Genomic DNA, 144179 nt, shown 5'->3' with positions numbered 1-144179 from the left:
ATGTGATTCTTAGCATGCTCCACACTTAGAATTCTGAACTTTAGCTCGTGTCGCATCTTGATAGAATTTTAACTGTTAGCATGTGCCACACTAGTATGGAATTCTGAACCTAGCTCGCGTCGCATCAAGATAGAAATGTGATTCTTAGCATGCTCCACACTTAGAATTCTGAACCATTGCATCTAGATAGAAATGTGATTCTTAGCATACGCCATACTAAGAATTCTGAACCGTCGCATCTAGATAAAAATGTGATTCTTAGTATACGCCACACCTAGAATTCTGAACCGTCACATCTAGATAGGAATGTGATTCTTAGCATGATCCACACTTAGAATTCTGAACTTAAGCTTGCGTCGCATCTCGATAGAATTGTAACTGTTAGCATGTGCCACACTAGTATGGAATTCTGAACCTAGCTTGCGTCGCATCTAGATAGAAATGTGATTCTTAGCATGCTCCACACTTAGAATTCTGAACCATCGCATCTAGATAGATATGTGATTCTTAGCATGATCCACACTTAGAATTCTGAACCGTCGCATCTAGATAGAAATGTGATTCTTAGCATACGCCACACTAAGAATTCTGAACCGTCGCATCTAGATAGAAATGTGATTCTTAGCACACGCCACACTTAGAATTCTGAAACGTCGCATCTAGATAGAAATGTGATTCTTAGCACACGCCACACTTAGAATTCTGAACCATCACATCTAGATAGAAATGTGATTCTTAGCTTATGCCACACTAAGAATTCTGAACCGTCGCATCTAGATAGAAATGTGATTCTTAGCATGCTCTACACTTAGAATTCTGAACTTTAGCTCGCGTCGCATATTGATAGAATTGTAACTGTTAGCATGTGCCACACTAGTATGGAATTCTGAACCTAGCTTGCGTCGCATCTAGATAGAAATGTGATTCTTAGCATACGCCACACTAAGAATTCTGAACCTTTGCATCTAGATAGAAATGTGATTCTTAGCATACGCCACACTTAGAATTCTGAACTGTCGCATCTAGATAGAAATGTGATTCTTAGCATGCTCCACACTTAGAACTCTGAACTTTAGCTCGCGTTGCATCTAGATAGAATTGTGACTGTTAGCTTGTGCCACACTAGTATGGAATTCTGAACCTAGCTTGCATCACATCTAGATAGAAATGTGATTCTTAGCATGCTCCACACTTAGAATTCTGAACTTTAGCTTGTGTCGCATCTTGATAGAATTGTAACTGTTAGCATGTGCCACACTAGTATGGAATTCTGAACCTAGCTCGGGTCGCATCAAGATAGAAATGTGATTCTTAGCATGCTCCACACTTAGAATTCTGAACCGTCGCATCTAGATAGGAATGTGATTCTTAGCATGATCCACACTTAGAATTCTGAACTTAAGCTCGCGTCGCATCTCGATAGAATTGTAACTGTTAGCATGTGCCACACTAGTATGGAATTCTGAACCTAGCTTGCGTCGCATCTAGATAGAAATGTGATTCTTAGCATGCTCCACACTTAGAATTCTGAACCATCGCATCTAGATAGATATGTGATTCTAAGCATACGCCACACTAAGAATTCTGAACCTTTGCATCTAGATAGAAATGTGATTCTTAGCATACACCACACTTAGAATTCTGAACTGTCGCATCTAGATAGAAATGTGATTCTTAGCATGCTCCACACTTAGAACTCTGAACTTTAGCTCGCGTCGCATCTCGATAGAATTGTAACTGTTAGCATGTGCCACACTAGTATGGAATTCTGAACCTAGCTTGCGTCGCATCTAGATAGAAATGTGATTCTTAGCATGCTCCACACTTAGAATTCTGAACCATCGCATCTAGATAGATATGTGATTCTTAGCATACGCCACACTAAGAATTCTGAACCTTTGCATCTAGATAGAAATGTGATTCTTAGCATACGCCACACTTAGAATTTTGAACCGTCGCATCTAGATAGAAATGTGATTCTTAGCATACGCTACACTTAGAATTTTGAACCGTCGCATCTAGATAGAAATGTGATTCTTAGCATGATCCACACTTAGAATTCTGAACTTTAGCTTGCGTCGCATCTCGATAGAATTGTAACTGTTAGCATGTGCCACACTATTATGGAATTCTGAACCTAGTTTGCATCACATCTAGATAGAAATGTGATTCTTAGCATGCTCCACACTTAGAATTCTGAACCATCGCATCTCGATAGAAATGTGATTCTTAGCATACGCTACACTAAGAATTCTGAACCGTCGCATCTAGATAGAAATGTGATTCTTAGCATACGCCACACTTAGAATTCTGAACCGTCGCATCTAGATAGAAATGTGATTCTTAGCATGCTCCACACTTAGAATTCTGAACTTTAGCTCGCGTCGCATCTTGATAGAATTGTAACTGTTAGCATGTGCCACACTAGTATGCAATTCTGAACCTAGCTCGCGTCGCATCTAGATAGAAATGTGATTCTTAGCATGCTCCACACTTATAATTCTGAACCGTCGCATCTGGATAGAAATGTGATTCTTAGCATGATCCACACTTAGAATTCTGAACTTTAGCTTGCGTCGCATCTTGATAGAATTGAAATGTTAGCATGTGCCACACTAGTATGGAATTCTGAACCTAGCTTGTGTCCCATCTAGATAGAAATGTGATTCTTAGCATGCTCCACACTTAGAATTCTGAACCGTCGCATCTAGATAGAAATGTGATTCTTAGCATACGCCACACGTAGAATTCTGAACTTTAGCTCGCGTTGCATCTAGATAGAATTGTGACTGTTAGCATGTGCCACACTAGTATGGAATTCTGAACCTAGCTCGCGTCGCATCAAGATAGAAATGTGATTCTTAGCATGCTCCACACTTAGAATTCTGAACCGTCGCATCTAGATAGGAATGTGATTCTTAGCATGATCCACACTTAGAATTCTGAACTTAAGCTCGCGTCGCATCTCGATAGAATTGTAACTGTTAGCATGTGCCACACTGGTATGGAATTCTGAACCTAGCTTGCGTCGCATCTAGATAGAAATGTGATTCTTAGCATGCTCCACACTTAGAATTCTGAACCATCGCATCTAGATAGATATGTGATTCTAAGCATACGCCACACTTAGAATTCTGAACTGTCGCATCTAGATAGAAATGTGATTCTTAGCATGCTCCACACTTAGAACTCTGAACTTTAGCTCGCGTCGCATCTCGATAGAATTGTAACTGTCAGCATGTGCCACACTAGTATGGAATTCTGAACCTAGCTTGCGTCGCATCTAGATAGAAATGTGATTCTTAGCATGCTCCACACTTAGAATTCTGAACCATCGCATCTAGATAGATATGTGATTCTTAGCATACGCCACACTAAGAATTCTGAACCTTTGCATCTAGATAGAAATGTGATTCTTAGCATACGCCACACTTAGAATTTTGAACCGTCGCATCTAGATAGAAATGTGATTCTTAGCATACGCTACACTTAGAATTTTGAACCGTCGCATCTAGATAGAAATGTGATTCTTAGCATGATCCACACTTAAAATTCTAAACTTTAGCTTGCGTCGCATCTCGATAGAATTGTAACTGTTAGCATGTGCCACACTATTATGGAATTCTGAACCTAGTTTGCATCACATCTAGATAGAAATGTGATTCTTAGCATGCTCCACACTTAGAATTCTGAACCATCGCATCTCGATAGAAATGTGATTCTTAGCATACGCTACACTAAGAATTCTGAACCGTCGCATCTAGATAGAAATGTGATTCTTAGCATACGCCACACTTAGAATTCTGAACCGTCGCATCTAGATAGAAATGTGATTCTTAGCATGCTCCACACTTAGAATTCTGAACTTTAGCTCGCGTCGCATCTTGATAGAATTGTAACTGTTAGCATGTGCCACACTAGTATGCAATTCTGAACCTAGCTCGCGTCGCATCTAGATAGAAATGTGATTCTTAGCATGCTCCACACTTATAATTCTGAACCGTCGCATCTGGATAGAAATGTGATTCTTAGCATGATCCACACTTAGAATTCTGAACTTTAGCTTGCGTCGCATCTTGATAGAATTGAAATGTTAGCATGTGCCACACTAGTATGGAATTCTGAACCTAGCTTGTGTCCCATCTAGATAGAAATGTGATTCTTAGCATGCTCCACACTTAGAATTCTGAACCGTCGCATCTAGATAGAAATGTGATTCTTAGCATACGCCACACATAGAATTCTGAACTTTAGCTCGCGTTGCATCTAGATAGAATTGTGACTGTTAGCATGTGCCACACTAGTATGGAATTCTGAACCTAGCTCGCGTCGCATCAAGATAGAAATGTGATTCTTAGCATGCTCCACACTTAGAATTCTGAACCATTGCATCTAGATAGAAATGTGATTCTTAGCATACGCCATACTAAGAATTCTGAACCGTCGCATCTAGATAAAAATGTGATTCTTAGTATACGCCACACCTAGAATTCTGAACCGTCACATCTAGATAGGAATGTGATTCTTAGCATGATCCACACTTAGAATTCTGAACTTAAGCTTGCGTCTCATCTCGATAGAATTGTAACTGTTAGCATGTGCCACACTAGTATGGAATTCTGAACCTAGCTTGCGTCGCATCTAGATAGAAATGTGATTTTTAGCATGCTCCACACTTAGAATTCTGAACCATCGCATCTAGATAGATATGTGATTCTTAGCATGATCCACACTTAGAATTCTGAACCGTCGCATCTAGATAGAAATATGATTCTTAGCATGCTCCACACTTAGAATTCTGAACTTTAGCTCGCGTCGCATCTTGATAGAATTGTAACTGTTAGCATGTGCCACACTAGTATGCAATTCTGAACCTAGCTCGCGTCGCATCTAGATAGAAATGTGATTCTTAGCATGCTCCACACTTATAATTCTGAACCGTCGCATCTGGATAGAAATGTGATTCTTAGCATGATCCACACTTAGAATTCTGAACTTTAGCTTGCGTCGCATCTTGATAGAATTGAAATGTTAGCATGTGCCACACTAGTATGGAATTCTGAACCTAGCTTGTGTCCCATCTAGATAGAAATGTGATTCTTAGCATGCTCCACACTTAGAATTCTGAACCGTCGCATCTAGATAGAAATGTGATTCTTAGCATACGCCACACATAGAATTCTGAACTTTAGCTCGCGTTGCATCTAGATAGAATTGTGACTGTTAGCATGTGCCACACTAGTATGGAATTCTGAACCTAGCTCGCGTCGCATCAAGATAGAAATGTGATTCTTAGCATGCTCCACACTTAGAATTCTGAACCGTCGCATCTAGATAGGAATGTGATTCTTAGCATGATCCACACTTAGAATTCTGAACTTAAGCTCGCGTCGCATCTCGATAGAATTGTAACTGTTAGCATGTGCCACACTAGTATGGAATTCTGAACCTAGCTTGCGTCGCATCTAGATAGAAATGTGATTCTTAGCATGCTCCACACTTAGAATTCTGAACCATCGCATCTAGATAGATATGTGATTCTAAGCATACGCCACACTTAGAATTCTGAACTGTCGCATCTAGATAGAAATGTGATTCTTAGCATGCTCCACACTTAGAACTCTGAACTTTAGCTCGCGTCGCATCTCGATAGAATTGTAACTGTTAGCATGTGCCACACTAGTATGGAATTCTGAACCTAGCTTGCGTCGCATCTAGATAGAAATGTGATTCTTAGCATGCTCCACACTTAGAATTCGGAACCATCGCATCTAGATAGATATGTGATTCTTAGCATACGCCACACTAAGAATTCTGAACCTTTGCATCTAGATAGAAATGTGATTCTTAGCATACGCCACACTTAGAATTTTGAACCGTCGCATCTAGATAGAAATGTGATTCTTAGCATACGCTACACTTAGAATTTTGAACCGTCGCATCTAGATAGAAATGTGATTCTTAGCATGATCCACACTTAAAATTCTAAACTTTAGCTTGCGTCGCATCTCGATAGAATTGTAACTGTTAGCATGTGCCACACTATTATGGAATTCTGAACCTAGTTTGCATCACATCTAGATAGAAATGTGATTCTTAGCATGCTCCACACTTAGAATTCTGAACCATCGCATCTCGATAGAAATGTGATTCTTAGCATACGCTACACTAAGAATTCTGAACCGTCGCATCTAGATAGAAATGTGATTCTTAGCATACGCCACACTTAGAATTCTGAACCGTCGCATCTAGATAGAAATGTGATTCTTAGCATGCTCCACACTTAGAATTCTGAACTTTAGCTCGCGTCGCATCTTGATAGAATTGTAACTGTTAGCATGTGCCACACTAGTATGCAATTCTGAACCTAGCTCGCGTCGCATCTAGATAGAAATGTGATTCTTAGCATGCTCCACACTTATAATTCTGAACCGTCGCATCTGGATAGAAATGTGATTCTTAGCATGATCCACACTTAGAATTCTGAACTTTAGCTTGCGTCGCATCTTGATAGAATTGAAATGTTAGCATGTGCCACACTAGTATGGAATTCTGAACCTAGCTTGTGTCCCATCTAGATAGAAATGTGATTCTTAGCATGCTCCACACTTAGAATTCTGAACCGTCGCATCTAGATAGAAATGTGATTCTTAGCATACGCCACACATAGAATTCTGAACTTTAGCTCGCGTTGCATCTAGATAGAATTGTGACTGTTAGCATGTGCCACACTAGTATGGAATTCTGAACCTAGCTCGCGTCGCATCAAGATAGAAATGTGATTCTTAGCATGCTCCACACTTAGAATTCTGAACCATTGCATCTAGATAGAAATGTGATTCTTAGCATACGCCATACTAAGAATTCTGAACCGTCGCATCTAGATAAAAATGTGATTCTTAGTATACGCCACACCTAGAATTCTGAACCGTCACATCTAGATAGGAATGTGATTCTTAGCATGATCCACACTTAGAATTCTGAACTTAAGCTTGCGTCTCATCTCGATAGAATTGTAACTGTTAGCATGTGCCACACTAGTATGGAATTCTGAACCTAGCTTGCGTCGCATCTAGATAGAAATGTGATTTTTAGCATGCTCCACACTTAGAATTCTGAACCATCGCATCTAGATAGATATGTGATTCTTAGCATGATCCACACTTAGAATTCTGAACCGTCGCATCTAGATAGAAATGTGATTCTTAGCATACGCCACACTAAGAATTCTGAACCGTCGCATCTAGATAGAAATGTGATTCTTAGTATACGCCACACTTAGAATTCTGAACCGTCGCATCTAGATAGGAATGTGATTCTTAGCATGATCCACACTTAGAATTCTGAACTTCAGCTCGCGTCGCATCTCGATAGAATTGTAACTGTTAGCATGTGCCACACTAGTATGGAATTCTGAACCTAGCTTGCGTCGCATCTAGATAGAAATGTGATTCTTAGCATGCTCCACACTTAGAATTCTGAACCATCGCATCTAGATAGATATGTGATTCTAAGCATACGCCACACTAAGAATTCTGAACCTTTGCATCTAGATAGAAATGTGATTCTTAGCATACCCCACACTTAGAATTCTGAACTGTCGCATCTAGATAGAAATGAGATTCTTAGCATGCTCCACACTTAGAACTCTGAACTTTAGCTCGCGTCGCATCTCGATAGAATTGTAACTGTTAGCATGTGCCACACTAGTATGGAATTCTGAACCTAGCTTGCGTCGCATCTAGATAGAAATGTGATTCTTAGCATGCTCCACACTTAGAATTCTGAACCATCGCATCTAGATAGATATGTGATTCTTAGCATATGCCACACTAAGAATTCTGAACCTTTGCATCTAGATAGAAATGTGATTCTTAGCATACGCCACACTTAGAATTTTGAACCGTCGCATCTAGATAGAAATGTGATTCTTAGCATACGCTACACTTAGAATTTTGAACCGTCGCATCTAGATAGAAATGTGATTCTTAGCATGATCCACACTTAGAATTCTGAACTTTAGCTTGCGTCGCATCTCGATAGAATTGTAACTGTTAGCATGTGCCACACTATTATGGAATTCTGAACCTAGTTTGCATCACATCTAGATAGAAATGTGATTCTTAGCATGCTCCACACTTAGAATTCTGAACCATCGCATCTCGATAGAAATGTGATTCTTAGCATACGCTACACTAAGAATTCTGAACCGTCGCATCTAGATAGAAATGTGATTCTTAGCATACGCCACACTTAGAATTCTGAACCGTCGCATCTAGATAGAAATGTGATTCTTAGCATGCTCCACACTTAGAACTCTGAACTTTAGCTCGCGTTGCATCCAGATAGAATTGTGACTGTTAGCATGTGCCACACTAGTATGGAATTCTGAACCTAGCTTGCATCACATCTAGATAGAAATGTGATTCTTAGCATGCTCCACACTTAGAATTCTGAACTTTAGCTCGCGTCGCATCTTGATAGAATTGTAACTGTTAGCATGTGCCACACTAGTATGCAATTCTGAACCTAGCTCGCGTCGCATCTAGATAGAAATGTGATTCTTAGCATGCTCCACACTTATAATTCTGAACCGTCGCATCTGGATAGAAATGTGATTCTTAGCATGATCCACACTTAGAATTCTGAACTTTAGCTTGCGTCGCATCTTGATAGAATTGAAATGTTAGCATGTGCCACACTAGTATGGAATTCTGAACCTAGCTTGTGTCCCATCTAGATAGAAATGTGATTCTTAGCATGCTCCACACTTAGAATTCTGAACCGTCGCATCTAGATAGAAATGTGATTCTTAGCATACGCCACACATAGAATTCTGAACTTTAGCTCGCGTTGCATCTAGATAGAATTGTGACTGTTAGCATGTGCCACACTAGTATGGAATTCTGAACCTAGCTCGCGTCGCATCAAGATAGAAATGTGATTCTTAGCATGCTCCACACTTAGAATTCTGAACCATTGCATCTAGATAGAAATGTGATTCTTAGCATACGCCATACTAAGAATTCTGAACCGTCGCATCTAGATAAAAATGTGATTCTTAGTATACGCCACACCTAGAATTCTGAACCGTCACATCTAGATAGGAATGTGATTCTTAGCATGATCCACACTTAGAATTCTGAACTTTAGCTCGCGTCACATATTGATAGAATTGTAACTGTTAGCATGTGCCACACTAGTATGGAATTCTGAACCTAGCTTGCGTCGCATCTAGATAGAAATGTGATTCTTAGCATACGCCACACTAAGAATTCTGAACCTTTGCATCTAGATAGAAATGTGATTCTTAGCATACGCCACACTTAGAATTCTGAACTGTCGCATCTAGATAGAAATGTGATTCTTAGCATGCTCCACACTTAGAACTCTGAACTTTAGCTCGCGTTGCATCTAGATAGGATTGTGACTGTTAGCTTGTGCCACACTAGTATGGAATTCTGAACCTAGCTTGCGTCGCATCTAGATAGAAATGTGATTCTTAGCATGCTCCACACTTAGAATTCTGAACTTTAGCTTGTGTCGCATCTTGATAGAATTGTAACTGTTAGCATGTGCCACACTAGTATGGAATTCTGAACCTAGCTCGGGTCGCATCAAGATAGAAATGTGATTCTTAGCATGCTCCACACTTAGGATTCTGAACCATTGCATCTAGATAGAAATGTGATTCTTAGCATACGCCACACTAAGAATTGTGAACCGTCGCATCTAGATAGAAATGTGATTCTTAGTATACGCCACACTTAGAATTCTGAACCGTCGCATCTAGATAGGAATGTGATTCTTAGCATGATCCACACTTAGAATTCTGAACTTAAGCTCGCGTCGCATCTCGATAGAATTGTAACTGTTAGCATGTGCCACACTAGTATGGAATTCTGAACCTAGCTTGCGTCGCATCTAGATAGAAATGTGATTCTTAGCATGCTCCACACTTAGAATTCTGAACCATCGCATCTAGATAGATATGTGATTCTAAGCATACGCCACACTAAGAATTCTGAACCTTTGCATCTAGATAGAAATGTGATTCTTAGCATACGCCACACTTAGAATTCTGAACTGTCGCATCTAGATAGAAATGTGATTCTTAGCATGCTCCACACTTAGAACACTGAACTTTAGCTTGCGTTGCATCTAGATAGAATTGTGACTGTTAGCATGTGCCACACTAGTATGGAATTCTGAACCTAGCTTGCGTCGCATCTAGATAGAAATGTGATTCTTAGCATGCTCCACACTTAGAATTCTGAACTTTAGCTCGTGTCGCATCTTGATAGAATTTTAACTGTTAGCATGTGCCACACTAGTATGGAATTCTGAACCTAGCTCGCGTCGCATCAAGATAGAAATGTGATTCTTAGCATGCTCCACACTTATAATTCTGAACCATTGCATCTAGATAGAAATGTGATTCTTAGCATACGCCATACTAAGAATTCTGAACCGTCGCATCTAGATAAAAATGTGATTCTTAGTATACGCCACACCTAGAATTCTGAACCGTCACATCTAGATAGGAATGTGATTCTTAGCATGATCCACACTTAGAATTCTGAACTTAAGCTTGCGTCGCATCTCGATAGAATTGTAACTGTTAGCATGTGCCACACTAGTATGGAATTCTGAACCTAGCTTGCGTCGCATCTAGATAGAAATGTGATTCTTAGCATGCTCCACACTTAGAATTCTGAACCATCGCATCTAGATAGATATGTGATTCTTAGCATGATCCACACTTAGAATTCTGAACCGTCGCATCTAGATAGAAATGTGATTCTTAGCATACGCCACACTAAGAATTCTGAACCGTCGCATCTAGATAGAAATGTGATTCTTAGCATACGCCACACTTAGAATTCTGAACCATCACATCTAGATAGAAATGTGATTCTTAGCTTATGCCACACTAAGAATTCTGAACCGTCGCATCTAGATAGAAATGTGATTCTTAGCATGCTCTACACTTAGAATTCTGAACTTTAGCTCGCGTCACATATTGATAGAATTGTAACTGTTAGCATGTGCCACACTAGTATGGAATTCTGAACCTAGCTTGCGTCGCATCTAGATAGAAATGTGATTCTTAGCATACGCCACACTAAGAATTCTGAACCTTTGCATCTAGATAGAAATGTGATTCTTAGCATACGCCACACTTAGAATTCTGAACTGTCGCATCTAGATAGAAATGTGATTCTTAGCATGCTCCACACTTAGAACTCTGAACTTTAGCTCGCGTTGCATCTAGATAGGATTGTGACTGTTAGCTTGTGCCACACTAGTATGGAATTCTGAACCTAGCTTGCGTCGCATCTAGATAGAAATGTGATTCTTAGCATGCTCCACACTTAGAATTCTGAACTTTAGCTTGTGTCGCATCTTGATAGAATTGTAACTGTTAGCATGTGCCACACTAGTATGGAATTCTGAACCTAGCTCGGGTCGCATCAAGATAGAAATGTGATTCTTAGCATGCTCCACACTTAGGATTCTGAACCATTGCATCTAGATAGAAATGTGATTCTTAGCATACGCCACACTAAGAATTGTGAACCGTCGCATCTAGATAGAAATGTGATTCTTAGTATACGCCACACTTAGAATTCTGAACCGTCGCATCTAGATAGGAATGTGATTCTTAGCATGATCCACACTTAGAATTCTGAACTTAAGCTCGCGTCGCATCTCGATAGAATTGTAACTGTTAGCATGTGCCACACTAGTATGGAATTCTGAACCTAGCTTGCGTCGCATCTAGATAGAAATGTGATTCTTAGCATGCTCCACACTTAGAATTCTGAACCATCGCATCTAGATAGATATGTGATTCTAAGCATACGCCACACTAAGAATTCTGAACCTTTGCATCTAGATAGAAATGTGATTCTTAGCATACGCCACACTTAGAATTCTGAACTGTCGCATCTAGATAGAAATGTGATTCTTAGCATGCTCCACACTTAGAACACTGAACTTTAGCTTGCGTTGCATCTAGATAGAATTGTGACTGTTAGCATGTGCCACACTAGTATGGAATTCTGAACCTAGCTTGCGTCGCATCTAGATAGAAATGTGATTCTTAGCATGCTCCACACTTAGAATTCTGAACTTTAGCTCGTGTCGCATCTTGATAGAATTTTAACTGTTAGCATGTGCCACACTAGTATGGAATTCTGAACCTAGCTCGCGTCGCATCAAGATAGAAATGTGATTCTTAGCATGCTCCACACTTATAATTCTGAACCATTGCATCTAGATAGAAATGTGATTCTTAGCATACGCCATACTAAGAATTCTGAACCGTCGCATCTAGATAAAAATGTGATTCTTAGTATACGCCACACCTAGAATTCTGAACCGTCACATCTAGATAGGAATGTGATTCTTAGCATGACCCACACTTAGAATTCTGAACTTAAGCTTGCGTCGCATCTCGATAGAATTGTAACTGTTAGCATGTGCCACACTAGTATGGAATTCTGAACCTAGCTTGCGTCGCATCTAGATAGAAATGTGATTTTTAGCATGCTCCACACTTAGAATTCTGAACCATCGCATCTAGATAGATATGTGATTCTTAGCATGCTCCACACTTAGAATTCTGAACCGTCGCATCTAGATAGAAATGTGATTCTTAGCATACGCCACACTAAGAATTCTGAACCGTCGCATCTAGATAGAAATGTGATTCTTAGTATACGCCACACTTAGAATTCTGAACCGTCGCATCTAGATAGGAATGTGATTCTTAGCATGATCCACACTTAGAATTCTGAACTTAAGCTTGCGTCGCATCTCGATAGAATTGTAACTGTTAGCATGTGCCACACTAGTATGGAATTCTGAACCTAGCTTGCGTCGCATCTAGATAGAAATGTGATTCTTAGCATGCTCCACACTTAGAATTCTGAACCATCGCATCTAGATAGATATGTGATTCTAAGCATACGCCACACTAAGAATTCTGAACCTTTGCATCTAGATAGAAATGTGATTCTTAGCATACGCCACACTTAGAATTCTGAACTGTCGCATCTAGATAGAAATGTGATTCTTAGCATACGCTACACTTAGAATTTTGAACCGTCGCATCTAGATAGAAATGTGATTCTTAGCATGATCCACACTTAGAATTCTGAACTTTAGCTTGCGTCGCATCTCGATAGAATTGTAACTGTTAGCATGTGCCACACTATTATGGAATTCTGAACCTAGTTTGCATCACATCTAGATAGAAATGTGATTCTTAGCATGCTCCACACTTAGAATTCTGAACCATCGCATCTCGATAGAAATGTGATTCTTAGCATACGCTACACTAAGAATTCTGAACCGTCGCATCTAGATAGAAATGTGATTCTTAGCATACGCCACACTTAGAATTCTGAACCGTCGCATCTAGATAGAAATGTGATTCTTAGCATGCTCCACACTTAGAACTCTGAACTTTAGCTCGCGTTGCATCCAGATAGAATTGTGACTGTTAGCATGTGCCACACTAGTATGGAATTCTGAACCTAGCTTGCATCACATCTAGATAGAAATGTGATTCTTAGCATGCTCCACACTTAGAATTCTGAACGTTAGCTCGCGTCGCATCTTGATAGAATTGTAACTGTTAGCATGTGCCACACTAGTATGCAATTCTGAACCTAGCTCGCGTCGCATCTAGATAGAAATGTGATTCTTAGCATGCTCCACACTTATAATTCTGAACCGTCGCATCTGGATAGAAATGTGATTCTTAGCATGATCCACACTTAGAATTCTGAACTTTAGCTTGCGTCGCATCTTGATAGAATTGAAATGTTAGCATGTGCCACACTAGTATGGAATTCTGAACCTAGCTTGTGTCCCATCTAGATAGAAATGTGATTCTTAGCATGCTCCACACTTAGAATTCTGAACCGTCGCATCTAGATAGAAATGTGATTCTTAGCATACGCCACACATAGAATTCTGAACTTTAGCTCGCGTTGCATCTAGATAGAATTGTGACTGTTAGCATGTGCCACACTAGTATGGAATTCTGAACCTAGCTCGCGTCGCATCAAGATAGAAATGTGATTCTTAGCATGCTCCACACTTAGAATTCTGAACCATTGCATCTAGATAGAAATGTGATTCTTAGCATACGCCATACTAAGAATTCTGAACCGTCGCATCTAGATAAAAATGTGATTCTTAGTATACGCCACACCTAGAATTCTGAACCGTCACATCTAGATAGGAATGTGATTCTTAGCATGATCCACACTTAGAATTCTGAACTTAAGCTTGCGTCGCATCTCGATAGAATTGTAACTGTTAGCATGTGCCACACTAGTATGGAATTCTGAACCTAGCTTGCGTCGCATCTAGATAGAAATGTGATTCTTAGCATGCTCCACACTTAGAATTCTGAACCATCGCATCTAGATAGATATGTGATTCTTAGCATGATCCACACTTAGAATTCTGAACCGTCGCATCTAGATAGAAATGTGATTCTTAGCATACGCCACACTAAGAATTCTGAACCGTCGCATCTAGATAGAAATGTGATTCTTAGCACACGCCACACTTAGAATTCTGAAACGTCGCATCTAGATAGAAATGTGATTCTTAGCACACGCCACACTTAGAATTCTGAACCATCACATCTAGATAGAAATGTGATTCTTAGCTTATGCCACACTAAGAATTCTGAACCGTCGCATCTAGATAGAAATGTGATTCTTAGCATGCTCTACACTTAGAATTCTGAACTTTAGCTCGCGTCGCATATTGATAGAATTGTAACTGTTAGCATGTGCCACACTAGTATGGAATTCTGAACCTAGCTTGCGTCGCATCTAGATAGAAATGTGATTCTTAGCATACGCCACACTAAGAATTCTGAACCTTTGCATCTAGATAGAAATGTGATTCTTAGCATACGCCACACTTAGAATTCTGAACTGTCGCATCTAGATAGAAATGTGATTCTTAGCATGCTCCACACTTAGAACTCTGAACTTTAGCTCGCGTTGCATCTAGATAGAATTGTGACTGTTAGCTTGTGCCACACTAGTATGGAATTCTGAACCTAGCTTGCGTCGCATCTAGATAGAAATGTGATTCTTAGCATGCTCCACACTTAGAATTCTGAACTTTAGCTTGTGTCGCATCTTGATAGAATTGTAACTGTTAGCATGTGCCACACTAGTATGGAATTCTGAACCTAGCTCGGGTCGCATCAAGATAGAAATGTGATTCTTAGCATGCTCCACACTTAGGATTCTGAACCATTGCATCTAGATAGAAATGTGATTCTTAGCATACGCCACACTAAGAATTGTGAACCGTCGCATCTAGATAGAAATGTGATTCTTAGTATACGCCACACTTAGAATTCTGAACCGTCGCATCTAGATAGGAATGTGATTCTTAGCATGATCCACACTTAGAATTCTGAACTTAAGCTCGCGTCGCATCTCGATAGAATTGTAACTGTTAGCATGTGCCACACTAGTATGGAATTCTGAACCTAGCTTGCGTCGCATCTAGATAGAAATGTGATTCTTAGCATGCTCCACACTTAGAATTCTGAACCATCGCATCTAGATAGATATGTGATTCTAAGCATACGCCACACTAAGAATTCTGAACCTTTGCATCTAGATAGAAATGTGATTCTTAGCATACGCCACACTTAGAATTCTGAACTGTCGCATCTAGATAGAAATGTGATTCTTAGCATGCTCCACACTTAGAACTCTGAACTTTAGCTCGCGTCGCATCTCGATAGAATTGTAACTGTTAGCATGTGCCACACTAGTATGGAATTCTGAACCTAGCTTGCGTCGCATCTAGATAGAAATGTGATTCTTAGCATGCTCCACACTTAGAATTCTGAACCATCGCATCTCGATAGAAATGTGATTCTTAGCATGATCCACACTTAGAATTCTGAACTTTAGCTCGCGTCGCATCTTGATAGAATTGTAACTGTTAGCATGTGCCACACTAGTATGCAATTCTGAACCTAGCTCGCGTCGCATCTAGATAGAAATGTGATTCTTAGCATGCTCCACACTTATAATTCTGAACCGTCGCATCTGGATAGAAATGTGATTCTTAGCATGATCCACACTTAGAATTCTGAACTTTAGCTTGCGTCGCATCTTGATAGAATTGAAATGTTAGCATGTGCCACACTAGTATGGAATTCTGAACCTAGCTTGTGTCCCATCTAGATAGAAATGTGATTCTTAGCATGCTCCACACTTAGAATTCTGAACCGTTGCATCTAGATAGAAATGTGATTCTTAGCATACGCCACACATAGAATTCTGAACTTTAGCTCGCGTTGCATCTAGATAGAATTGTGACTGTTAGCATGTGCCACACTAGTATGGAATTCTGAACCTAGCTTGCATCGCATCTAGATAGAAATGTGATTCTTAGCATGCTCCACACTAAGAATTCTAAACTTTAGCTTGTGTCGCATCTTGATAGAATTGTAACTGTTAGCATGTGCCAAACTAGTTTGCAATTCTGAACCTAGCACGCGTCGCATCTAGATAGAAATGTGATTCTTAGCATGCTCCACACTTATAATTCTGAACTGTCGCATCTAGATAGAAATGTGATTCTTAGCATACGCCACACTTAGAATTCTGAACCGTCGCATCTAGATAGAAATGTGATTCTTAGCATGAGCCACACTTAGAATTCTGAACTTTAGCTTGCGTCGCATCTTGATAGAATTGTAAATGTTAGCATGTGCCAGACTAGTATGGAATTCTGAACCTAGCTTGTGTCCCATCTAGATAGAAATGTGATTCTTAGCATGCTCCACACTTAGAATTCTGAACCATCGCATCTAGATAGAAATGTGATTCTTAGCATACGCCACACTTAGAATTCTGAACTTTAGCTCGCGTTGCATCTCGATAGAATTGTAACTGTTAGCATGTGCCACACTAGTATGGAATTCTGAACCTAGCTTGCGTCGCATCTAGATAGAAATGTGATTCTTAGCATGCTCCACACTTAGAACTCTGAACTTTAGCTCGCTTTGCATCTAGATAGAATTGTGACTGTTAGCATGTGCCACACTAGTATGGAATTCTGAACCTAGCTTGCGTCGCATCTAGATAGAAATGTGATTCTTAGCATGCTCCACACTTAGAATTCTGAACTTTAGCTCGTGTCGCATCTTGATAGAATTGTAACTGTTAGCATGTGCCACACTAGTATGGAATTCTGAACCTAGCTCGCGTTGCATCAAGATAGAAATGTGATTCTTAGCATGCTCCACACTTAGAATTCTGAACCATCGCATCTAGATAGAAATGTGATTCTTAGCATACGCCACACTAAGAATTCTGAACCGTCGCATCTAGATAGAAATGTGATTCTTAGCATACGCCACACTTAGAATTCTGAACCGTCGCATCTAGATAGGATTGTGATTCTTAGCATGATCCACACTTAGAATTCTGAACTTAAGCTCGCGTCGCATCTCGATAGAATTGTAACTGTTAGCATGTGCCACACTAGTATGGAATTCTGAACCTAGCTTGCGTCGCATCTAGATAGAAATGTGATTCTTAGCATGCTCCACACTTAGAATTCTGAACCATCGCATCTAGATAGAAATGTGATTCTTAGCATACGCCACACTAAGAATTCTGAACCGTCGCATCTAGATAGAAATGTGATTCTTAGCATACGCCACACTTGGAATTCTGAACCGTCGCATCTAGATAGAAATGTGATTCTTAGCATGCTCCACACTTAGAACTCTGAACTTTAGCTCGCGTTGCATCTAGATAGAATTGTGACTGTTAGCATGTGCCACACTAGTATGGAATTCTGAACCTAGCTTGCGTCGCATCTAGATAGAAATGTGATTCTTAGCATGCTCCACACTTAGAATTCTGAACTTTAGCTCGCGTCGCATCTCGATAGAATTGTAACTGTTAGCATGTGCCACACTAGTATGGAATTCTGAACCTAGCTTGCGTCGCATCTAGAGAGAAATGTGATTCTTAGCATGCTCCACACTTAGAATTCTGAACTTTAGCTTGTGTCGCATCTTGATAGAATTGTAACTGTTAGCATATGCCACACTAGTATGGAATTCTGAACCTAGCTCGCGTTGCATCAAGATAGAAATGTGATTCTTAGCATGCTCCACACTTAGAATTCTGAACCATCGCATCTAGATAGATATGTGATTCTTAGCATGATCCACACTTAGAATTCTGAACCGTCGCATCTAGATAGAAATGTGATTCTTAGCATACGCCACACTAAGAATTCTGAACCGTCGCATCTAGATAGAAATGTGATTCTTAGCACACGCCACACTTAGAATTCTGAAACGTCGCATCTAGATAGAAATGTGATTCTTAGCACACGCCACACTTAGAATTCTGAACCATCACATCTAGATAGAAATGTGATTCTTAGCTTATGCCACACTAAGAATTCTGAACCGTCGCATCTAGATAGAAATGTGATTCTTAGCATGCTCCACACTTAGAACTCTGAACTTTAGCTCGCGTCGCATCTCGATAGAATTGTAACTGTTAGCATGTGCCACACTAGTATGGAATTCTGAACCTAGCTTGCTTCGCATCTAGATAGAAATGTGATTCTTAGCATGCTCCACACTTAGAATTCTGAACCATCGCATCTAGATAGATATGTGATTCTTAGCATACGCCACACTAAGAATTCTGAACCTTTGCATCTAGATAGAAATGTGATTCTTAGCATACGCCACACTTAGAATTTTGAACCGTCGCATCTAGATAGAAATGTGATTCTTAGCATACGCTACACTTAGAATTTTGAACCGTCGCATCTAGATAGAAATGTGATTCTTAGCATGATCCACACTTAGAATTCTGAACTTTAGCTTGCGTCGCATCTCGATAGAATTGTAACTGTTAGCATGTGCCACACTATTATGGAATTCTGAACCTAGTTTGCATCACATCTAGATAGAAATGTGATTCTTAGCATGCTCCACACTTAGAATTCTGAACCATCGCATCTCGATAGAAATGTGATTCTTAGCATACGCTACACTAAGAATTCTGAACCGTCGCATCTAGATAGAAATGTGATTCTTAGCATACGCCACACTTAGAATTCTGAACCGTCGCATCTAGATAGAAATGTGATTCTTAGCATGCTCCACACTTAGAATTCTGAACTTTAGCTTGCGTCGCATCTTGATAGAATTGTAACTGTTAGCATGTGCCACACTAGTATGCAATTCTGAACCTAGCTCGCGTCGCATCTAGATAGAAATGTGATTCTTAGCATGCTCCACACTTATAATTCTGAACCGTCGCATCTGGATAGAAATGTGATTCTTAGCATGATCCACACTTAGAATTCTGAACTTTAGCTTGCGTCGCATCTTGATAGAATTGAAATGTTAGCATGTCCCACACTAGTATGGAATTCTGAACCTAGCTTGTGTCCCATCTAGATAGAAATGTGATTCTTAGCATGCTCCACACTTAGAATTCTGAACCGTCGCATCTAGATAGAAATGTGATTTTTAGCATACGCCACACATAGAATTCTGAACTTTAGCTCGCGTTGCATCTAGATAGAATTGTGACTGTTAGCATGTGCCACACTAGTATGGAATTCTGAACCTAGCTCGCGTCGCATCAAGATAGAAATGTGATTCTTAGCATGCTCCACACTTAGAATTCTGAACCATTGCATCTAGATAGAAATGTGATTCTTAGCATACGCCATACTAAGAATTCTGAACCGTCGCATCTAGATAAAAATGTGATTCTTAGCATACGCCACACCTAGAATTCTGAACCGTCACATCTAGATAGGAATGTGATTCTTAGCATGACCCACACTTAGAATTCTGAACTTAAGCTTGCGTCGCATCTCGATAGAATTGTAACTGTTAGCATGTGCCACACTAGTATGGAATTCTGAACCTAGCTTGCGTCGCATCTAGATAGAAATGTGATTTTTAGCATGCTCCACACTTAGAATTCTGAACCATCGCATCTAGATAGATATGTGATTCTTAGCATGATCCACACTTAGAATTCTGAACCGTCGCATCTAGATAGAAATGTGATTCTTAGCATACGCCACACTAAGAATTCTGAACCGTCGCATCTAGATAGAAATGTGATTCTTAGTATACGCCACACTTAGAATTCTGAACCGTCGCATCTAGATAGGAATGTGATTCTTAGCATGATCCACACTTAGAATTCTGAACCTTTGCATCTAGATAGAAATGTGATTCTTAGCATACGCCACACTTAGAATTCTGAACTGTCGCATCTAGATAGAAATGAGATTCTTAGCATGCTCCACACTTAGAACTCTGAACTTTAGCTCGCGTCGCATCTCGATAGAATTGTAACTGTTAGCATGTGCCACACTAGTATGGAATTCTGAACCTAGCTTGCGTCGCATCTAGATAGAAATGTGATTCTTAGCATGCTCCACACTTAGAATTCTGAACCATCGCATCTAGATAGATATGTGATTCTTAGCATATGCCACACTAAGAATTCTGAACCTTTGCATCTAGATAGAAATGTGATTCTTAGCATACGCCACACTTAGAATTTTGAACCGTCGCATCTAGATAGAAATGTGATTCTTAGCATACGCTACACTTAGAATTTTGAACCGTCGCATCTAGATAGAAATGTGATTCTTAGCATGATCCACACTTAGAATTCTGAACTTTAGCTTGCGTCGCATCTCGATAGAATTGTAACTGTTAGCATGTGCCACACTATTATGGAATTCTGAACCTAGTTTGCATCACATCTAGATAGAAATGTGATTCTTAGCATGCTCCACACTTAGAATTCTGAACCATCGCATCTCGATAGAAATGTGATTCTTAGCATACGCTACACTAAGAATTCTGAACCGTCGCATCTAGATAGAAATGTGATTCTTAGCATACGCCACACTTAGAATTCTGAACCGTCGCATCTAGATAGAAATGTGATTCTTAGCATGCTCCACACTTAGAACTCTGAACTTTAGCTCGCGTTGCATCCAGATAGAATTGTGACTGTTAGCATGTGCCACACTAGTATGGAATTCTGAACCTAGCTTGCATCACATCTAGATAGAAATGTGATTCTTAGCATGCTCCACACTTAGAATTCTGAACGTTAGCTCGCGTCGCATCTTGATAGAATTGTAACTGTTAGCATGTGCCACACTAGTATGCAATTCTGAACCTAGCTCGCGTCGCATCTAGATAGAAATGTGATTCTTAGCATGCTCCACACTTATAATTCTGAACCGTCGCATCTGGATAGAAATGTGATTCTTAGCATGATCCACACTTAGAATTCTGAACTTTAGCTTGCGTCGCATCTTGATAGAATTGAAATGTTAGCATGTGCCACACTAGTATGGAATTCTGAACCTAGCTTGTGTCCCATCTAGATAGAAATGTGATTCTTAGCATGCTCCACACTTAGAATTCTGAACCGTCGCATCTAGATAGAAATGTGATTCTTAGCATACGCCACACATAGAATTCTGAACTTTAGCTCGCGTTGCATCTAGATAGAATTGTGACTGTTAGCATGTGCCACACTAGTATGGAATTCTGAACCTAGCTCGCGTCGCATCAAGATAGAAATGTGATTCTTAGCATACTCCACACTTAGAATTCTGAACCATTGCATCTAGATAGAAATGTGATTCTTAGCATACGCCATACTAAGAATTCTGAACCGTCGCATCTAGATAAAAATGTGATTCTTAGTATACGCCACACCTAGAATTCTGAACCGTCACATCTAGATAGGAATGTGATTCTTAGCATGATCCACACTTAGAATTCTGAACTTAAGCTTGCGTCGCATCTCGATAGAATTGTAACTGTTAGCATGTGCCACACTAGTATGGAATTCTGAACCTAGCTTGCGTCGCATCTAGATAGAAATGTGATTCTTAGCATGCTCCACACTTAGAATTCTGAACCATCGCATCTAGATAGATATGTGATTCTTAGCATGATCCACACTTAGAATTCTGAACCGTCGCATATAGATAGAAATGTGATTCTTAGCATACGCCACACTAAGAATTCTGAACCGTCGCATCTAGATAGAAATGTGATTCTTAGCACACGCCACACTTAGAATTCTGAAACGTCGCATCTAGATAGAAATGTGATTCTTAGCACACGCCACACTTAGAATTCTGAACCATCACATCTAGATAGAAATGTGATTCTTAGCTTATGCCACACTAAGAATTCTGAACCGTCGCATCTAGATAGAAATGTGATTCTTAGCATGCTCTACACTTAGAATTCTGAACTTTAGCTCGCGTCGCATATTGATAGAATTGTAACTGTTAGCATGTGCCACACTAGTATGGAATTCTGAACCTAGCTTGCGTCGCATCTAGATAGAAATGTGATTCTTAGCATACGCCACACTAAGAATTCTGAACCTTTGCATCTAGATAGAAATGTGATTCTTAGCATACGCCACACTTAGAATTCTGAACTGTCGCATCTAGATAGAAATGTGATTCTTAGCATGCTCCACACTTAGAACTCTGAACTTTAGCTCGCGTTGCATCTAGATAGAATTGTGACTGTTAGCTTGTGCCACACTAGTATGGAATTCTGAACCTAGCTTGCGTCGCATCTAGATAGAAATGTGATTCTTAGCATGCTCCACACTTAGAATTCTGAACTTTAGCTTGTGTCGCATCTTGATAGAATTGTAACTGTTAGCATGTGCCACACTAGTATGGAATTCTGAACCTAGCTCGGGTCGCATCAAGATAGAAATGTGATTCTTAGCATGCTCCACACTTAGGATTCTGAACCATTGCATCTAGATAGAAATGTGATTCTTAGCATACGCCACACTAAGAATTGTGAACCGTCGCATCTAGATAGAAATGTGATTCTTAGTATACGCCACACTTAGAATTCTGAACCGTCGCATCTAGATAGGAATGTGATTCTTAGCATGATCCACACTTAGAATTCTGAACTTAAGCTCGCGTCGCATCTCGATAGAATTGTAACTGTTAGCATGTGCCACACTAGTATGGAATTCTGAACCTAGCTTGCGTCGCATCTAGATAGAAATGTGATTCTTAGCATGCTCCACACTTAGAATTCTGAACCATCGCATCTAGATAGATATGTGATTCTAAGCATACGCCACACTAAGAATTCTGAACCTTTGCATCTAGATAGAAATGTGATTCTTAGCATACGCCACACTTAGAATTCTGAACTGTCGCATCTAGATAGAAATGTGATTCTTAGCATGCTCCACACTTAGAACTCTGAACTTTAGCTCGCGTCGCATCTCGATAGAATTGTAACTGTTAGCATGTGCCACACTAGTATGGAATTCTGAACCTAGCTTGCGTCGCATCTAGATAGAAATGTGATTCTTAGCATGCTCCACACTTAGAATTCTGAACCATCGCATCTCGATAGAAATGTGATTCTTAGCATACGCTACACTAAGAATTCTGAACCGTCGCATCTAGATAGAAATGTGATTCTTAGCATACGCCACACTTAGAATTCTGAACCGTCGCATCTAGATAGAAATGTGATTCTTAGCATGCTCCACACTTAGAACTCTGAACTTTAGCTGGCGTTGCATCCAGATAGAATTGTGACTGTTAGCATGTGCCACACTAGTATGGAATTCTGAACCTAGCTTGCATCACATCTAGATAGAAATGTGATTCTTAGCATGCTCCACACTTAGAATTCTGAACTTTAGCTCGCGTCGCATCTTGATAGAATTGTAACTGTTAGCATGTGCCACACTAGTATGCAATTCTGAACCTAGCTCGCGTCGCATCTAGATAGAAATGTGATTCTTAGCATGCTCCACACTTATAATTCTGAACCGTCGCATCTGGATAGAAATGTGATTCTTAGCATGATCCACACTTAGAATTCTGAACTTTAGCTTGCGTCGCATCTTGATAGAATTGAAATGTTAGCATGTGCCACACTAGTATGGAATTCTGAACCTAGCTTGTGTCCCATCTAGATAGAAATGTGATTCTTAGCATGCTCCACACTTAGAATTCTGAACCGTTGCATCTAGATAGAAATGTGATTCTTAGCATACGCCACACATAGAATTCTGAACTTTAGCTCGCGTTGCATCTAGATAGAATTGTGACTGTTAGCATGTGCCACACTAGTATGGAATTCTGAACCTAGCTTGCATCGCATCTAGATAGAAATGTGATTCTTAGCATGCTCCACACTAAGAATTCTAAACTTTAGCTTGTGTCGCATCTTGATAGAATTGTAACTGTTAGCATGTGCCAAACTAGTTTGCAATTCTGAACCTAGCACGCGTCGCATCTAGATAGAAATGTGATTCTTAGCATGCTCCACACTTATAATTCTGAACTGTCGCATCTAGATAGAAATGTGATTCTTAGCATACGCCACACTTAGAATTCTGAACCGTCGCATCTAGATAGAAATGTGATTCTTAGCATGAGCCACACTTAGAATTCTGAACTTTAGCTTGCGTCGCATCTTGATAGAATTGTAAATGTTAGCATGTGCCAGACTAGTATGGAATTCTGAACCTAGCTTGTGTCCCATCTAGATAGAAATGTGATTCTTAGCATGCTCCACACTTAGAATTCTGAACCATCGCATCTAGATAGAAATGTGATTCTTAGCATACGCCACACTTAGAATTCTGAACTTTAGCTCGCGTTGCATCTCGATAGAATTGTAACTGTTAGCATGTGCCACACTAGTATGGAATTCTGAACCTAGCTTGCGTCGCATCTAGATAGAAATGTGATTCTTAGCATGCTCCACACTTAGAACTCTGAACTTTAGCTCGCTTTGCATCTAGATAGAATTGTGACTGTTAGCATGTGCCACACTAGTATGGAATTCTGAACCTAGCTTGCGTCGCATCTAGATAGAAATGTGATTCTTAGCATGCTCCACACTTAGAATTCTGAACTTTAGCTCGTGTCGCATCTTGATAGAATTGTAACTGTTAGCATGTGCCACACTAGTATGGAATTCTGAACCTAGCTCGCGTTGCATCAAGATAGAAATGTGATTCTTAGCATGCTCCACACTTAGAATTCTGAACCATCGCATCTAGATAGAAATGTGATTCTTAGCATACGCCACACTAAGAATTCTGAACCGTCGCATCTAGATAGAAATGTGATTCTTAGCATACGCCACACTTAGAATTCTGAACCGTCGCATCTAGATAGGATTGTGATTCTTAGCATGTTCCACACTTAGAATTCTGAACTTAAGCTTGCGTCGCATCTCGATAGAATTGTAACTGTTAGCATGTGCCACACTAGTATGGAATTCTGAACCTAGCTTGCGTCGCATCTAGATAGAAATGTGATTCTTAGCATGCTCCACACTTAGAATTCTGAACCATCGCATCTAGATAGAAATGTGATTCTTAGCATACGCCACACTAAGAATTCTGAACCGTCGCATCTAGATAGAAATGTGATTCTTAGCATACGCCACACTTGGAATTCTGAACCGTCGCATCTAGATAGAAATGTGATTCTTAGCATGCTCCACACTTAGAACTCTGAACTTTAGCTCGCGTTGCATCTAGATAGAATTGTGACTGTTAGCATGTGCCACACTAGTATGGAATTCTGAACCTAGCTTGCGTCGCATCTAGATAGAAATGTGATTCTTAGCATGCTCCACACTTAGAATTCTGAACTTTAGCTCGCGTCGCATCTCGATAGAATTGTAACTGTTAGCATGTGCCACACTAGTATGGAATTCTGAACCTAGCTTGCGTCGCATCTAGAGAGAAATGTGATTCTTAGCATGCTCCACACTTAGAATTCTGAACTTTAGCTTGTGTCGCATCTTGATAGAATTGTAACTGTTAGCATATGCCACACTAGTATGGAATTCTGAACCTAGCTCGCGTTGCATCAAGATAGAAATGTGATTCTTAGCATGCTCCACACTTAGAATTCTGAACCATCGCATCTAGATAGAAATGTGATTCTTAGCATACGCCACACTAAGAATTCTGAACCGTCGCATCTAGATAGAAATGTGATTCTTGGCATACGCCACACTTAGAATTCTGAACCGTGCATTCTAGATAGGAATGTGATTCTTAGCTTACGCCACACTAAGAATTCTGAACCGTCGCATCTAGATAGAAATGTGATTCTTAGCATGCTCTACACTTAGAATTCTGAACTTTAGCTCACGTCGCATCTTGATAGAATTGTAACTGTAAGCATGTGCCACACTAGTATGGAATTCTGAACCTAGCTTGTGTCGCATCTAGATAGAAATGTGATTCTTAGCATACTCCACACTTAGAATTCTGAACTTTAGCTCGTGTCGCAACTTGATAGAATTGTAACTGTTAGCATGTGCCACACTAGTATGGAATTCTGAACCTAGCTCGCGTTGCATCAAGATAGAAATGTGATTCTTAGCATGCTCCACACTTAGAATTCTGAACCATCGCATCTAGATAGAAATGTGATTCTTAGCATACGCCACACTAAGAATTCTGAACCGTCGCATATAGATAGAAATGTGATTCTTAGCATACGCCACACTTAGAATTCTGAACCGTCGCATCTAGATAGGAATGTGATTCTTAGCATGATCCACACTTAGAATTCTGAACTTAAGCTTGCGTCGCATCTCGATAGAATTGTAACTGTTAGCATGTGCCACACTAGTATGGAATTCTGAACCTAGCTTGCGTCGCATCTAGATAGAAATGTGATTCTTAGCATGCTCCACACTTAGAATTCTGAACCATCGCATCTAGATAGAAATGTGATTCTTAGCATACGCCACACTAAGTATTCTGAACCGTCGCATCTAGATAGAAATGTGATTCTTAGCATACGCAACACTTGGAATTCTGAACCGTCGCATCTAGATAGAAATGTGATTCTTAGCATGCTCCACACTTAGAACTCTGAACTTTAGCTCGCGTTGCATCTAGATAGAATTGTGACTGTTAGCATGTGCCACACTAGTATGGAATTCTGAACCTAGCTTGCGTCGCATCTAGATAGAAATGTGATTCTTAGCATGCTCCACACTTAGAATTCTGAACTTTAGCTCGCGTCGCATCTCGATAGAATTGTAACTGTTAGCATGTGCCACACTAGTATGGAATTCTGAACCTAGCTTGCGTCGCATCTAGAGAGAAATGTGATTCTTAGCATGCTCCACACTTAGAATTCTGAACTTTAGCTTGTGTCGCATCTTGATAGAATTGTAACTGTTAGCATATGCCACACTAGTATGGAATTCTGAACCTAGCTCGCGTTGCATCAAGATAGAAATGTGATTCTTAGCAAGCTCCACACTTAGAATTCTGAACCATCGCATCTAGATAGAAATGTGATTCTTAGCATACGCCACACTAAGAATTCTGAACCGTCGCATCTAGATAGAAATGTGATTCTTGGCATACGCCACACTTAGAATTCTGAACCGTGCATTCTAGATAGGAATGTGATTCTTAGCTTACGCCACACTAAGAATTCTGAACCGTCGCATCTAGATAGAAATGTGATTCTTAGCATGCTCTACACTTAGAATTCTGAACTTTAGCTCACGTCGCATCTTGATAGAATTGTAACTGTAAGCATGTGCCACACTAGTATGGAATTCTGAACCTAGCTTGTGTCGCATCTAGATAGAAATGTGATTCTTAGCATACTCCACACTTAGAATTCTGAACCATCGCATCTAGATAGAAATGTGATTCTTAGCATACGCCACACTTAGAATTGTGAACCGTCGCATCTAGATAGAAATGTGATTCTTAGCATGCTCCACACTTAGAAACTCGCGTTGCATCTAGATAGAATTGTGACTTTTAGCATGTGCCACACTAGTATGGAATTCTGAACCTAGCTTGCGTCGCATCTAGATAGAAATGTGATTCTTAGCATGCTCCACACTTAGAATTCTGAACCATCGCATCTAGATAGAAATGTGATTCTTAGCATACGCCACACTAAGAATTCTGAACCGTCGCATCTAGAGAGGAATGTGATTCTTAGCATGATCCACACTTAGAATTCTGAACCGTCGCATCTAGATAGGAATGTGATTCTAAGCATACGTCACACTAAGAATTCTGAACCGTCGCATCTAGATAGAAATGTGATTCTTAGCATACGCCACACTTAGAATTCTGAACCGTTGCATCTAGAGAGGAATGTGATTCTTAGCATGATCCACACTTGGAATTCTGAACTTAAGCTTGCGTCGCATCTCGATAGAATTGTAACTGTTAGCATGTGCCACACTAGTTTGGAATTCTGAACCTAGCTTGCGTCACATCTAGATAGAAATGTGATTCTTAGCATGCTCCACACTTAGAATTCTGAACCATCGCATCTAGATAGAAATGTGATTCTTAGCATACGCCACACTAAGAATTCTGAACCGTCGCATCTAGATAGAAATGTGATTCTTAACATGCTCCACACTTAGAATTCTGAACTTTAGCTCGTGTCGCATCTTGATAGAATTGTAACTGTTAGCATATGCCACACTAGTATGGAATTCTGAACCTAGCTCGCGTTGCATCAAGATAGAAATGTGATTCTTAGCATGCTCTACACTTAGAATTCTGAACCATCGCATCTAGATAGAAATATGATTCTTAGCATACGCCACACTAAGAATTCTGAACCGTCGCATCTAGATAGAAATGTGATTCTTAGCATACGCCACACTTAGAATTCTGAACCGTCGCATCTAGATAGGAATGTGATTCTTAGCATGATCCACACTTAGAATTCTGAACTTAAGCTTGCGTCGCATCTCAATAGAATTGTAACTGTTAGCATGTGCCACACTAGTATGGAATTCTGAACCTAGCTTGCATCGCATCTAGATAGAAATGTGATTCTTAGCATGCTCCACACTTAGAATTCTGAACCATCGCATCTAGATAGAAATGTGATTCTTAGCATACGCCACACTAAGAATTCTGAACCGTCGCATCTAGATAGAAATGTGATTCTTAGCATACGCCACACTTAGAATTCTGAACCGTCGCATCTAGATAGGAATGTGATTCTTAGCTTACGCCACACTAAGAATTCTGAACCGTCGCATCTAGATAGGAATGTGATTCTTAGCTTACGCCACACTAAGAATTCTGAACCGTCGCATCTAGATAGAAATGTGATTCTTAGCATGCTCCACACTTAGAACTCTGAACCTTAGCTCGCGTTGCATCTAGATAGAATTGTGACTGTTAGCATGTGCCACACTAGTATGGAATTCTGAACCTAGCTTGCGTCGCATCTAGATAGAAATGTGATTCTTAGCATGCTCCACACTTAGAATTCTGAACCATCGCATCTAGATAGAAATGTGATTCTTATTATAAGAATTCTGAACCGTCGCATCTAGATAGAAATGTGATTCTTAGCATGCTCCACACTTAGAACTCTGAACCTTAGCTCGCGTTGCATCTAGATAGAATTGTGACTGTTAGCATGTGCCACACTAGTATGGAATTCTGAACCTAGCTTGCGTCGCATCTAGATAGAAATGTGATTCTTAGCATGCTCCACACTTAGAATTCTGAACCATCGCATCTAGGTAGAAATGTGATTCTTAGCATACGCCACACTAAGAATTCTGAACCGTCGCATCTAGATAGAAATGTGATTCTTAGCATACGCCACACTTAGAATTCTGAACCATCGCATCTAGATAGAAATGTGATTCTTAGCATGATCCACACTTAGAATTCTGAACTTTACCTCGCGTTGCATCTAGATAGAATTGTAACTGTTAGCATGTGCCACACTAGTATGGAATTCTGAACCTAGCTTGTGTCCCATCTAGATAGAAATGTGATTCTTAGCATGCTCCACACTTAGAATTCTGAACCGTCGCATCTAGATAGAAATGTGATTCTTAGCATACGCCACACTAAGAATTCTGAACCGTCGCATCTAGATAGAAATGTGATTCTTAGCATGCTCCACACTTAGAACTCTGAACTTTAGCTCGCGTTGCATCTAGATAGAATTGTGACTGTTAGCATGTGCCACACTAGTATGGAATTCTGAACCTAGCTTGCGTCGCATCTAGATAGAAATGTGATTCTTAGCATGCTCCACACTTAGAACTCTGAACTTTAGCTCGCGTTGCATCTAGATAGAATTGTGACTGTTAGCATGTGCCACACTAGTATGGAATTCTGAACCTAGCTTGCGTCGCATCTAGATAGAAATGTGATTCTTAGCATGCTCCACACTTAGAATTCTGAACCATCGCATCTAGATAGAAATGTGATTCTTAGCATGCGCCACACTAAGAATTCTGAACCGTCACATCTACAGAGGAATGTGATTCTTAGCATGATCCACACTTAGAATTCTGAACTTAAGCTTGCGTCGCATCTCGATAGAATTGTAACTGTTAGCATGTGCCACACTAGTATGGAATTCTGAACCTAGATTGCGTCACATCTAGATAGAAATGTGATTCTTAGCATGCTCCACACTTAGAATTCTGAACCATCGCATCTAGATAGAAATGTGATTCTTAGCATACGCCACACTAAGAATTCTGAACCGTCGCATCTAGATAGAAATGTGATTCTTAGCATACGCCACACTTGGAATCCTGAACCGTCGCATCTAGATAGAAATGTGATTCTTAGCATGCTCCACACTTAGAATTCTGAACCATCGCATCTAGATAGAAATGTGATTCTTAGCATGATCCACACTTAGAATTCTGAACTTTAGCTCGCGTTGCATCTCGATAGAATTGTAACTGTTAGCATGTGCCACACTAGTATGGAATTCTGAACCTAGCTCGCGTCGCATCAAGATAGAAATGTGATTCTTAGCATGCTCCACACTTAGAATTCTGAACCATTGCATCTAGATAGAAATGTGATTCTTAGCATACGCCACACTAAGAATTGTGAACCGTCGCATCTAGATAGAAATGTGATTCTTAGTATACGCCACACTTAGAATTCTGAACCGTCGCATCTAGATAGGAATGTGATTCTTAGCATGATCCACACTTAGAATTCTGAACTTAAGCTCGCGTCGCATCTCGATCGAATTGTAACTGTTAGCATGTGCCACACTAGTATGGAATTCTGAACCTAGCTTGCGTCGCATCTAGATAGAAATGTGATTCTTAGCATGCTCCACACTTAGAATTCTGAACCATCGCATCTAGATAGATATGTGATTCTTAGCATACGCCACACTAAGAATTCTGAACCTTTGCATCTAGATAGAAATGTGATTCTTAGCATACGCCACACTTAGAATTCTGAACTGTAGCATCTAGATAGAAATGTGATTCTTAGCATGCTCCACACTTAGAACTCTGAACTTTAGCTCGCGTCGCATCTCGGTAGAATTGTAACTGTTAGCATGTGCCACACTAGTATGGAATTTTGAACCTAGCTTGCGTCGCATCTAGATAGAAATGTGATTCTTAGCATGCTCCACACTTAGAATTCTGAACCATCGCATCTAGATAGATATGTGATTCTTAGCATATGCCACACTAAGAATTCTGAACCTTTGCATCTAGATAGAAATGTGATTCTTAGCATACGCCACACTTAGAATTTTGAACCGTCGCATCTAGATAGAAATGTGATTCTTAGCATACGCTACACTTAGAATTTTGAACCGTCGCATCTAGATAGAAATGTGATTCTTAGCATGATCCACACTTAGAATTCTGAACTTTAGCTTGCGTCGCATCTCGATAGAATTGTAACTGTTAGCATGTGCCACACTATTATGGAATTCTGAACCTAGTTTGCATCGCATCTAGATAGAAATGTGATTCTTAGCATGCTCCACACTTAGAATTCTGAACCATCGCATCTCGATAGAAATGTGATTCTTAGCATACGCTACACTAAGAATTCTGAACCGTCGCATCTAGATAGAAATGTGATTCTTAGCATACGCCACACTTAGAATTCTGAACCGTCGCATCTAGATAGAAATGTGATTCTTAGCATGCTCCACACCTAGAACTCTGAACTTTAGCTCGCGTTGCATCCAGATAGAATTGTGACTGTTAGCATGTGCCACACTAGTATGGAATTCTGAACCTAGCTTGCATCACATCTAGATAGAAATGTGATTCTTAGCATGCTCCACACTTAGAATTCTGAACTTTAGCTCGCGTCGCATCTCGATAGAATTGTAACTGTTAGCATGTGCCACACTAGTATGGAATTCTGAACCTAGCTTGCGTCGCATCTAGAGAGAAATGTGATTCTTAGCATGCTCCACACTTAGAATTCTCAACTTTAGCTTGTGTCGCATCTTGATAGAATTGTAACTGTTAGCATATGCCACACTAGTATGGAATTCTGAACCTAGCTCGCGTTGCATCAAGATAGAAATGTGATTCTTAGCATGCTCCACACTTAGAATTCTGAACCATCGCATCTAGATAGAAATGTGATTCTTAGCATACGCCACACTAAGAATTCTGAACCGTCGCATCTAGATAGAAATGTGATTCTTGGCATACGCCACACTTAGAATTCTGAACCGTGCATTCTAGATAGGAATGTGATTCTTAGCTTACGCCACACTAAGAATTCTGAACCGTCGCATCTAGATAGAAATGTGATTCTTAGCATGCTCTACACTTAGAATTCTGAACTTTAGCTCACGTCGCATCTTGATAGAATTGTAACTGTAAGCATGTGCCACACTAGTATGGAATTCTGAACCTAGCTTGTGTCGCATCTAGATAGAAATGTGATTCTTAGCATACTCCACACTTAGAATTCTGAACTTTAGCTCGTGTCGCAACTTGATAGAATTGTAACTGTTAGCATGTGCCACACTAGTATGGAATTCTGAACCTAGCTCGCGTTGCATCAAGATAGAAATGTGATTCTTAGCATGCTCCACACTTAGAATTCTGAACCATCGCATCTAGATAGAAATGTGATTCTTAGCATACGCCACACTAAGAATTCTGAACCGTCGCATATAGATAGAAATGTGATTCTTAGCATACGCCACACTTAGAATTCTGAACCGTCGCATCTAGATAGGAATGTGATTCTTAGCATGATCCACACTTAGAATTCTGAACTTAAGCTTGCGTCGCATCTCGATAGAATTGTAACTGTTAGCATGTGCCACACTAGTATGGAATTCTGAACCTAGCTTGCGTCGCATCTAGATAGAAATGTGATTCTTAGCATGCTCCACACTTAGAATTCTGAACCATCGCATCTAGATAGAAATGTGATTCTTAGCATACGCCACACTAAGTATTCTGAACCGTCGCATCTAGATAGAAATGTGATTCTTAGCATACGCAACACTTGGAATTCTGAACCGTCGCATCTAGATAGAAATGTGATTCTTAGCATGCTCCACACTTAGAACTCTGAACTTTAGCTCGCGTTGCATCTAGATAGAATTGTGACTGTTAGCATGTGCCACACTAGTATGGAATTCTGAACCTAGCTTGCGTCGCATCTAGATAGAAATGTGATTCTTAGCATGCTCCACACTTAGAATTCTGAACTTTAGCTCGCGTCGCATCTCGATAGAATTGTAACTGTTAGCATGTGCCACACTAGTATGGAATTCTGAACCTAGCTTGCGTCGCATCTAGAGAGAAATGTGATTCTTAGCATGCTCCACACTTAGAATTCTGAACTTTAGCTTGTGTCGCATCTTGATAGAATTGTAACTGTTAGCATATGCCACACTAGTATGGAATTCTGAACCTAGCTCGCGTTGCATCAAGATAGAAATGTGATTCTTAGCAAGCTCCACACTTAGAATTCTGAACCATCGCATCTAGATAGAAATGTGATTCTTAGCATACGCCACACTAAGAATTCTGAACCGTCGCATCTAGATAGAAATGTGATTCTTGGCATACGCCACACTTAGAATTCTGAACCGTGCATTCTAGATAGGAATGTGATTCTTAGCTTACGCCACACTAAGAATTCTGAACCGTCGCATCTAGATAGAAATGTGATTCTTAGCATGCTCTACACTTAGAATTCTGAACTTTAGCTCACGTCGCATCTTGATAGAATTGTAACTGTAAGCATGTGCCACACTAGTATGGAATTCTGAACCTAGCTTGTGTCGCATCTAGATAGAAATGTGATTCTTAGCATACTCCACACTTAGAATTCTGAACCATCGCATCTAGATAGAAATGTGATTCTTAGCATACGCCACACTTAGAATTGTGAACCGTCGCATCTAGATAGAAATGTGATTCTTAGCATGCTCCACACTTAGAAACTCGCGTTGCATCTAGATAGAATTGTGACTTTTAGCATGTGCCACACTAGTATGGAATTCTGAACCTAGCTTGCGTCGCATCTAGATAGAAATGTGATTCTTAGCATGCTCCACACTTAGAATTCTGAACCATCGCATCTAGATAGAAATGTGATTCTTAGCATACGCCACACTAAGAATTCTGAACCGTCGCATCTAGAGAGGAATGTGATTCTTAGCATGATCCACACTTAGAATTCTGAACCGTCGCATCTAGATAGGAATGTGATTCTAAGCATACGTCACACTAAGAATTCTGAACCGTCGCATCTAGATAGAAATGTGATTCTTAGCATACGCCACACTTAGAATTCTGAACCGTTGCATCTAGAGAGGAATGTGATTCTTAGCATGATCCACACTTGGAATTCTGAACTTAAGCTTGCGTCGCATCTCGATAGAATTGTAACTGTTAGCATGTGCCACACTAGTTTGGAATTCTGAACCTAGCTTGCGTCACATCTAGATAGAAATGTGATTCTTAGCATGCTCCACACTTAGAATTCTGAACCATCGCATCTAGATAGAAATGTGATTCTTAGCATACGCCACACTAAGAATTCTGAACCGTCGCATCTAGATAGAAATGTGATTCTTAACATGCTCCACACTTAGAATTCTGAACTTTAGCTCGTGTCGCATCTTGATAGAATTGTAACTGTTAGCATATGCCACACTAGTATGGAATTCTGAACCTAGCTCGCGTTGCATCAAGATAGAAATGTGATTCTTAGCATGCTCTACACTTAGAATTCTGAACCATCGCATCTAGATAGAAATATGATTCTTAGCATACGCCACACTAAGAATTCTGAACCGTCGCATCTAGATAGAAATGTGATTCTTAGCATACGCCACACTTAGAATTCTGAACCGTCGCATCTAGATAGGAATGTGATTCTTAGCATGATCCACACTTAGAATTCTGAACTTAAGCTTGCGTCGCATCTCAATAGAATTGTAACTGTTAGCATGTGCCACACTAGTATGGAATTCTGAACCTAGCTTGCATCGCATCTAGATAGAAATGTGATTCTTAGCATGCTCCACACTTAGAATTCTGAACCATCGCATCTAGATAGAAATGTGATTCTTAGCATACGCCACACTAAGAATTCTGAACCGTCGCATCTAGATAGAAATGTGATTCTTAGCATACGCCACACTTAGAATTCTGAACCGTCGCATCTAGATAGGAATGTGATTCTTAGCTTACGCCACACTAAGAATTCTGAACCGTCGCATCTAGATAGGAATGTGATTCTTAGCTTACGCCACACTAAGAATTCTGAACTGTCGCATCTAGATAGAAATGTGATTCTTAGCATGCTCCACACTTAGAACTCTGAACCTTAGCTCGCGTTGCATCTAGATAGAATTGTGACTGTTAGCATGTGCCACACTAGTATGGAATTCTGAACCTAGCTTGCGTCGCATCTAGATAGAAATGTGATTCTTAGCATGCTCCACACTTAGAATTCTGAACCATCGCATCTAGATAGAAATGTGATTCTTATTATAAGAATTCTGAACCGTCGCATCTAGATAGAAATGTGATTCTTAGCATACGCCACACTTGGAATTCTGAACCGTCGCATCTAGATAGAAATGTGATTCTTAGCATGCTCCACACTTAGAACTCTGAACCTTAGCTCGCGTTGCATCTAGATAGAATTGTGACTGTTAGCATGTGCCACACTAGTATGGAATTCTGAACCTAGCTTGCGTCGCATCTAGATAGAAATGTGATTCTTAGCATGCTCCACACTTAGAATTCTGAACCATCGCATCTAGGTAGAAATGTGATTCTTAGCATACGCCACACTAAGAATTCTGAACCGTCGCATCTAGATAGAAATGTGATTCTTAGCATACGCCACACTTAGAATTCTGAACCATCGCATCTAGATAGAAATGTGATTCTTAGCATGATCCACACTTAGAATTCTGAACTTTACCTCGCGTTGCATCTAGATAGAATTGTAACTGTTAGCATGTGCCACACTAGTATGGAATTCTGAACCTAGCTTGTGTCCCATCTAGATAGAAATGTGATTCTTAGCATGCTCCACACTTAGAATTCTGAACCGTCGCATCTAGATAGAAATGTGATTCTTAGCATACGCCACACTAAGAATTCTGAACCGTCGCATCTAGATAGAAATGTGATTCTTAGCATGCTCCACACTTAGAACTCTGAACTTTAGCTCGCGTTGCATCTAGATAGAATTGTGACTGTTAGCATGTGCCACACTAGTATGGAATTCTGAACCTAGCTTGCGTCGCATCTAGATAGAAATGTGATTCTTAGCATGCTCCACACTTAGAACTCTGAACTTTAGCTCGCGTTGCATCTAGATAGAATTGTGACTGTTAGCATGTGCCACACTAGTATGGAATTCTGAACCTAGCTTGCGTCGCATCTAGATAGAAATGTGATTCTTAGCATGCTCCACACTTAGAATTCTGAACCATCGCATCTAGATAGAAATGTGATTCTTAGCATGCGCCACACTAAGAATTCTGAACCGTCACATCTACAGAGGAATGTGATTCTTAGCATGATCCACACTTAGAATTCTGAACTTAAGCTTGCGTCGCATCTCGATAGAATTGTAACTGTTAGCATGTGCCACACTAGTATGGAATTCTGAACCTAGATTGCGTCACATCTAGATAGAAATGTGATTCTTAGCATGCTCCACACTTAGAATTCTGACCCATCGCATCTAGATAGAAATGTGATTCTTAGCATACGCCACACTAAGAATTCTGAACCGTCGCATCTAGATAGAAATGTGATTCTTAGCATACGCCACACTTGGAATCCTGAACCGTCGCATCTAGATAGAAATGTGATTCTTAGCATGCTCCACACTTAGAATTCTGAACCATCGCATCTAGATAGAAATGTGATTCTTAGCATGATCCACACTTAGAATTCTGAACTTTAGCTCGCGTTGCATCTCGATAGAATTGTAACTGTTAGCATGTGCCACACTAGTATGGAATTCTGAACCTAGCTCGCGTCGCATCAAGATAGAAATGTGATTCTTAGCATGCTCCACACTTAGAATTCTGAACCATTGCATCTAGATAGAAATGTGATTCTTAGCATACGCCACACTAAGAATTGTGAACCGTCGCATCTAGATAGAAATGTGATTCTTAGTATACGCCACACTTAGAATTCTGAACCGTCGCATCTAGATAGGAATGTGATTCTTAGCATGATCCACACTTAGAATTCTGAACTTAAGCTCGCGTCGCATCTCGATCGAATTGTAACTGTTAGCATGTGCCACACTAGTATGGAATTCTGAACCTAGCTTGCGTCGCATCTAGATAGAAATGTGATTCTTAGCATGCTCCACACTTAGAATTCTGAACCATCGCATCTAGATAGATATGTGATTCTTAGCATACGCCACACTAAGAATTCTGAACCTTTGCATCTAGATAGAAATGTGATTCTTAGCATACGCCACACTTAGAATTCTGAACTGTAGCATCTAGATAGAAATGTGATTCTTAGCATGCTCCACACTTAGAACTCTGAACTTTAGCTCGCGTCGCATCTCGATAGAATTGTAACTGTTAGCATGTGCCACACTAGTATGGAATTTTGAACCTAGCTTGCGTCGCATCTAGATAGAAATGTGATTCTTAGCATGCTCCACACTTAGAATTCTGAACTTTAGCTCGCGTCGCATCTTGATAGAATTGTAACTGTTAGCATGTGCCACACTAGTATGCAATTCTGAACCTAGCACGCATCGCATCTAGATAGAAATGTGATTCTTAGCATGCTCCACACTTATAATTCTGAACTGTCGCATCTAGATAGAAATGTGATTCTTAGCATACGCCACACTTAGAATTCTGAACCGTCGCATCTAGATAGAAATGTGATTCTTAGCATGATCCACACTTAGAATTCTGAACTTTAGCTTGCGTCGCATCTTGATAGAATTGTAAATGTTAGCATGTGCCAGACTAGTATGGAATTCTGAACCTAGCTTGTGTCCCATCTAGATAGAAATGTGATTCTTAGCATGCTCCACACTTAGAATTCTGAACCGTCGCATCTAGATAGAAATGTGATTCTTAGCATACGCCACACTTAGAATTCTGAACTTTAGCTCGTGTCGCATCTCGATAGAATTGTAACTGTTAGCATGTGCCACACTAGTATGGAATTCTGAACCTAGCTTGCGTCGCATCTAGATAGAAATGTGATTCTTAGCATGCTCCACACTTAGAATTCTGAACTTTAGCTCGTGTCGCATCTTGATAGAATTGTAACTGTTAGCATGTGCCACACTAGTATGGAATTCTGAACCTAGCTCGCGTTGCATCAAGATAGAAATGTGATTCTTAGCATGCTCCACACTTAGAATTCTGAACCATCGCATCTAGATAGAAATGTGATTCTTAGCATACGCCACACTAAGAATTCTGAACCGTCGCATCTAGATAGAAATGTGATTCTTAGCATACGCCACACTTAGAATTCTGAACCGTCGCATCTAGATAGGAATGCGATTCTTAGCATGATCCACACTTAGAATTCTGAACTTAAGCTCACGTTGCATCTCGATAGAATTGTAACTGTTAGCATGTGCCACACTAGTATGGAATTCTGAACCTAGCTTGCGTCGCATCTAGATAGAAATGTGATTCTTAGCATGCTCCACACTTAGAATTCTGAACCATCGCATCTAGATAGAAATGTGATTCTTAGCATACGCCACACTAAGAATTCTGAACCGTCGCATCTAGATAGAAATGTGATTCTTAGCATACGCCACACTTGGAATTCTGAACCGTCGCATCTAGATAGAAATGTGATTCTTAGCATGATCCACACTTAGAATTCTGAACTTTAGCTTGCGTCGCATCTTGATAGAATTGAAATGTTAGCATGTGCCACACTAGTATGGAATTCTGAACCTAGCTTGTGTCCCATCTAGATAGAAATGTGATTCTTAGCATGCTCCACACTTAGAATTCTGAACCGTCGCATCTAGATAGAAATGTGATTCTTAGCATACGCCACACATAGAATTCTGAACTTTAGCTCGCGTTGCATCTAGATAGAATTGTGACTGTTAGCATGTGCCACACTAGTATGGAATTCTGAACCTAGCTTGCATCGCATCTAGATAGAAATGTGATTCTTAGCATGCTCCACACTTAGAATTCTAAACTTTAGCTTGTGTTGCATCTTGATAGAATTGTAACTGTTAGCATGTGCCACACTAGTATGGCATTCTGAACCTAGCTCGCGTTGCATCAAGATAGAAATGTGATTCTTAGCATGCTCCACACTTAGACTTCTGAACCATCGCATCTAGATAGAAATGTGATTCTTAGCATACGCCACACTAAGAATTCTGAACCGTCGCATCTAGATAGAAATGTGATTCTTAGCATACGCCACACTTAGAATTCTGAACCGTCGCATCTAGATAGGAATGTGATTCTTAGCATGATCCACACTTAGAATTCTGAACTTAAGCTCGCGTTGCATCTAGATAGAATTGTGACTGTTAGCATGTGCCACACTAGTATGGAATTCTGAACCTAGCTTGCGTCGCATCTAGATAGAAATGTGATTCTTAGCATGCTCCACACTTAGAATTCTGAAGTTTAGCTCGCGTCGCATCTCGATAGAATTGTAACTGTTAGCATGTGCCACAATAGTAGGGAATTCTGAACCTAGCTTGCGTCGCATCTAGATAGAAATGTGATTCTTAGCATGCTCCACACTTAGAATTCTGAACCATCGCATCTCGATAGAAATGTGATTCTTAGCATACGCTACACTAAAAATTCTGAACCGTCGCATCTAGATAGAAATGTGATTCTTAGCATACGCCACACTTAAAATTCTGAACCGTCGCATCTAGATAGAAATGTGATTCTTAGCATGCTCCACACTTAGAACTCTGAACTTTAGCTGGCGTTGCATCCAGATAGAATTGTGACTGTTAGCATGTGCCACACTAGTATGGAATTCTGAACCTAGCTTGCATCGCATCTAGATAGAAATGTGATTCTTAGCATGCTCCACACTTAGAATTCTGAACTTTAGCTCGCGTCGCATCTTGATAGAATTGTAACTGTTAGCATGTGCCACACTAGTATGCAATTCTGAACCTAGCACGCGTCGCATCTAGATAGAAATGTGATTCTTAGCATGCTCCACACTTATAATTCTGAACTGTCGCATCTAGATAGAAATGTGATTCTTAGCATACGCCACACTTAGAATTCTGAACCGTCGCATCTAGATAGAAATGTGATTCTTAGCATGATCCACACTTAGAATTCTGAACTTTAGCTTGCGTCGCATCTTGATAGAATTGTAAATGTTAGCATGTGCCAGACTAGTATGGAATTCTGAACCTAGCTTGTGTCCCATCTAGATAGAAATGTGATTCTTAGCATGCTCCACACTTAGAATTCTGAACCGTCGCATCTAGATAGAAATGTGATTCTTACCATACGCCACACTTAGAATTCTGAACTTTAGCTCGTGTCGCATCTCGATAGAATTGTAACTGTTAGCATGTGCCACACTAGTATGGAATTCTGAACCTAGCTTGCGTCGCATCTAGATAGAAATGTGATTCTTAGCATGCTCCACACTTAGAATTCTGAACTTTAGCTCGTGTCGCATCTTGATAGAATTGTAACTGTTAGCATGTGCCACACTAGTATGGAATTCTGAACCTAGCTCGGGTTGCATCAAGATAGAAATGTGATTCTTAGCATGCTCCACACTTAGAATTCTGAACCATCGCATCTAGATAGAAATGTGATTCTTAGCATACGCCACACTAAGAATTCTGAACCGTCGCATCTAGATAGAAATGTGATTCTTAGCATACGCCACACTTAGAATTCTGAACCGTCGCATCTAGATAGGAATGCGATTCTTAGCATGATCCACACTTAGAATTCTGAACTTAAGCTCGCGTTGCATCTCGATAGAATTGTAACTGTTAGCATGTGCCACACTAGTATGGAATTCTGAACCTAGCTTGCGTCGCATCTAGATAGAAATGTGATTCTTAGCATGCTCCACACTTAGAATTCTGAACCATCGCATCTAGATAGAAATGTGATTCTTAGCATACGCCACACTAAGAATTCTGAACCGTCGCATCTAGATAGAAATGTGATTCTTAGCATACGCCACACTTGGAATTCTGAACCGTCGCATCTAGATAGAAATGTGATTCTTAGCATGCTCCACACTTAGAACTCTGAACTTTAGCTCGCGTTGCATCTAGATAGAATTGTGACTGTTAGCATGTGCCACACTAGTATGGAATTCTGAACCTAGCTTGCGTTGCATCTAGATAGAAATGTGATTCTTAGCATGCTCCACACTTAGAATTCTGAACTTTAGCTTGCGTCGCATCTCGATAGAATTGTAACTGTTAGCATGTGCCACACTAGTATGGAATTCTGAACCTAGCTTGCGTCGCATCTAGAGAGAAATGTGATTCTTAGCATGCTCCACACTTAGAATTCTGAACCATCGAATCTAGATAGATATGTGATTCTTAGCATACGCCACACTAAGAATTCTGAACCGTCGCATCTAGATAGAAATGTGATTCTTAGCATGCTCCACACTTAGAATTCTGAACTTTAGCTCGCGTCGCATCTTGATAGAATTGTAACTGTAAGCATGTGCCACACTAGTATGTAATTCTGAACCTAGCTTGTGTCGCATCTAGATAGGAATGTGATTCTTAGCTTACGCCACACTAAGAATTCTGAACCGTCGCATCTAGATAGAAATGTGATTCTTAGCATGCTCTACACGTAGAATTCTGAACTTTAGCTTGCGTCGCATCTTGATAGAATTGTAACTGTAAGCATGTGCCACACTAGTATGGAATTCTGAACCTAGCTTGTGTCGCATCTAGATAGAAATGTGATTCTTAGCATACTCCACACTTAGAATTCTGAACCATCGCATCTAGATAGAAATGTGATTCTTAGCATACGCCACACTTAGAATTGTGAACCGTCGCATCTAGATAGAAATGTGATTCTTAGCATGCTCCACACTTAGAACTCTGAACTTTAGCTCGCGTTGCATCTAGATAGAATTGTGACTGTTAGCATGTGCCACACTAGTATGGAATTCTGAACCTAGCTTGCGTCGCATCTAGATAGAAATGTGATTCTTAGCATGCTCCACACTTAGAATTCTGAACCATCGCATCTATATAGAAATGTGATTCTTAGCATACGCCACACTAAGAATTCTGAACCGTCGCATCTAGAGACGAATGTGATTCTTAGCATGATCCACACTTAGAATTCTGAACTGTCGCATCTAGATAGGAATGTGATTCTAAGCATACGTCACACTAAGAATTCTGAACCGTCGCATCTAGATAGAAATGTGATTCTTAGTGTCAGGATTACAAATGTGCCTAATGCAGTTTTGGAGCATTTGCTACACACCACGCACAAAAAGCAACACCCTGGGCTAGGGAAGAACGGGCAGTGGTCCAAGCATCTGTATTTTAGGACTTTATTGTGCCCTATTTGTAGAGTGCAGGCCTGGAGACAGCAGAATGCATCATTCGGCATCAAGACCAAGAAAGACTTCAATACCCAGCATGCTCGCGCCTTCGCGAGCAAAAGAACTACTTTGGGACAACGCCCGAGGACCAGCGCATGCGCGCGACGCGCGCAAGCATCCCTGCTTGTGCTAAAGGAGTCTGACCGGAGAAGACGTGCAGATCGAGGGCTCCTGCAGGCAGCGACCCGCGGGGCCAAACCCCGCCTGTGAATACTGCAGGCCCCGCGCACCATGACAGATAAGTGCATTCCTTCTTGGGCTAGACTAATGTGAACAAGCGACCGCTAACGGAACGCTTACAAAGAATAACAGATATTTCCAGCGTGTGTTTGGAACACGCTGGTTGCTATTCAGTGTTGTGTGCATACGTCGGGAGTGGGGTGAAGCCTAACACTGGAAGGGATTCCAAAGTCCGTCTTGGCGGAACATCCGCCCGGTGCCAATTAGTTCGTGTGAAGTAACACGGCCTGACAATACTCGGAACGAATGAATGTGTGATTGTGCCGTGTGAGGAAACACGGTTGTTGACATTATACTCACACCTGTTTTTGATTCTCTTGTAGCGGCGCTCCGCTGTAGTGTACAGCAAGAACTTGTATCGCGCCGTAGTGTTACGGCAAGAACTGGGGCAAGCCGCATACTTCTCAGCTGCATCACACGAAGCTAAGTGTCTCTCGAGTTATTCTATTACAGTGTATAGTAATACTTGTTCCAGGGGTGTTATGTGGACAGCTCAAGAAGCGTGATAGGAACGCTTCTATCAGAGTAACGTACTATGTGCATGTGAGACCAAACAGGTCTCTGGGTTCTTGCTGAGTGTAAGAGTGAGTGTAAGGGCGGTGTACCATCGATCTCAGGAACCCCACAAGGGAACAGCAAGACGGACCTTTCCTAATAACCCCCTTACCCACCATTCCCCTACCCCTTCTTTCCGGTTACCCTAACTCCCCCTACCTATCCAATCCAGCGGACCCTAACCCTCTTTCCCCGGCGGGTTACGGAAGCCTGAGTTTTCTTACCAAGCCAGGCACCAAGACCCAACGGGGAGGCAGGTGTACGTGCTACCTCCGCGCAAGGTTGAGTGTCTGACACTTAGCATACGCCACACTTAGAATTCTGAACCGTTGCATCTAGAGAGGAATGTGATTCTTAGCATGATCCACACTTAGAATTCTGAACTTAAGCTTGCGTCGCATCTCGATAGAATTGTAACTGTTAGCATGTGCCACACTAGTATGGAATTCTGAACCTAGCTTGCGTCGCATCTAGATAGAAATGTGATTCTTAGCATGCTCCACACTTAGAATTCTGAACCATCGCATCTAGATAGAAATGTGATTCTTAGCATACGCCACACTAAGAATTCTGAACCGTCGCATCTAGATAGAAATGTGATTCTTAGCATACGCCACTCTTGGAATTCTGAACCGTCGCATCTAGATAGAAATGTGATTCTTAGCATGCTCCACACTTAGAACTCTGAACTTTAGCTCGCGTTGCATCTAGATAGAATTGTGACTGTTAGCATGTGCCACACTAGTATGGAATTCTGAACCTAGCTTGCGTCGCATCTAGATAGAAATGTGATTCTTAGCATGCTCCACACTTAGAATTCTGAACTTTAGCTCGCGTCGCATCTCGATAGAATTGTAACTGTTAGCATGTGCCACACTAGTATGGAATTCTGAACCTAGCTTGCGTCGCATCTAGATAGAAATGTGATTCTTAGCATGCTCCACACTTAGAATTCTGAACCATCGCATCTAGATAGATATGTGATTCATAGCATACGCCACACTAAGAATTCTGAACCGTCGCATCTAGATAGAAATGTGATTCTTAGCATGCTCCACACTTAGAATTCTGAACTTTAGCTCGTGTCGCATCTTGATAGAATTGTAACTGTTAGCATATGCCACACTAGTATGGAATTCCGAACCTAGCTCGCGTTGCATCAAGATAGAAATGTGATTCTTAGCATGCTCTACACTTAGAATTCTGAACCATCGCATCTAGATAGAAATGTGATTTTTAGCATACGCCACACTAAGAATTCTGAACCGTCGCATCTAGATAGAAATGTGATTCTTAGCATACGCCACACTTGGAATTCTGAACCGTCGCATCTAGATAGAAATGTGATTCTTAGCATGCTCCACACTTAGAACTCTGAACCTTAGCTCGCGTTGCATCTAGATAGAATTGTAACTGTTAGCATGTGCCACACTAGTATGGAATTCTGAACCTAGCTTGCGTCACATCTAGATAGAAATGTGATTCTTAGCATGCTCCACACCTAGAATTCTGAACCATCGCATCTAGATAGAAATGTGATTCTTAGCATACGCCACACTAAGAATTCTGAACCGTCGCATCTAGATAGAAATGTGATTCTTAGCATACGCCACACTTGGAATTCTGAACCATTGCATCTAGATAGAAATGTGATTCTTAGCATGCTCCACACTTAGAACTCTGAACCTTAGCTCGCGTTGCATCTAGATTCTTAGCATGCTCCACACTTAGAATTCTGAACCATCGCATCTAGATAGAAATGTGATTCTTAGCATACGCCACACTTAGAATTGTGAACCGTCGCATCTAGATAGAAATGTGATTCTTAGCATGCTCCACACTTAGAACTCTGAACTTTAGCTCGCGTTGCATCTAGATAGAATTGTGACTGTTAGCATGTGCCACACTAGTATGGAATTCTGAACCTAGCTTGCGTCGCATCTAGATAGAAATGTGATTCTTAGCATGCTCCACACTTAGAATTCTGAACCATCGCATCTAGATAGAAATGTGATTCTTAGCATACGCCACGCTAAGAATTCTGAACCGTCGCATCTAGATAGAAATGTGATTCTTAGCATACGCCACACTTGGAATTCTGAACCGTCGCATCTAGATAGAAATGTGATTCTTAGCATGCTCCACACTTAGAACTCTGAACTTTAGCTCGCGTTGCATCTAGATAGAATTGTGACTGTTAGCATGTGCCACACTAGTATGGAATTCTGAACCTAGCTTGCGTTGCATCTAGATAGAAATGTGATTCTTAGCATGCTCCACACTTAGAATTCTGAACTTTAGCTTGCGTCGCATCTCGATAGAATTGTAACTGTTAGCATGTGCCACACTAGTATGGAATTCTGAACCTAGCTTGCGTCGCACCTAGAGAGAAATGTGATTCTTAGCATGCTCCACACTTAGAATTCTGAACCATCGAATCTAGATAGATATGTGATTCTTAGCATACGCCACACTAAGAATTCTGAACCGTCGCATCTAGATAGAAATGTGATTCTTAGCATGCTCCACACTTAGAATTCTGAACTTTAGCTCGCGTCGCATCTTGATAGAATTGTAACTGTAAGCATGTGCCACACTAGTATGGAATTCTGAACCTAGCTTGTGTCGCATCTAGATAGGAATGTGATTCTTAGCTTACGCCACACTAAGAATTCTGAACCGTCGCATCTAGATAGAAATGTGATTCTTAGCATGCTCTACACGTAGAATTCTGAACTTTAGCTTGCGTCGCATCTTGATAGAATTGTAACTGTAAGCATGTGCCACACTAGTATGGAATTCTGAACCTAGCTTGTGTCGCATCTAGATAGAAATGTGATTCTTAGCATACTCCACACTTAGAATTCTGAACCATCGCATCTAGATAGAAATGTGATTCTTAGCATACGCCACACTTAGAATTGTGAACCGTCGCATCTAGATAGAAATGTGATTCTTAGCATGCTCCACACTTAGAACTCTGAACTTTAGCTCGCGTTGCATCTAGATAGAATTGTGACTGTTAGCATGTGCCACACTAGTATGGAATTCTGAACCTAGCTTGTGTCGCATCTAGATAGAAATGTGATTCTTAGCATACTCCACACTTAGAATTCTGAACCATCGCATCTAGATAGAAATGTGATTCTTAGCATACGCCACACTTAGAATTGTGAACCGTCGCATCTAGATAGAAATGTGATTCTTAGCATGCTCCACACTTAGAACTCTGAACTTTAGCTCGCGTTGCATCTAGATAGAATTGTGACTGTTAGCATGTGCCACACTAGTATGGAATTCTGAACCTAGCTTGCGTCGCATCTAGATAGAAATGTGATTCTTAGCATGCTCCACACTTAGAATTCTGAACCATCGCATCTATATAGAAATGTGATTCTTAGCATACGCCACACTAAGAATTCTGAACCGTCGCATCTAGAGACGAATGTGATTCTTAGCATGATCCACACTTAGAATTCTGAATTGTCGCATCTAGATAGGAATGTGATTCTAAGCATACGTCACACTAAGAATTCTGAACCGTCGCATCTAGATAGAAATGTGATTCTTAGTGTCAGGATTCCAACTGTGCCTAATGCAGGTTTGGGGCATTTGGTACACACCACGCACAAAAAGCAACACCCTGGGCTAGGGAAGAACGGGCAGTGGTCCAAGCATCTGTATTTTAGGACTTTATTGTGCCCTATTTGTAGAGTGCAGGCCTGGAGACAGCAGAATGCATCATTCGGCATCAAGACCAAGAAAGACTTCAATACCCAGCATGCTCGCGCCTTCGCGAGCAAAAGAACTACTTTGGGACAACGCCTGAGGACCAGCGCATGCGCGCGACGCGCGCAAGGATCCCTGCTTGTGCTAAAGGAGTCTGACCGGAGAAGACGTGCAGATCGAGGGCTCCTGCAGGCAGCGACCCGCGGGGCCAAACCCCGCCTGTGAATACTGCAGGCCCCGCGCACCATGACAGATAAGTGCATTCCTTCTTGGGCTAGACTAATGTGAACAAGCGACCGCTAACGGAACGCTTACAAAGAATAACAGATATTTCCAGCGTGTGTTTGGAACACGCTGGTTGCTATTCAGTGTTGTGTGCATACGTCGGGAGTGGGGTGAAGCCTAACACTGGAAGGGATTCCAAAGTCCGTCTTGGCGGAACATCCGCCCGGTGCCAATTAGTTCGTGTGAAGTAACACGGCCTGACAATACTCGGAACGAATGAATGTGTGATTGTGCCGTGTGAGGAAACACGGTTGTTGACATTATACTCACACCTGTTTTTGATTCTCTTGTAGCGGCGCTCCGCTGTAGTGTACAGCAAGAACTTGTATCGCGCCGTAGTGTTACGGCAAGAACTGGGGCAAGCCGCATACTTCTCAGCTGCATCACACGAAGCTAAGTGTCTCTCGAGTTATTCTATTACAGTGTATAGTAATACTTGTTCCAGGGGTGTTATGTGGACAGCTCAAGAAGCGTGATAGGAACGCTTCTATCAGAGTAACGTACTATGTGCATGTGAGACCAAACAGGTCTCTGGGTTCTTGCTGAGTGTAAGAGTGAGTGTAAGGGCGGTGTACCATCGATCTCAGGAACCCCACAAGGGAACAGCAAGACGGACCTTTCCTAATAACCCCCTTACCCACCATTCCCCTACCCCTTCTTTCCGGTTACCCTAACTCCCCCTACCTATCCAATCCAGCGGACCCTAACCCTCTTTCCCCGGCGGGTTACGGAAGCCTGAGTTTTCTTACCAAGCCAGGCACCAAGACCCAACGGGGAGGCAGGTGTACGTGCTACCTCCGCGCAAGGTTGAGTGTCTGACACTTAGCATACGCCACACTTAGAATTCTGAACCGTTGCATCTAGAGAGGAATGTGATTCTTAGCATGATCCACACTTAGAATTCTGAACTTAAGCTTGCGTCGCATCTCGATAGAATTGTAACTGTTAGCATGTGCCACACTAGTATGGAATTCTGAACCTAGCTTGCGTCGCATCTAGATAGAAATGTGATTCTTAGCATACGCCACACTTGGAATTCTGAACCGTCGCATCTAGATAGAAATGTGATTCTTAGCATGCTCCACACTTAGAACTCTGAACTTTAGCTCGCGTTGCATCTAGATAGAATTGTGACTGTTAGCATGTGCCACACTAGTATGGAATTCTGAACCTAGCTTGCGTCGCATCTAGATAGAAATGTGATTCTTAGCATGCTCCACACTTAGAATTCTGAACCATCGCATCTAGATAGAAATGTGATTCTTAGCATACGCCACACTAAGAATTCTGAACCGTCGCATCTAGATAGAAATGTGATTCTTAGCATGCTCCACACTTAGAACTCTGAACTTTAGCTCGCGTTGCATCTAGATAGAATTGTGACTGTTAGCATGTGCCACACTAGTATGGAATTCTGAACCTAGCTTGCGTCGCATCTAGATAGAAATGTGATTCTTAGCATGCTCCACACTTAGAATTCTGAACTTTAGCTCGCGTCGCATCTCGATAGAATTGTAACTGTTAGCATGTGCCACACTAGTATGGAATTCTGAACCTAGCTTGCGTCGCATCTAGATAGAAATGTGATTCTTAGCATGCTCCACACTTAGAATTCTGAACCATCGCATCTAGATAGATATGTGATTCATAGCATACGCCACACTAAGAATTCTGAACCGTCGCATCTAGATAGAAATGTGATTCTTAGCATGCTCCACACTTAGAATTCTGAACTTTAGCTCGTGTCGCATCTTGATAGAATTGTAACTGTTAGCATATGCCACACTAGTATGGAATTCCGAACCTAGCTCGCGTTGCATCAAGATAGAAATGTGATTCTCAGCATGCTCTACACTTAGAATTCTGAACCATCGCATCTAGATAGAAATGTGATTTTTAGCATACGCCACACTAAGAATTCTGAACCGTCGCATCTAGATAGAAATGTGATTCTTAGCATACGCCACACTTGGAATTCTGAACCGTCGCATCTAGATAGAAATGTGATTCTTAGCATGCTCCACACTTAGAACTCTGAACCTTAGCTCGCGTTGCATCTAGATAGAATTGTAACTGTTAGCATGTGCCACACTAGTATGGAATTCTGAACCTAGCTTGCGTCACATCTAGATAGAAATGTGATTCTTAGCATGCTCCACACTTAGAATTCTGAACCATCGCATCTAGATAGAAATGTGATTCTTAGCATACGCCACACTAAGAATTCTGAACCGTCGCATCTAGATAGAAATGTGATTCTTAGCATACGCCACACTTGGAATTCTGAACCGTTGCATCTAGATAGAAATGTGATTCTTAGCATGCTCCACACTTAGAACTCTGAACCTTAGCTCGCGTTGCATCTAGATAGAATTGTGACTGTTAGCATGTGCCACACTAGTATGGAATTCTGAACCTAGCTCGTGTCGCATCTAGATAGAAATGTGATTCTTAGCATGCTCCACACTTATAATTCTGAACTGTCGCAACTAGATAGAAATGTGATTCTTAGCATACGCCACACTAAGAATTTTGAACCGTCGCATCTAGATAGAAATGTGATTCTTAGCATACGCCACACTTAGAATTCTGAACCATCGCATCTAGATAGAAATGTGATTCTTAGCATGATCCACACTTAGAACTCTGAACTTTAGCTCGCGTTGCATCTAGATAGAATTGTGACTGTTAGCATGTGCCACACTAGTATGGAATTCTGAACCTAGCTTGTGTCGCATCTAGATAGAAATGTGATTCTTAGCATACTCCACACTTAGAATTCTGAACCATCGCATCTAGATAGAAATGTGATTCTTAGCATACGCCACACTTAGAATTGTGAACCGTCGCATCTAGATAGAAATGTGATTCTTAGCATGCTCCACACTTAGAACTCTGAACTTTAGCTCGCGTTGCATCTAGATAGAATTGTGACTGTTAGCATGTGCCACACTAGTATGGAATTCTGAACCTAGCTTGCGTCGCATCTAGATAGAAATGTGATTCTTAGCATGCTCCACACTTAGAATTCTGAACCATCGCATCTATATAGAAATGTGATTCTTAGCATACGCCACACTAAGAATTCTGAACCGTCGCATCTAGAGACGAATGTGATTCTTAGCATGATCCACACTTAGAATTCTGAACTGTCGCATCTAGATAGGAATGTGATTCTAAGCATACGTCACACTAAGAATTCTGAACCGTCGCATCTAGATAGAAATGTGATTCTTAGTGTCAGGATTCCAACTGTGCCTAATGCAGGTTTGGGGCATTTGGTACACACCACGCACAAAAAGCAACACCCTGGGCTAGGGAAGAACGGGCAGTGGTCCAAGCATCTGTATTTTAGGACTTTATTGTGCCCTATTTGTAGAGTGCAGGCCTGGAGACAGCAGAATGCATCATTCGGCATCAAGACCAAGAAAGACTTCAATACCCAGCATGCTCGCGCCTTCGCGAGCAAAAGAACTACTTTGGGACAACGCCCGAGGACCAGCGCATGCGCGCGACGCGCGCAAGGATCCCTGCTTGTGCTAAAGGAGTCTGACCGGAGAAGACGTGCAGATCGAGGGCTCCTGCAGGCAGCGACCCGCGGGGCCAAACCCCGCCTGTGAATACTGCAGGCCCCGCGCACCATGACAGATAAGTGCATTCCTTCTTGGGCTAGACTAATGTGAACAAGCGACCGCTAACGGAACGCTTACAAAGAATAACAGATATTTCCAGCGTGTGTTTGGAACACGCTGGTTGCTATTCAGTGTTGTGTGCATACGTCGGGAGTGGGGTGAAGCCTAACACTGGAAGGGATTCCAAAGTCCGTCTTGGCGGAACATCCGCCCGGTGCCAATTAGTTCGTGTGAAGTAACACGGCCTGACAATACTCGGAACGAATGAATGTGTGATTGTGCCGTGTGAGGAAACACGGTTGTTGACATTATACTCACACCTGTTTTTGATTCTCTTGTAGCGGCGCTCCGCTGTAGTGTACAGCAAGAACTTGTATCGCGCCGTAGTGTTACGGCAAGAACTGGGGCAAGCCGCATACTTCTCAGCTGCATCACACGAAGCTAAGTGTCTCTCGAGTTATTCTATTACAGTGTATAGTAATACTTGTTCCAGGGGTGTTATGTGGACAGCTCAAGAAGCGTGATAGGAACGCTTCTATCAGAGTAACGTACTATGTGCATGTGAGACCAAACAGGTCTCTGGGTTCTTGCTGAGTGTAAGAGTGAGTGTAAGGGCGGTGTACCATCGATCTCAGGAACCCCACAAGGGAACAGCAAGACGGACCTTTCCTAATAACCCCCTTACCCACCATTCCCCTACCCCTTCTTTCCGGTTACCCTAACTCCCCCTACCTATCCAATCCAGCGGACCCTAACCCTCTTTCCCCGGCGGGTTACGGAAGCCTGAGTTTTCTTACCAAGCCAGGCACCTAGACCCAACGGGGAGGCAGGTGTACGTGCTACCTCCGCGCAAGGTTGAGTGTCTGACACTTAGCATACGCCACACTTAGAATTCTGAACCGTTGCATCTAGAGAGGAATGTGATTCTTAGCATGATCCACACTTAGAATTCTGAACTTAAGCTTGCGTCGCATCTCGATAGAATTGTAACTGTTAGCATGTGCCACACTAGTATGGAATTCTGAACCTAGCTTGCGTCGCATCTAGATAGAAATGTGATTCTTAGCATACGCCACACTTGGAATTCTGAACCGTCGCATCTAGATAGAAATGTGATTCTTAGCATGCTCCACACTTAGAACTCTGAACTTTAGCTCGCGTTGCATCTAGATAGAATTGTGACTGTTAGCATGTGCCACACTAGTATGGAATTCTGAACCTAGCTTGCGTCGCATCTAGATAGAAATGTGATTCTTAGCATGCTCCACACTTAGAATTCTGAACTTTAGCTCGCGTCGCATCTCGATAGAATTGTAACTGTTAGCATGTGCCACACTAGTATGGAATTCTGAACCTAGCTTGCGTCGCATCTAGATAGAAATGTGATTCTTAGCATGCTCCACACTTAGAATTCTGAACCATCGCATCTAGATAGATATGTGATTCATAGCATACGCCACACTAAGAATTCTGAACCGTCGCATCTAGATAGAAATGTGATTCTTAGCATGCTCCACACTTAGAATTCTGAACTTTAGCTCGTGTCGCATCTTGATAGAATTGTAACTGTTAGCATATGCCACACTAGTATGGAATTCCGAACCTAGCTCGCGTTGCATCAAGATAGAAATGTGATTCTTAGCATGCTCTACACTTAGAATTCTGAACCATCGCATCTAGATAGAAATGTGATTTTTAGCATACGCCACACTAAGAATTCTGAACCATCGCATCTAGATAGAAATGTGATTCTTAGCATACGCCACACTTGGAATTCTGAACCGTCGCATCTAGATAGAAATGTGATTCTTAGCATGCTCCACACTTAGAACTCTGAACCTTAGCTCGCGTTGCATCTAGATAGAATTGTAACTGTTAGCATGTGCCACACTAGTATGGAATTCTGAACCTAGCTTGCGTCACATCTAGATAGAAATGTGATTCTTAGCATGCTCCACACTTAGAATTCTGAACCATCGCATCTAGATAGAAATGTGATTCTTAGCATGCTCCACACTTAGAACTCTGAACCTTAGCTCGCGTTGCATCTAGATAGAATTGTGACTGTTAGCATGTGCCACACTAGTATGGAATTCTGAACCTAGCTCGTGTCGCATCTAGATAGAAATGTGATTCTTAGCATGCTCCACACTTATAATTCTGAACTGTCGCAACTAGATAGAAATGTGATTCTTAGCATACGCCACACTAAGAATTTTGAACCGTCGCATCTAGATAGAAATGTGATTCTTAGCATACGCCACACTTAGAATTCTGAACCATCGCATCTAGATAGAAATGTGATTCTTAGCATGATCCACACTTAGAATTCTGAACTTTACCTCGCGTTGCATCTAGATAGAATTGTAACTGTTAGCATGTGCCACACTAGTATGGAATTCTGAACCTAGCTTGCGTCGCATCTAGATAGAAATGCGATTCTTAGCATGCTCCACATTTAGAATTCTGAACCATCGCATCTAGATAGAAATGTGATTCTTAGCATGATCCACACTTAGAAATCTGAACTTTAGCTTGCGTTGCATCTAGATAGAATTGTAACTGTTAGCATGTGCCACACTAGTATGGAATTCTGAACCTAGCTTGCAATGCATCTAGATAGAAATGTGATTCTTAGCATACTCCACACTTAGAATTCTGAACCATCGCATCTAGATAGAAATGTGATTCTCAGCATACGCCACACTAAGAATTCTGAAGTTTAGCTCGCGTCGCATCTCGATAGAATTGTAACTGTTAGCATGTGCCACAATAGTAGGGAATTCTGAACCTAGCTTGCGTCGCATCTAGATAGAAATGTGATTCTTAGCATGCTCCACACTTAGAATTCTGAACCATCGCATCTCGATAGAAATGTGATTCTTAGCATACGCTACACTAAAAATTCTGAACCGTCGCATCTAGATAGAAATGTGATTCTTAGCATACGCCACACTTAAAATTCTGAACCGTCGCATCTAGATAGAAATGTGATTCTTAGCATGCTCCACACTTAGAACTCTGAACTTTAGCTGGCGTTGCATCCAGATAGAATTGTGACTGTTAGCATGTGCCACACTAGTATGGAATTCTGAACCTAGCTTGCATCGCATCTAGATAGAAATGTGATTCTTAGCATGCTCCACACTTAGAATTCTGAACTTTAGCTCGCGTCGCATCTTGATAGAATTGTAACTGTTAGCATGTGCCACACTAGTATGCAATTCTGAACCTAGCACGCGTCGCATCTAGATAGAAATGTGATTCTTAGCATGCTCCACACTTATAATTCTGAACTGTCGCATCTAGATAGAAATGTGATTCTTAGCATACGCCACACTTAGAATTCTGAACCGTCGCATCTAGATAGAAATGTGATTCTTAGCATGATCCACACTTAGAATTCTGAACTTTAGCTTGCGTCGCATCTTGATAGAATTGTAAATGTTAGCATGTGCCAGACTAGTATGGAATTCTGAACCTAGCTTGTGTCCCATCTAGATAGAAATGTGATTCTTAGCATGCTCCACACTTAGACTTCTGAACCATCGCATCTAGATAGAAATGTGATTCTTAGCATACGCCACACTAAGAATTCTGAACCGTCGCATCTAGATAGAAATGTGATTCTTAGCATACGCCACACTTAGAATTCTGAACCGTCGCATCTAGATAGGAATGTGATTCTTAGCATGATCCACACTTAGAATTCTGAACTTAAGCTCGCGTTGCATCTAGATAGAATTGTGACTGTTAGCATGTGCCACACTAGTATGGAATTCTGAACCTAGCTTGCGTCGCATCTAGATAGAAATGTGATTCTTAGCATGCTCCACACTTAGAATTCTGAAGTTTAGCTCGCGTCGCATCTCGATAGAATTGTAACTGTTAGCATGTGCCACAATAGTAGGGAATTCTGAACCTAGCTTGCGTCACATCTAGATAGAAATGTGATTCTTAGCATGCTCCACACTTAGAATTCTGAACCATCGCATCTCGATAGAAATGTGATTCTTAGCATACGCTACACTAAAAATTCTGAACCGTCGCATCTAGATAGAAATGTGATTCTTAGCATACGCCACACTTAAAATTCTGAACCGTCGCATCTAGATAGAAATGTGATTCTTAGCATGCTCCACACTTAGAACTCTGAACTTTAGCTGGCGTTGCATCCAGATAGAATTGTGACTGTTAGCATGTGCCACACTAGTATGGAATTCTGAACCTAGCTTGCATCGCATCTAGATAGAAATGTGATTCTTAGCATGCTCCACACTTAGAATTCTGAACTTTAGCTCGCGTCGCATCTTGATAGAATTGTAACTGTTAGCATGTGCCACACTAGTATGCAATTCTGAACCTAGCACGCGTCGCATCTAGATAGAAATGTGATTCTTAGCATGCTCCACACTTATAATTCTGAACTGTCGCATCTAGATAGAAATGTGATTCTTAGCATACGCCACACTTAGAATTCTGAACCGTCGCATCTAGATAGAAATGTGATTCTTAGCATGATCCACACTTAGAATTCTGAACTTTAGCTTGCGTCGCATCTTGATAGAATTGTAAATGTTAGCATGTGCCAGACTAGTATGGAATTCTGAACCTAGCTTGTGTCCCATCTAGATAGAAATGTGATTCTTAGCATGCTCCACACTTAGAATTCTGAACCGTCGCATCTAGATAGAAATGTGATTCTTAGCATACGCCACACTTAGAATTCTGAACTTTAGCTCGTGTCGCATCTCGATAGAATTGTAACTGTTAGCATGTGCCACACTAGTATGGAATTCTGAACCTAGCTTGCGTCGCATCTAGATAGAAATGTGATTCTTAGCATGCTCCACACTTAGAATTCTGAACTTTAGCTCGTGTCGCATCTTGATAGAATTGTAACTGTTAGCATGTGCCACACTAGTATGGAATTCTGAACCTAGCTCGCGTTGCATCAAGATAGAAATGTGATTCTTAGCATGCTCCACACTTAGAATTCTGAACCATCGCATCTAGATAGAAATGTGATTCTTAGCATACGCCACACTAAGAATTCTGAACCGTCGCATCTAGATAGAAATGTGATTCTTAGCATACGCCACACTTAGAATTCTGAACCGTCGCATCTAGATAGGAATGCGATTCTTAGCATGATCCACACTTAGAATTCTGAACTTAAGCTCACGTTGCATCTCGATAGAATTGTAACTGTTAGCATGTGCCACACTAGTATGGAATTCTGAACCTAGCTTGCGTCGCATCTAGATAGAAATGTGATTCTTAGCATGCTCCACACTTAGAATTCTGAACCATCGCATCTAGATAGAAATGTGATTCTTAGCATACGCCACACTAAGAATTCTGAACCGTCGCATCTAGATAGAAATGTGATTCTTAGCATACGCCACACTTGGAATTCTGAACCGTTGCATCTAGATAGAAATGTGATTCTTAGCATGATCCACACTTAGAATTCTGAACTTTAGCTTGCGTCGCATCTTGATAGAATTGAAATGTTAGCATGTGCCACACTAGTATGGAATTCTGAACCTAGCTTGTGTCCCATCTAGATAGAAATGTGATTCTTAGCATGCTCCACACTTAGAATTCTGAACCGTCGCATCTAGATAGAAATGTGATTCTTAGCATACGCCACACATAGAATTCTGAACTTTAGCTCGCGTTGCATCTAGATAGAATTGTGACTGTTAGCATGTGCCACACTAGTATGGAATTCTGAACCTAGCTTGCATCGCATCTAGATAGAAATGTGATTCTTAGCATGCTCCACACTTAGAATTCTAAACTTTAGCTTGTGTTGCATCTTGATAGAATTGTAACTGTTAGCATGTGCCACACTAGTATGGCATTCTGAACCTAGCTCGCGTTGCATCAAGATAGAAATGTGATTCTTAGCATGCTCCACACTTAGACTTCTGAACCATCGCATCTAGATAGAAATGTGATTCTTAGCATACGCCACACTAAGAATTCTGAACCGTCGCATCTAGATAGAAATGTGATTCTTAGCATACGCCACACTTAGAATTCTGAACCGTCGCATCTAGATAGGAATGTGATTCTTAGCATGATCCACACTTAGAATTCTGAACTTAAGCTCGCGTTGCATCTAGATAGAATTGTGACTGTTAGCATGTGCCACACTAGTATGGAATTCTGAACCTAGCTTGCGTCGCATCTAGATAGAAATGTGATTCTTAGCATGCTCCACACTTAGAATTCTGAAGTTTAGCTCGCGTCGCATCTCGATAGAATTGTAACTGTTAGCATGTGCCACAATAGTAGGGAATTCTGAACCTAGCTTGCGTCGCATCTAGATAGAAATGTGATTCTTAGCATGCTCCACACTTAGAATTCTGAACCATCGCATCTCGATAGAAATGTGATTCTTAGCATACGCTACACTAAAAATTCTGAACCGTCGCATCTAGATAGAAATGTGATTCTTAGCATACGCCACACTTAAAATTCTGAACCGTCGCATCTAGATAGAAATGTGATTCTTAGCATGCTCCACACTTAGAACTCTGAACTTTAGCTGGCGTTGCATCCAGATAGAATTGTGACTGTTAGCATGTGCCACACTAGTATGGAATTCTGAACCTAGCTTGCATCGCATCTAGATAGAAATGTGATTCTTAGCATGCTCCACACTTAGAATTCTGAACTTTAGCTCGCGTCGCATCTTGATAGAATTGTAACTGTTAGCATGTGCCACACTAGTATGCAATTCTGAACCTAGCACGCGTCGCATCTAGATAGAAATGTGATTCTTAGCATGCTCCACACTTATAATTCTGAACTGTCGCATCTAGATAGAAATGTGATTCTTAGCATACGCCACACTTAGAATTCTGAACCGTCGCATCTAGATAGAAATGTGATTCTTAGCATGATCCACACTTAGAATTCTGAACTTTAGCTTGCGTCGCATCTTGATAGAATTGTAAATGTTAGCATGTGCCAGACTAGTATGGAATTCTGAACCTAGCTTGTGTCCCATCTAGATAGAAATGTGATTCTTAGCATGCTCCACACTTAGAATTCTGAACCGTCGCATCTAGATAGAAATGTGATTCTTAGCATACGCCACACTTAGAATTCTGAACTTTAGCTCGTGTCGCATCTCGATAGAATTGTAACTGTTAGCATGTGCCACACTAGTATGGAATTCTGAACCTAGCTTGCGTCGCATCTAGATAGAAATGTGATTCTTAGCATGCTCCACACTTAGAATTCTGAACTTTAGCTCGTGTCGCATCTTGATAGAATTGTAACTGTTAGCATGTGCCACACTAGTATGGAATTCTGAACCTAGCTCGGGTTGCATCAAGATAGAAATGTGATTCTTAGCATGCTCCACACTTAGAATTCTGAACCATCGCATCTAGATAGAAATGTGATTCTTAGCATACGCCACACTAAGAATTCTGAACCGTCGCATCTAGATAGAAATGTGATTCTTAGCATACGCCACACTTAGAATTCTGAACCGTCGCATCTAGATAGGAATGCGATTCTTAGCATGATCCACACTTAGAATTCTGAACTTAAGCTCGCGTTGCATCTCGATAGAATTGTAACTGTTAGCATGTGCCACACTAGTATGGAATTCTGAACCTAGCTTGCGTCGCATCTAGATAGAAATGTGATTCTTAGCATGCTCCACACTTAGAATTCTGAACCATCGCATCTAGATAGAAATGTGATTCTTAGCATACGCCACACTAAGAATTCTGAACCGTCGCATCTAGATAGAAATGTGATTCTTAGCATACGCCACACTTGGAATTCTGAACCGTCGCATCTAGATAGAAATGTGATTCTTAGCATGCTCCACACTTAGAACTCTGAACTTTAGCTCGCGTTGCATCTAGATAGAATTGTGACTGTTAGCATGTGCCACACTAGTATGGAATTCTGAACCTAGCTTGCGTTGCATCTAGATAGAAATGTGATTCTTAGCATGCTCCACACTTAGAATTCTGAACTTTAGCTTGCGTCGCATCTCGATAGAATTGTAACTGTTAGCATGTGCCACACTAGTATGGAATTCTGAACCTAGCTTGCGTCGCATCTAGAGAGAAATGTGATTCTTAGCATGCTCCACACTTAGAATTCTGAACCATCGAATCTAGATAGATATGTGATTCTTAGCATACGCCACACTAAGAATTCTGAACCGTCGCATCTAGATAGAAATGTGATTCTTAGCATGCTCCACACTTAGAATTCTGAACTTTAGCTCGCGTCGCATCTTGATAGAATTGTAACTGTAAGCATGTGCCACACTAGTATGTAATTCTGAACCTAGCTTGTGTCGCATCTAGATAGGAATGTGATTCTTAGCTTACGCCACACTAAGAATTCTGAACCGTCGCATCTAGATAGAAATGTGATTCTTAGCATGCTCTACACGTAGAATTCTGAACTTTAGCTTGCGTCGCATCTTGATAGAATTGTAACTGTAAGCATGTGCCACACTAGTATGGAATTCTGAACCTAGCTTGTGTCGCATCTAGATAGAAATGTGATTCTTAGCATACTCCACACTTAGAATTCTGAACCATCGCATCTAGATAGAAATGTGATTCTTAGCATACGCCACACTTAGAATTGTGAACCGTCGCATCTAGATAGAAATGTGATTCTTAGCATGCTCCACACTTAGAACTCTGAACTTTAGCTCGCGTTGCATCTAGATAGAATTGTGACTGTTAGCATGTGCCACACTAGTATGGAATTCTGAACCTAGCTTGCGTCGCATCTAGATAGAAATGTGATTCTTAGCATGCTCCACACTTAGAATTCTGAACCATCGCATCTATATAGAAATGTGATTCTTAGCATACGCCACACTAAGAATTCTGAACCGTCGCATCTAGAGACGAATGTGATTCTTAGCATGATCCACACTTAGAATTCTGAACTGTCGCATCTAGATAGGAATATGATTCTAAGCATACGTCACACTAAGAATTCTGAACCGTCGCATCTAGATAGAAATGTGATTCTTAGTGTCAGGATTACAAATGTGCCTAATGCAGTTTTGGAGCATTTGCTACACACCACGCACAAAAAGCAACACCCTGGGCTAGGGAAGAACGGGCAGTGGTCCAAGCATCTGTATTTTAGGACTTTATTGTGCCCTATTTGTAGAGTGCAGGCCTGGAGACAGCAGAATGCATCATTCGGCATCAAGACCAAGAAAGACTTCAATACCCAGCATGCTCGCGCCTTCGCGAGCAAAAGAACTACTTTGGGACAACGCCCGAGGACCAGCGCATGCGCGCGACGCGCGCAAGCATCCCTGCTTGTGCTAAAGGAGTCTGACCGGAGAAGACGTGCAGATCGAGGGCTCCTGCAGGCAGCGACCCGCGGGGCCAAACCCCGCCTGTGAATACTGCAGGCCCCGCGCACCATGACAGATAAGTGCATTCCTTCTTGGGCTAGACTAATGTGAACAAGCGACCGCTAACGGAACGCTTACAAAGAATAACAGATATTTCCAGCGTGTGTTTGGAACACGCTGGTTGCTATTCAGTGTTGTGTGCATACGTCGGGAGTGGGGTGAAGCCTAACACTGGAAGGGATTCCAAAGTCCGTCTTGGCGGAACATCCGCCCGGTGCCAATTAGTTCGTGTGAAGTAACACGGCCTGACAATACTCGGAACGAATGAATGTGTGATTGTGCCGTGTGAGGAAACACGGTTGTTGACATTATACTCACACCTGTTTTTGATTCTCTTGTAGCGGCGCTCCGCTGTAGTGTACAGCAAGAACTTGTATCGCGCCGTAGTGTTACGGCAAGAACTGGGGCAAGCCGCATACTTCTCAGCTGCATCACACGAAGCTAAGTGTCTCTCGAGTTATTCTATTACAGTGTATAGTAATACTTGTTCCAGGGGTGTTATGTGGACAGCTCAAGAAGCGTGATAGGAACGCTTCTATCAGAGTAACGTACTATGTGCATGTGAGACCAAACAGGTCTCTGGGTTCTTGCTGAGTGTAAGAGTGAGTGTAAGGGCGGTGTACCATCGATCTCAGGAACCCCACAAGGGAACAGCAAGACGGACCTTTCCTAATAACCCCCTTACCCACCATTCCCCTACCCCTTCTTTCCGGTTGCCCTAACTCCCCCTACCTATCCAATCCAGCGGACCCTAACCCTCTTTCCCCGGCGGGTTACGGAAGCCTGAGTTTTCTTACCAAGCCAGGCACCAAGACCCAACGGGGAGGCAGGTGTACATGCTACCTCCGCGCAAGGTTGAGTGTCTGACACTTAGCATACGCCACACTTAGAATTCTGAACCGTTGCATCTAGAGAGGAATGTGATTCTTAGCATGATCCACACTTAGAATTCTGAACTTAAGCTTGCGTCGCATCTCGATAGAATTGTAACTGTTAGCATGTGCCACACTAGTATGGAATTCTGAACCTAGCTTGCGTCGCATCTAGATAGAAATGTGATTCTTAGCATGCTCCACACTTAGAATTCTGAACCATCGCATCTATATAGAAATGTGATTCTTAGCATACGCCACACTAAGAATTCTGAACCGTCGCATCTAGAGACGAATGTGATTCTTAGCATGATCCACACTTAGAATTCTGAACTGTCGCATCTAGATAGGAATGTGATTCTAAGCATACGTCACACTAAGAATTCTGAACCGTCGCATCTAGATAGAAATGTGATTCTTAGTGTCAGGATTCCAACTGTGCCTAATGCAGGTTTGGGGCATTTGGTACACACCACGCACAAAAAGCAACACCCTGGGCTAGGGAAGAACGGGCAGTGGTCCAAGCATCTGTATTTTAGGACTTTATTGTGCCCTATTTGTAGAGTGCAGGCCTGGAGACAGCAGAATGCATCATTCGGCATCAAGACCAAGAAAGACTTCAATACCCAGCATGCTCGCGCCTTCGCGAGCAAAAGAACTACTTTGGGACAACGCCCGAGGACCAGCGCATGCGCGCGACGCGCGCAAGGATCCCTGCTTGTGCTAAAGGAGTCTGACCGGAGAAGACGTGCAGATCGAGGGCTCCTGCAGGCAGCGACCCGCGGGGCCAAACCCCGCCTGTGAATACTGCAGGCCCCGCGCACCATGACAGATAAGTGCATTCCTTCTTGGGCTAGACTAATGTGAACAAGCGACCGCTAACGGAACGCTTACAAAGAATAACAGATATTTCCAGCGTGTGTTTGGAACACGCTGGTTGCTATTCAGTGTTGTGTGCATACGTCGGGAGTGGGGTGAAGCCTAACACTGGAAGGGATTCCAAAGTCCGTCTTGGCGGAACATCCGCCCGGTGCCAATTAGTTCGTGTGAAGTAACACGGCCTGACAATACTCGGAACGAATGAATGTGTGATTGTGCCGTGTGAGGAAACACGGTTGTTGACATTATACTCACACCTGTTTTTGATTCTCTTGTAGCGGCGCTCCGCTGTAGTGTACAGCAAGAACTTGTATCGCGCCGTAGTGTTACGGCAAGAACTGGGGCAAGCCGCATACTTCTCAGCTGCATCACACGAAGCTAAGTGTCTCTCGAGTTATTCTATTACAGTGTATAGTAATACTTGTTCCAGGGGTGTTATGTGGACAGCTCAAGAAGCGTGATAGGAACGCTTCTATCAGAGTAACGTACTATGTGCATGTGAGACCAAACAGGTCTCTGGGTTCTTGCTGAGTGTAAGAGTGAGTGTAAGGGCGGTGTACCATCGATCTCAGGAACCCCACAAGGGAACAGCAAGACGGACCTTTCCTAATAACCCCCTTACCCACCATTCCCCTACCCCTTCTTTCCGGTTACCCTAACTCCCCCTACCTATCCAATCCAGCGGACCCTAACCCTCTTTCCCCGGCGGGTTACGGAAGCCTGAGTTTTCTTACCAAGCCAGGCACCAAGACCCAACGGGGAGGCAGGTGTACGTGCTACCTCCGCGCAAGGTTGAGTGTCTGACACTTAGCATACGCCACACTTAGAATTCTGAACCGTTGCATCTAGAGAGGAATGTGATTCTTAGCATGATCCACACTTAGAATTCTGAACTTAAGCTTGCGTCGCATCTCGATAGAATTGTAACTGTTAGCATGTGCCACACTAGTATGGAATTCTGAACCTAGCTTGCGTCGCATCTAGATAGAAATGTGATTCTTAGCATACGCCACACTTGGAATTCTGAACCGTCGCATCTAGATAGAAATGTGATTCTTAGCATGCTCCACACTTAGAACTCTGAACTTTAGCTCGCGTTGCATCTAGATAGAATTGTGACTGTTAGCATGTGCCACACTAGTATGGAATTCTGAACCTAGCTTGCGTCGCATCTAGATAGAAATGTGATTCTTAGCATGCTCCACACTTAGAATTCTGAACTTTAGCTCGCGTCGCATCTCGATAGAATTGTAACTGTTAGCATGTGCCACACTAGTATGGAATTCTGAACCTAGCTTGCGTCGCATCTAGATAGAAATGTGATTCTTAGCATGCTCCACACTTAGAATTCTGAACCATCGCATCTAGATAGATATGTGATTCATAGCATACGCCACACTAAGAATTCTGAACCGTCGCATCTAGATAGAAATGTGATTCTTAGCATGCTCCACACTTAGAATTCTGAACTTTAGCTCGTGTCGCATCTTGATAGAATTGTAACTGTTAGCATATGCCACACTAGTATGGAATTCCGAACCTAGCTCGCGTTGCATCAAGATAGAAATGTGATTCTTAGCATGCTCTACACTTAGAATTCTGAACCATCGCATCTAGATAGAAATGTGATTTTTAGCATACGCCACACTAAGAATTCTGAACCGTCGCATCTAGATAGAAATGTGATTCTTAGCATACGCCACACTTGGAATTCTGAACCGTCGCATCTAGATAGAAATGTGATTCTTAGCATGCTCCACACTTAGAACTCTGAACCTTAGCTCGCGTTGCATCTAGATAGAATTGTAACTGTTAGCATGTGCCACACTAGTATGGAATTCTGAACCTAGCTTGCGTCACATCTAGATAGAAATGTGATTCTTAGCATGCTCCACACTTAGAATTCTGAACCATCGCATCTAGATAGAAATGTGATTCTTAGCATGCTCCACACTTAGAACTCTGAACCTTAGCTCGCGTTGCATCTAGATAGAATTGTGACTGTTAGCATGTGCCACACTAGTATGGAATTCTGAACCTAGCTCGTGTCGCATCTAGATAGAAATGTGATTCTTAGCATGCTCCACACTTATAATTCTGAACTGTCGCAACTAGATAGAAATGTGATTCTTAGCATACGCCACACTAAGAATTTTGAACCGTCGCATCTAGATAGAAATGTGATTCTTAGCATACGCCACACTTAGAATTCTGAACCATCGCATCTAGATAGAAATGTGATTCTTAGCATGATCCACACTTAGAATTCTGAACTTTACCTCGCGTTGCATCTAGATAGAATTGTAACTGTTAGCATGTGCCACACTAGTATGGAATTCTGAACCTAGCTTGCGTCGCATCTAGATAGAAATGCGATTCTTAGCATGCTCCACATTTAGAATTCTGAACCATCGCATCTAGATAGAAATGTGATTCTTAGCATGATCCACACTTAGAAATCTGAACTTTAGCTTGCGTTGCATCTAGATAGAATTGTAACTGTTAGCATGTGCCACACTAGTATGGAATTCTGAACCTAGCTTGCAATGCATCTAGATAGAAATGTGATTCTTAGCATACTCCACACTTAGAATTCTGAACCATCGCATCTAGATAGAAATGTGATTCTCAGCATACGCCACACTAAGAATTCTGAAGTTTAGCTCGCGTCGCATCTCGATAGAATTGTAACTGTTAGCATGTGCCACAATAGTAGGGAATTCTGAACCTAGCTTGCGTCGCATCTAGATAGAAATGTGATTCTTAGCATGCTCCACACTTAGAATTCTGAACCATCGCATCTCGATAGAAATGTGATTCTTAGCATACGCTACACTAAAAATTCTGAACCGTCGCATCTAGATAGAAATGTGATTCTTAGCATACGCCACACTTAAAATTCTGAACCGTCGCATCTAGATAGAAATGTGATTCTTAGCATGCTCCACACTTAGAACTCTGAACTTTAGCTGGCGTTGCATCCAGATAGAATTGTGACTGTTAGCATGTGCCACACTAGTATGGAATTCTGAACCTAGCTTGCATCGCATCTAGATAGAAATGTGATTCTTAGCATGCTCCACACTTAGAATTCTGAACTTTAGCTCGCGTCGCATCTTGATAGAATTGTAACTGTTAGCATGTGCCACACTAGTATGCAATTCTGAACCTAGCACGCGTCGCATCTAGATAGAAATGTGATTCTTAGCATGCTCCACACTTATAATTCTGAACTGTCGCATCTAGATAGAAATGTGATTCTTAGCATACGCCACACTTAGAATTCTGAACCGTCGCATCTAGATAGAAATGTGATTCTTAGCATGATCCACACTTAGAATTCTGAACTTTAGCTTGCGTCGCATCTTGATAGAATTGTAAATGTTAGCATGTGCCAGACTAGTATGGAATTCTGAACCTAGCTTGTGTCCCATCTAGATAGAAATGTGATTCTTAGCATGCTCCACACTTAGACTTCTGAACCATCGCATCTAGATAGAAATGTGATTCTTAGCATACGCCACACTAAGAATTCTGAACCGTCGCATCTAGATAGAAATGTGATTCTTAGCATACGCCACACTTAGAATTCTGAACCGTCGCATCTAGATAGGAATGTGATTCTTAGCATGATCCACACTTAGAATTCTGAACTTAAGCTCGCGTTGCATCTAGATAGAATTGTGACTGTTAGCATGTGCCACACTAGTATGGAATTCTGAACCTAGCTTGCGTCGCATCTAGATAGAAATGTGATTCTTAGCATGCTCCACACTTAGAATTCTGAAGTTTAGCTCGCGTCGCATCTCGATAGAATTGTAACTGTTAGCATGTGCCACAATAGTAGGGAATTCTGAACCTAGCTTGCGTCACATCTAGATAGAAATGTGATTCTTAGCATGCTCCACACTTAGAATTCTGAACCATCGCATCTCGATAGAAATGTGATTCTTAGCATACGCTACACTAAAAATTCTGAACCGTCGCATCTAGATAGAAATGTGATTCTTAGCATACGCCACACTTAAAATTCTGAACCGTCGCATCTAGATAGAAATGTGATTCTTAGCATGCTCCACACTTAGAACTCTGAACTTTAGCTGGCGTTGCATCCAGATAGAATTGTGACTGTTAGCATGTGCCACACTAGTATGGAATTCTGAACCTAGCTTGCATCGCATCTAGATAGAAATGTGATTCTTAGCATGCTCCACACTTAGAATTCTGAACTTTAGCTCGCGTCGCATCTTGATAGAATTGTAACTGTTAGCATGTGCCACACTAGTATGCAATTCTGAACCTAGCACGCGTCGCATCTAGATAGAAATGTGATTCTTAGCATGCTCCACACTTATAATTCTGAACTGTCGCATCTAGATAGAAATGTGATTCTTAGCATACGCCACACTTAGAATTCTGAACCGTCGCATCTAGATAGAAATGTGATTCTTAGCATGATCCACACTTAGAATTCTGAACTTTAGCTTGCGTCGCATCTTGATAGAATTGTAAATGTTAGCATGTGCCAGACTAGTATGGAATTCTGAACCTAGCTTGTGTCCCATCTAGATAGAAATGTGATTCTTAGCATGCTCCACACTTAGAATTCTGAACCGTCGCATCTAGATAGAAATGTGATTCTTAGCATACGCCACACTTAGAATTCTGAACTTTAGCTCGTGTCGCATCTCGATAGAATTGTAACTGTTAGCATGTGCCACACTAGTATGGAATTCTGAACCTAGCTTGCGTCGCATCTAGATAGAAATGTGATTCTTAGCATGCTCCACACTTAGAATTCTGAACTTTAGCTCGTGTCGCATCTTGATAGAATTGTAACTGTTAGCATGTGCCACACTAGTATGGAATTCTGAACCTAGCTCGCGTTGCATCAAGATAGAAATGTGATTCTTAGCATGCTCCACACTTAGAATTCTGAACCATCGCATCTAGATAGAAATGTGATTCTTAGCATACGCCACACTAAGAATTCTGAACCGTCGCATCTAGATAGAAATGTGATTCTTAGCATACGCCACACTTAGAATTCTGAACCGTCGCATCTAGATAGGAATGCGATTCTTAGCATGATCCACACTTAGAATTCTGAACTTAAGCTCACGTTGCATCTCGATAGAATTGTAACTGTTAGCATGTGCCACACTAGTATGGAATTCTGAACCTAGCTTGCGTCGCATCTAGATAGAAATGTGATTCTTAGCATGCTCCACACTTAGAATTCTGAACCATCGCATCTAGATAGAAATGTGATTCTTAGCATACGCCACACTAAGAATTCTGAACCGTCGCATCTAGATAGAAATGTGATTCTTAGCATACGCCACACTTGGAATTCTGAACCGTCGCATCTAGATAGAAATGTGATTCTTAGCATGATCCACACTTAGAATTCTGAACTTTAGCTTGCGTCGCATCTTGATAGAATTGAAATGTTAGCATGTGCCACACTAGTATGGAATTCTGAACCTAGCTTGTGTCCCATCTAGATAGAAATGTGATTCTTAGCATGCTCCACACTTAGAATTCTGAACCGTCGCATCTAGATAGAAATGTGATTCTTAGCATACGCCACACATAGAATTCTGAACTTTAGCTCGCGTTGCATCTAGATAGAATTGTGACTGTTAGCATGTGCCACACTAGTATGGAATTCTGAACCTAGCTTGCATCGCATCTAGATAGAAATGTGATTCTTAGCATGCTCCACACTTAGAATTCTAAACTTTAGCTTGTGTTGCATCTTGATAGAATTGTAACTGTTAGCATGTGCCACACTAGTATGGCATTCTGAACCTAGCTCGCGTTGCATCAAGATAGAAATGTGATTCTTAGCATGCTCCACACTTAGACTTCTGAACCATCGCATCTAGATAGAAATGTGATTCTTAGCATACGCCACACTAAGAATTCTGAACCGTCGCATCTAGATAGAAATGTGATTCTTAGCATACGCCACACTTAGAATTCTGAACCGTCGCATCTAGATAGGAATGTGATTCTTAGCATGATCCACACTTAGAATTCTGAACTTAAGCTCGCGTTGCATCTAGATAGAATTGTGACTGTTAGCATGTGCCACACTAGTATGGAATTCTGAACCTAGCTTGCGTCGCATCTAGATAGAAATGTGATTCTTAGCATGCTCCACACTTAGAATTCTGAAGTTTAGCTCGCGTCGCATCTCGATAGAATTGTAACTGTTAGCATGTGCCACAATAGTAGGGAATTCTGAACCTAGCTTGCGTCGCATCTAGATAGAAATGTGATTCTTAGCATGCTCCACACTTAGAATTCTGAACCATCGCATCTCGATAGAAATGTGATTCTTAGCATACGCTACACTAAAAATTCTGAACCGTCGCATCTAGATAGAAATGTGATTCTTAGCATACGCCACACTTAAAATTCTGAACCGTCGCATCTAGATAGAAATGTGATTCTTAGCATGCTCCACACTTAGAACTCTGAACTTTAGCTGGCGTTGCATCCAGATAGAATTGTGACTGTTAGCATGTGCCACACTAGTATGGAATTCTGAACCTAGCTTGCATCGCATCTAGATAGAAATGTGATTCTTAGCATGCTCCACACTTAGAATTCTGAACTTTAGCTCGCGTCGCATCTTGATAGAATTGTAACTGTTAGCATGTGCCACACTAGTATGCAATTCTGAACCTAGCACGCGTCGCATCTAGATAGAAATGTGATTCTTAGCATGCTCCACACTTATAATTCTGAACTGTCGCATCTAGATAGAAATGTGATTCTTAGCATACGCCACACTTAGAATTCTGAACCGTCGCATCTAGATAGAAATGTGATTCTTAGCATGATCCACACTTAGAATTCTGAACTTTAGCTTGCGTCGCATCTTGATAGAATTGTAAATGTTAGCATGTGCCAGACTAGTATGGAATTCTGAACCTAGCTTGTGTCCCATCTAGATAGAAATGTGATTCTTAGCATGCTCCACACTTAGAATTCTGAACCGTCGCATCTAGATAGAAATGTGATTCTTAGCATACGCCACACTTAGAATTCTGAACTTTAGCTCGTGTCGCATCTCGATAGAATTGTAACTGTTAGCATGTGCCACACTAGTATGGAATTCTGAACCTAGCTTGCGTCGCATCTAGATAGAAATGTGATTCTTAGCATGCTCCACACTTAGAATTCTGAACTTTAGCTCGTGTCGCATCTTGATAGAATTGTAACTGTTAGCATGTGCCACACTAGTATGGAATTCTGAACCTAGCTCGGGTTGCATCAAGATAGAAATGTGATTCTTAGCATGCTCCACACTTAGAATTCTGAACCATCGCATCTAGATAGAAATGTGATTCTTAGCATACGCCACACTAAGAATTCTGAACCGTCGCATCTAGATAGAAATGTGATTCTTAGCATACGCCACACTTAGAATTCTGAACCGTCGCATCTAGATAGGAATGCGATTCTTAGCATGATCCACACTTAGAATTCTGAACTTAAGCTCGCGTTGCATCTCGATAGAATTGTAACTGTTAGCATGTGCCACACTAGTATGGAATTCTGAACCTAGCTTGCGTCGCATCTAGATAGAAATGTGATTCTTAGCATGCTCCACACTTAGAATTCTGAACCATCGCATCTAGATAGAAATGTGATTCTTAGCATACGCCACACTAAGAATTCTGAACCGTCGCATCTAGATAGAAATGTGATTCTTAGCATACGCCACACTTGGAATTCTGAACCGTCGCATCTAGATAGAAATGTGATTCTTAGCATGCTCCACACTTAGAACTCTGAACTTTAGCTCGCGTTGCATCTAGATAGAATTGTGACTGTTAGCATGTGCCACACTAGTATGGAATTCTGAACCTAGCTTGCGTTGCATCTAGATAGAAATGTGATTCTTAGCATGCTCCACACTTAGAATTCTGAACTTTAGCTTGCGTCGCATCTCGATAGAATTGTAACTGTTAGCATGTGCCACACTAGTATGGAATTCTGAACCTAGCTTGCGTCGCATCTAGAGAGAAATGTGATTCTTAGCATGCTCCACACTTAGAATTCTGAACCATCGAATCTAGATAGATATGTGATTCTTAGCATACGCCACACTAAGAATTCTGAACCGTCGCATCTAGATAGAAATGTGATTCTTAGCATGCTCCACACTTAGAATTCTGAACTTTAGCTCGCGTCGCATCTTGATAGAATTGTAACTGTAAGCATGTGCCACACTAGTATGTAATTCTGAACCTAGCTTGTGTCGCATCTAGATAGGAATGTGATTCTTAGCTTACGCCACACTAAGAATTCTGAACCGTCGCATCTAGATAGAAATGTGATTCTTAGCATGCTCTACACGTAGAATTCTGAACTTTAGCTTGCGTCGCATCTTGATAGAATTGTAACTGTAAGCATGTGCCACACTAGTATGGAATTCTGAACCTAGCTTGTGTCGCATCTAGATAGAAATGTGATTCTTAGCATACTCCACACTTAGAATTCTGAACCATCGCATCTAGATAGAAATGTGATTCTTAGCATACGCCACACTTAGAATTGTGAACCGTCGCATCTAGATAGAAATGTGATTCTTAGCATGCTCCACACTTAGAACTCTGAACTTTAGCTCGCGTTGCATCTAGATAGAATTGTGACTGTTAGCATGTGCCACACTAGTATGGAATTCTGAACCTAGCTTGTGTCGCATCTAGATAGAAATGTGATTCTTAGCATACTCCACACTTAGAATTCTGAACCATCGCATCTAGATAGAAATGTGATTCTTAGCATACGCCACACTTAGAATTGTGAACCGTCGCATCTAGATAGAAATGTGATTCTTAGCATGCTCCACACTTAGAACTCTGAACTTTAGCTCGCGTTGCATCTAGATAGAATTGTGACTGTTAGCATGTGCCACACTAGTATGGAATTCTGAACCTAGCTTGCGTCGCATCTAGATAGAAATGTGATTCTTAGCATGCTCCACACTTAGAATTCTGAACCATCGCATCTATATAGAAATGTGATTCTTAGCATACGCCACACTAAGAATTCTGAACCGTCGCATCTAGAGACGAATGTGATTCTTAGCATGATCCACACTTAGAATTCTGAACTGTCGCATCTAGATAGGAATGTGATTCTAAGCATACGTCACACTAAGAATTCTGAACCGTCGCATCTAGATAGAAATGTGATTCTTAGTGTCAGGATTACAAATGTGCCTAATGCAGTTTTGGAGCATTTGCTACACACCACGCACAAAAAGCAACACCCTGGGCTAGGGAAGAACGGGCAGTGGTCCAAGCATCTGTATTTTAGGACTTTATTGTGCCCTATTTGTAGAGTGCAGGCCTGGAGACAGCAGAATGCATCATTCGGCATCAAGACCAAGAAAGACTTCAATACCCAGCATGCTCGCGCCTTCGCGAGCAAAAGAACTACTTTGGGACAACGCCCGAGGACCAGCGCATGCGCGCGACGCGCGCAAGCATCCCTGCTTGTGCTAAAGGAGTCTGACCGGAGAAGACGTGCAGATCGAGGGCTCCTGCAGGCAGCGACCCGCGGGGCCAAACCCCGCCTGTGAATACTGCAGGCCCCGCGCACCATGACAGATAAGTGCATTCCTTCTTGGGCTAGACTAATGTGAACAAGCGACCGCTAACGGAACGCTTACAAAGAATAACAGATATTTCCAGCGTGTGTTTGGAACACGCTGGTTGCTATTCAGTGTTGTGTGCATACGTCGGGAGTGGGGTGAAGCCTAACACTGGAAGGGATTCCAAAGTCCGTCTTGGCGGAACATCCGCCCGGTGCCAATTAGTTCGTGTGAAGTAACACGGCCTGACAATACTCGGAACGAATGAATGTGTGATTGTGCCGTGTGAGGAAACACGGTTGTTGACATTATACTCACACCTGTTTTTGATTCTCTTGTAGCGGCGCTCCGCTGTAGTGTACAGCAAGAACTTGTATCGCGCCGTAGTGTTACGGCAAGAACTGGGGCAAGCCGCATACTTCTCAGCTGCATCACACGAAGCTAAGTGTCTCTCGAGTTATTCTATTACAGTGTATAGTAATACTTGTTCCAGGGGTGTTATGTGGACAGCTCAAGAAGCGTGATAGGAACGCTTCTATCAGAGTAACGTACTATGTGCATGTGAGACCAAACAGGTCTCTGGGTTCTTGCTGAGTGTAAGAGTGAGTGTAAGGGCGGTGTACCATCGATCTCAGGAACCCCACAAGGGAACAGCAAGACGGACCTTTCCTAATAACCCCCTTACCCACCATTCCCCTACCCCTTCTTTCCGGTTACCCTAACTCCCCCTACCTATCCAATCCAGCGGACCCTAACCCTCTTTCCCCGGCGGGTTACGGAAGCCTGAGTTTTCTTACCAAGCCAGGCACCAAGACCCAACGGGGAGGCAGGTGTACGTGCTACCTCCGCGCAAGGTTGAGTGTCTGACACTTAGCATACGCCACACTTAGAATTCTGAACCGTTGCATCTAGAGAGGAATGTGATTCTTAGCATGATCCACACTTAGAATTCTGAACTTAAGCTTGCGTCGCATCTCGATAGAATTGTAACTGTTAGCATGTGCCACACTAGTATGGAATTCTGAACCTAGCTTGCGTCGCATCTAGATAGAAATGTGATTCTTAGCATGCTCCACACTTAGAATTCTGAACCATCGCATCTAGATAGAAATGTGATTCTTAGCATACGCCACACTAAGAATTCTGAACCGTCGCATCTAGATAGAAATGTGATTCTTAGCATACGCCACACTTGGAATTCTGAACCGTCGCATCTAGATAGAAATGTGATTCTTAGCATGCTCCACACTTAGAACTCTGAACTTTAGCTCGCGTTGCATCTAGATAGAATTGTGACTGTTAGCATGTGCCACACTAGTATGGAATTCTGAACCTAGCTTGCGTCGCATCTAGATAGAAATGTGATTCTTAGCATGCTCCACACTTAGAATTCTGAACTTTAGCTCGCGTCGCATCTCGATAGAATTGTAACTGTTAGCATGTGCCACACTAGTATGGAATTCTGAACCTAGCTTGCGTCGCATCTAGATAGAAATGTGATTCTTAGCATGCTCCACACTTAGAATTCTGAACCATCGCATCTAGATAGATATGTGATTCATAGCATACGCCACACTAAGAATTCTGAACCGTCGCATCTAGATAGAAATGTGATTCTTAGCATGCTCCACACTTAGAATTCTGAACTTTAGCTCGTGTCGCATCTTGATAGAATTGTAACTGTTAGCATATGCCACACTAGTATGGAATTCCGAACCTAGCTCGCGTTGCATCAAGATAGAAATGTGATTCTTAGCATGCTCTACACTTAGAATTCTGAACCATCGCATCTAGATAGAAATGTGATTTTTAGCATACGCCACACTAAGAATTCTGAACCGTCGCATCTAGATAGAAATGTGATTCTTAGCATACGCCACACTTGGAATTCTGAACCGTCGCATCTAGATAGAAATGTGATTCTTAGCATGCTCCACACTTAGAACTCTGAACCTTAGCTCGCGTTGCATCTAGATAGAATTGTAACTGTTAGCATGTGCCACACTAGTATGGAATTCTGAACCTAGCTTGCGTCACATCTAGATAGAAATGTGATTCTTAGCATGCTCCACACCTAGAATTCTGAACCATCGCATCTAGATAGAAATGTGATTCTTAGCATACGCCACACTAAGAATTCTGAACCGTCGCATCTAGATAGAAATGTGATTCTTAGCATACGCCACACTTGGAATTCTGAACCATTGCATCTAGATAGAAATGTGATTCTTAGCATGCTCCACACTTAGAACTCTGAACCTTAGCTCGCGTTGCATCTAGATTCTTAGCATGCTCCACACTTAGAATTCTGAACCATCGCATCTAGATAGAAATGTGATTCTTAGCATACGCCACACTTAGAATTGTGAACCGTCGCATCTAGATAGAAATGTGATTCTTAGCATGCTCCACACTTAGAACTCTGAACTTTAGCTCGCGTTGCATCTAGATAGAATTGTGACTGTTAGCATGTGCCACACTAGTATGGAATTCTGAACCTAGCTTGCGTCGCATCTAGATAGAAATGTGATTCTTAGCATGCTCCACACTTAGAATTCTGAACCATCGCATCTAGATAGAAATGTGATTCTTAGCATACGCCACGCTAAGAATTCTGAACCGTCGCATCTAGATAGAAATGTGATTCTTAGCATACGCCACACTTGGAATTCTGAACCGTCGCATCTAGATAGAAATGTGATTCTTAGCATGCTCCACACTTAGAACTCTGAACTTTAGCTCGCGTTGCATCTAGATAGAATTGTGACTGTTAGCATGTGCCACACTAGTATGGAATTCTGAACCTAGCTTGCGTTGCATCTAGATAGAAATGTGATTCTTAGCATGCTCCACACTTAGAATTCTGAACTTTAGCTTGCGTCGCATCTCGATAGAATTGTAACTGTTAGCATGTGCCACACTAGTATGGAATTCTGAACCTAGCTTGCGTCGCACCTAGAGAGAAATGTGATTCTTAGCATGCTCCACACTTAGAATTCTGAACCATCGAATCTAGATAGATATGTGATTCTTAGCATACGCCACACTAAGAATTCTGAACCGTCGCATCTAGATAGAAATGTGATTCTTAGCATGCTCCACACTTAGAATTCTGAACTTTAGCTCGCGTCGCATCTTGATAGAATTGTAACTGTAAGCATGTGCCACACTAGTATGGAATTCTGAACCTAGCTTGTGTCGCATCTAGATAGGAATGTGATTCTTAGCTTACGCCACACTAAGAATTCTGAACCGTCGCATCTAGATAGAAATGTGATTCTTAGCATGCTCTACACGTAGAATTCTGAACTTTAGCTTGCGTCGCATCTTGATAGAATTGTAACTGTAAGCATGTGCCACACTAGTATGGAATTCTGAACCTAGCTTGTGTCGCATCTAGATAGAAATGTGATTCTTAGCATACTCCACACTTAGAATTCTGAACCATCGCATCTAGATAGAAATGTGATTCTTAGCATACGCCACACTTAGAATTGTGAACCGTCGCATCTAGATAGAAATGTGATTCTTAGCATGCTCCACACTTAGAACTCTGAACTTTAGCTCGCGTTGCATCTAGATAGAATTGTGACTGTTAGCATGTGCCACACTAGTATGGAATTCTGAACCTAGCTTGTGTCGCATCTAGATAGAAATGTGATTCTTAGCATACTCCACACTTAGAATTCTGAACCATCGCATCTAGATAGAAATGTGATTCTTAGCATACGCCACACTTAGAATTGTGAACCGTCGCATCTAGATAGAAATGTGATTCTTAGCATGCTCCACACTTAGAACTCTGAACTTTAGCTCGCGTTGCATCTAGATAGAATTGTGACTGTTAGCATGTGCCACACTAGTATGGAATTCTGAACCTAGCTTGCGTCGCATCTAGATAGAAATGTGATTCTTAGCATGCTCCACACTTAGAATTCTGAACCATCGCATCTATATAGAAATGTGATTCTTAGCATACGCCACACTAAGAATTCTGAACCGTCGCATCTAGAGACGAATGTGATTCTTAGCATGATCCACACTTAGAATTCTGAACTGTCGCATCTAGATAGGAATGTGATTCTAAGCATACGTCACACTAAGAATTCTGAACCGTCGCATCTAGATAGAAATGTGATTCTTAGTGTCAGGATTCCAACTGTGCCTAATGCAGGTTTGGGGCATTTGGTACACACCACGCACAAAAAGCAACACCCTGGGCTAGGGAAGAACGGGCAGTGGTCCAAGCATCTGTATTTTAGGACTTTATTGTGCCCTATTTGTAGAGTGCAGGCCTGGAGACAGCAGAATGCATCATTCGGCATCAAGACCAAGAAAGACTTCAATACCCAGCATGCTCGCGCCTTCGCGAGCAAAAGAACTACTTTGGGACAACGCCCGAGGACCAGCGCATGCGCGCGACGCGCGCAAGGATCCCTGCTTGTGCTAAAGGAGTCTGACCGGAGAAGACGTGCAGATCGAGGGCTCCTGCAGGCAGCGACCCGCGGGGCCAAACCCCGCCTGTGAATACTGCAGGCCCCGCGCACCATGACAGATAAGTGCATTCCTTCTTGGGCTAGACTAATGTGAACAAGCGACCGCTAACGGAACGCTTACAAAGAATAACAGATATTTCCAGCGTGTGTTTGGAACACGCTGGTTGCTATTCAGTGTTGTGTGCATACGTCGGGAGTGGGGTGAAGCCTAACACTGGAAGGGATTCCAAAGTCCGTCTTGGCGGAACATCCGCCCGGTGCCAATTAGTTCGTGTGAAGTAACACGGCCTGACAATACTCGGAACGAATGAATGTGTGATTGTGCCGTGTGAGGAAACACGGTTGTTGACATTATACTCACACCTGTTTTTGATTCTCTTGTAGCGGCGCTCCGCTGTAGTGTACAGCAAGAACTTGTATCGCGCCGTAGTGTTACGGCAAGAACTGGGGCAAGCCGCATACTTCTCAGCTGCATCACACGAAGCTAAGTGTCTCTCGAGTTATTCTATTACAGTGTATAGTAATACTTGTTCCAGGGGTGTTATGTGGACAGCTCAAGAAGCGTGATAGGAACGCTTCTATCAGAGTAACGTACTATGTGCATGTGAGACCAAACAGGTCTCTGGGTTCTTGCTGAGTGTAAGAGTGAGTGTAAGGGCGGTGTACCATCGATCTCAGGAACCCCACAAGGGAACAGCAAGACGGACCTTTCCTAATAACCCCCTTACCCACCATTCCCCTACCCCTTCTTTCCGGTTACCCTAACTCCCCCTACCTATCCAATCCAGCGGACCCTAACCCTCTTTCCCCGGCGGGTTACGGAAGCCTGAGTTTTCTTACCAAGCCAGGCACCAAGACCCAACGGGGAGGCAGGTGTACGTGCTACCTCCGCGCAAGGTTGAGTGTCTGACACTTAGCATACGCCACACTTAGAATTCTGAACCGTTGCATCTAGAGAGGAATGTGATTCTTAGCATGATCCACACTTAGAATTCTGAACTTAAGCTTGCGTCGCATCTCGATAGAATTGTAACTGTTAGCATGTGCCACACTAGTATGGAATTCTGAACCTAGCTTGCGTCGCATCTAGATAGAAATGTGATTCTTAGCATGCTCCACACTTAGAATTCTGAACCATCGCATCTAGATAGAAATGTGATTCTTAGCATACGCCACACTAAGAATTCTGAACCGTCGCATCTAGATAGAAATGTGATTCTTAGCATGCTCCACACTTAGAACTCTGAACTTTAGCTCGCGTTGCATCTAGATAGAATTGTGACTGTTAGCATGTGCCACACTAGTATGGAATTCTGAACCTAGCTTGCGTCGCATCTAGATAGAAATGTGATTCTTAGCATGCTCCACACTTAGAATTCTGAACTTTAGCTCGCGTCGCATCTCGATAGAATTGTAACTGTTAGCATGTGCCACACTAGTATGGAATTCTGAACCTAGCTTGCGTCGCATCTAGATAGAAATGTGATTCTTAGCATGCTCCACACTTAGAATTCTGAACCATCGCATCTAGATAGATATGTGATTCATAGCATACGCCACACTAAGAATTCTGAACCGTCGCATCTAGATAGAAATGTGATTCTTAGCATGCTCCACACTTAGAATTCTGAACTTTAGCTCGTGTCGCATCTTGATAGAATTGTAACTGTTAGCATATGCCACACTAGTATGGAATTCCGAACCTAGCTCGCGTTGCATCAAGATAGAAATGTGATTCTCAGCATGCTCTACACTTAGAATTCTGAACCATCGCATCTAGATAGAAATGTGATTTTTAGCATACGCCACACTAAGAATTCTGAACCGTCGCATCTAGATAGAAATGTGATTCTTAGCATACGCCACACTTGGAATTCTGAACCGTCGCATCTAGATAGAAATGTGATTCTTAGCATGCTCCACACTTAGAACTCTGAACCTTAGCTCGCGTTGCATCTAGATAGAATTGTAACTGTTAGCATGTGCCACACTAGTATGGAATTCTGAACCTAGCTTGCGTCACATCTAGATAGAAATGTGATTCTTAGCATGCTCCACACTTAGAATTCTGAACCATCGCATCTAGATAGAAATGTGATTCTTAGCATACGCCACACTAAGAATTCTGAACCGTCGCATCTAGATAGAAATGTGATTCTTAGCATACGCCACACTTGGAATTCTGAACCGTTGCATCTAGATAGAAATGTGATTCTTAGCATGCTCCACACTTAGAACTCTGAACCTTAGCTCGCGTTGCATCTAGATAGAATTGTGACTGTTAGCATGTGCCACACTAGTATGGAATTCTGAACCTAGCTCGTGTCGCATCTAGATAGAAATGTGATTCTTAGCATGCTCCACACTTATAATTCTGAACTGTCGCAACTAGATAGAAATGTGATTCTTAGCATACGCCACACTAAGAATTTTGAACCGTCGCATCTAGATAGAAATGTGATTCTTAGCATACGCCACACTTAGAATTCTGAACCATCGCATCTAGATAGAAATGTGATTCTTAGCATGATCCACACTTAGAACTCTGAACTTTAGCTCGCGTTGCATCTAGATAGAATTGTGACTGTTAGCATGTGCCACACTAGTATGGAATTCTGAACCTAGCTTGTGTCGCATCTAGATAGAAATGTGATTCTTAGCATACTCCACACTTAGAATTCTGAACCATCGCATCTAGATAGAAATGTGATTCTTAGCATACGCCACACTTAGAATTGTGAACCGTCGCATCTAGATAGAAATGTGATTCTTAGCATGCTCCACACTTAGAACTCTGAACTTTAGCTCGCGTTGCATCTAGATAGAATTGTGACTGTTAGCATGTGCCACACTAGTATGGAATTCTGAACCTAGCTTGCGTCGCATCTAGATAGAAATGTGATTCTTAGCATGCTCCACACTTAGAATTCTGAACCATCGCATCTATATAGAAATGTGATTCTTAGCATACGCCACACTAAGAATTCTGAACCGTCGCATCTAGAGACGAATGTGATTCTTAGCATGATCCACACTTAGAATTCTGAACTGTCGCATCTAGATAGGAATGTGATTCTAAGCATACGTCACACTAAGAATTCTGAACCGTCGCATCTAGATAGAAATGTGATTCTTAGTGTCAGGATTCCAACTGTGCCTAATGCAGGTTTGGGGCATTTGGTACACACCACGCACAAAAAGCAACACCCTGGGCTAGGGAAGAACGGGCAGTGGTCCAAGCATCTGTATTTTAGGACTTTATTGTGCCCTATTTGTAGAGTGCAGGCCTGGAGACAGCAGAATGCATCATTCGGCATCAAGACCAAGAAAGACTTCAATACCCAGCATGCTCGCGCCTTCGCGAGCAAAAGAACTACTTTGGGACAACGCCCGAGGACCAGCGCATGCGCGCGACGCGCGCAAGGATCCCTGCTTGTGCTAAAGGAGTCTGACAGGAGAAGACGTGCAGATCGAGGGCTCCTGCAGGCAGCGACCCGCGGGGCCAAACCCCGCCTGTGAATACTGCAGGCCCCGCGCACCATGACAGATAAGTGCATTCCTTCTTGGGCTAGACTAATGTGAACAAGCGACCGCTAACGGAACGCTTACAAAGAATAACAGATATTTCCAGCGTGTGTTTGGAACACGCTGGTTGCTATTCAGTGTTGTGTGCATACGTCGGGAGTGGGGTGAAGCCTAACACTGGAAGGGATTCCAAAGTCCGTCTTGGCGGAACATCCGCCCGGTGCCAATTAGTTCGTGTGAAGTAACACGGCCTGACAATACTCGGAACGAATGAATGTGTGATTGTGCCGTGTGAGGAAACACGGTTGTTGACATTATACTCACACCTGTTTTTGATTCTCTTGTAGCGGCGCTCCGCTGTAGTGTACAGCAAGAACTTGTATCGCGCCGTAGTGTTACGGCAAGAACTGGGGCAAGCCGCATACTTCTCAGCTGCATCACACGAAGCTAAGTGTCTCTCGAGTTATTCTATTACAGTGTATAGTAATACTTGTTCCAGGGGTGTTATGTGGACAGCTCAAGAAGCGTGATAGGAACGCTTCTATCAGAGTAACGTACTATGTGCATGTGAGACCAAACAGGTCTCTGGGTTCTTGCTGAGTGTAAGAGTGAGTGTAAGGGCGGTGTACCATCGATCTCAGGAACCCCACAAGGGAACAGCAAGACGGACCTTTCCTAATAACCCCCTTACCCACCATTCCCCTACCCCTTCTTTCCGGTTACCCTAACTCCCCCTACCTATCCAATCCAGCGGACCCTAACCCTCTTTCCCCGGCGGGTTACGGAAGCCTGAGTTTTCTTACCAAGCCAGGCACCAAGACCCAACGGGGAGGCAGGTGTACGTGCTACCTCCGCGCAAGGTTGAGTGTCTGACACTTAGCATACGCCACACTTAGAATTCTGAACCGTTGCATCTAGAGAGGAATGTGATTCTTAGCATGATCCACACTTAGAATTCTGAACTTAAGCTTGCGTCGCATCTCGATAGAATTGTAACTGTTAGCATGTGCCACACTAGTATGGAATTCTGAACCTAGCTTGCGTCGCATCTAGATAGAAATGTGATTCTTAGCATACGCCACACTTGGAATTCTGAACCGTCGCATCTAGATAGAAATGTGATTCTTAGCATGCTCCACACTTAGAACTCTGAACTTTAGCTCGCGTTGCATCTAGATAGAATTGTGACTGTTAGCATGTGCCACACTAGTATGGAATTCTGAACCTAGCTTGCGTCGCATCTAGATAGAAATGTGATTCTTAGCATGCTCCACACTTAGAATTCTGAACTTTAGCTCGCGTCGCATCTCGATAGAATTGTAACTGTTAGCATGTGCCACACTAGTATGGAATTCTGAACCTAGCTTGCGTCGCATCTAGATAGAAATGTGATTCTTAGCATGCTCCACACTTAGAATTCTGAACCATCGCATCTAGATAGATATGTGATTCATAGCATACGCCACACTAAGAATTCTGAACCGTCGCATCTAGATAGAAATGTGATTCTTAGCATGCTCCACACTTAGAATTCTGAACTTTAGCTCGTGTCGCATCTTGATAGAATTGTAACTGTTAGCATATGCCACACTAGTATGGAATTCCGAACCTAGCTCGCGTTGCATCAAGATAGAAATGTGATTCTTAGCATGCTCTACACTTAGAATTCTGAACCATCGCATCTAGATAGAAATGTGATTTTTAGCATACGCCACACTAAGAATTCTGAACCGTCGCATCTAGATAGAAATGTGATTCTTAGCATACGCCACACTTGGAATTCTGAACCGTCGCATCTAGATAGAAATGTGATTCTTAGCATGCTCCACACTTAGAACTCTGAACCTTAGCTCGCGTTGCATCTAGATAGAATTGTAACTGTTAGCATGTGCCACACTAGTATGGAATTCTGAACCTAGCTTGCGTCACATCTAGATAGAAATGTGATTCTTAGCATGCTCCACACTTAGAATTCTGAACCATCGCATCTAGATAGAAATGTGATTCTTAGCATGCTCCACACTTAGAACTCTGAACCTTAGCTCGCGTTGCATCTAGATAGAATTGTGACTGTTAGCATGTGCCACACTAGTATGGAATTCTGAACCTAGCTCGTGTCGCATCTAGATAGAAATGTGATTCTTAGCATGCTCCACACTTATAATTCTGAACTGTCGCAACTAGATAGAAATGTGATTCTTAGCATACGCCACACTAAGAATTTTGAACCGTCGCATCTAGATAGAAATGTGATTCTTAGCATACGCCACACTTAGAATTCTGAACCATCGCATCTAGATAGAAATGTGATTCTTAGCATGATCCACACTTAGAATTCTGAACTTTACCTCGCGTTGCATCTAGATAGAATTGTAACTGTTAGCATGTGCCACACTAGTATGGAATTCTGAACCTAGCTTGCGTCGCATCTAGATAGAAATGCGATTCTTAGCATGCTCCACATTTAGAATTCTGAACCATCGCATCTAGATAGAAATGTGATTCTTAGCATGATCCACACTTAGAAATCTGAACTTTAGCTTGCGTTGCATCTAGATAGAATTGTAACTGTTAGCATGTGCCACACTAGTATGGAATTCTGAACCTAGCTTGCAATGCATCTAGATAGAAATGTGATTCTTAGCATACTCCACACTTAGAATTCTGAACCATCGCATCTAGATAGAAATGTGATTCTCAGCATACGCCACACTAAGAATTCTGGACCGTCGCATCTAGGTAGAAATGTGATTCTTAGCATATGCCACACTTAGAATTCTGAACCGTCGCATCTAGATAGAAATGTGATTCTTAGCATGATCCACACTTAGAACTCTGAACTTTAGCTCGCGTTGCATCTAGATAGAATTGTGACTGTTAGCATGTGCCACACTAGTATGGAATTCTGCACCTAGCTTGCGTCGCATCTAGATAGAAATGTGATTCTTAGCATGCTCCACACTTAGAATTCTGAACCATCACATCTAGATAGAAATGTGATTCTTAGCTTACGCCACACTAAGAATTCTGAACCGTCGCATCTAGATAGAAATGTGATTCTTAGCATGCTCTACACTTAGAATTCTGAACTTTAGCTCGCGTCGCATCTTGATAGAATTGTAACTGTTAGCCTGTGCCACACTAGTATGGAATTCTGAACCTAGCTTGTGTCACATCTAGATAGAAATGTGATTCTTAGAATACTCCACACTTAGAATTCTGAACTTTAGCTCGCGTTGCATCTAGATAGAATTGTGACTGTTAGCATGTGCCACACTAGTATGGAATTCTGAACCTAGCTTGCGTCGCATCTAGATAGAAATGTGATTCTTAGCATGCTCCACACTTAGAATTCTGAACCATCGCATCTAGATAGATATGTGATTCATAGCATACGCCACACTAAGAATTCTGAACCGTCGCATCTAGATAGAAATGTGATTCTTAGCATGCTCCACACTTAGAATTCTGAACTTTAGCTCGTGTCGCATCTTGATAGAATTGTAACTGTTAGCATATGCCACACTAGTATGGAATTCCGAACCTAGCTCGCGTTGCATCAAGATAGAAATGTGATTCTTAGCATGCTCTACACTTAGAATTCTGAACCATCGCATCTAGATAGAAATGTGATTTTTAGCATACGCCACACTAAGAATTCTGAACCGTCGCATCTAGATAGAAATGTGATTCTTAGCATACGCCACACTTGGAATTCTGAACCGTCGCATCTAGATAGAAATGTGATTCTTAGCATGCTCCACACTTAGAACTCTGAACCTTAGCTCGCGTTGCATCTAGATAGAATTGTAACTGTTAGCATGTGCCACACTAGTATGGAATTCTGAACCTAGCTTGCGTCACATCTAGATAGAAATGTGATTCTTAGCATGCTCCACACTTAGAATTCTGAACCATCGCATCTAGATAGAAATGTGATTCTTAGCATACGCCACACTAAGAATTCTGAACCGTCGCATCTAGATAGAAATGTGATTCTTAGCATACGCCACACTTGGAATTCTGAACCGTTGCATCTAGATAGAAATGTGATTCTTAGCATGCTCCACACTTAGAACTCTGAACCTTAGCTCGCGTTGCATCTAGATAGAATTGTGACTGTTAGCATGTGCCACACTAGTATGGAATTCTGAACCTAGCTCGTGTCGCATCTAGATAGAAATGTGATTCTTAGCATGCTCCACACTTATAATTCTGAACTGTCGCAACTAGATAGAAATGTGATTCTTAGCATACGCCACACTAAGAATTTTGAACCGTCGCATCTAGATAGAAATGTGATTCTTAGCATACGCCACACTTAGAATTCTGAACCATCGCATCTAGATAGAAATGTGATTCTTAGCATGATCCACACTTAGAATTCTGAACTTTACCTCGCGTTGCATCTAGATAGAATTGTAACTGTTAGCATGTGCCACACTAGTATGGAATTCTGAACCTAGCTTGCGTCGCATCTAGATAGAAATGCGATTCTTAGCATGCTCCACATTTAGAATTCTGAACCATCGCATCTAGATAGAAATGTGATTCTTAGCATGATCCACACTTAGAAATCTGAACTTTAGCTTGCGTTGCATCTAGATAGAATTGTAACTGTTAGCATGTGCCACACTAGTATGGAATTCTGAACCTAGCTTGCAATGCATCTAGATAGAAATGTGATTCTTAGCATACTCCACACTTAGAATTCTGAACCATCGCATCTAGATAGAAATGTGATTCTTAGCATACGCCACACTAAGAATTCTGAACCGTCGCATCTAGGTAGAAATGTGATTCTTAGCATATGCCACACTTAGAATTCTGAACCGTCGCATCTAGATAGAAATGTGATTCTTAGCATGATCCACACTTAGAACTCTGAACTTTAGCTCGCGTTGCATCTAGATAGAATTGTGACTGTTAGCATGTGCCACACTAGTATGGAATTCTGCACCTAGCTTGCGTCGCATCTAGATAGAAATGTGATTCTTAGCATGCTCCACACTTAGAATTCTGAACCATCACATCTAGATAGAAATGTGATTCTTAGCTTACGCCACACTAAGAATTCTGAACCGTCGCATCTAGATAGAAATGTGATTCTTAGCATGCTCTACACTTAGAATTCTGAACTTTAGCTCGCGTCGCATCTTGATAGAATTGTAACTGTTAGCCTGTGCCACCCTAGTATGGAATTCTGAACCTAGCTTGTGTCACATCTAGATAGAAATGTGATTCTTAGAATACTCCACACTTAGAATTCTGAACCATCGCATCTAGATAGAAATGTGATTCTTAGCATACGCGACACTAAGAATTCTGAACCGTCGCATCTAGATAGAAATGTGATTCTTAGCATGATCCACACTTAGAACTCTGAACTTTAGCTTGCGTTGCATCTAGATACAATTGTGACTGTTAGCATGTGCCACACTAGTATGGAATTCTGCACCTAGCTTGCGTCGCATCTAGATAGAAATGTGATTCTTAGCATGCTCCACACTTAGAATTCTGAACCATCACATCTAGATAGAAATGTGATTCTTAGCTTACGCCACACTAAGAATTCTGAACCGTCGCATCTAGATAGAAATGTGATTCTTAGCATGCTCTACACTTAGAATTCTGAACTTTAGCTCGCGTTGCATCTAGATAGAATTGTGACTGTTAGCATGTGCCACACTAGTATGGAATTCTGCACCTAGCTTGCGTCGCATCTAGATAGAAATGTGATTCTTAGCATGCTCCACACTTAGAATTCTGAACCATCACATCTAGATAGAAATGTGATTCTTAGCTTACGCCACACTAAGAATTCTGAACCGTCGCATCTAGATAGAAATGTGATTCTTAGCATGATCCACACTTAGAACTCTGAACTTTAGCTTGCGTTGCATCTAGATACAATTGTGACTGTTAGCATGTGCCACACTAGTATGGAATTCTGCACCTAGCTTGCGTCGCATCTAGATAGAAATGTGATTCTTAGCATGCTCCACACTTAGAATTCTGAACCATCACATCTAGATAGAAATGTGATTCTTAGCTTACGCCACACTAAGAATTCTGAACCGTCGCATCTAGATAGAAATGTGATTCTTAGCATGCTCTACACTTAGAATTCTGAACTTTAGCTCGCGTTGCATCTAGATAGAATTGTGACTGTTAGCATGTGCCACACTAGTATGGAATTCTGCACCTAGCTTGCGTCGCATCTAGATAGAAATGTGATTCTTAGCATGCTCCACACTTAGAATTCTGAACCATCACATCTAGATAGAAATGTGATTCTTAGCTTACGCCACACTAAGAATTCTGAACCGTCGCATCTAGATAGAAATGTGATTCTTAGCATGCTCTACACTTAGAATTCTGAACTTTAGCTTGCTCGCATCTTGATAGAATTGTAACTGTAAGCATGTGCCACATTAGTATGGAATTCTGAACCTAGCTTGTGTCGCATCTAGATAGACATGTGATTCTTAGCATGCTCCACACTTAGAATTCTGAACCATCGCATCTAGATAGAAATGTGATTCTTAGCATACGCCACACTTAGAATTGTGAACCGTCGCATCTAGATAGAAATGTGATTCTTAGCATGCTCCACACTTAGAACTCTGAACTTTAGCTCGCGTTGCATCTAGATAGAATTGTGACTGTTAGCATGTGCCACACTAGTATGGAATTCTGAACCTAGCTTGCGTCGCATCTAGATAGAAATGTGATTCTTAGCATGCTCCACACTTAGAATTCTGAACCATCGCATCTAGATAGAAATGTGATTCTTAGCATACGCCACACTAAGAATTCTGAACCGTTACATCTAGAGAGGAATGTGATTCTTAGCATGATCCACACTTAGAATTCTGAACCGTCGCATCTAGATAGGAATGTGATTCTTAGCATACGTCACACTAAGAATTCTGAACCGTGGCATCTAGATAGAAATGTGATTCTTAGCATACGCCACACTTAGAATTCTGAACCGTTGCATCTAGAGAGGAATGTGATTCTTAGCATGATCCACACTTAGAATTCTGAACTTAAGCTTGCGTCGCATCTCGAAAGAATTGTAACTGTTAGCATGTGCCACACTAGTATGGAATTCTGAACCTAGCTTGCGTCGCATCTAGATAGAAATGTGATTCTTAGCATGCTCCACACTTAGAATTCTGAACCATCGCATCTAGATAGAAATGTGATTCTTAGCATACGCCACACTAAGAATTCTGAACCGTCGCATCTAGATAGAAATGTGATTCTTAGCATACGCCACACTTGGAATTCTGAACCGTCGCATCTAGATAGAAATGTGATTCTTAGCATGCTCCACACTTAGAACTCTGAACTTTAGCTCGCGTTGCATCTAGATAGAATTGTGACTGTTAGCATGTGCCACACTAGTATGGAATTCTGAACCTAGCTTGCGTCGCATCTAGATAGAAATGTGATTCTTAGCATGCTCCACACTTAGAATTCTGAACTTTAGCTCGTGTCGCATCTCGATAGAATTGTAACTGTTAGCATGTGCCACACTAGTATGGAATTCTGAACCTAGCTTGCGTCGCATCTAGATAGAAATGTGATTCTTAGCATGCTCCACACTTAGAATTCTGAACCATCGCATCTAGATAGATATTTGATTCTTAGCATACGCCACACTAAGAATTCTGAACCGTCGCATCTAGATAGAAATGTGATTCTTAGCATGCTCCACACTTAGAATTCTGAACTTTAGCTCGTGTCGCATCTTGATAGAATTGTAACTGTTAGCATATGCCACACTAGTATGGAATTCTGAACCTAGCTTGCGTTGCATCAAGATAGAAATGTGATTCTTAGCATGCTCCACACTTAGAATTCTGAACCATCGCATCTAGATAGAAATGTGATTCTTAGCATACGCCACACTAAGAATTCTGAACCGTCGTATCTAGATAGAAATGTGATTCTTAGCATACGCCACACTTAGAATTCTGAACCGTCGCATCTAGATAGGAATGTGATTCTTAGCATGCTCCACACTTAGAATTCTGAACCATCGCATCTAGATAGAAATGTGATTCTTAGCATACGCCACACTAAGAATTCTGAACCGTCGCATCTAGATAGAAATGTGATTCTTAGCATACGCCACACTAAGAATTCTGAACCGTCGCATCTAGATAGAAATGTGATTCTTAGCATACGCCACACTTGGAATTCTGAACCGTCGCATCTAGATAGAAATGTGATTCTTAGCATGCTCCACACTTAGAATTCTGAACGTTAGCTCGCGTCGCATCTTGATAGAATTGTAACTGTTAGCATGTGCCACACTAGTATGGAATTCTGAACCTAGCTTGCGTCGCATCTAGATAGAAATGTGATTCTTAGCATGCTCCACACTTAGAATTCTGAACCGTCGCATCTAGATAGAAATGTGATTCTTAGCATACGCCACACTAAGAATCCTGAACCGTCGCATCTAGATAGAAATGTGATTCTTAGCATACGCCACACTTAGAATTCTGAACCATCGCATCTAGATAGAAATGTGATTCTTAGCATGATCCACACTTAGAATTCTGAACTTTACCTCGCGTTGCATCTAGATAGAATTGTAACTGTTAGCATGTGCCACACTAGTATGGAATTCTGAACCTAGCTTGCGTCGCATCTAGATAGAAATGCGATTCTTAGCATGCTCCACACTTAGAATTCTGAACCATCGCATCTAGATAGAAATGTGATTCTTAGCATGATCCACACTTAGAATTCTGAACTTTAGCTCGCGTTGCATCTAGATAGAATTGTAACTGTTAGCATGTGCCACACTAGTATGGAATTCTGAACCTAGCTTGCAATGCATCTAGATAGAAATGTGATTCTTAGCATACTCCACACTTAGAATTCTGAACCATCGCATCTAGATAGAAATGTGATTCTTAGCATATGCCACACTAAGAATTCTGAACCGTCGCATCTAGGTAGAAATGTGATTCTTAGCATATGCCACACTTAGAATTCTGAACCGTCGCATCTAGATAGAAATGTGATTCTTAGCATGATCCACACTTAGAACTCTGAACTTTAGCTCGCGTTGCATCTAGATAGAATTGTGACTGTTAGCATGTGCCACACTAGTATGGAATTCTGCACCTAGCTTGCGTTGCATCTAGATAGAAATGTGATTCTTAGCATGCTCCACACTTAGAATTCTGAACCATCACATCTAGATAGAAATGTGATTCTTAGCTTACGCCACACTAAGAATTCTGAAGCGTCGCATCTAGATAGAAATGTGATTCTTAGCATGCTCTACACTTAGAATTCTGAACTTTAGCTCGCGTCGCATCTTGATAGAATTGTAACTGTTAGCCTGTGCCACACTAGTATGGAATTCTGAACCTAGCTTGTGTCACATCTAGATAGAAATGTGATTCTTAGAATACTCCACACTTAGAATTCTGAACCGTCGCATCTAGATAGAAATGTGATTCTTAGCATATGCCACACTTAGAATTCTGAACCGTCGCATCTAGATAGAAATGTGATTCTTAGCATGCTCCACACTTAGAACTCTGAACTTTAGCTCGCGTTGCATCTAGATAGAATTGTGACTGTTAGCATGTGCCACACTAGTATGGAATTCTGAACCTAGCTTGCGTCGCATCTAGATAGAAATGTGATTCTTAGCATGCTCCACACTTAGAATTCTGAACCATCGCATCTAGATAGAAATGTGATTCTTAGCATACGCCACACTAAGAATTCTGAACCGTCGCATCTAGAGAGGAATGTGATTCTTAGCATGATCCACACTTAGAATTCTGAACCGTCGCATCTAGATAGGAATGTGATTCTTAGCATACGTCACACTAAGAATTCTGAACCGTGGCATCTAGATAGAAATGTGATTCTTAGCATACGCCACACTTAGAATTCTGAACCGTTGCATCTAGAGAGGAATGTGATTCTTAGCATGATCCACACTTAGAATTCTGAACTTAAGCTTGCGTCGCATCTCGAAAGAATTGTAACTGTTAGCATGTACCACACTAGTATGGAATTCTGAACCTAGCTTGCGTCGCATCTAGATAGAAATGTGATTCTTAGCATGCTCCACACTTAGAATTCTGAACCATCGCATCTAGATAGAAATGTGATTCTTAGCATACGCCACACTAAGAATTCTGAACCGTCGCATCTAGATAGAAATGTGATTCTTAGCATACGCCACACTTGGAATTCTGAACCGTCGCATCTAGATAGAAATGTGATTCTTAGCATGCTCCACACTTAGAACTCTGAACTTTAGCTCGCGTTGCATCTAGATAGAATTGTGACTGTTAGCATGTGCCACACTAGTATGGAATTCTGAACCTAGCTTGCGTCGCATCTAGATAGAAATGTGATTCTTAGCATGCTCCACACTTAGAATTCTGAACTTTAGCTCGTGTCGCATCTCGATAGAATTGTAACTGTTAGCATGTGCCACACTAGTATGGAATTCTGAACCTAGCTTGCGTCGCATCTAGATAGAAATGTGATTCTTAGCATGCTCCACACTTAGAATTCTGAACCATCGCATCTAGATAGATATTTGATTCTTAGCATACGCCACACTAAGAATTCTGAACCGTCGCATCTAGATAGAAATGTGATTCTTAGCATGCTCCACACTTAGAATTCTGAACTTTAGCTCATGTCGCATCTTGATAGAATTGTAACTGTTAGCATATGCCACACTAGTATGGAATTCTGAACCTAGCTTGCGTTGCATCAAGATAGAAATGTGATTCTTAGCATGCTCCACACTTAGAATTCTGAACCATCGCATCTAGATAGAAATGTGATTCTTAGCATACGCCACACTAAGAATTCTGAACCGTCGCATCTAGATAGAAATGTGATTCTTAGCATACGCCACACTTAGAATTCTGAACCGTCGCATCTAGATAGGAATGTGATTCTTAGCATGCTCCACACTTAGAATTCTGAACCATCGCATCTAGATAGAAATGTGATTCTTAGCATACGCCACACTAAGAATTCTGAACCGTCGCATCTAGATAGAAATGTGATTCTTAGCATACGCCACACTAAGAATTCTGAACCGTCGCATCTAGATAGAAATGTGATTCTTAGCATATGCCACACTTGGAATTCTGAACCGTCGCATCTAGATAGAAATGTGATTCTTAGCATGCTCCACACTTAGAACTCTGAACCTTAGCTCGCGTTGCATCTAGATAGAATTGTGACTGTTAGCATGTGCCACACTAGTATGGAATTCTGAACCTAGCTCGTGTCGCATCTAGATAGAAATGTGATTCTTAGCATGCTCCACACTTATAATTCTGAACTGTCGCAACTAGATAGAAATGTGATTCTTAGCATACGCCACACTAAGAATTCTGAACCGTCGCACCTAGATAGAAATGTGATTCTTAGCATACGCCACACTAAGAATTCTGAAATGTCGCATCTAGATAGAAATGTGATTCTTAGCATGCTCCACACTTAGAATTCTGAACGTTAGCTCGCATCGCATCTTGATAGAATTGTAACTGTTAGCATGTGCCACACTAGTATGGAATTCTGAACCTAGCTTGCGTCGCATCTAGATAGAAATGTGATTCTTAGCATGCTCCACACTTAGAATTCTGAACCGTCGCATCTAGATAGAAATGTGATTCTTAGCATACGCCACACTAAGAATCCTGAACCATCGCATCTAGATAGAAATGTGATTCTTAGCATACGCCACACTTAGAATTCTGAACCATCGCATCTAGATAGAAATGTGATTCTTAGCATGATCCACACTTAGAATTCTGAACTTTACCTCGCGTTGCATCTAGATAGAATTGTAACTGTTAGCATGTGCCACACTAGTATGGAATTCTGAACCTAGCTTGCGTCGCATCTAGATAGAAATGCGATTCTTAGCATGCTCCACACTTAGAATTCTGAACCATCGCATCTAGATAGAAATGTGATTCTTAGCATGATCCACACTTAGAATTCTGAACTTTAGCTCGCGTTGCATCTAGATAGAATTGTAACTGTTAGCATGTGCCACACTAGTATGGAATTCTGAACCTAGCTTGCAATGCATCTAGATAGAAATGTGATTCTTAGCATACTCCACACTAAGAATTCTGAACCGTCGCATCTAGGTAGAAATGTGATTCTTAGCATAGGCCACACTAAGAATTCTGAACCGTCGCATCTAGGTAGAAATGTGATTCTTAGCATATGCCACACTTAGAATTCTGAACCGTCGCATCTAGATAGAAATGTGATTCTTAGCATGATCCACACTTAGAACTCTGAACTTTAGCTCGCGTTGCATCTAGATAGAATTGTGACTGTTAGCATGTGCCACACTAGTATGGAATTCTGCACCTAGCTTGCGTCGCATCTAGATAGAAATGTGATTCTTAGCATGCTCTACACTTAGAATTCTGAACTTTAGCTCGCGTCGCATCTTGATAGAATTGTAACTGTAAGCATGTGCCACACTAGTATGGAATTCTGAACCTAGCTTGTGTCGCATCTAGATAGAAATGTGATTCTTAGCATGCTCCACACTTAGAATTCTGAACCATCGCATCAAGATAGAAATGTGATTCTTAGCATACGCCACACTTAGAATTGTGAACCGTCGCATCTAGATAGAAATGTGATTCTTAGCATGCTCCACACTTAGAACTCTGAACTTTAGCTCGCGTTGCATCTAGATAGAATTGGGACTGTTAGCATGTGCCACACTAGTATGGAATTCTGAACCTAGCTTGCGTCGCATCTAGATAGAAATGTGATTCTTAGCATGCTCCACACTTAGAATTCTGAACCATCGCATCTAGATAGAAATGTGATTCTTAGCATACGTCACACTAAGAATTCTGAACCGTCGCATCTAGAGAGGAATGTGATTCTTAGCATGATCCACACTTAGAATTCTGAACTTAAGCTTGCGTCGCATCTCGATAGAATTGTAACTGTTAGCATGTGCCACACTAGTATGGAATTCTGAACCTAGCTTGCGTCGCATCTAGATAGAAATGTGATTCTTAGCATACGCCACACTAAGAATTCTGAACCGTCGCATCTAGATAGAAATGTGATTCTTAGCATACGCCACACTTGGAATTCTGAACCGTCGCATCTAGATAGAAATGTGATTCTTAGCATGCTCCACACTTAGAATTCTGAACCATCGCATCTAGATAGAAATGTGATTCTTAGCATGATCCACACTTAGAATTCTGAACTTTAGCTCGCTTCGCATCTCGATAGAATTGTAACTGTTAGCATGTGCGACACTAGTATGGAATTCTGAACCTAGCTTGCGTCGCATCTAGATAGAAATGTGATTCTTAGCATGCGCCACACTAAGAATTCTGAACCGTCGCATCTAGATAGAAATGTGATTCTTAGCATGCTCTACACTTAGAATTCTGAACTTTAGCTCGCGTCGCATCTTGATAGAATTGTAACTGTTAGCCTGTGCCACACTAGTATGGAATTCTGAACCTAGCTTGTGTCACATCTAGATAGAAATGTGATTCTTAGCATGCTCCACACTTAGAATTCTGAACCATCACATCTAGATAGAAATGTGATTCTTAGCTTACGCCACACTAAGAATTCTGAACCGTCGCATCTAGATAGAAATGTGATTCTTAGCATGATCCACACTTAGAACTCTGAACTTTAGCTCGCGTTGCATCTGGATAGAATTGTGACTGTTAGCATGTGCCACACTAGTATGGAATTCTGCACCTAGCTTGCGTCGCATCTAGATAGAAATGTAATTCTTAGCATACGCCACACTAAGAATTCTGAACAGTCGCATCTAGATAGAAATGTGATTCTTAGCATATGCCACACTTAGAATTGTGAACCGTCGCATCTAGATAGAAATGTGATTCTTAGCATGCTCCACACTTAGAACTCTGAACTTTAGCTCGCGTTGCATCTAGATAGAATTGTGACTGTTAGCATGTGCCACACTAGTATGGAATTCTGAACCTAGCTTGCGTCGCATCTAGATAGAAATGTGATTCTTAGCATGCTCCACACTTAGAATTCTGAACCATCGCATCTATATAGAAATGTGATTCTTAGCATACGCCACACTAAGAATTCTGAACCGTCGCATCTAGAGACGAATGTGATTCTTAGCATGATCCACACTTAGAATTCTGAACTGTCGCATCTAGATAGGAATGTGATTCTTAGCATACGCCACACTAAGAATTCTGAACCGTCGCATCTAGATAGAAATGTGATTCTTAGCATATGCCACACTTAGAATTCTGAACCGTCGCATCTAGATATAAATGTGATTCTTAGCATGATCCACACTTAGAACTCTGAACTTTAGCTCGCGTTGCATCTAGATAGAATTGTGACTGTTAGCATGTGCCACACTAGTATGGAATTCTGCACCTAGCTTGCGTCGCATCTAGATAGAAATGTGATTCTTAGCATGCTCTACACTTAGAATTCTGAACTTTAGCTCGCGTCGCATCTTGATAGAATTGTAACTGTAAGCATGTGCCACACTAGTATGGAATTCTGAACCTAGCTTGTGTCGCATCTAGATAGAAATGTGATTCTTAGCATGCTCCACACTTAGAACTCTGAACCTTAGCTCGCGTTGCATCTAGATAGAATTGTGACTGTTAGCATGTGCCACACTAGTATGGAATTCTGAACCTAGCTCGTGTCGCATCTAGATAGAAATGTGATTCTTAGCATGCTCCACACTTATAATTCTGAACTGTCGCAACTAGATAGAAATGTGATTCTTAGCATACGCCACACTAAGAATTTTGAACCGTCGCATCTAGATAGAAATGTGATTCTTAGCATACGCCACACTTAGAATTCTGAACCATCGCATCTAGATAGAAATGTGATTCTTAGCATGATCCACACTTAGAATTCTGAACTTTACCTCGCGTTGCATCTAGATAGAATTGTAACTGTTAGCATGTGCCACACTAGTATGGAATTCTGAACCTAGCTTGCGTCGCATCTAGATAGAAATGCGATTCTTAGCATGCTCCACATTTAGAATTCTGAACCATCGCATCTAGATAGAAATGTGATTCTTAGCATGATCCACACTTAGAAATCTGAACTTTAGCTTGCGTTGCATCTAGATAGAATTGTAACTGTTAGCATGTGCCACACTAGTATGGAATTCTGAACCTAGCTTGCAATGCATCTAGATAGAAATGTGATTCTTAGCATACTCCACACTTAGAATTCTGAACCATCGCATCTAGATAGAAATGTGATTCTTAGCATACGCCACACTAAGAATTCTGAACCGTCGCATCTAGGTAGAAATGTGATTCTTAGCATATGCCACACTTAGAATTCTGAACCGTCGCATCTAGATAGAAATGTGATTCTTAGCATGATCCACACTTAGAACTCTGAACTTTAGCTCGCGTTGCATCTAGATAGAATTGTGACTGTTAGCATGTGCCACACTAGTATGGAATTCTGAACCTAGCTTGCGTCGCATCTAGATAGAAATGTGATTCTTAGCATGCTCCACACTTAGAATTCTGAACCATCACATCTAGATAGAAATGTGATTCTTAGCTTACGCCACACTAAGAATTCTGAACCGTCGCATCTAGATAGAAATGTGATTCTTAGCATGCTCTACACTTAGAATTCTGAACTTTAGCTCGCGTCGCATCTTGATAGAATTGTAACTGTTAGCCTGTGCCACACTAGTATGGAATTCTGAACCTAGCTTGTGTCACATCTAGATAGAAATGTGATTCTTAGAATACTCCACACTTAGAATTCTGAACCATCGCATCTAGATAGAAATGTGATTCTTAGCATACGCGACACTAAGAATTCTGAACCGTCGCATCTAGATAGAAATGTGATTCTTAGCATGATCCACACTTAGAACTCTGAACTTTAGCTTGCGTTGCATCTAGATACAATTGTGACTGTTAGCATGTGCCACACTAGTATGGAATTCTGCACCTAGCTTGCGTCGCATCTAGATAGAAATGTGATTCTTAGCATGCTCCACACTTAGAATTCTGAACCATCACATCTAGATAGAAATGTGATTCTTAGCTTACGCCACACTAAGAATTCTGAACCGTCGCATCTAGATAGAAATGTGATTCTTAGCATGCTCTACACTTAGAATTCTGAACTTTAGCTCGCGTTGCATCTAGATAGAATTGTGACTGTTAGCATGTGCCACACTAGTATGGAATTCTGCACCTAGCTTGCGTCGCATCTAGATAGAAATGTGATTCTTAGCATGCTCCACACTTAGAATTCTGAACCATCACATCTAGATAGAAATGTGATTCTTAGCTTACGCCACACTAAGAATTCTGAACCGTCGCATCTAGATAGAAATGTGATTCTTAGCATGCTCTACACTTAGAATTCTGAACTTTAGCTTGCTCGCATCTTGATAGAATTGTAACTGTAAGCATGTGCCACATTAGTATGGAATTCTGAACCTAGCTTGTGTCGCATCTAGATAGACATGTGATTCTTAGCATGCTCCACACTTAGAATTCTGAACCATCGCATCTAGATAGAAATGTGATTCTTAGCATACGCCACACTTAGAATTGTGAACCGTCGCATCTAGATAGAAATGTGATTCTTAGCATGCTCCACACTTAGAACTCTGAACTTTAGCTCGCGTTGCATCTAGATAGAATTGTGACTGTTAGCATGTGCCACACTAGTATGGAATTCTGAACCTAGCTTGCGTCGCATCTAGATAGAAATGTGATTCTTAGCATGCTCCACACTTAGAATTCTGAACCATCGCATCTAGATAGAAATGTGATTCTTAGCATACGCCACACTAAGAATTCTGAACCGTTACATCTAGAGAGGAATGTGATTCTTAGCATGATCCACACTTAGAATTCTGAACCGTCGCATCTAGATAGGAATGTGATTCTTAGCATACGTCACACTAAGAATTCTGAACCGTGGCATCTAGATAGAAATGTGATTCTTAGCATACGCCACACTTAGAATTCTGAACCGTTGCATCTAGAGAGGAATGTGATTCTTAGCATGATCCACACTTAGAATTCTGAACTTAAGCTTGCGTCGCATCTCGAAAGAATTGTAACTGTTAGCATGTGCCACACTAGTATGGAATTCTGAACCTAGCTTGCGTCGCATCTAGATAGAAATGTGATTCTTAGCATGCTCCACACTTAGAATTCTGAACCATCGCATCTAGATAGAAATGTGATTCTTAGCATACGCCACACTAAGAATTCTGAACCGTCGCATCTAGATAGAAATGTGATTCTTAGCATACGCCACACTTGGAATTCTGAACCGTCGCATCTAGATAGAAATGTGATTCTTAGCATGCTCCACACTTAGAACTCTGAACTTTAGCTCGCGTTGCATCTAGATAGAATTGTGACTGTTAGCATGTGCCACACTAGTATGGAATTCTGAACCTAGCTTGCGTCGCATCTAGATAGAAATGTGATTCTTAGCATGCTCCACACTTAGAATTCTGAACTTTAGCTCGTGTCGCATCTCGATAGAATTGTAACTGTTAGCATGTGCCACACTAGTATGGAATTCTGAACCTAGCTTGCGTCGCATCTAGATAGAAATGTGATTCTTAGCATGCTCCACACTTAGAATTCTGAACCATCGCATCTAGATAGATATTTGATTCTTAGCATACGCCACACTAAGAATTCTGAACCGTCGCATCTAGATAGAAATGTGATTCTTAGCATGCTCCACACTTAGAATTCTGAACTTTAGCTCGTGTCGCATCTTGATAGAATTGTAACTGTTAGCATATGCCACACTAGTATGGAATTCTGAACCTAGCTTGCGTTGCATCAAGATAGAAATGTGATTCTTAGCATGCTCCACACTTAGAATTCTGAACCATCGCATCTAGATAGAAATGTGATTCTTAGCATACGCCACACTAAGAATTCTGAACCGTCGTATCTAGATAGAAATGTGATTCTTAGCATACGCCACACTTAGAATTCTGAACCGTCGCATCTAGATAGGAATGTGATTCTTAGCATGCTCCACACTTAGAATTCTGAACCATCGCATCTAGATAGAAATGTGATTCTTAGCATACGCCACACTAAGAATTCTGAACCGTCGCATCTAGATAGAAATGTGATTCTTAGCATACGCCACACTAAGAATTCTGAACCGTCGCATCTAGATAGAAATGTGATTCTTAGCATACGCCACACTTGGAATTCTGAACCGTCGCATCTAGATAGAAATGTGATTCTTAGCATGCTCCACACTTAGAATTCTGAACGTTAGCTCGCGTCGCATCTTGATAGAATTGTAACTGTTAGCATGTGCCACACTAGTATGGAATTCTGAACCTAGCTTGCGTCGCATCTAGATAGAAATGTGATTCTTAGCATGCTCCACACTTAGAATTCTGAACCGTCGCATCTAGATAGAAATGTGATTCTTAGCATACGCCACACTAAGAATCCTGAACCGTCGCATCTAGATAGAAATGTGATTCTTAGCATACGCCACACTTAGAATTCTGAACCATCGCATCTAGATAGAAATGTGATTCTTAGCATGATCCACACTTAGAATTCTGAACTTTACCTCGCGTTGCATCTAGATAGAATTGTAACTGTTAGCATGTGCCACACTAGTATGGAATTCTGAACCTAGCTTGCGTCGCATCTAGATAGAAATGCGATTCTTAGCATGCTCCACACTTAGAATTCTGAACCATCGCATCTAGATAGAAATGTGATTCTTAGCATGATCCACACTTAGAATTCTGAACTTTAGCTCGCGTTGCATCTAGATAGAATTGTAACTGTTAGCATGTGCCACACTAGTATGGAATTCTGAACCTAGCTTGCAATGCATCTAGATAGAAATGTGATTCTTAGCATACTCCACACTTAGAATTCTGAACCATCGCATCTAGATAGAAATGTGATTCTTAGCATATGCCACACTAAGAATTCTGAACCGTCGCATCTAGGTAGAAATGTGATTCTTAGCATATGCCACACTTAGAATTCTGAACCGTCGCATCTAGATAGAAATGTGATTCTTAGCATGATCCACACTTAGAACTCTGAACTTTAGCTCGCGTTGCATCTAGATAGAATTGTGACTGTTAGCATGTGCCACACTAGTATGGAATTCTGCACCTAGCTTGCGTTGCATCTAGATAGAAATGTGATTCTTAGCATGCTCCACACTTAGAATTCTGAACCATCACATCTAGATAGAAATGTGATTCTTAGCTTACGCCACACTAAGAATTCTGAAGCGTCGCATCTAGATAGAAATGTGATTCTTAGCATGCTCTACACTTAGAATTCTGAACTTTAGCTCGCGTCGCATCTTGATAGAATTGTAACTGTTAGCCTGTGCCACACTAGTATGGAATTCTGAACCTAGCTTGTGTCACATCTAGATAGAAATGTGATTCTTAGCATACGCCACACTAAGAATTCTGAACCGTCGCACCTAGATAGAAATGTGATTCTTAGCATACGCCACACTAAGAATTCTGAAATGTCGCATCTAGATAGAAATGTGATTCTTAGCATGCTCCACACTTAGAATTCTGAACGTTAGCTCGCATCGCATCTTGATAGAATTGTAACTGTTAGCATGTGCCACACTAGTATGGAATTCTGAACCTAGCTTGCGTCGCATCTAGATAGAAATGTGATTCTTAGCATGCTCCACACTTAGAATTCTGAACCGTCGCATCTAGATAGAAATGTGATTCTTAGCATACGCCACACTAAGAATCCTGAACCATCGCATCTAGATAGAAATGTGATTCTTAGCATACGCCACACTTAGAATTCTGAACCATCGCATCTAGATAGAAATGTGATTCTTAGCATGATCCACACTTAGAATTCTGAACTTTACCTCGCGTTGCATCTAGATAGAATTGTAACTGTTAGCATGTGCCACACTAGTATGGAATTCTGAACCTAGCTTGCGTCGCATCTAGATAGAAATGCGATTCTTAGCATGCTCCACACTTAGAATTCTGAACCATCGCATCTAGATAGAAATGTGATTCTTAGCATGATCCACACTTAGAATTCTGAACTTTAGCTCGCGTTGCATCTAGATAGAATTGTAACTGTTAGCATGTGCCACACTAGTATGGAATTCTGAACCTAGCTTGCAATGCATCTAGATAGAAATGTGATTCTTAGCATACTCCACACTAAGAATTCTGAACCGTCGCATCTAGGTAGAAATGTGATTCTTAGCATAGGCCACACTAAGAATTCTGAACCGTCGCATCTAGGTAGAAATGTGATTCTTAGCATATGCCACACTTAGAATTCTGAACCGTCGCATCTAGATAGAAATGTGATTCTTAGCATGATCCACACTTAGAACTCTGAACTTTAGCTCGCGTTGCATCTAGATAGAATTGTGACTGTTAGCATGTGCCACACTAGTATGGAATTCTGCACCTAGCTTGCGTCGCATCTAGATAGAAATGTGATTCTTAGCATGCTCTACACTTAGAATTCTGAACTTTAGCTCGCGTCGCATCTTGATAGAATTGTAACTGTAAGCATGTGCCACACTAGTATGGAATTCTGAACCTAGCTTGTGTCGCATCTAGATAGAAATGTGATTCTTAGCATGCTCCACACTTAGAATTCTGAACCATCGCATCAAGATAGAAATGTGATTCTTAGCATACGCCACACTTAGAATTGTGAACCGTCGCATCTAGATAGAAATGTGATTCTTAGCATGCTCCACACTTAGAACTCTGAACTTTAGCTCGCGTTGCATCTAGATAGAATTGGGACTGTTAGCATGTGCCACACTAGTATGGAATTTTGAACCTAGCTTGCGTCGCATCTAGATAGAAATGTGATTCTTAGCATGCTCCACACTTAGAATTCTGAACCATCGCATCTAGATAGAAATGTGATTCTTAGCATACGTCACACTAAGAATTCTGAACCGTCGCATCTAGAGAGGAATGTGATTCTTAGCATGATCCACACTTAGAATTCTGAACTTAAGCTTGCGTCGCATCTCGATAGAATTGTAACTGTTAGCATGTGCCACACTAGTATGGAATTCTGAACCTAGCTTGCGTCGCATCTAGATAGAAATGTGATTCTTAGCATACGCCACACTAAGAATTCTGAACCGTCGCATCTAGATAGAAATGTGATTCTTAGCATACGCCACACTTGGAATTCTGAACCGTCGCATCTAGATAGAAATGTGATTCTTAGCATGCTCCACACTTAGAATTCTGAACCATCGCATCTAGATAGAAATGTGATTCTTAGCATGATCCACACTTAGAATTCTGAACTTTAGCTCGCGTCGCATCTCGATAGAATTGTAACTGTTAGCATGTGCGACACTAGTATGGAATTCTGAACCTAGCTTGCGTCGCATCTAGATAGAAATGTGATTCTTAGCATGCGCCACACTAAGAATTCTGAACCGTCGCATCTAGATAGAAATGTGATTCTTAGCATGCTCTACACTTAGAATTCTGAACTTTAGCTCGCGTCGCATCTTGATAGAATTGTAACTGTTAGCCTGTGCCACACTAGTATGGAATTCTGAACCTAGCTTGTGTCACATCTAGATAGAAATGTGATTCTTAGCATGCTCCACACTTAGAATTCTGAACCATCACATCTAGATAGAAATGTGATTCTTAGCTTACGCCACACTAAGAATTCTGAACCGTCGCATCTAGATAGAAATGTGATTCTTAGCATGATCCACACTTAGAACTCTGAACTTTAGCTCGCGTTGCATCTGGATAGAATTGTGACTGTTAGCATGTGCCACACTAGTATGGAATTCTGCACCTAGCTTGCGTCGCATCTAGATAGAAATGTAATTCTTAGCATACGCCACACTAAGAATTCTGAACAGTCGCATCTAGATAGAAATGTGATTCTTAGCATATGCCACACTTAGAATTGTGAACCGTCGCATCTAGATAGAAATGTGATTCTTAGCATGCTCCACACTTAGAACTCTGAACTTTAGCTCGCGTTGCATCTAGATAGAATTGTGACTGTTAGCATGTGCCACACTAGTATGGAATTCTGAACCTAGCTTGCGTCGCATCTAGATAGAAATGTGATTCTTAGCATGCTCCACACTTAGAATTCTGAACCATCGCATCTATATAGAAATGTGATTCTTAGCATACGCCACACTAAGAATTCTGAACCGTCGCATCTAGAGACGAATGTGATTCTTAGCATGATCCACACTTAGAATTCTGAACTGTCGCATCTAGATAGGAATGTGATTCTTAGCATACGCCACACTAAGAATTCTGAACCGTCGCATCTAGATAGAAATGTGATTCTTAGCATATGCCACACTTAGAATTCTGAACCGTCGCATCTAGATATAAATGTGATTCTTAGCATGATCCACACTTAGAACTCTGAACTTTAGCTCGCGTTGCATCTAGATAGAATTGTGACTGTTAGCATGTGCCACACTAGTATGGAATTCTGCACCTAGCTTGCGTCGCATCTAGATAGAAATGTGATTCTTAGCATGCTCTACACTTAGAATTCTGAACTTTAGCTCGCGTCGCATCTTGATAGAATTGTAACTGTAAGCATGTGCCACACTAGTATGGAATTCTGAACCTAGCTTGTGTCGCATCTAGATAGAAATGTGATTCTTAGCATGCTCCACACTTAGAATTCTGAACCATCGCATCAAGATAGAAATGTGATTCTTAGCATACGCCACACTTAGAATTGTGAACCGTCGCATCTAGATAGAAATGTGATTCTTAGCATGCTCCACACTTAGAACTCTGAACTTTAGCTCGCGTTGCATCTAGATAGAATTGGGACTGTTAGCATGTGCCACACTAGTATGGAATTCTGAACCTAGCTTGCGTCGCATCTAGATAGAAATGTGATTCTTAGCATGCTCCACACTTAGAATTCTGAACCATCGCATCTAGATAGAAATGTGATTCTTAGCATACGTTGTTAAGACGGATTTCTGAACTCTGTCCTGGTGGCGCAGAAGTTCAGAAGGCCAACCTAATTACTTGGAACAGGGTAACCTCTGGACAAGCCAGACCAATCAAGGTAGCGATCGCGGCGGTCAAGACTAGGTCTCAAGAGGGGTGAGGGTGACTGAAAGCCCACAGTGAGCACACAAAGCAAGAGCGCTTACAAACTACTCCAAACAGTTGTTTATATCAAAAATAGATACACATTTATTATAAGGCCTTGAAACTAATAACCACAGTAAAAGCAGCAATATACAACGATATTAAACCAACACATACACTATCCACCCAATATATATACAGAATACACAGTTTCACAGCATTAGCAGCACGAAATATGTTATCCACCTGCAGGGGAAGGAAAACAGGCAGTGCGAACCAATGCGTGTGATATGTCCGCCTTCTGAGGCCCCTAACTAGATGGTAGTCCAATCCCTACGAAGAGTGGAGCCTAGCGCTCAAAAGTACCTGCACACGCCGGTGCCAATGGGCAGAAGGTGAAGCTCTTCGGAGGACGTTGGACAGCTCTGTAGGGTGCCCTAATGAAGGAGAACACGGTCCGCGACTCTAGCGCAGCCTCCACTGTGAGGCAGAAGTAGGGCGCGAGTACGGACAAGGGGAGCTGTATTTACAGCGGGGAAAAGCAAGGGGCACTGCAGGAGGGCGACCAGATCCTAGCTAATCTACTCACCGGTCCCCGAAGCAAGCAGGCCCGAGCTTCTCCTCGATAGATGCAGCTTCTGGCAGGTTCTGAAGAGCAGGGAACGTCTCGTCGTCGTGCAGAGTAAAAAGACGTCCCGATCGAAGAATCCTGCCCAGTTTTGTCGCCACGGCAGGGCAACGGAACGGCCGGGTGTATTCAAGCCAAACGAGCACCGTTCACCTCTAGCTTAGGGTTGCTAAGCAAACGAAGCGTGTGAGCGTGCCCCGGACTCAGAATACCACCCAACCTGTCGGCGATTACAGAGCAGGACTCCTTAGTAAGCTGGTCAGTCAACTGGATGGCCCAGAGACACTTCCGAAGGCTTACGGCAGGAGTTGATGAAGGTGCCGGGAATAGCTGGTCCTGCTATTCCAATAGGTCGAAGCGCCAGTACAGGCCTTCTTGTTCGATCTTAGGTGGAAAGGGCTTCACCGGACGACAGCAATGAGGAGCAGAAGTTCTTCAGGGGGTCACCAGCGATTCCTCGGTCCAGCCTTGTGTTCGCAGGATACTTGGCTCCTGTATCCCTGGGTTCGTAAGAACTCAGGAGATCGACATGGTAGTGGTGTTTCCAGCTCCCTCTTATCCACGGTTCCCTTCGCGCCAAAACGGAGGGGAGCCAATGGGAGATCCGCTCATCAACACACATACCATACGTGGACCAATCACGGACCACAGTGGTCCCAGGCTTTCACACCACCCTAGACTCTCTGGCACCCAGGATGTGTATTGGGACCAGACAGCCCAGCCCACATCCTGGGGGCACTCAAACGACATGTAGAAGCCCGCGAAAGCAACCGTGTTTCGCGGGAAACTACATGCCCAAATAAGGAAGGCCCCGGGTCGCCTGACCCGGGGGAAGGTAAAGGGAGCAAGACGGACAGTGGACGAGACAAAGGAGCCTCGTGGTCCGGCCATTTTGGGTAGCCGGGCCACCCTTTTGTGTTCGCGGCAAAAAGGTGCTCAGAACGGCAAAAGGAGCTCAAAATAAACCAAATGATCGCTGCCACCAGCCCAGTCCCTGAATGACTTGCACCGATCCAAAAACCATCCTCCAAGAGTGTCTAGGGTCTGTAGAAGGCTAGAGACCCAAGAGAGCTGTAACTTAGCTTACAGTGCCCTCTTGTGTCGTGTTGCACTAAAATGGCGACACGATAAAAGAAACTACGGGAAACAGCGTTCCCCGGTACTGACTGTCTTAAGGGCATGTCAGTTTCCCCGTAAGAAAGGAGCGAAAGCCCAGAGGAGTACGGCAGAAGGCTGTACTTCGCTGGCAAAGTCAAGAAAACAGGTTGAAAACAATAGCAAAAAGTTTAGGGGTTGCCACATGGAAGGAAAGTTCCCTACAATAACGAAATCTTTCCTAACACTCGCCCCTCCCAGACTATGGACAGGGGGAACTAATCCACCCCTGGATGAGTCTCTTGTTCAGGTCGGTAAAACATTCTGGACAACCCATCAGCATTGCTATGTTGGACACCTGGCCTATGCTCAATAGTGAAGTCGAAGCCTTGTAGACTTATGGACCACCTAAGCAACTTTGGATTCTCCCCCTTCATGTTCATTAGCCACTTTAACGGCTTATGGTCAGTCTGCACAGTGAAGTGGGTCCCATAGAGGTAGGGCCGCAGCTTCCTTAGGGCCCACACAACAGAGAAACATTCTTTCTCTACCGTGGACCATCTGAGCTCTCTGTCCTTAAGCTGGCGACTAATAAAACCGATAGGGTGTTCCTTACCCTTCTCATCTACTTGTGATAGTACAGCTCCTATCCCAGTGTCAGAGGCATCCGTCTGCACGATAAAAGGTCTTTGATAATCAGGGGCCCTGAGCACAGGGGCCTGGCACAAGGAGTCTTTCAAGCCATTGAAGGCCTTCTCACACTCGTCAGTCCAAGTTACCTTCTTGGGTTTCTTCGGAGTTGTGAGGGCAGTCAGAGGAGCAGCTATGGTGCCATAGTCTGCCATAAAATTGCGGTAATAACCCGTGAGTCCTAAGAAGGCTCTCACTTGGGTTTGTGTAGTGGGGGTAGGCCAGTCTTGTACTGCTTGTACTTTACTGGGGAGAGGCTGTATCCTTCCTCCACCTACTTCATGCCCAAGGTAAACCACTGAGCCTTGTCCAATCTGGCATTTACTCGCCTTTATGGTCAAGTGGGCTTTCTGAAGAGCCTGGAGCACAATCCCAAGGTGTTTCACATGGTCTTCCCAGGTGGCACTGAAAACTGCTATATCGTCTAGATATGCAAGACAGAATTCGTCCAACCCATTCAACACATGATTCACAAGCCTCTGGAAAGTGGCAGGTGCATTCTTCAATCCGAACGGCATTACCCGGAATTGGTAAAGCCCGTCGGGAGTTGAAAATGCTGTCTTCTCCTTGGCATGTTCTGCTAAAGCTATTTGCCAATAGCCCGCAGTCAGGTCAAACGTGCTGAGGTACTTGGAGGCACCCAAGGTATCCACCAGCTCGTCAGTTCGAGGCAAGGGGTGAGCGTCTGTCTTGGTGACAGCATTCAGAGCCCTGTAATCCACGCAGAACCTCAATTCAGAGGTGCCTGCCTTTGGAACCAATACCACAGGACTGGACCAAGGACTACTAGAGGGTTCAATCACCCCAAGGTCTAACATCTTGTTGACCTCGGTCTTAATATAAGACCGTACTTTATCCGACATCCTGTATCCCCTACTTTTGGTAGGTACACTGTCTCCTGTGTCAATGTTATGTTTGCACCAAGGTGTCAAACCAGGCGACTGTGAAAACAGGGGGGAAAACTGCCTAAGCAAACTTTTCACCTCAGCCTGCTGATCAGAAGTCAGGTGAGGGGCCACTCGGACACCCTCAACGGAGCTGTCTGAAGGACCGCTTTGGAACAGGTCGGGAAGAGGTTCTGACTCCTCTTCCTCAACGTCTGACGCCAGTAGCAGTGCTGCGATTTCGACTCTTGGGACGAAAGCCTTCAGCCTATTTATGTGGAACACTTTTGGAGCCTGTCCAGGCCTTCCAAGGTCCACTAAATAGTTCACCTCACCCAGGGGCTCCACCACTGTGTAAGGGCCTGACCATTTGTCCTGTAAAGCGCGAGGCCTTATAGGGTTCATGATCAGGACTTGCTGACCAGGGGTAAAGTGAATTAAGGAAGCTTTCTGGTCGTACCAATGTTTCACCAGCGCTTGTCCTGCCTTCAACTTTTCACTAGCCAAGCCCATCAGGAGTACCATCCGTTTTCTGAGCCCTAGCACATAGTCAACTACATTGGTAGTAACAGGGGGAGTGGGCATCTCCCATCCCTCTTTGACGATGGCTAAGGGTCCCCGTACGGGATGACCGAACAGAAGTTCGAAGGGGCTGAAGCCAACACCCTCCTGTGGTACCTCTCTGTAGGCAAACAGCAAGCATGGTAAAAGAAGATCCCATTTTCTTCTCTGGGGCTCCTCCAGAGCCCCAATCATGCTCTTTAGCGTTCTGTTGAAACGCTCCACCAGACCATTGGTCTGGGGGTGGTATGCAGAAGAGAACTTGTAGGTGACCCCACATTCTTTCCACATAGCCTGCATATACTTCGACATAAAGTTGCTGCCACGATCTGACACAACTTCTTTAGGGAAGCCAACCCTAGTAAATATGCCGAGTAAAGCTTTTGCAACTGACTTGGCAGTTACAGTCTTTAATGGGATGGCCTCAGGATACCTGGTTGCATGGTCGACCAGCACCAGGATAAACCTATTGCCTGAGGATGTTTGCGGGTCAAGGGGACCAACGATGTCGATCCCTACCCTTTCAAATGGTACCCCCACAACTGGGAGCGGTACCAACGGAGCTTGGATTGTCGCGCCAACCTTACCAGACAACTGGCAGGAGGCACAACTCCTGCAGTGACTTTCTACTTGCACCCCCATCTTGGGCCAGTAGAAGTGCATAGATAACCTTTGCTTGGTCCTCTTCATTCCAAGGTGACCAGCAAGGGGAACTTCATGCGCCAACTGCAGGAGGAAGGGTCTAACAGAAAGGGGAACCACCAACCTCCTATGGTCTCCTTCTGTAGACTCTGTGGGCTCACTGTACAGGAGTCCACCTTCCCAATAAATCCGATGCTTCCCAGGAGGTTCACCCTCAAGCTGGGAGCAGGCCTGTCTCCTTAGGCCTTCCAGAGATGGGCACTCACGTTGGCCCTTACTGAAGTCGTCCCTATCAGGACCTCCTTCAACTAACAAGTCTTTTAGTTCAGGATGGTCGTTGGGGTCGAACACTTCAGGCATCGCCACCTCCTCGTCAGGCTCGGGCGATTGACCAACTCCCTCCACCGCAGTGGTAGGCGAGCTCGGGGGAATATTCTCTTTCCCCCGTCGGGACTTGTTGACTCCTTTCGCCTTGGGTTTCCCCTTCGGCTGGGGCGGCGTATTGGACTTGGCCAATGCTGCCCGTGCTTGAGACCGTGTGTAGGGTCTTTCGGCAGTGTCTCCTACGAGCCCTAGAGCTCTGAGATCATTGCCCAACAAGACCTTTCCCGGGACGTTTCTCTGAATGCTCACTGGAATCCTAACTGCTGTACCATTTAAAGTTAGATTAACAGGGATCACGGGAAACATACGGAGGGGGCCGTCAGCCAACTTAGTGGGCATCAGAGTAGCTCTGGCAACTTCCTCTGAGTCTACCAAGGTAGAATCCACTACAGTTCGACTGCACCCACTATCCCTAAGAGCTGGAGTATCCACTCCATTGATCAGCACACTGTCTTTAAAGTAGTGCTTGGTATTATCCGGAATCCTAGCATACGCCTCTGCGACTTTAGGCTCCCAGGAACCCAGGGACACTAAAACTACCTCAGCCTCTATTCCGCTGGGAAATGAGTCTGAGGAGAAGGATGCTCCTGTAATCTCTTCTTCCTCGTAGGAGGAGAAGGCCAGATTAGCGGAGTGGACCCCCAAAGGTCTAACCTTACAACGGGGATCCCCCTTCACATGGTCAGTTGCTCCACAAGAAAAACAAGCCCCATTGGGTCTGTTTACGTAGGGAGGCTTATTATAACCAGAGTTCTGTTTCGGAGGCGAACCTCCACTACCCTGTGAGTTCTCGTATGGCTTACCCTTATTTTTCTTTTTGTGGCCCTTATGGGAAGAAGATTTAGCAGATTCCCCACCCTCCACATCTTTGGACTTTTTCCCTTCCTCCTGCTTACCAGGATGAGTTTTGTCCTTATGGGACACTCGATGTGACACCCATAAGTCTGCTGCAATGGCCAGCTTCTTAGGATCTATCTCCTTCGAATCGGCCAAATGCTGCTTAAGCTCCGGGGAAGAAGAAGCAAAAATGTGTTCCAGCATGACCAGATTGATCATGCCTTCGAAGGTAGAAACCTTATAACCTTCAACCCAGCCAGTTAAGTTTTTCAGGGACTCAGCTACATACGACACCCAAGTACCACCTTCCTTTTTCTTATACTCTCTAAACCTTTTCAAATATTGGGTCGGAGTCTTCCCAAACTTTAAAATGAGAGTCTGCTTCAACATTGCAAAATCAGCGCGCTCAGCCTTCGACATTTCCATAATGGCACTGCAACCAGAATGGGGCAGTCTGCTGAGTAACCATGCAATCTTATCCGCATTATCAACCTCTTGAACCTCGCATGCATACTCAAACGCATTTAACCAGTCCATAATGTCATTTCGTTCCTCATACACACTGAGCAGATCTTTTGGAAACCGTGGATGAGAGGAAGCCCCAGAACCATGTCCAGGACCCTTGGACCCATTTGCGAACTGAAGCTTGGCCAGTTCCAACTGGTGATCCCTGTCTTTTTGTTTTTCTGCCTGGTCGATTTTCAGTTTGGCTATGCTGAATTCAAGCTCCTGCTGCCTAAACCGCAGCTCTTGCTTCTTGAATTCAAGCATAGCCTCCCCATCAACACTGGCAGAGGAAACGTTAGACATTACATCCTCCCTGTCCTCGTGGTCGTGATGGATCAGTGCAGCGGCAGAACCGTCGGTTCTGCCAGTGAGAGCAGCCCCACCACCTTCTGCACTGTCCTCGGAAGCTATAGCGTCAAGCTGCGCTTCTTGCCACGCCACGATTCTCTGGATCATTTCCAATTTAGTGCCTTGAGAGGAAACCCCTCTCTCCGCACACATCTTCTTCAATGTTTCAGATTTCGAAGCATTTAAGGTTAATAAAGTATTCGTTTCCATACTGTTGATAGGACTATGGCCTTTTTAACGTTATATTCAATACTTTACTGCGTGTCCTGGTTGGAATAACCTGAAAACGCCTTAGCTCGTGCGCAACACTGGATACCTTCAGTCGTATCCCACCGCTGTACACCAATTTGTTAAGACGGATTTCTGAACTCTGTCCTGGTGGCGCAGAAGTTCAGAAGGCCAACCTAATTACTTGGAACAGGGTAACCTCTGGACAAGCCAGACCAATCAAGGTAGCGATCGCGGCGGTCAAGACTAGGTCTCAAGAGGGGTGAGGGTGACTGAAAGCCCACAGTGAGCACACAAAGCAAGAGCGCTTACAAACTACTCCAAACAGTTGTTTATATCAAAAATAGATACACATTTATTATAAGGCCTTGAAACTAATAACCACAGTAAAAGCAGCAATATACAACGATATTAAACCAACACATACACTATCCACCCAATATATATACAGAATACACAGTTTCACAGCATGAGCAGCACGAAATATGTTATCCACCTGCAGGGGAAGGAAAACAGGCAGTGCGAACCAATGCGTGTGATATGTCCGCCTTCTGAGGCCCCTAACTAGATGGTAGTCCAATCCCTACGAAGAGTGGAGCCTAGCGCTCAAAAGTACCTGCACACGCCGGTGCCAATGGGCAGAAGGTGAAGCTCTTCGGAGGACGTTGGACAGCTCTGTAGGGTGCCCTAATGAAGGAGAACACGGTCCGCGACTCTAGCGCAGCCTCCACTGTGAGGCAGAAGTAGGGCGCGAGTACGGACAAGGGGAGCTGTATTTACAGCGGGGAAAAGCAAGGGGCACTGCAGGAGGGCGACCAGATCCTAGCTAATCTACTCACCGGTCCCCGAAGCAAGCAGGCCCGAGCTTCTCCTCGATAGATGCAGCTTCTGGCAGGTTCTGAAGAGCAGGGAACGTCTCGTCGTCGTGCAGAGTAAAAAGACGTCCCGATCGAAGAATCCTGCACAGTTTTGTCGCCACGGCAGGGCAACGGAACGGCCGGGTGTATTCAAGCCAAACGAGCACCGTTCACCTCTAGCTTAGGGTTGCTAAGCAAACGAAGCGTGTGAGCGTGCCCCGGACTCAGAATACCACCCAACCTGTCGGCGATTACAGAGCAGGACTCCTTAGTAAGCTGGTCAGTCAACTGGATGGCCCAGAGACACTTCCGAAGGCTTACGGCAGGAGTTGATGAAGGTGCCGGGAATAGCTGGTCCTGCTATTCCAATAGGTCGAAGCGCCAGTACAGGCCTTCTTGTTCGATCTTAGGTGGAAAGGGCTTCACCGGACGACAGCAATGAGGAGCAGAAGTTCTTCAGGGGGTCACCAGCGATTCCTCGGTCCAGCCTTGTGTTCGCAGGATACTTGGCTCCTGTATCCCTGGGTTCGTAAGAACTCAGGAGATCGACATGGTAGTGGTGTTTCCAGCTCCCTCTTATCCACGGTTCCCTTCGCGCCAAAACGGAGGGGAGCCAATGGGAGATCCGCTCATCAACACACATACCATACGTGGACCAATCACGGACCACAGTGGTCCCAGGCTTTCACACCACCCTAGACTCTCTGGCACCCAGGATGTGTATTGGGACCAGACAGCCCAGCCCACATCCTGGGGGCACTCAAACGACATGTAGAAGCCTGCGAAAGCAACCGTGTTTCGCGGGAAACTACATGCCCAAATAAGGAAGGCCCCGGGTCGCCTGACCCGGGGGAAGGTAAAGGGAGCAAGACGGACAGTGGACGAGACAAAGGAGCCTCGTGGTCCGGCCATTTTGGGTAGCCGGGCCACCCTTTTGTGTTCGCGGCAAAAAGGTGCTCAGAACGGCAAAAGGAGCTCAAAATAAACCAAATGATCGCTGCCACCAGCCCAGTCCCTGAATGACTTGCACCGATCCAAAAACCATCCTCCAAGAGTGTCTAGGGTCTGTAGAAGGCTAGAGACCCAAGAGAGCTGTAACTTAGCTTACAGTGCCCTCTTGTGTCGTGTTGCACTAAAATGGCGACACGATAAAAGAAACTACGGGAAACAGCGTTCCCCGGTACTGACTGTCTTAAGGGCATGTCAGTTTCCCCATAAGAAAGGAGCGAAAGCCCAGAGGAGTACGGCAGAAGGCTGTACTTCGCTGGCAAAGTCAAGAAAACAGGTTGAAAACAATAGCAAAAAGTTTAGGGGTTGCCACATGGAAGGAAAGTTCCCTACAATAACGAAATCTTTCCTAACATACGTCACACTAAGAATTCTGAACCGTCGCATCTAGAGAGGAATGTGATTCTTAGCATGATCCACACTTAGAATTCTGAACTTAAGCTTGCGTCGCATCTCGATAGAATTGTAACTGTTAGCATGTGCCACACTAGTATGGAATTCTGAACCTAGCTTGCGTCGCATCTAGATAGAAATGTGATTCTTAGCATACGCCACACTAAGAATTCTGAACCGTCGCATCTAGATAGAAATGTGATTCTTAGCATACGCCACACTTGGAATTCTGAACCGTCGCATCTAGATAGAAATGTGATTCTTAGCATGCTCCACACTTAGAATTCTGAACCATCGCATCTAGATAGAAATGTGATTCTTAGCATGATCCACACTTAGAATTCTGAACTTTAGCTCGCGTCGCATCTCGATAGAATTGTAACTGTTAGCATGTGCGACACTAGTATGGAATTCTGAACCTAGCTTGCGTCGCATCTAGATAGAAATGTGATTCTTAGCATGCGCCACACTAAGAATTCTGAACCGTCGCATCTAGATAGAAATGTGATTCTTAGCATGCTCTACACTTAGAATTCTGAACTTTAGCTCGCGTCGCATCTTGATAGAATTGTAACTGTTAGCCTGTGCCACACTAGTATGGAATTCTGAACCTAGCTTGTGTCACATCTAGATAGAAATGTGATTCTTAGCATGCTCCACACTTAGAATTCTGAACCATCACATCTAGATAGAAATGTGATTCTTAGCTTACGCCACACTAAGAATTCTGAACCGTCGCATCTAGATAGAAATGTGATTCTTAGCATGATCCACACTTAGAACTCTGAACTTTAGCTCGCGTTGCATCTGGATAGAATTGTGACTGTTAGCATGTGCCACACTAGTATGGAATTCTGCACCTAGCTTGCGTCGCATCTAGATAGAAATGTAATTCTTAGCATACGCCACACTAAGAATTCTGAACAGTCGCATCTAGATAGAAATGTGATTCTTAGCATATGCCACACTTAGAATTGTGAACCGTCGCATCTAGATAGAAATGTGATTCTTAGCATGCTCCACACTTAGAACTCTGAACTTTAGCTCGCGTTGCATCTAGATAGAATTGTGACTGTTAGCATGTGCCACACTAGTATGGAATTCTGAACCTAGCTTGCGTCGCATCTAGATAGAAATGTGATTCTTAGCATGCTCCACACTTAGAATTCTGAACCATCGCATCTATATAGAAATGTGATTCTTAGCATACGCCACACTAAGAATTCTGAACCGTCGCATCTAGAGACGAATGTGATTCTTAGCATGATCCACACTTAGAATTCTGAACTGTCGCATCTAGATAGGAATGTGATTCTAAGCATACGTCACACTAAGAATTCTGAACCGTCGCATCTAGATAGAAATGTGATTCTTAGTGTCAGGATTCCAACTGTGCCTAATGCAGGTTTGGGGCATTTGGTACACACCACGCACAAAAAGCAACACCCTGGGCTAGGGAAGAACGGGCAGTGGTCCAAGCATCTGTATTTTAGGACTTTATTGTGCCCTATTTGTAGAGTGCAGGCCTGGAGACAGCAGAATGCATCATTCGGCATCAAGACCAAGAAAGACTTCAATACCCAGCATGCTCGCGCCTTCGCGAGCAAAAGAACTACTTTGGGACAACGCCCGAGGACCAGCGCATGCGCGCGACGCGCGCAAGGATCCCTGCTTGTGCTAAAGGAGTCTGACCGGAGAAGACGTGCAGATCGAGGGCTCCTGCAGGCAGCGACCCGCGGGGCCAAACCCCGCCTGTGAATACTGCAGGCCCCGCGCACCATGACAGATAAGTGCATTCCTTCTTGGGCTAGACTAATGTGAACCAGCGACCGCTAACGGAACGCTTACAAAGAATAACAGATATTTCCAGCGTGTGTTTGGAACACGCTGGTTGCTATTCAGTGTTGTGTGCATATGTCGGGAGTGGGGTGAAGCCTAACACTGGAAGGGATTCCAAAGTCCGTCTTGGCGGAACATCCGCCCGGTGCCAATTAGTTCGTGTGACGTAACACGGCCTGACAATACTCGGAACGAATGAATGTGTGATTGTGCCGTGTGAGGAAACACGGTTGTTGACATTATACTCACACCTGTTTTTGATTCTCTTGTAGCGGCGCTCCGCTGTAGTGTACAGCAAGAACTTGTATCGCGCCGTAGTGTTACGGCAAGAACTGGGGCAAGCCGCATACTTCTCAGCTGCATCACACGAAGCTAAGTGTCTCTCGAGTTATTCTATTACAGTGTATATTAATACTTGTTCCAGGGGTGTTATGTGGACAGCTCAAGAAGCGTGATAGGAACGCTTCTATCAGAGTAACGTACTATGTGCATGTGAGACCAAACAGGTCTCTGGGTTCTTGCTGAGTGTAAGTGTGAGTGTAAGGGCGGTGTACCATCGATCTCAGGAACCCCACAAGGGAACAGCAAGACGGACCTTTCCTAATAACCCCCTTACCCACCATTCCCCTACCCCTTCTTTCCGGTTACCCTAACTCCCCCTACCTATCCAATCCAGCGGACCCTAACCCTCTTTCCCCGGCGGGTTACGGAAGCCTGAGTTTTCTTACCAAGCCAGGCACCAAGACCCAACGGGGAGGCAGGTGTACGTGCTACCTCCGCGCAAGGTTGAGTGTCTGACACTTAGCATACGCCACACTTAGAATTCTGAACCGTTGCATCTAGAGAGGAATGTGATTCTTAGCATGATCCACACTTAGAATTCTGAACTTAAGCTTGCGTCGCATCTCGATAGAATTGTAACTGTTAGCATGTGCCACACTAGTATGGAATTCTGAACCTAGCTTGCGTCGCATCTAGATAGAAATGTGATTCTTAGCATGCTCCACACTTAGAATTCTGAACCATCGCATCTAGATAGAAATGTGATTCTTAGCATACGCCACACTAAGAATTCTGAACCGTCGCATCTAGATAGAAATGTGATTCTTAGCATACGCCACACTTGGAATTCTGAACCGTCGCATCTAGATAGAAATGTGATTCTTAGCATACGCCACACTTGGAATTCTGAACCGTCGCATCTAGATAGAAATGTGATTCTTAGCATGCTCCACACTTAGAACTCTGAACTTTAGCTCGCGTTGCATCTAGATAGAATTGTGACTGTTAGCATGTGCCACACTAGTATGGAATTCTGAACCTAGCTTGCATCGCATCTAGATAGAAATGTGATTCTTAGCATGCTCCACACTTAGAATTCTGAACTTTAGCTCGCGTCGCATCTCGATAGAATTGTAACTGTTAGCATGTGCCACACTAGTATGGAATTCTGAACCTAGCTTGCGTCGCATCTAGATAGAAATGTGATTCTTAGCATGCTCCACACTTAGAATTCTGAACCATCGCATCTAGATAGATATGTGATTCATAGCATACGCCACACTAAGAATTCTGAACCGTCGCATCTAGATAGAAATGTGATTCTTAGCATGCTCCACACTTAGAATTCTGAACTTTAGCTTGTGTCGCATCTTGATAGAATTGTAACTGTTAGCATATGCCACACTAGTATGGAATTCCGAACCTAGCTCGCGTTGCATCAAGATAGAAATGTGATTCTTAGCATGCTCTACACTTAGAATTCTGAACCATCGCATCTAGATAGAAATGTGATTTTTAGCATACGCCACACTAAGAATTCTGAACCGTCGCATCTAGATAGAAATGTGATTCTTAGCATACGCCACACTTGGAATTCTGAACCGTCGCATCTAGATAGAAATGTGATTCTTAGCATGCTCCACACTTAGAACTCTGAACCTTAGCTCACGTTGCATCTAGATAGAATTGTAACTGTTAGCATGTGCCACACTAGTATGGACCTCTGAACCTAGCTTGCGTCACATCTAGATAGAAATGTGATTCTTAGCATGCTCCACACTTAGAATTCTGAACCATCGCATCTAGATAGAAATGTGATTCTTAGCATACGCCACACTAAGAATTCTGAACCGTCGCATCTAGATAGAAATGTGATTCTTAGCATACGCCACACTTGGAATTCTGAACCGTTGCATCTAGATAGAAATGTGATTCTTAGCATGCTCCACACTTAGAACTCTGAACCTTAGCTCGCGTTGCATCTAGATAGAATTGTGACTGTTAGCATGTGCCACACTAGTATGGAATTCTGAACCTAGCTCGTGTCGCATCTAGATAGAAATGTGATTCTTAGCATGCTCCACACTTATAATTCTGAACTGTCGCAACTAGATAGAAATGTGATTCTTAGCATACGCCACACTAAGAATTTTGAACCGTCGCATCTAGATAGAAATGTGATTCTTAGCATACGCCACACTTAGAATTCTGAACCATCGCATCTAGATAGAAATGTGATTCTTAGCATGATCCACACTTAGAATTCTGAACTTTACCTCGCGTTGCATCTAGATAGAATTGTAACTGTTAGCATGTGCCACACTAGTATATAATTCTGAACCTAGCTTGCGTCGCATCTAGATAGAAATGCGATTCTTAGCATGCTCCACATTTAGAATTCTGAACCATCGCATCTAGATAGAAATGTGATTCTTAGCATGATCCACACTTAGAAATCTGAACTTTAGCTTGCGTTGCATCTAGATAGAATTGTAACTGTTAGCATGTGCCACACTAGTATGGAATTCTGAACCTAGCTTGCAATGCATCTAGATAGAAATGTGATTCTTAGCATACTCCACACTTAGAATTCTGAACCATCGCATCTAGATAGAAATGTGATTCTTAGCATACGCCACACTAAGAATTCTGAACCGTCGCATCTAGGTAGAAATGTGATTCTTAGCATATGCCACACTTAGAATTCTGAACCGTCGCATCTAGATAGAAATGTGATTCTTAGCATGATCCACACTTAGAACTCTGAACTTTAGCTCGCGTTGCATCTAGATAGAATTGTGACTGTTAGCATGTGCCACACTAGTATGGAATTCTGCACCTAGCTTGCGTCGCATCTAGATAGAAATGTGATTCTTAGCATGCTCCACACTTAGAATTCTGAACCATCACATCTAGATAGAAATGTGATTCTTAGCTTACGCCACACTAAGAATTCTGAACCGTCGCATCTAGATAGAAATGTGATTCTTAGCATGCTCTACACTTAGAATTCTGAACTTTAGCTCGCGTCGCATCTTGATAGAATTGTAACTGTTAGCCTGTGCCACACTAGTATGGAATTCTGAACCTAGCTTGTGTCACATCTAGATAGAAATGTGATTCTTAGAATACTCCACACTTAGAATTCTGAACCATCGCATCTAGATAGAAATGTGATTCTTAGCATACGCGACACTAAGAATTCTGAACCGTCGCATCTAGATAGAAATGTGATTCTTAGCATGATCCACACTTAGAACTCTGAACTTTAGCTTGCGTTGCATCTAGATACAATTGTGACTGTTAGCATGTGCCACACTAGTATGGAATTCTGCACCTAGCTTGCGTCGCATCTAGATAGAAATGTGATTCTTAGCATGCTCCACACTTAGAATTCTGAACCATCACATCTAGATAGAAATGTGATTCTTAGCTTACGCCACACTAAGAATTCTGAACCGTCGCATCTAGATAGAAATGTGATTCTTAGCATGCTCTACACTTAGAATTCTGAACTTTAGCTCGCGTTGCATCTAGATAGAATTGTGACTGTTAGCATGTGCCACACTAGTATGGAATTCTGCACCTAGCTTGCGTCGCATCTAGATAGAAATGTGATTCTTAGCATGCTCCACACTTAGAATTCTGAACCATCACATCTAGATAGAAATGTGATTCTTAGCTTACGCCACACTAAGAATTCTGAACCGTCGCATCTAGATAAAAATGTGATTCTTAGCATGCTCTACACTTAGAATTCTGAACTTTAGCTTGCTCGCATCTTGATAGAATTGTAACTGTAAGCATGTGCCACATTAGTATGGAATTCTGAACCTAGCTTGTGTCGCATCTAGATAGACATGTGATTCTTAGCATGCTCCACACTTAGAATTCTGAACCATCGCATCTAGATAGAAATGTGATTCTTAGCATACGCCACACTTAGAATTGTGAACCGTCGCATCTAGATAGAAATGTGATTCTTAGCATGCTCCACACTTAGAACTCTGAACTTTAGCTCGCGTTGCATCTAGATAGAATTGTGACTGTTAGCATGTGCCACACTAGTATAGAATTCTGAACCTAGCTTGCGTCGCATCTAGATAGAAATGTGATTCTTAGCATGCTCCACACTTAGAATTCTGAACCATCGCATCTAGATAGAAATGTGATTCTTAGCATACGCCACACTAAGAATTCTGAACCGTTACATCTAGAGAGGAATGTGATTCTTAGCATGATCCACACTTAGAATTCTGAACCGTCGCATCTAGATAGGAATGTGATTCTTAGCATACGTCACACTAAGAATTCTGAACCGTGGCATCTAGATAGAAATGTGATTCTTAGCATACGCCACACTTAGAATTCTGAACCGTTGCATCTAGAGAGGAATGTGATTCTTAGCATGATCCACACTTAGAATTCTGAACTTAAGCTTGCGTCGCATCTCGAAAGAATTGTAACTGTTAGCATGTGCCACACTAGTATGGAATTCTGAACCTAGCTTGCGTCGCATCTAGATAGAAATGTGATTCTTAGCATGCTCCACACTTAGAATTCTGAACCATCGCATCTAGATAGAAATGTGATTCTTAGCATACGCCACACTAAGAATTCTGAACCGTCGCATCTAGATAGAAATGTGATTCTTAGCATACGCCACACTTGGAATTCTGAACCATCGCATCTAGATAGAAATGTGATTCTTAGCATGCTCCACACTTAGAACTCTGAACTTTAGCTCGTGTTGCATCTAGATAGAATTGTGACTGTTAGCATGTGCCACACTAGTATGGAATTCTGAACCTAGCTTGCGTCGCATCTAGATAGAAATGTGATTCTTAGCATGCTCCACACTTAGAATTCTGAACTTTAGCTCGTGTCGCATCTCGATAGAATTGTAACTGTTAGCATGTGCCACACTAGTATGGAATTCTGAACCTAGCTTGCGTCGCATCTAGATAGAAATGTGATTCTTAGCATGCTCCACACTTAGAATTCTGAACCATCGCATCTAGATAGATATTTGATTCTTAGCATACGCCACACTAAGAATTCTGAACCGTCGCATCTAGATAGAAATGTGATTCTTAGCATGCTCCACACTTAGAATTCTGAACTTTAGCTCGTGTCGCATCTTGATAGAATTGTAACTGTTAGCATATGCCACACTAGTATGGAATTCTGAACCTAGCTTGCGTTGCATCAAGATAGAAATGTGATTCTTAGCATGCTCCACACTTAGAATTCTGAACCATCGCATCTAGATAGAAATGTGATTCTTAGCATACGCCACACTAAGAATTCTGAACCGTCGTATCTAGATAGAAATGTGATTCTTAGCATACGCCACACTTAGAATTCTGAACCGTCGCATCTAGATAGGAATGTGATTCTTAGCATGCTCCACACTTAGAATTCTGAACCATCGCATCTAGATAGAAATGTGATTCTTAGCATACGCCACACTAAGAATTCTGAACCGTCGCATCTAGATAGAAATGTGATTCTTAGCATACGCCACACTAAGAATTCTGAACCGTCGCATCTAGATAGAAATGTGATTCTTAGCATACGCCACACTTGGAATTCTGAACCGTCGCATCTAGATAGAAATGTGATTCTTAGCATGCTCCACACTTAGAACTCTGAACCTTAGCTCGCGTTGCATCTAGATAGAATTGTGACTGTTAGCATGTGCCACACTAGTATGGAATTCTGAACCTAGCTCGTGTCGCATCTAGATAGAAATGTGATTCTTAGCATGCTCCACACTTATAATTCTGATCTGTCGCAACTAGATAGAAATGTGATTCTTAGCATACGCCACACTAAGAATTCTGAACCGTCGCACCTAGATAGAAATGTGATTCTTAGCATACGCCACACTAAGAATTCTGAAATGTCGCATCTAGATAGAAATGTGATTCTTAGCATGCTCCACACTTAGAATTCTGAACGTTAGCTCGCGTCGCATCTTGATAGAATTGTAACTGTTAGCATGTGCCACACTAGTATGGAATTCTGAACCTAGCTTGCGTCGCATCTAGATAGAAATGTGATTCTTAGCATGCTCCACACTTAGAATTCTGAACCGTCGCATCTAGATAGAAATGTGATTCTTAGCATACGCCACACTAAGAATCCTGAACCGTCGCATCTAGATAGAAATGTGATTCTTAGCATACGCCACACTTAGAATTCTGAACCATCGCATCTAGATAGAAATGTGATTCTTAGCATGATCCACACTTAGAATTCTGAACTTTACCTCGCGTTGCATCTAGATAGAATTGTAACTGTTAGCATGTGCCACACTAGTATGGAATTCTGAACCTAGCTTGCGTCGCATCTAGATAGAAATGCGATTCTTAGCATGCTCCACACTTAGAATTCTGAACCATCGCATCTAGATAGAAATGTGATTCTTAGCATGATCCACACTTAGAATTCTGAACTTTAGCTCGCGTTGCATCTAGATAGAATTGTAACTGTTAGCATGTGCCACACTAGTATGGAATTCTGAACCTAGCTTGCAATGCATCTAGATAGAAATGTGATTCTTAGCATACTCCACACTTAGAATTCTGAACCATCGCATCTAGATAGAAATGTGATTCTTAGCATATGCCACACTAAGAATTCTGAACCGTCGCATCTAGGTAGAAATGTGATTCTTAGCATATGCCACACTTAGAATTCTGAACCGTCGCATCTAGATAGAAATGTGATTCTTAGCATGATCCACACTTAGAACTCTGAACTTTAGCTCGCGTTGCATCTAGATAGAATTGTGACTGTTAGCATGTGCCACACTAGTATGGAATTCTGCACCTAGCTTGCGTCGCATCTAGATAGAAATGTGATTCTTAGCATGCTCCACACTTAGAATTCTGAACCATCACATCTAGATAGAAATGTGATTCTTAGCTTACGCCACACTAAGAATTCTGAACCGTCGCATCTAGATAGAAATGTGATTCTTAGCATGCTCTACACTTAGAATTCTGAACTTTAGCTCGCGTCGCATCTTGATAGAATTGTAACTGTTAGCCTGTGCCACACTAGTATGGAATTCTGAACCTAGCTTGTGTCACATCTAGATAGAAATGTGATTCTTAGAATACTCCACACTTAGAATTCTGAACCGTCGCATCTAGATAGAAATGTGATTCTTAGCATATGCCACACTTAGAATTCTGAACCGTCGCATCTAGATAGAAATGTGATTCTTAGCATGCTCCACACTTAGAACTCTGAACTTTAGCTCGCGTTGCATCTAGATAGAATTGTGACTGTTAGCATGTGCCACACTAGTATGGAATTCTGAACCTAGCTTGCGTCGCATCTAGATAGAAATGTGATTCTTAGCATGCTCCACACTTAGAATTCTGAACCATCGCATCTAGATAGAAATGTGATTCTTAGCATACGCCACACTAAGAATTCTGAACCGTCGCATCTAGAGAGGAATGTGATTCTTAGCATGATCCACACTTAGAATTCTGAACCGTCGCATCTAGATAGGAATGTGATTCTTAGCATACGTCACACTAAGAATTCTGAACCGTGGCATCTAGATAGAAATGTGATTCTTAGCATACGCCACACTTAGAATTCTGAACCGTTGCATCTAGAGAGGAATGTGATTCTTAGCATGATCCACACTTAGAATTCTGAACTTAAGCTTGGGTCGCATCTCGAAAGAATTGTAACTGTTAGCATGTGCCACACTAGTATGGAATTCTGAACCTAGCTTGCGTCGCATCTAGATAGAAATGTGATTCTTAGCATGCTCCACACTTAGAATTCTGAACCATCGCATCTAGATAGAAATGTGATTCTTAGCATACGCCACACTAAGAATTCTGAACCGTCGCATCTAGATAGAAATGTGATTCTTAGCATACGCCACACTTGGAATTCTGAACCGTCGCATCTAGATAGAAATGTGATTCTTAGCATGCTCCACACTTAGAACTCTGAACTTTAGCTCGCGTTGCATCTAGATAGAATTGTGACTGTTAGCATGTGCCACACTAGTATGGAATTCTGAACCTAGCTTGCGTCGCATCTAGATAGAAATGTGATTCTTAGCATGCTCCACACTTAGAATTCTGAACTTTAGCTCGTGTCGCATCTCGATAGAATTGTAACTGTTAGCATGTGCCACACTAGTATGGAATTCTGAACCTAGCTTGCGTCGCATCTAGATAGAAATGTGATTCTTAGCATGCTCCACACTTAGAATTCTGAACCATCGCATCTAGATAGATATTTGATTCTTAGCATACGCCACACTAAGAATTCTGAACCGTCGCATCTAGATAGAAATGTGATTCTTAGCATGCTCCACACTTAGAATTCTGAACTTTAGCTCATGTCGCATCTTGATAGAATTGTAACTGTTAGCATATGCCACACTAGTATGGAATTCTGAACCTAGCTTGCGTTGCATCAAGATAGAAATGTGATTCTTAGCATGCTCCACACTTAGAATTCTGAACCATCGCATCTAGATAGAAATGTGATTCTTAGCATACGCCACACTAAGAATTCTGAACCGTCGCATCTAGATAGAAATGTGATTCTTAGCATACGCCACACTTAGAATTCTGAACCGTCGCATCTAGATAGGAATGTGATTCTTAGCATGCTCCACACTTAGAATTCTGAACCATCGCATCTAGATAGAAATGTGATTCTTAGCATACGCCACACTAAGAATTCTGAACCGTCGCATCTAGATAGAAATGTGATTCTTAGCATACGCCACACTAAGAATTCTGAACCGTCGCATCTAGATAGAAATGTGATTCTTAGCATACGCCACACTTGGAATTCTGAACCGTCGCATCTAGATAGAAATGTGATTCTTAGCATGCTCCACACTTAGAACTCTGAACCTTAGCTCGCGTTGCATCTAGATAGAATTGTGACTGTTAGCATGTGCCACACTAGTATGGAATTCTGAACCTAGCTCGTGTCGCATCTAGATAGAAATGTGATTCTTAGCATGCTCCACACTTATAATTCTGAACTGTCGCAACTAGATAGAAATGTGATTCTTAGCATACGCCACACTAAGAATTCTGAACCGTCGCACCTAGATAGAAATGTGATTCTTAGCATACGCCACACTAAGAATTCTGAAATGTCGCATCTAGATAGAAATGTGATTCTTAGCATGCTCCAAACTTAGAATTCTGAACGTTAGCTCGCGTCACATCTTGATAGAATTGTAACTGTTAGCATGTGCCACACTAGTATGGAATTCTGAACCTAGCTTGTGTCGCATCTAGATAGAAATGTGATTCTTAGCATGCTCCACACTTAGAATTCTGAACCGTCGCATCTAGATAGAAATGTGATTCTTAGCATACGCCACACTAAGAATCCTGAACCGTCGCATCTAGATAGAAATGTGATTCTTAGCATACGCCACACTTAGAATTCTGAACCATCGCATCTAGATAGAAATGTGATTCTTAGCATGATCCACACTTAGAATTCTGAACTTTACCTCGCGTTGCATCTAGATAGAATTGTAACTGTTAGCATGTGCCACACTAGTATGGAATTCTGAACCTAGCTTGCGTCGCATCTAGATAGAAATGCGATTCTTAGCATGCTCCACACTTAGAATTCTGAACCATCGCATCTAGATAGAAATGTGATTCTTAGCATGATCCACACTTAGAATTCTGAACTTTAGCTCGCGTTGCATCTAGATAGAATTGTAACTGTTAGCATGTGCCACACTAGTATGGAATTCTGAACCTAGCTTGCAATGCATCTAGATAGAAATGTGATTCTTAGCATACTCCACACTTAGAATTCTGAACCATCGCATCTAGATAGAAATGTGATTCTTAGCATAGGCCACACTAAGAATTCTGAACCGTCGCATCTAGGTAGAAATGTGATTCTTAGCATATGCCACACTTAGAATTCTGAACCGTCGCATCTAGATAGAAATGTGATTCTTAGCATGATCCACACTTAGAACTCTGAACTTTAGCTCGCGTTGCATCTAGATAGAATTGTGACTGTTAGCATGTGCCACACTAGTATGGAATTCTGCACCTAGCTTGCGTCGCATCTAGATAGAAATGTGATTCTTAGCATGCTCCACACTTAGAATTCTGAACCATCACATCTAGATAGAAATGTGATTCTTAGCTTACGCCACACTAAGAATTCTGAACCATCGCATCTAGATAGAAATGTGATTCTTAGCATGCTCTACACTTAGAATTCTGAACTTTAGCTCGCGTCGCATCTTGATAGAATTGTAACTGTTAGCCTGTGCCACACTAGTATGGAATTCTGAACCTAGCTTGTGTCACATCTAGATAGAAATGTGATTCTTAGAATACTCCACACTTAGAATTCTGAACCATCGCATCTAGATAGAAATGTGATTCTTAGCATACGCCACACTAAGAATTCTGAACCGTCGCATCTAGATAGAAATGTGATTCTTAGCATATGCCACACTTGGAATTCTGAACCGTCGCATCTAGATAGAAATGTGATTCTTAGCATGCTCCACACTTAGAACTCTGAACCTTAGCTCGCGTTGCATCTAGATAGAATTGTGACTGTTAGCATGTGCCACACTAGTATGGAATTCTGAACCTAGCTCGTGTCGCATCTAGATAGAAATGTGATTCTTAGCATGCTCCACACTTATAATTCTGAACTGTCGCAACTAGATAGAAATGTGATTCTTAGCATACGCCACACTAAGAATTCTGAACCGTCGCACCTAGATAGAAATGTGATTCTTAGCATACGCCACACTAAGAATTCTGAAATGTCGCATCTAGATAGAAATGTGATTCTTAGCATGCTCCAAACTTAGAATTCTGAACGTTAGCTCGCGTCACATCTTGATAGAATTGTAACTGTTAGCATGTGCCACACTAGTATGGAATTCTGAACCTAGCTTGTGTCGCATCTAGATAGAAATGTGATTCTTAGCATGCTCCACACTTAGAATTCTGAACCGTCGCATCTAGATAGAAATGTGATTCTTAGCATACGCCACACTAAGAATCCTGAACCGTCGCATCTAGATAGAAATGTGATTCTTAGCATACGCCACACTTAGAATTCTGAACCATCGCATCTAGATAGAAATGTGATTCTTAGCATGATCCACACTTAGAATTCTGAACTTTACCTCGCGTTGCATCTAGATAGAATTGTAACTGTTAGCATGTGCCACACTAGTATGGAATTCTGAACCTAGCTTGCGTCGCATCTAGATAGAAATGCGATTCTTAGCATGCTCCACACTTAGAATTCTGAACCATCGCATCTAGATAGAAATGTGATTCTTAGCATGATCCACACTTAGAATTCTGAACTTTAGCTCGCGTTGCATCTAGATAGAATTGTAACTGTTAGCATGTGCCACACTAGTATGGAATTCTGAACCTAGCTTGCAATGCATCTAGATAGAAATGTGATTCTTAGCATACTCCACACTTAGAATTCTGAACCATCGCATCTAGATAGAAATGTGATTCTTAGCATAGGCCACACTAAGAATTCTGAACCGTCGCATCTAGGTAGAAATGTGATTCTTAGCATATGCCACACTTAGAATTCTGAACCGTCGCATCTAGATAGAAATGTGATTCTTAGCATGATCCACACTTAGAACTCTGAACTTTAGCTCGCGTTGCATCTAGATAGAATTGTGACTGTTAGCATGTGCCACACTAGTATGGAATTCTGCACCTAGCTTGCGTCGCATCTAGATAGAAATGTGATTCTTAGCATGCTCCACACTTAGAATTCTGAACCATCACATCTAGATAGAAATGTGATTCTTAGCTTACGCCACACTAAGAATTCTGAACCATCGCATCTAGATAGAAATGTGATTCTTAGCATGCTCTACACTTAGAATTCTGAACTTTAGCTCGCGTCGCATCTTGATAGAATTGTAACTGTTAGCCTGTGCCACACTAGTATGGAATTCTGAACCTAGCTTGTGTCACATCTAGATAGAAATGTGATTCTTAGAATACTCCACACTTAGAATTCTGAACCATCGCATCTAGATAGAAATGTGATTCTTAGCATACGCCACACTAAGAATTCTGAACCGTCGCATCTAGATAGAAATGTGATTCTTAGCATATGCCACACTTAGAATTCTGAACCGTCGCATCTAGATATAAATGTGATTCTTAGCATGATCCACACTTAGAACTCTGAACTTTAGCTCGCGTTGCATCTAGATAGAATTGTGACTGTTAGCATGTGCCACACTAGTATGGAATTCTGCACCTAGCTTGCGTCGCATCTAGATAGAAATGTGATTCTTAGCATGCTCTACACTTAGAATTCTGAACTTTAGCTCGCGTCGCATCTTGATAGAATTGTAACTGTAAGCATGTGCCACACTAGTATGGAATTCTGAACCTAGCTTGTGTCGCATCTAGATAGAAATGTGATTCTTAGCATGCTCCACACTTAGAATTCTGAACCATCGCATCAAGATAGAAATGTGATTCTTAGCATACGCCACACTTAGAATTGTGAACCGTCGCATCTAGATAGAAATGTGATTCTTAGCATGCTCCACACTTAGAACTCTGAACTTTAGCTCGCGTTGCATCTAGATAGAATTGGGACTGTTAGCATGTGCCACACTAGTATGGAATTCTGAACCTAGCTTGCGTCGCATCTAGATAGAAATGTGATTCTTAGCATGCTCCACACTTAGAATTCTGAACCATCGCATCTAGATAGAAATGTGATTCTTAGCATACGTCACACTAAGAATTCTGAACCGTCGCATCTAGAGAGGAATGTGATTCTTAGCATGATCCACACTTAGAATTCTGAACTTAAGCTTGCGTCGCATCTCGATAGAATTGTAACTGTTAGCATGTGCCACACTAGTATGGAATTCTGAACCTAGCTTGCGTCGCATCTAGATAGAAATGTGATTCTTAGCATACGCCACACTAAGAATTCTGAACCGTCGCATCTAGATAGAAATGTGATTCTTAGCATACGCCACACTTGGAATTCTGAACCGTCGCATCTAGATAGAAATGTGATTCTTAGCATGCTCCACACTTAGAATTCTGAACTTTAGCTCGCGTCGCATCTCGATAGAATTGTAACTGTTAGCATGTGCGACACTAGTATGGAATTCTGAACCTAGCTTGCGTCGCATCTAGATAGAAATGTGATTCTTAGCATGCGCCACACTAAGAATTCTGAACCGTCGCATCTAGATAGAAATGTGATTCTTAGCATGCTCTACACTTAGAATTCTGAACTTTAGCTCGCGTCGCATCTTGATAGAATTGTAACTGTTAGCCTGTGCCACACTAGTATGGAATTCTGAACCTAGCTTGTGTCACATCTAGATAGAAATGTGATTCTTAGCATGCTCCACACTTAGAATTCTGAACCATCACATCTAGATAGAAATGTGATTCTTAGCTTACGCCACACTAAGAATTCTGAACCGTCGCATCTAGATAGAAATGTGATTCTTAGCATGATCCACACTTAGAACTCTGAACTTTAGCTCGCGTTGCATCTGGATAGAATTGTGACTGTTAGCATGTGCCACACTAGTATGGAATTCTGCACCTAGCTTGCGTCGCATCTAGATAGAAATGTAATTCTTAGCATACGCCACACTAAGAATTCTGAACAGTCGCATCTAGATAGAAATGTGATTCTTAGCATATGCCACACTTAGAATTCTGAACCGTCGCATCTAGATAGAAATGTGATTCTTAGCATGATCCACACTTAGAACTCTGAACTTTAGCTTGCGTTGCATCTAGATAGAATTGTAACTGTTAGCATGTGCCACACTAGTATGGAATTCTGCACCTATCTTGCGTCGCATCTAGATAGAAATGTGATTCTTAGTATGCTCCACACTTAGAATTCTGAACCATCACATCTAGATAGAAATGTGATTCTTAGCTTACGCCACACTAAGAATTCTGAACCGTCGCATCTAGATAGAAATGTGATTATTAGCATGCTCTACACTTAGAATTCTGAACTTTAGCTTGCGTTGCATCTAGATAGAATTGTGACTGTTAGCATGTGCCACACTAGTATGGAATTCTGCACCTAGCTTGCGTCGCATCTAGATAGAAATGTGATTCTTAGCATATGCCACACTTAGAATTCTGAACCGTCGCATCTAGATAGAAATGTGATTCTTAGCATGATCCACACTTAGAACTCTGAACTTTAGCTCGCGTTGCATCTAGATAGAATTGTGACTGTTAGCATGTGCCACACTAGTATGGAATTCTGCACCTAGCTTGCGTCGCATCTAGATAGAAATGTGATTCTTAGCTTACGCCACACTAAGAATTCTGAACCGTCGCATCTAGATAGAAATGTGATTCTTAGCATGCTCTACACTTAGAATTCTGAACTTTAGCTCGCGTTGCATCTAGATAGAATTGTGACTGTTAGCATGTGCCACACTAGTATGGAATTCTGCACCTAGCTTGCGTCGCATCTAGATAGAAATGTGATTCTTAGCTTACGCCACACTAAGAATTCTGAACCGTTGCATCTAGATAGAAATGCGATTCTTAGCATGCTCTACACTTAGAATTCTGAACTTTAGCTCACGTTGCATCTGGATAGAATTGTGACTGTTAGCATGTGCCACACTAGTATGGAATTCTGCACCTAGCTTGCGTCGCATCTAGATAGAAATGTAATTCTTAGCATACGCCACACTAAGAATTCTGAACAGTCGCATCTAGATAGAAATGTGATTCTTAGCATATGCCACACTTAGAATTCTGAACCGTCGCATCTAGATAGAAATGTGATTCTTAGCATGATCCACACTTAGAACTCTGAACTTTAGCTTGCGTTGCATCTAGATAGAATTGTAACTGTTAGCATGTGCCACACTAGTATGGAATTCTGCACCTATCTTGCGTCGCATCTAGATAGAAATGTGATTCTTAGCATGCTCCACACTTAGAATTCTGAACCATCACATCTAGATAGAAATGTGATTCTTAGCTTACGCCACACTAAGAATTCTGAACCGTCGCATCTAGATAGAAATGTGATTATTAGCATGCTCTACACTTAGAATTCTGAACTTTAGCTCGCGTTGCATCTAGATAGAATTGTGACTGTTAGCATGTGCCACACTAGTATGGAATTCTGCACCTAGCTTGCGTCGCATCTAGATAGAAATGTGATTCTTAGCATATGCCACACTTAGAATTCTGAACCGTCGCATCTAGATAGAAATGTGATTCTTAGCATGATCCACACTTAGAACTCTGAACTTTAGCTCGCGTTGCATCTAGATAGAATTGTGACTGTTAGCATGTGCCACACTAGTATGGAATTCTGCACCTAGCTTGCGTCGCATCTAGATAGAAATGTGATTCTTAGCTTACGCCACACTAAGAATTCTGAACCGTCGCATCTAGATAGAAATGTGATTCTTAGCATGCTCTACACTTAGAATTCTGAACTTTAGCTCGCGTTGCATCTAGATAGAATTGTGACTGTTAGCATGTGCCACACTAGTATGGAATTCTGCACCTAGCTTGCGTCGCATCTAGATAGAAATGTGATTCTTAGCTTACGCCACACTAAGAATTCTGAACCGTCGCATCTAGATAGAAATGCGATTCTTAGCATGCTCTACACTTAGAATTCTGAACTTTAGCTCGCGTCGCATCTTGATAGAATTGTAACTGTAAGCATGTGCCACACTAGTATGGAATTCTGAACTTAGCTTGTTTCGCATCTAGATAGAAATGTGATTCTTAGCATGCTCCACACTTAGAATTCTGAACCATCGCATCTAGATAGAAATGTGATTCTTAGCATACGCCACACTTAGAATTGTGAACCGTCGCATCTAGATAGAAATGTGATTCTTAGCATGCTCCACACTTAGAACTCTGAACTTTAGCTCGCGTTGCATCTAGATAGAATTGTGACTGTTAGCATGTGCCACACTAGTATGGAATTCTGAACCTAGCTTGCGTCGCATCTAGATAGAAATGTGATTCTTAGCATGCTCCACACTTAGAATTCTGAACCATCGCATCTAGATAGAAATGTGATTCTTAGCATACGCCACACTAAGAATTCTGAACCGTCGCATCTAGAGAGGAATGTGATCCTTAGCATGATCCACACTTAGAATTCTGAACTTAAGCTTGCGTCGCATCTCGATAGAATTGTAACTGTTAGCATGTGCCACACTAGTATGGAATTCTGAACCTAGCTTGCGTCGCATCTAGATAGAAATGTGATTCTTAGCATGCTCCACACTTAGAATTCTGAACCATCGCATCTAGATAGAAATGTGATTCTTAGCATACGCCACACTAAGAATTCTGAACCGTCGCATCTAGAGAGGAATGTGATTCTTAGCATGATCCACACTTAGAATTCTGAACTTAAGCTTGCGTCGCATCTCGATAGAATTGTAACTGTTAGCATGTGCCACACTAGTATGGAATTCTGAACCTAGCTTGCGTCGCATCTAGATAGAAATGTGATTCTTAGCATGCTCCACACTTAGAATTCTGAACCATCGCATCTAGATAGAAATGTGATTCTTAGCATACGCCACACTAAGAATTCTGAACCGTCACATCTAGATAGAAATGTGATTCTTAGCATACGCCACACTTGGAATTCTGAACCGTCGCATCTAGATAGAAATGTGATTCTTAGCATGCTCCACACTTAGAACTCTGAACTTTAGCTCGCGTTGCATCTAGATAGAATTGTGACTGTTAGCATGTGCCACACTAGTATGGAATTCTGAACCTAGCTTGCGTCGCATCTAGATAGAAATGTGATTCTTAGCATGCTCCACACTTAGAATTCTGAACTTTAGCTCGCGTCGCATCTCGATAGAATTGTAACTGTTAGCATGTGCCACACTAGTATGGAATTCTGAACCTAGCTTGCGTCGCATCTAGATAGAAATGTGATTCTGAGCATGCTCCACACTTAGAATTCTGAACCATCGCATCTAGTAGATATGTGATTCTTAGATACGCCACACTAAGAATTCTGAACCGTCGCATCTAGATAGAAATGTGATTCTTAGCATGCTCCACACTTAGAATTCTGAACTTTAGCTCGTGTCGCATCTTGATAGAATTGTAACTGTTAGCATATGCCACACTAGTATGGAATTCTGAACCTAGCTCGCGTTGCATCAAGATAGAAATGTGATTCTTAGCATGCTCCACACTTAGAATTCTGAACCATCGCATCTAGATAGAAATGTGATTCTTAGCATACGCCACACTAAGAATTCTGAACCGTCGCATCTAGATAGAAATGTGATTCTTAGCATACGCGCACACTTAGAATTCGGAACCGTCGCATCTAGATAGGAATGTGATTCTGAGCATGATCCACACTTAGAACTCTGAACTTAAGCACGAGTCGCATCTTGATAGAATTGTAACTGTTAGCATGTGCCACACTAGTATGGAATTCTGAACCTAGCTTGCGTCGCATCTAGATAGAAATGTGATTCCTAGCATGCTCCACACTTAGAATTCTGAACCGTCGCATCTAGATAGAAATGTGATTCTTAGCATGATCCACACTTAGAACTCTGAACTTTAGCTTGCGTTGCATCTAGATAGAATTGTAACTGTTAGCATGTGCCACACTAGTATGGAATTCTGCACCTATCTTGCGTCGCATCTAGATAGAAATGTGATTCTTAGCATGCTCCACACTTAGAATTCTGAACCATCACATCTAGATAGAAATGTGATTCTTAGCTTACGCCACACTAAGAATTCTGAACCGTCGCATCTAGATAGAAATGTGATTATTAGCATGCTCTACACTTAGAATTCTGAACTTTAGCTCGCGTTGCATCTAGATAGAATTGTGACTGTTAGCATGTGCCACACTAGTATGGAATTCTGCACCCAGCTTGCGTCGCATCTAGATAGAAATGTGATTCTTAGCATATGCCACACTTAGAATTCTGAACCGTCGCATCTAGATAGAAATGTGATTCTTAGCATGATCCACACTTAGAACTCTGAACTTTAGCTCGCGTTGCATCTAGATAGAATTGTGACTGTTAGCATGTGCCACACTAGTATGGAATTCTGCACCTAGCTTGCGTCGCATCTAGATAGAAATGTGATTCTTAGCTTACGCCACACTAAGAATTCTGAACCGTCGCATCTAGATAGAAATGTGATTCTTAGCATGCTCTACACTTAGAATTCTGAACTTTAGCTCGCGTTGCATCTAGATAGAATTGTGACTGTTAGCATGTGCCACACTAGTATGGAATTCTGCACCTAGCTTGCGTCGCATCTAGATAGAAATGTGATTCTTAGCTTACGCCACACTAAGAATTCTGAACCGTCGCATCTAGATAGAAATGCGATTCTTAGCATGCTCTACACTTAGAATTCTGAACTTTAGCTCGCGTTGCATCTGGATAGAATTGTGACTGTTAGCATGTGCCACACTAGTATGGAATTCTGCACCTAGCTTGCGTCGCATCTAGATAGAAATGTAATTCTTAGCATACGCCACACTAAGAATTCTGAACAGTCGCATCTAGATAGAAATGTGATTCTTAGCATATGCCACACTTAGAATTCTGAACCGTCGCATCTAGATAGAAATGTGATTCTTAGCATGATCCACACTTAGAACTCTGAACTTTAGCTTGCGTTGCATCTAGATAGAATTGTAACTGTTAGCATGTGCCACACTAGTATGGAATTCTGCACCTATCTTGCGTCGCATCTAGATAGAAATGTGATTCTTAGCATGCTCCACACTTAGAATTCTGAACCATCACATCTAGATAGAAATGTGATTCTTAGCTTACGCCACACTAAGAATTCTGAACCGTCGCATCTAGATAGAAATGTGATTATTAGCATGCTCTACACTTAGAATTCTGAACTTTAGCTCGCGTTGCATCTAGATAGAATTGTGACTGTTAGCATGTGCCACACTAGTATGGAATTCTGCACCTAGCTTGCGTCGCATCTAGATAGAAATGTGATTCTTAGCATATGCCACACTTAGAATTCTGAACCGTCGCATCTAGATAGAAATGTGATTCTTAGCATGATCCACACTTAGAACTCTGAACTTTAGCTTGCGTTGCATCTAGATAGAATTGTGACTGTTAGCATGTGCCACACTAGTATGGAATTCTGCACCTAGCTTGCGTCGCATCTAGATAGAAATGTGATTCTTAGCTTACGCCACACTAAGAATTCTGAACCGTCGCATCTAGATAGAAATGTGATTCTTAGCATGCTCTACACTTAGAATTCTGAACTTTAGCTCGCGTTGCATCTAGATAGAATTGTGACTGTTAGCATGTGCCACACTAGTATGGAATTCTGCACCTAGCTTGCGTCGCATCTAGATAGAAATGTGATTCTTAGCTTACGCCACACTAAGAATTCTGAACCGTCGCATCTAGATAGAAATGCGATTCTTAGCATGCTCTACACTTAGAATTCTGAACTTTAGCTCGCGTCGCATCTTGATAGAATTGTAACTGTAAGCATGTGCCACACTAGTATGGAATTCTGAACTTAGCTTGTGTCGCATCTAGATAGAAATGTGATTCTTAGCATGCTCCACACTTAGAATTCTGAACCATCGCATCTAGATAGAAATGTGATTCTTAGCATACGCCACACTTAGAATTGTGAACCGTCGCATCTAGATAGAAATGTGATTCTTAGCATGCTCCACACTTAGAACTCTGAACTTTAGCTCGCGTTGCATCTAGATAGAATTGTGACTGTTAGCATGTGCCACACTAGTATGGAATTCTGAACCTAGCTTGCGTCGCATCTAGATAGAAATGTGATTCTTAGCATGCTCCACACTTAGAATTCTGAACCATCGCATCTAGATAGAAATGTGATTCTTAGCATACGCCACACTAAGAATTCTGAACCGTCGCATCTAGAGAGGAATGTGATCCTTAGCATGATCCACACTTAGAATTCTGAACTTAAGCTTGCGTCGCATCTCGATAGAATTGTAACTGTTAGCATGTGCCACACTAGTATGGAATTCTGAACCTAGCTTGCGTCGCATCTAGATAGAAATGTGATTCTTAGCATGCTCCACACTTAGAATTCTGAACCATCGCATCTAGATAGAAATGTGATTCTTAGCATACGCCACACTAAGAATTCTGAACCGTCGCATCTAGAGAGGAATGTGATTCTTAGCATGATCCACACTTAGAATTCTGAACTTAAGCTTGCGTCGCATCTCAATAGAATTGTAACTGTTAGCATGTGCCACACTAGTATGGAATTCTGAACCTAGCTTGCGTCGCATCTAGATAGAAATGTGATTCTTAGCATGCTCCACACTTAGAATTCGGAACCATCGCATCTAGATAGAAATGTGATTCTTAGCATACGCCACACTAAGAATTCTGAACCGTCACATCTAGATAGAAATGTGATTCTTAGCATACGCCACACTTGGAATTCTGAACCGTCGCATCTAGATAGAAATGTGATTCTTAGCATGCTCCACACTTAGAACTCTGAACTTTAGCTCGCGTTGCATCTAGATAGAATTGTGACTGTTAGCATGTGCCACACTAGTATGGAATTCTGAACCTAGCTTGCGTCGCATCTAGATAGAAATGTGATTCTGAGCATGCTCCACACTTAGAATTCTGAACCATCGCATCTAGTAGATATGTGATTCTTAGATACGCCACACTAAGAATTCTGAACCGTCGCATCTAGATAGAAATGTGATTCTTAGCATGCTCCACACTTAGAATTCTGAACTTTAGCTCGTGTCGCATCTTGATAGAATTGTAACTGTTAGCATATGCCACACTAGTATGGAATTCTGAACCTAGCTCGCGTTGCATCAAGATAGAAATGTGATTCTTAGCATGCTCCACACTTAGAATTCTGAACCATCGCATCTAGATAGAAATGTGATTCTTAGCATACGCCACACTAAGAATTCTGAACCGTCGCATCTAGATAGAAATGTGATTCTTAGCATACGCGCACACTTAGAATTCGGAACCGTCGCATCTAGATAGGAATGTGATTCTTAGCATGATCCACACTTAGAACTCTGAACTTAAGCTCGAGTCGCATCTTGATAGAATTGTAACTGTTAGCATGTGCCACACTAGTATGGAATTCTGAACCTAGCTTGCGTCGCATCTAGATAGAAATGTGATTCCTAGCATGCTCCACACTTAGAATTCTGAACCGTCGCATCTAGATAGAAATGTGATTCTTAGCATGATCCACACTTAGAACTCTGAACTTTAGCTTGCGTTGCATCTAGATAGGATTGTAACTGTTAGCATGTGCCACACTAGTATGGAATTCTGCACCTATCTTGCGTCGCATCTAGATAGAAATGTGATTCTTAGCATGCTCCACACTTAGAATTCTGAACCATCACATCTAGATAGAAATGTGATTCTTAGCTTACGCCACACTAAGAATTCTGAACCGTCGCATCTAGATAGAAATGTGATTATTAGCATGCTCTACACTTAGAATTCTGAACTTTAGCTCGCGTTGCATCTAGATAGAATTGTGACTGTTAGCATGTGCCACACTAGTATGGAATTCTGCACCCAGCTTGCGTCGCATCTAGATAGAAATGTGATTCTTAGCATATGCCACACTTAGAATTCTGAACCGTCGCATCTAGATAGAAATGTGATTCTTAGCATGATCCACACTTAGAACTCTGAACTTTAGCTCGCGTTGCATCTAGATAGAATTGTGACTGTTAGCATGTGCCACACTAGTATGGAATTCTGCACCTAGCTTGCGTCGCATCTAGATAGAAATGTGATTCTTAGCTTACGCCACACTAAGAATTCTGAACCGTCGCATCTAGATAGAAATGTGATTCTTAGCATGCTCTACACTTAGAATTCTGAACTTTAGCTCGCGTTGCATCTAGATAGAATTGTGACTGTTAGCATGTGCCACACTAGTATGGAATTCTGCACCTAGCTTGCGTCGCATCTAGATAGAAATGTGATTCTTAGCTTACGCCACACTAAGAATTCTGAACCGTCGCATCTAGATAGAAATGCGATTCTTAGCATGCTCTACACTTAGAATTCTGAACTTTAGCTCGCGTTGCATCTGGATAGAATTGTGACTGTTAGCATGTGCCACACTAGTATGGAATTCTGCACCTAGCTTGCGTCGCATCTAGATAGAAATGTAATTCTTAGCATACGCCACACTAAGAATTCTGAACAGTCGCATCTAGATAGAAATGTGATTCTTAGCATATGCCACACTTAGAATTCTGAACCGTCGCATCTAGATAGAAATGTGATTCTTAGCATGATCCACACTTAGAACTCTGAACTTTAGCTTGCGTTGCATCTAGATAGAATTGTAACTGTTAGCATGTGCCACACTAGTATGGAATTCTGCACCTATCTTGCGTCGCATCTAGATAGAAATGTGATTCTTAGCATGCTCCACACTTAGAATTCTGAACCATCACATCTAGATAGAAATGTGATTCTTAGCTTACGCCACACTAAGAATTCTGAACCGTCGCATCTAGATAGAAATGTGATTATTAGCATGCTCTACACTTAGAATTCTGAACTTTAGCTCGCGTTGCATCTAGATAGAATTGTGACTGTTAGCATGTGCCACACTAGTATGGAATTCTGCACCTAGCTTGCGTCGCATCTAGATAGAAATGTGATTCTTAGCATATGCCACACTTAGAATTCTGAACCGTCGCATCTAGATAGAAATGTGATTCTTAGCATGATCCACACTTAGAACTCTGAACTTTAGCTTGCGTTGCATCTAGATAGAATTGTGACTGTTAGCATGTGCCACACTAGTATGGAATTCTGCACCTAGCTTGCGTCGCATCTAGATAGAAATGTGATTCTTAGCTTACGCCACACTAAGAATTCTGAACCGTCGCATCTAGATAGAAATGTGATTCTTAGCATGCTCTACACTTAGAATTCTGAACTTTAGCTCGCGTTGCATCTAGATAGAATTGTGACTGTTAGCATGTGCCACACTAGTATGGAATTCTGCACCTAGCTTGCGTCGCATCTAGATAGAAATGTGATTCTTAGCTTACGCCACACTAAGAATTCTGAACCGTCGCATCTAGATAGAAATGCGATTCTTAGCATGCTCTACACTTAGAATTCTGAACTTTAGCTCGCGTCGCATCTTGATAGAATTGTAACTGTAAGCATGTGCCACACTAGTATGGAATTCTGAACTTAGCTTGTGTCGCATCTAGATAGAAATGTGATTCTTAGCATGCTCCACACTTAGAATTCTGAACCATCGCATCTAGATAGAAATGTGATTCTTAGCATACGCCACACTTAGAATTGTGAACCGTCGCATCTAGATAGAAATGTGATTCTTAGCATGCTCCACACTTAGAACTCTGAACTTTAGCTCGCGTTGCATCTAGATAGAATTGTGACTGTTAGCATGTGCCACACTAGTATGGAATTCTGAACCTAGCTTGCGTCGCATCTAGATAGAAATGTGATTCTTAGCATGCTCCACACTTAGAATTCTGAACCATCGCATCTAGATAGAAATGTGATTCTTAGCATACGCCACACTAAGAATTCTGAACCGTCGCATCTAGAGAGGAATGTGATCCTTAGCATGATCCACACTTAGAATTCTGAACTTAAGCTTGCGTCGCATCTCGATAGAATTGTAACTGTTAGCATGTGCCACACTAGTATGGAATTCTGAACCTAGCTTGCGTCGCATCTAGATAGAAATGTGATTCTTAGCATGCTCCACACTTAGAATTCTGAACCATCGCATCTAGATAGAAATGTGATTCTTAGCATACGCCACACTAAGAATTCTGAACCGTCGCATCTAGAGAGGAATGTGATTCTTAGCATGATCCACACTTAGAATTCTGAACTTAAGTTTGCGTCGCATCTCGATAGAATTGTAACTGTTAGCATGTGCCACACTAGTATGGAATTCTGAACCTAGCTTGCGTCGCATCTAGATAGAAATGTGATTCTTAGCATGCTCCACACTTAGAATTCTGAACCATCGCATCTAGATAGAAATGTGATTCTTAGCATACGCCACACTAAGAATTCTGAACCGTCACATCTAGATAGAAATGTGATTCTTAGCACACGCCACACTTGGAATTCTGAACCGTCGCATCTAGATAGAAATGTGATTCTTAGCATGCTCCACACTTAGAACTCTGAACTTTAGCTCGCGTTGCATCTAGATAGAATTGTGACTGTTAGCATGTGCCACACTAGTATGGAATTCTGAACCTAGCTTGCGTCGCATCTAGATAGAAATGTGATTCTTAGCATGCTCCACACTTAGAATTCTGAACTTTAGCTCGCGTCGCATCTCGATAGAATTGTAACTGTTAGCATGTGCCACACTAGTATGGAATTCTGAACCTAGCTTGCGTCGCATCTAGATAGAAATGTAATTCTGAGCATGCTCCACACTTAGAATTCTGAACCATCGCATCTAGATAGATATGTGATTCTTAGATACGCCACACTAAGAATTCTGAACCGTCGCATCTAGATAGAAATGTGATTCTTAGCATGCTCCACACTTAGAATTCTGAACTTTAGCTCGTGTCGCATCTTGATAGAATTGTAACTGTTAGCATATGCCACACTAGTATGGAATTCTGAACCTAGCTCGCGTTGCATCAAGATAGAAATGTGATTCTTAGCATGCTCCACACTTAGAATTCTGAACCATCGCATCTAGATAGAAATGTGATTCTTAGCATACGCCACACTAAGAATTCTGAACCGTCGCATCTAGATAGAAATGTGATTCTTAGCATACGCCACACTTAGAATTCGGAACCGTCGCATCTAGATAGGAATGTGATTCTTAGCATGATCCACACTTAGAATTCTGAACTTAAGCTCGAGTCGCATCTTGATAGAATTGTAACTGTTAGCATGTGCCACACTAGTATGGAATTCTGAACCTAGCTTGCGTCGCATCTAGATAGAAATGTGATTCCTAGCATGCTCCACACTTAGAATTCTGAACCATAGCATCTAGATAGAAATGTGATTCTTAGCATACGCCACACTAAGAATTCTGAACCGTCGTGTCTAGATAGAAATGTGATTCTTAGCATACGCCACACTTGGAATTCTGAACCGTCGCATCTAGATAGAAATGTGATTCTTAGCATGCTCCACACTTAGAACTCTGAACTTTAGCTCGTGTTGCACCTAGATAGAATTGTGACTGTTAGCATGTGCCACACTAGTATGGAATTCTGAACCTAGCTTACGTCGCACCTAGATAGAAATGTGATTCTTAGCATGCTCCACACTTAGAATTGTGAACTTTAGCTCGCGTTGCATCTCGATAGAATTGTAACTGTTAGCATGTGCCACACTAGTACGGAATTCTGAACCTAGTTTGCGTCGCATCTAGATAGAAATGTGATTCTTAGCATGCTCCACACTTCGAATTCTGAACCATCGCATCTAGATAGATATGTGATTCTTAGCATACGCCACACTAAGAATTCTGAACTGTCGCATCTAGATAGAAATGTGATTCTTAGCATACGCCACACTAAGAATTCTGAACCGTCGCATCTAGATAGAAATGTGATTCTTAGCATGCTCCACACTTAGAATTCTGAACTTAAGCTCGTGTCGCATCTTGATAGAATTGTAACTGTTAGCATATGCCACACTAGTATGGAATTCTGAACCTAGCTCGCGTTGCATCAAGATAGAAATGTGATTCTTAGCATGCTCCACACTTAGAATTCTGAACCATCGCATCTAGATAGAAATGTGATTCTTAGCATACGCCACACTAAGAATTCTGAACCGTCGCATCTAGATAGAAATGTGATTCTTAGCATACGCCACACTTAGAATTCGGAACCGTCGCATCTAGATAGGAATGTGATTCTTAGCATGATCCACACTTAGAATTCTGAACTTAAGCTCGAGTCGCATCTTGATAGAATTGTAACTGTTAGCATGTGCCACACTAGTATGGAATTCTGAACCTAGCTTGCGTCGCATCTAGATAGAAATGTGATTCCTAGCATGCTCCACACTTAGAATTCTGAACCATAGCATCTAGATAGAAATGTGATTCTTAGCATACGCCACACTAAGAATTCTGAACCGTCGCGTCTAGATAGAAATGTGATTCTTAGCATACGCCACACTTGGAATTCTGAACCGTCGCATCTAGATAGAAATGTGATTCTTAGCATGCTCCACACTTAGAACTCTGAACTTTAGCTCGTGTTGCACCTAGATAGAATTGTGACTGTTAGCATGTGCCACACTAGTATGGAATTCTGAACCTAGCTTACGTCGCACCTAGATAGAAATGTGATTCTTAGCATGCTCCACACTTAGAATTGTGAACTTTAGCTCGCGTCGCATCTCGATAGAATTGTAACTGTTAGCATGTGCCACACTAGTACGGAATTCTGAACCTAGTTTGCGTCGCATCTAGATAGAAATGTGATTCTTAGCATGCTCCACACTTCGAATTCTGAACCATCGCATCTAGATAGATATGTGATTCTTAGCATACGCCACACTAAGAATTCTGAACTGTCGCATCTAGATAGAAATGTGATTCTTAGCATACGCCACACTTAGAATTTTGAACCGTCGCATCTAGATAGAAATGTGATTCTTAGCATGATCCACACTTAGAATTCTGAACTTTAGCTCGTGTCGCATCTCGATAGAATTGTAACTGTTAGCATGTGCCACACTAGTATGGAATTCTGAACCTAGCTTGCATCGCATCTAGATAGAAATGCGATTCTTAGCATGCTCCACACTTAGAATTCTGAACTTTAGCTTGCGTCGCATCTTGATAGAATTGTAACTGTTTGCATGTGCCACACTAGTATCGAATTCTGAACCTAGCTCGCGTCGCATCAAGATAGAAATGTGATTCTTAGCATGCTCCACACTTATAATTCTGAACCGTCGCATCTAGATAGAAATGTGATTCGTAGCATACGCCACACTTAGAATTCTGTACCGTTGCATCTAGATAGAAATGTGATTCTTAGCATACGCCACACTTAGAATTCTGAACCGTCGCATCTAGATAGAAATGTGATTCTTAGCATGATCCACCCTTAGAATTCTGAACTTTAGCTTGTGTCGCATCTTGATAGAATTGTAACTGTTAGCATGTGCCACACTAGTATGGAATTCTGAACCTAGCTTGCGTCGCATCTAGATAGAAATGTGATTCTTAGCATGCTCCACACTTAGAACTCTGAACTTTAGCTCGCGTTGCATCTAGATAGAATTGTGACTGTTAGCATTTGCCACACTAGTATGGAATTCTGAACCTAGCTTGCGTCGCATCTAGATAGAAATGTGATTCTTAGCATGCTCCACACTTAGAATTCTGAACTTTAGCTCGCGTCGCATCTCGATAGAATTGTAACTGTTAGCATGTGCCACACTAGTATGGAATTCTGAACCTAGCTTGCATCGCATCTAGATAGAAATGTGATTCTTAGCATGCTCCACACTTAGAATTCTGAACCATCGCATCTAGATAGAAATGTGATTCTTAGCATACGCCACACTAAGAATTCTGAACCGTCGCATCTAGATAGAAATGTGATTCTTAGCATACGCCACACTTGGAATTCTGATCCGTCGCATCTAGATAGAAATGTGATTCTTAGCATGCTCCACACTTAGATCTCTGAACTTTAGCTCGCGTTGCATCTAGATAGAATTGTGACTGTTAGCATGTGCCACACTAGTATGGAATTCTGAACCTAGCTTGCGTCGCATCTAGATAGAAATGTGATTCTTAGCATGCTCCACACTTAGAATTCTGAACTTTAGCTCGCGTCGCATCTCGATAGAATTGTAACTGTTAGAATGTGCCACACTAGTATGGAATTCTGAACCTAGCTTGCGTTGCATCTAGATAGAAATGTGATTCTGAGCATGCTCCACACTTAGAATTCTGAACCATCGCATCTAGATAGATATGTGATTCTTAGCATACGCCACACTAAGAATTCTGAACCGTCGCATCTAGATAGAAATGTGATTCTTAGCATGCTCCACACTTAGAATTCTGAACTTTAGCTTGTGTCGCATCTTGATAGAATTGTAACTGTTAGCATATGCCACACTAGTATGGAATTCTGAACCTAGCTCGCGTTGCATCAAGATAGAAATGTGATTCTTAGCATGCTGCACACTTAGAATTCTGAACCATCGCATCTAGATAGAAATGTGATTCTTAGCATACGCCACACTAAGAATTCTGAACCGTCGCATCTAAATAGAAATGTGATTCTTAGCATACGCCACACTTAGAATTCGGAACCGTCGCATCTAGATAGGAATGTGATTCTTAGCATGATCCACACTTAGAATTCTGAACTTAAGCTCGCGTCGCATCTTGATAGAATTGTAACTGTTAGCATGTGCCACACTAGTACGGAATTCTGAACCTAGTTTGCGTCGCATCTAGATAGAAATGTGATTCTTAGCATGCTCCACACTTAGAATTCTGAACCATCGCATCTAGATAGAAATGTGATTCTTAGCATACGCCACACTTAGAATTGTGAACCGTCGCATCTAGATAGAAATGTGATTCTTAGCATTCTCCACACTTAGAACTCTGAACTTTTGCTCGCGTTGCATCTAGATAGAATTGTGACTGTTAGCATGTGCCACACTAGTATGGAATTCTGAACCTAGCTTGCGTCGCATCTAGATAGAAATGTGATTCTTAGCATACGCCACACTAAGAATTCTGAACTGTCGCATCTAGATAGAAATGTGATTCTTAGCATACGCCACACTTAGAATTTTGAACCGTCGCATCTAGATAGAAATGTGATTCTTAGCATGATCCACACTTAGAATTCTGAACTTTAGCTCGCGTCGCATCTCGATAGAATTGTAACTGTTAGCATGTGCCACACTAGTATGGAATTCTGAACCTAGCTTGCATCGCATCTAGATAGAAATGTGATTCTTAGCATGCTCCACACTTAGAATTCTGAACCGTCGCATCTAGATAGAAATGTGATTCTTAGCATGATCCACCCTTAGAATTCTGAACTTTAGCTTGTGTCGCATCTTGATAGAATTGTAACTGTTAGCATGTGCCACACTAGTATGGAATTCTGAACCTAGCTTGTGTCGCATCTAGATAGAAATGTGATTCTTAGCATGCTCCACACTTAGAATTCTGAACCATCGCATCTAGATAGATATGTGATTCTTAGCATACGCCACACCAAGAATTCTGAACTGTCGCATCTAGATAGAAATGTGATTTTTAGCATACGCCACACTTAGAATTTTGAACCGTCGCATCTAGATAGAAATGTGATTCTTAGCATGATCCACACTTAGAATTCTGAACTTTAGCTCGCGTCGCATCTCGATAGAATTGTAACTGTTAGCATGTGCCACA

This window comes from Ambystoma mexicanum, chromosome 6p, assembly GCF_040938575.1.
Source record: "Ambystoma mexicanum isolate Mex_15411 chromosome 6p, UKY_AmexF1_1, whole genome shotgun sequence".
Classification (NCBI taxonomy): domain Eukaryota; kingdom Metazoa; phylum Chordata; class Amphibia; order Caudata; family Ambystomatidae; genus Ambystoma; species Ambystoma mexicanum.
The sequence above is the reverse complement of the archived record's forward strand: the minus strand, read 5'-3'. Positions refer to the sequence as shown.